Source organism: Lagenorhynchus albirostris, chromosome 3 (genome assembly GCF_949774975.1).
Source record: "Lagenorhynchus albirostris chromosome 3, mLagAlb1.1, whole genome shotgun sequence".
NCBI lineage: Eukaryota > Metazoa > Chordata > Mammalia > Artiodactyla > Delphinidae > Lagenorhynchus > Lagenorhynchus albirostris.
In genome coordinates this window covers 62359906-62504084 of record NC_083097.1, presented here as the reverse complement: position 1 = coordinate 62504084, position 144179 = coordinate 62359906, and the positions used below count along the sequence as shown (strand labels likewise).

General features: G+C 40.5%; 3 protein-coding genes across 3 annotated transcripts; 1 reads left to right on the top strand and 2 right to left on the bottom strand.

Moving 5' to 3' along the window:
* Positions 1-12747: 12747 nt before the first annotated feature.
* On the bottom strand, positions 12748-33779 carry BHMT (betaine--homocysteine S-methyltransferase). Its single transcript, XM_060146135.1, has 8 exons — positions 33679-33779; positions 29860-29992; positions 23103-23221; positions 21576-21767; positions 21056-21203; positions 17396-17578; positions 15721-15949; positions 12748-14029 (listed from the first exon to the last, which is right to left on the bottom strand). Exons 1-8 carry the CDS (start codon positions 33709-33711, stop codon positions 13846-13848), a joined length of 1221 nt encoding a protein of 406 aa, XP_060002118.1. The 5' UTR covers positions 33712-33779; the 3' UTR covers positions 12748-13845.
* Positions 33780-58538: 24759 nt separating this feature from the next.
* Positions 58539-72963, bottom strand: BHMT2 (betaine--homocysteine S-methyltransferase 2). Its single transcript, XM_060146134.1, has 8 exons — positions 72853-72963; positions 69043-69175; positions 67104-67195; positions 65906-66097; positions 64512-64659; positions 63260-63442; positions 62742-62970; positions 58539-59543 (listed from the first exon to the last, which is right to left on the bottom strand). The coding sequence occupies exons 1-8, from the start codon at positions 72883-72885 to the stop codon at positions 59462-59464; spliced, it is 1092 nt and encodes a 363-aa protein (XP_060002117.1). The 5' UTR covers positions 72886-72963; the 3' UTR covers positions 58539-59461.
* An 80-nt stretch (positions 72964-73043) lies between these two features.
* Positions 73044-133418, top strand: DMGDH (dimethylglycine dehydrogenase). Its single transcript, XM_060146133.1, has 16 exons — positions 73044-73129; positions 74025-74199; positions 82335-82433; positions 84779-84943; positions 87650-87854; positions 94156-94404; positions 96268-96466; positions 102848-103017; positions 103470-103623; positions 105642-105807; positions 106271-106401; positions 107680-107897; positions 109531-109688; positions 112034-112093; positions 126042-126176; positions 132816-133418. Exons 1-16 carry the CDS (start codon positions 73044-73046, stop codon positions 133029-133031), a joined length of 2586 nt encoding a protein of 861 aa, XP_060002116.1. The 3' UTR covers positions 133032-133418.
* The last annotated feature ends 10761 nt before the right edge of the window (positions 133419-144179 follow it).

Below are 144179 nucleotides of genomic sequence, written 5' to 3'. Positions count from 1 at the left end.
AGAGTCTTCAGGGTGAGAATTATGGTAGGCTCCTTTTAAATTATACAATATAGTTCCAGGAAATCCACAAATTCCTTAGAAATATGTGGATCTAGTGGGAAAAGTATTTCACATTTTTGAGAATTCCCAGGTGGGAATGGGCAACCAATGACATCGTATCTTGTTGAGATGAGAGTTTAAAGGACCATGGAGGATATATTATTGTTAGAGAATTTTTCTTGTGCCAATTTGGGGGCTGGTATGGCGGTACGAAGGGGGAAATTCTTCCCCTTTCTAAGGTGAATAGTCCAAGTTCCAGATCCAAGTCTCTCCTAGGATCCCTTTCTGTTTGCTCCCCTCTCCCTGCCTCTACTTTCACTGCTCTGATGATTCTCTCCAGGGACAACATCTACAGTGTGTTGGTGGGAGTGTTGGAAGTGAGAAGTGACGTCTGGGAATGTGCGCCTTATTGCAAAACAGCATTGCTGGGATCCCACATCCTTTATTGCTTAAGCTTTGGTTATTTTAACATACTCATTACATTGACCTGGATCCTATTCCTTGCTCTTAATCATTCAAAAGGATATTGGGTTATAAAATTTGGAAACGTAAATAAAATCTAGGTACTGGAGAGCAGATTTGTTAATTAATCACTCTACCTGGTTCCATTAATCCAGTCCTCAGTGTGCTTAAGGAAATATACTTTAAAGTTTCCTTTAAAATAAATGTCATCTGTTCTAATTATACTTCCCTTCACATGCAAAATTCTTTTAAACCATTCTTTAGGTTGAGTTAGTACTTTGGGTGATGTTGGTACTTCCCATCTCTTGTCCTGTTGTAAAACTTAAGCCCAGCTACTGAATTGTACAAGAGAAGAATTAGGCATTTGTTTTGTTCTCTTTCCTAGCTCTGTTTTTCACTCTCAGCACACCTACTCTTACCCACAAATCCAAGGCTACAGTCTTTCTCTCTCAAACATATTTCTGCCCACGAAGTACCCGGTGGTTAATTTCCACAGCTCTGATTCATCTTGACAGTCACATGCTTCCAACAGTTGGGCAGTCACCTGGAGACACTTTTCTTTAATAATACATATGTTTCATGATGGTGCTATATATCACCCTCATTTTCCAGGTATACGACGCGACAGACAGAATTCCAGTTTTTTGTCCTATCCCCTTACGGTATTTATACCTTTTGTCCCCCATGTTTCTTATCATGTGTCTTAGCAATCATTTTTTAGCTTTTCTAACCTTCTCAATGTTCTTCCAGACATTTGATTGCCTCTGTGGGGTTCTTTCTCTCTTCTGTTTGTAATATAGTAATATGTTGTTCTGGTAATATATTAGTCAAAGATGATTTCTGAGGGGGTGTATCAGTAAAGTAAATAATGGACCATGAAACCCGCAGTGAAAAATGTGGAAGTTACAGGAAGAAAACTAATCAAGCAGAAGTAAGCTGGCTCGAGGCTGGGTTTAGGGCTGGCTGGGTTTAGATAGGGGAGTGTCTTTGAGTTCCCTCTCTCTGTTGCATCTTTATTCGTTCCTCGCTACCTGCAGCATCCTTCAGCCTCTCAGAAGCTCAGTATTTTCAGGTCTCCCAGTTTCCAGTCGGGAAGAAAAGCAACCATGGAGAACAACTTTTGAGGTGTCAGCCACGCTCACCGTCTCTGCCTGTCTTAGATCTGACCCCCTCTTCCACAGGGTGGCTACCCGGGAGCCATTATTAGCTTAGATGACCCACCCTTAGCCACGGTTGACTGGATCAGGAGAGACCATTGAATCCAAACTGCCAGTCAGATTCCTTCTCCACAGATCCTGATTCATTTGAAAGCTTCAAGTTTGAGTCAAAGCTCTCCCCCTCCTCTCAGCACACATGAGGCTCACGGCCTGGTGACCTGTGTGTGGATTTGTGTGTTTGTGCATGTGAGTGAGGGAGGGGCATGCACTGTTCTCTAACAGAAGCCCACCTTCATCCCTGGTGGACCCTTCCAGTGCGTGGAGCGGGAGGAGAGAAAGGGAAACGTTGTTTCCCGAGGTGAAGGCGTCATCTGCACTCCAGGTGGAGCTTGTTGTCTCTGAGAGACATAGGTGGAGGCTCTTAAGGAATTCAAGCCCAAACCCAGGAAGAAGGCTCTGAGAGATCTGGTGACTCCAGGTCTGAAGCCTCCCCCCACCACCACATTCCTCTGCACCCAGAGCCCCTCTGCTTCGTGCCTTGGTGGTCCTTGACAAGCCTGCCACCTCCAATCTTACACCTTCCATGGTCCCAACTCTGGGGTCTTAGGAGGAGGTGACTGGGCTCATGCTCTACCCGTGAGGAACTGGAAACTTGGGGGGTTGTCCATTGGCCCTTCTCCTTCTGATCATGCCATCACACTGTGGACCTCAATGCTCATTCCCCGCTGGTGCTTGAGATAGATCAGCAAGACCAGTGCTCACCAGTCATGCAACCAGGACCCAAGATGGCAGGCTTCTCTTTCTCCCGGATACACACGAACTTGGAGTGGTTCTGTTGAGTTCCCTTCCCTCAGCTTTGTAGAGGAGGCCAATCCTGAGACCAAAGTCTCTTATCAAACCTTGTCTTTTCCTCCAAAAGGAGAAGTCCTCCTCTTTGATCTCATGATAGGACCTGGCAAACCAGCCTAGTCTCTCCAGCCCCTGAGAGTACAGTTGTACCAGGAATACAACTGGTCCCTCTTTATTTCAGCTCCAAGCATTTCATGATTTTTCTTAATACAGCACTGACTCTGCTGTGCTCCCCAAATTATTCTGCTAACATGAGTGCCAGGACGATCTCTCCATCTGAAACTCACACCCTCCTGCTACTATAACTCAAGGAGGTTTCCGTTACTCGCAAGCAGAGTCTTATTCATATATTTGTAACTTTTCCCAACGACATACATTTGGTAAGATTATTGGCTAAAGAAGTCAATGTGGGTCCCAAAGGAATGACTTTTCCTGGGATGCTTCAAATCCCACCAGGTTAGTGCCTTATGTGAGACTTGTCCTCCAGAGAAAGTGGATAGTTTCGTGATTTTCCTCCAGCAGAGCTTAGCAGCTTGCATGTAAGAATAGGCAAAGTGTGCAGTGGGGTTGCTCCCAGGCTGAGCTTTTTAGGGAGCACGTGGCAGAGAAGTGAATGAGGAAAGGAAAGTGCTGGTGGGAAAGTGGTTAAAACGATGAGCCATGAGGCCCAGGCTGTGGAGCACAGAGCGGTCCTACACCTTGGCTGCTCATTGGAATCCGTTGGGGAAACTTTCACACTAATAATGGTTGAGTCCCTCCCCCAGAGCATCTGATGTCATTGATTAAGGCAGACTAGTCATCCTGAGCCGCACAAACTGCCCAGCTGATTCTAATATTTAGCCGAGGTTGCAAAACACAGCTGTATGTAAGGAAAAGAAGTGAAGTTAGATGGACGCTGGTAGAACGTTCAAGATCCTGGAGATCCTGGATATAGTCGGCTCGACTGAGACCTGGACTCAAGAGGGAGGCTGCTCAGAGCTCGGGAAGTCAGGATGGAAGGTAACGCCGAGTGCCAGGCGTGGCCGAGAGTGGTTCTGTTGAAGGGACCTGTGAGGGTGGCGAAGTGTCTGGTCAGATGGGGCTGCTGGCAGGGTCACCTTCGTGCATGGCTGTCATTTCCTGGGAGACTGACTGGAGGCTGAGGTTGCAGAGAAAGAGCCCATAAGGAGGTGCTGAAGCCCTTGCTGACTATGGTGGAGGGACCTGGGGTCGGAGATTGAAGGAACAAGGATGGGAAGAGGGTGGGGGGTTGGAGGACATGAACCTCAGAAGAGAAGAGAGTTTTCCGGGGGTGGGGGAGTGATACTTGGAAGTTGCAGTGGATCATTTAGAGGAGCTGTAAGCGCCCCCTTCCCCTGCAGGGAGTCTGGGAGAAGGTAGGTGTATAGGAAAACTCAGTTTCGCACATGTGAGTCTGTCTTTCCTCCGTGTCTCCTTTACTCCTCACACAAAACGCTTCACTTCTGGTCGCCAAATGTGTGGAGGCTTTTCTCCCCACCATCCAATTCTCCGGGCACCGGGTGGGGTTGGGGTGAGTCCTACGATTTAACTCAGTCCTGACACTGCCTACCTAGAGAGAGTGTCAGATCCCACAGGGTATGGGTTCTGCCCTACAAGACTGTCCCCATCCCCGCCTTCAGACGCCAATCGCAAGTCCAGGTTGTCACCTGTGCTTTTGATGGCTCGGCTGTAAATCAGAGGTTGCCATGACTCCCCCTCCTTGGGTTTGATTAATTTGCAAGTATGGCTCACAAAACTCAGGGAAACATGTTTACCGGCATATTAAAGGATATGATAAAGGATACAGATGAACAGCCAGATGAAGAGATACGTAGGGTGAGGTCTGGGGGGGTCCTGAGTGCGGGAGCTTCTGTCCCTGAGGAGTTGGGACACGTCACCCTCCTGGTGTGGATGTGTTTACCAAGCTCTCCGAGCCCCCTTCTATTGGGATTTTATGGAGGCTTCCTCATGTAGGCATGGTTAGTCATTATTTTTCTTTAATAAATTTATTTATTTATTTTTGGCTGCGTTGGGTCTTCGTTGCTGTGCGCGGGCTTTCTCTAGTTGCGGCGAGCGGGGGCTACTCTTCGTTGCGGTGCTGCGGGCTTCTCACTTGGTGGCTTCTCTTGTTGCGGAGCACGGGCTCCAGGCGCGCGGACTTCAGTAGTTGTGGCACGTGGGCTCAGTAGTTGTGCTCGCAGGCTCTAGAGCGCAGGCTCAGTAGTTGTGGAGCACAGGCTAGTTGCTCCGCGGCATGTGGGATCTTCCCGGACCAGGGCTTGAACCCGTGTCCCCTGAATTGGCAGGAGGATTCTCAAACACTGTGCCACCAGGGAAGCCCGGCATGGTTAGTTATTAACTCCATTTCCAGCCCTTCCCCCGTCCCTGGAGAATGGAGAATGGGGCTGAAAATTCCAAGCTTCTAATCATGGCTTGGTCTTTCTGGTGACCATCCCCCATCCAGAGTTGTCTCAATAGAATAAAAGATGCTCCCAGTACTCTTTTCACTTAGAAAATGACAGGGTTTCAGGAGCTCTGTTCCAGGAACTGGGGCCAGAGACCAATACATATTTTCTATTATCTCCCCATAGGGAAATGAGCAGTGTGCCCTAGACAGAGCCGTAGCACAAGCGAGGTCTTGGAAAACAGCCTGATTCTTCAATATTACTGAGGTTTGGTCTCCAGATGGTTGGGCATTTCTTGTAAAAATTTTTCAGTATTGAATGAATAGATTGTTTAGGATCCATGACTTAGCTTGTGCTGTTCAGGGGTCGCAAATTGGTGAATTCCAGCTCATTTAGTTCAGACCACACCAGAGTTTGGGGGAAAAATGGAACCTGAATGTCTTTGTGTGGAGCCTGCTGTCTTCAGTTTACCCCAGGCCCCACCTTTGGCCCCCAGACGGAGCTGCTTCCTACATTTACACTACCTACTCGGCCCCAAGACTTTTGTTTCCTTAACTTCTTTTATTATGAAAAATTCCAGAATATAAAAGTAAAGAGAATGGTATAATGAATCCCCATATACTGTCACCCAGACCTGAAGATTTTTGATGTTGGGACCCCTGGGGAGATAAGAAGAGCAGGACAGTCCACTTCTTTGCAAAAGCTTTCCCTCTGGTGCTGCGTCACTTTCACCGCATCCTGACTTACTAGTTGTTATTTGTATTGCTACTGAAGCCTTTCCACATAATTATTCATACGTACTTGTTGAGCCACTTGCGTGTGCCAGGCCCCTTTGTAGGCACTGGAGCTAGAGCAGAGAGCAAAACAAACAAGGTCCCTGTCCTCAGAGGACTTACAGCACAGGGTGGAGGAGAAAGACAGTACAGTCAGTCAAGCAATCAACGGGTCATGTGAAGTGCTATGAAGGACAAAAGCAAGGCCATTTGACAGAGCATCTAGTCAAGGTGTAGGGGATGGTAGGATTGGGGTGGGTAGGTATTCAGGAGGGCATCCCTGAAAGGGTGGCGTTTGATCCAAGACATGAATGACAAGAAGGTACCGACATGTGAGAATCTGAAAGGTACCACACTCCAGGCAAAGGGGACAGCCAGTGCAAAGGTCCTGAGGTAGGAACGAGCTTAAGGGCTGTTCAAAGGACAGAAAGAGGTGAGCAGGATACAGATGTTTCTCAGGGCTTCCTTGGGGGTAACTTAGCCCTCCCTAATGCTGGGTTAAGTGGCTTTTCTCTGTGCCTCTACAGTGCCCTCTGTGACATCTATTATAGCACTTAATTCCTTTAGTGAGGATTTGTCTGTCTCCCTCACTGGTCCAGGGGCTGACCGAAGGCAGGATGGTATCATTTTCATCTTCATATTTCCCAGAGCTTAGCTGTGTCTGGCTCACAGACGGTGCTCAATAAATATTTGAAGCAGCATAGATGTGTACTTTTTGGAGGAAAGAAGAAGATGGGAATCTGGGCCCCTGAGTTCAAGACTCAAATTTGGAAGTAACAAGCAAATCACAAAAATTTTCAGCTCCTAAAATTTTCCCTGCATGTCCGAAAGAGTACAATGAAGTAGTTTTGCAACTATTCAAGTTTCCTTCTTTCTATCAGGGGTCTCCCAAATGTGTATTTGTTTTCTCATTCATCAGATATTTATTGAGCTCTTACTACATCCAAGGCATTATTCTAGGCACATGGGTATGAAAGCGAATAAAGCCAAGTCTCTGCCCTTGTGGAGCTTGTATTCTAGTTTGTGGGGAGGAAGTGAAAAACAAATATTTTTTGACCAAAAAATGTATGGCAAGTGGTGACAATTGCTATCGAGAAAAATAAACAGAGTAAGGGGGATAGAGAGTATAGAGGAGGGTGCACTGATACACGGGGTGGTGAGGGAAAATGAGGCCGTTTTGGGTCCTCTGGGAATCAGATGCCAATAAGGACATAGAATTGCAAGACTGGAGGGTGGGACGGGGTGGAAATGCTCATGAAAGTTAAAGGGGAGAGGGACCAGGAATGACAGGTAGAGCCTTCAGGCTGCAATGCAGGTCTGGCACCTGTGAAAGGGGAGGAGGAGACAGGACTGGGTAGGGGTTGAAACTGAGTTGTGATGAAGATCCAGAAATGCCTTGGTCCACCCGGTGGTGAGTTCTGGAGAGAATATTGTCCTCTGTGGTCCTTCATGCACAGTTGTCCTTTGTCAGGTCAACATGTCAGGCTTGTATACCCTTGCATTGCTTGGGCACCAGGTACAGGCTGGCCTAGGGAAGGTGTGACCTTGAACAAAGAGGTCCTCTGCAGCTTTGACCTTGAAGGAGCTGGGCACTGGGGTCATATAACCCACAGCTGGGCAGCCTGTCCTTCCAAGAAAGGGCATCTGAGAGGCGAAACTCAGTGTCTGTGACAGGAAGCAATTGGAAGTGACGAGGAGTGACATGATCTACTTAGTTTTTCAAAGAGTCATTCTTGATAGTCTGTGGAGATTAGATCGCTGGGAGCCTAAGGAGGAAGCAGAGAGACTGCTTAAGACACTTATTGTGTGATAATCTAGGTGAGAGATGATGGTGGCTTGGTCCAGGGAGGTGATGGTAGGGAGGTTGTGAAAAGCCCGATATATTTTGAAGGTAGGTCTGACAGGCTTTGTTGATGGACTGAAAGTGGGCGTGAGAGGAAGAGAGGAGTCAAGGATTTGGGCTTGAGCAAAATCTTAGAATCTGGAGCCGCCATGTTCTAAGATGGAAAATGCTGTGGGAGGAGCATGTTTAGGGGGACAAGAGAAGCTCAGGACCTTGTCTTCAGACAATGGCTGCTCCTAGGACATGGAGGGCTCTGGGGAATGTTTTTATGGGATATCTGTCTATATAAGCAATTTTATTTTAAAAAGGTATCCAATCTAAAAATGTATTTAAAAATTCATGGGCTCACGTGAGGTGTGGTGATCTGCCATTGTGGTTTAGAAGAGTGCGTTGGAAAGTGGTACTTCTGTGAAGATGCTCATCTCTCCCGACTGAGGAATAGGAAGCATCTCTTCTTATTCTTTCCTGGCAAATGAACTACTTTCATATCTTCCACTGAGAGAAAAAGATAGCGATGCTGTCTATTCTTACTCTCAATGCCATGGTTTTTTAGAAACTGTTTGTATTGAAACGATAAGGTCTTGTTTCTGTAGCTCCCTCGTCCCACTGATTTAGTGCTGGTTACATCAGCACTCCCGGCACCACATCATCCACAGTGTGGCCTGTGAACACTGGCTTCTGCGACTCTCAGGGGTGACTGCTGTGCTTCGTGGACGGTGACCACAGTGCCCGTCTTATGTGGGAACATCGAATGACTGTTCCTTTTGTGGCAAATTTACTGTTGGGAATCTTACAGTGTGAACGTAGAGGAGTGCATCTGCCAACACAGTGCCTTCCTAGGACATGACGTCTCCGTGTTGACTCCGCAGCCACTTTCCACACAACTCCACAGGAGGCAGTGCTGGAAGAGAGGGGTCATTCACTCAGGGATGTCCATCCCTCGTCTTGCACTACTTCATACCAACCCGGGAGGCCAGGACGGGGCCATATCCATCAGAGGCCAGGGGACATGGACAGGCATAGCCTGCTGGCCTTGTGGAGCAGTGTCTGGAAGTTCCTCAGGGTCTGAGGCATGGCTACCCCTGGAGGAGCCTGTGGAGGGGTGGGGTGACCACTGGGTGGCAGTGGTGGGGGGGGGAGGGAGTAGCCATGTTTGAGGAAGGATGCTCAGGGTAAAGAGCACCTGTTGCTACCCCTGCTGTCCCCCTGGGCTGTGTCCCCTCACCACCACCACCACTACCACCCCCCACCCTGTGCTGAGGCTGGAACCCGCATAGGTGAGGACTAACATGGGCCTCCATAGGCTGCTCAAAGCAAGGGCCGACGGTGGACCTTTGGCGGCCCAGAGCCCGGAACTTGTCCTGTGTCTGAGAAGAGTCACACACAGTCTGCACTGTACTGGGCAGCCCAATCTCACCGGATTCCGGGACAGAGATACTGTACCCAGCAGCAGGAGCTCTCCTGTCACCATTTGCCCCTCCTGGAACCGGGGCCAACAAGAGGCCCAGGGCTCCTTGGGGCCCTTGGTCAATGCCAGACTGGGGTGGAAGTGGGAGACATGGGAAAGAGGCGTACATTGTCACTGAGCACCTAGAAGGGAAGAAACCGGGACTGGGTACCATGCTGACCTGTCCAGGCTGGGGGCACCCCTCCCGGATGGCATAGCTGGCTCTGAGCAGTCCTAGCCACTACAGAGGGACTTAGACAATTTTGAGGAAGGCGTCTCTGGTGACCAGAACCCACACAGACCGGGTCCCAATTTGGGGAACCCTGCCTGGACAACCACGGGAAGGCACACAGGGCCTGAACCCCAGGGTCCAGGGCAGCGACTGGCTTGGGTCTAAAGGTCAGGCTGATGTCAAGTGCATGTTCCTGGGGGTGGTCCATGCTGGAGATACAAATCTGGGGATCATCAACCTTCTGGGAATGGCCTTATGGAAGGAAAAAGTTCTGAGGCCTCTATCCCAAACTCCATCATCTTACCATAAAATGTAAGAAGACAGTCCTCTCCTTCCTAGGGAGATGAAGACCTCTAAACAAGAATTACCCACATGGTGTTTCTAGAACTTCCATAGCTTACGCTTATGCAAACCTACAAAGACCTCTGAGTCCTGAAAACAGAAACAGTTCATAATATGAAAAACCACAGGCCTGAACCTCCCTAGGAAGCAGTACCTGTGGGGAAGAATGGCATTTTCATTCCCAGTGCCAGGCTGAGTGCAGGCTAATAAAACTTTCCCTGCTCTCTGAACGGTGTTATTTGTTTTAGTCTGCCGTCTGTTTAGTCAGGGGAATAATTAATTAACAACGAAGCCTGCTGTAAACACACCACAAGTGGCACTCAGTAAATATTTGTTGACAGTGATGAGGCTGTTGCTTACGTATACCATCAAATTAGAAACATAAAATTGTGGAGCTCTTTAAGCACGGTATTAGAGATGTGTCACCTTACAGATGAGAAAATTGAAGCTCAGAGAAGCAGAGTAATATATCCAATGTTGCAAAGCTAGGACTTGCACCCCAAATACCTGATTCTAAATTTATTCATTGCTTTTTCTACTACATCACATGAGTGTTTTGCAATGTAGTGTTCTGCACAATTCATGTGTTGAGACATTAACCTTTCCAGAGAACAGTAAAATCTCATTAAGTCAAAATAATTGGAAGGATGGCCAGGCTGAATTGGGGGAAAAGTTTGAACTATTTTCAAAGATATTCAGCCTTTTCCTTTCAAGGCCATGTAGTAAACTAGAACAAATAACCACAAAATGGGGCCAAATAGAGGTCTCACTGAAGCTGCTTGAAGGAACAAACAGGAATCATTTTCAAATGGTACATGAGCAGCTTGCAAATAAGTGATGACTGCTAAAAATATGTTAGGCATTTGGGGAAATAAATTTTTGTTAAACGTACTCTAAATATTTCCCTTGAAAATGTACGTCATGTAAAAATTTACATAGGGAATGTTCACAAATCTGTTGCTCAAACCATGTGATAAAATGATTGTGCGTTTGGGCTTCCCTGGTGGCGCAGTGGTTGAGAGTCCGCCTGCCGATACAGGGGATACGGGTTCGTGCCCCGGTCCGGGAGGATCCCACATGCTGCGGAGCGGCTGGGCCTGTGAGCCATGGCCGCTGAGCCTGTGCGTCTGGAGCCTGTGCTCCGCAACGGGAGAGGCCACAACAGTGAGAGGCCCGCATACCACACAAAAAAACCAAACAAAAACAAAAAACAAACAAAATAAATGATTGTGTGTTTGATAGAGTGGCATATAAATTAACCTCTTCTGTTTGGCTGTACTGGAATGGTTTGGCATTATTTCTGTAGCTCACAGCAGCACAAATTATGGCATCTGTCCCTGTCACTTTCCATCTCCTTAATTTTTCATCTATCCAAGGCCAACAGAGCCTCCAGCTGCTTGAAAACTGGAAGCATTTTCTGGCTCTTCCTTTCCGTCACCACACTCCCACCAATTTTGGCCGAATGACCCTGCCCTTTCTGTCACCATCTGTGAGAAGTCTTTGTATTTGGCTGCCTTTCTGTCGTTTTCTGTTCAAACACTAAATATTCATTTGTTCCTGAAGATGTTTAGAAACACTGGGCCTGGTTATCCCAAACTCTGTGGTTTAACACACTCTCAGACTATTCCTGAAGCACTTCCCAGGGCTCCTCTATTTTTCTCTCTTCAAATTGACTCCTTCCTCCTCGACTGTGTAAGAATCAGAATTGTCTACCTGGCACGTAACACACGGAAGGTTCCAGACTGGCTGAGTGGATGTTACTGACTAATAGGGAGGCTGTTTGGGAAAACAGTTTGTATAATGTTCTCAGCCAGCCATTGTGCTCAAAACTGGGGAAAATGATCTCTGGAGGAAGAAAAAAAGAGGATCCGGTTGGAGAGAGATAGGGCTTTCCTTGCTGGGTGGGTTGTCCAGGATGTGATTCAAAGATCCATGTATCTTAGGGAAAAACTGATCAAAACAAATAAAGAGAGCTACAGCTGTTTCTGCCGTTTAATGTTACAGTTTGTTCTGATGAAATAGCTTGAGTTCAAAGAAAAATAGAACGCCTCCTGCATTCCCAGCTGGTGCTTTGCTGCCCCCCTCTGGAGAAATTGGGAACTGAAGTTTTTGATCCCTTCCTGTCCGGTTCTGTCTCCGTTATAGGTCTGCATCGGCTTGGCTCCCTTACTCAAAGGCGCTTTGCTACAGTGTGAATAAGTATCAGGTCATAAACTGCAAGTAGTTTACTCAGTGAGTTTACATCGACTCTGAGGAATGCAGGGATCTCTATTTCCTGGCAGGAGGATGAACTCCATAGTTTTGTGAACCATCTGTCCTGGTTCCATTCTCCTTCTACCAAGAATCCAAGCTAAAGCCACCTTTCCTGGTAGCCTTGGACTAATAAGAAATTCTTCCTGACTTGATATCCTGCCTTTGGAATCTTACCCTTAAAAGGGAGAGTTTAGACTCTGGATCTCTAAGGTCTCTCTGGCTCTGATTCCATAAAAATATCTTTACCAGTGAGAAATGTCTGTTTAACACAAGGAAGCTTATAGGTATTGAATGAAATTTCCCTTTTAATGAACAAGATTTCTGGAAATAAAATGAATGCACTTGGTGGAGGGATGAATTTCAAAAAAAAATTTTCAAAATATGAAATACGCCACTAGGAGTCACTGTTGACATACAGTTTCATTCCAGTGTACCTTCAGTATGTATATTTCCTCTTGAGGGAAACATTTTTAAAATCAAAAGATATAAGAAAAATTAGGGGTTACAGTGCTTTGTATGGCAATACAAGTTCTGAAAAGAATATTAAAGGGGCATCCATCTTACACAGTAGTAGGTTGAATAAAGGTATCTATTACCTATGAATGAAAGTATTAAATGTTGAACCTGATTTGAGAATGAAAAATGGTAGATAGCAATTGGTAAAAAAAAAAGTGACTTTCACTCTTTTCTTATTTCACCTCAGCCATATGCAACCTCTGAGAGACGTGCTGCTTTGAAAAGAAATTCTGGAAATTTCTTTTCCCTTTAAATACTGCTGCCTTGTCCTTTAAAACTCTAGCATGCTTGTGTCTTTTTAAATAGAAACTGAGGTTATACAAGACTTAGCAAATTATAGAACAGAAATAAGATTCAAATACATCCAAGATAAGTCTCATTGCTCCTTTTATTTTAATAGCTGAAGAGATTAGAATTTCCAAACAGCTATACCAATCCATGAATGTTTAGAAAGAAACATGAACTCTTTCCTAATACACTGAGTAGCCGTTTATTCTAATGCTCTTACATCTTCAGGCTTGAGCTTTCAGAGTAGATACTACCAGGTAAAAATATAGTTCTCAATCTAGGAACCCCAGATAGAGTTTGGAGAATCTCTTTTTCTTTATTATATATTTTTTAAAGCTACCAAAGTAACACAAGACCATTGCTCCCCAGCCTTACTGGAGGGAGGTATTTAGGTGGATCCAGCCTAGAAAAAGATGGAGAGAGCCTGGCTACCCATCCCTTCTCAGCCTCCCCATTGGTCTGAATGCTTCTTAGTGGTAGAAATGGGTCAGAAAAGTGAGGGAACAACTCTGGAACTCTGAGCTTTGAATATTTACTGATCAGGTCCCATAGGACTGATTTTCTAAGAAAAAACTTAAAGGAATAGCAAAGTCCCCATAGCTGGTGTCCCATAGCAGTGTTTTTCAATCTGTGGGTCAAAACTCATTAATGGGTCATAAAATCAATTTGAGGGGTCTTAACCAGTATAGTATTTTATTAATGAAATAGGACAGAAAGGAGTGGAATAAAAAATGCCAGAATGGATTACATTTTATTTCAATGGTTGTACATGTACTTTACTGGGTCATTATATCAGTATAAATTGTGTTTCTTATGAAGGGTCATCTTCAGAAGAGTTTGGAAGTCACTTTCCTATAGCACTTTGTCTGTCCCTGTCTGGTTGCTGAGCCATTTATGACAGCTCACATCTCCTCCTCCTTACTAGCCTGCAAACTTCGTGAAGTGAGACTAATGTCCAAATTACTTTTCCTTGGCCACAGTGATTTCCTTAATACCGTGTACATGGTGGGTGCTTAGTAAACCTGTTTAATATTCGCTTCTTATTTATTTTGCTTTCAAGTTATAAATATATACTTTTCAAAATTATCAAGTACTATTTGTAATTGTTTTGTTACATGTAGGCTGGGGTTCATATAAGCATTGCCTTTTAACCATCTTTTCCTTATTTTTGGAACTGAGGCCCAAACATAGACTTCCAAACATAGAGGAGGTCACTGAGAATGGGTTCCGCGGAGGCTATTACGCAGATCTGAACTTCTGTTTTTCAAAGAGCTCTCTCAGCTGCTGCTCGGTCGTGGCTTCTTTCTGCTGCATAAGCTCGGCTGTTCCTTTGGTCACTCCCCAGGCATCCGGCTTTGACATAGAAGGGTTGTATGGCCTGCCTGAGGCTATCCGAAGATTCTCCCAGTATTCCTTCCTGGCCCTGGGGGAACAAAACACACAGCAGGAGACTTCTCCCTGAGCTTCCCTCTCTAGGTCGCAGAGCTCAGACACCCCTGTAGAGCTGTCTTTGGGCTCTTGAGAGTGTGTCCATTGAAACACATTTATCTTTTTCTTTCAGAATCTGTAGGTCTAAAGTTACTTTGAATTTCTTCTTTTTACATACACATAGGTTCAAAAGCTAAGAGTTTAGAATAGGGACATTTTCTATCCAAATTACCCTACCTCTCCATCCTCACTTTCTGGCACTCTACTTCCTGAGCCAGCTGAGCCCACATTTGCTGCTCTCCCCAAAGCCAGTGTTGCTTCTGCACCTCTCACCCTGAGGATCCCGCCCCAGCCTCCTTTCGATTTCCCTTGTCTCCTAGTTCAGGCCTCGCCATGTTTGGTATCTTCCAGCAGAGATTTCCTCACAGGTTTCCCCGTCTCGAGGCTACTAAAACTTGCAAATCTAACTTTGTCTCGGACCACTTGAGACCCTCCAGGCTCCTCACTGCCTTGGGATGAGGTCATCTCAACCTCGTGAGCATGAACCAAGGCCACCTCCTGTTCCTGACCTGTGTCTTTACCAAATTCTGAATCCAATATTCTCAAACTTCTAGTTTCTCAGCACCTTGTTCTCTTGCCACCTCTCAGTGCTTCCCTCTAGGCTGTTCTCCTGTCTGGCAACCTAATTCGTCCTTCGAAATTCAGCTCTGGTGTTAGCTCTGTAAGAGATTCTTCACCAACCTTCCCACCTTTCCCCCTGTGGGCCATTAGTACAGACTCCACAGCACCTGTGCACATCTTCATCCTTAACTTACCATACCAGTTTGATCTTAGCTGTTCATTTCTCTGCCTACTAGACTGTTACCTCCTTGGGGACAGGCCTGTGCCTTGTCCAACGTGCTCCCTCAGCAACCACAACGGTGCCTGACATAGTTGTGCTCAACTAATGTTCACTGAACAGAGGGAAACTGCTCCCTCTGCTTGGGGTGCATCCTCCACCCCCTTCTTTATCCCGTGGAAGCCTACTCAGCTCTTCAAAATCCAGCCCCAACGTCCCTTCTTCTAAATTATCTATTAGGTAGAGATAGTTATTCTCTTCTCTTCATTGTTACTTTTTTATCCATGCCTCTACTCAAGCAGTTAACTACATCACCTTTCTTCTCCATTTTCCCCAGTAGACCGCGAGATTCTCTTAGCCAGGGACCACAGCCTTTCATTTCTATACTCCTAGTGCCCTGCACATAGCCTGATGTGAAACTCTGTTTATTGTTCCTGTTCCCCACTGGAATGTAAACTCTGTGGGTAAAGACATGTTTTATCTCATTCACCACTGTCTTCCCAGCTCTAAGGTTCATGCTTGGCACAGAACGGGCAATTAATACTTGCTGTACTTAAATCCTAACAACTGATTCACTGTTAGTGTCCACCACATGGATGGTGCTTTCCTAGAGTGTGAAATCACATTTTGTTGCAACTTACATGATTTATATTCTATATTCTTAAAGCTTTCCCCAAAAATCACTCCATAAAGCTACGTTATAAACACCTCTATGAGAGAATTTAAAGAGGATAACTGATTCTTTACCATTACACAGCAAATAGGCTGCAGTTTTGGTAATGACCTCATTTGGACATCTTCATAATCTAAATGAGTTTGGTTTGGCAAATACAGTTTAAGGTTCTTACCTTGCTCTGATCCAGGGTTTGGTGTGCATGTCCAAACCACTTCCCCAGCTGCCATGTTTTTCTGAGGCTGGTGGCAAAAATCCCCTTTCCGGGGCCAGCTCCTCTGCAATCGCCCTGATGTGGTAGGGCTCAAATCCACAGCACCCACCTATGTACCTGACCCCCAGGTTGTAGGCCTCTCTGGCGTATTTTTGAATATCCCATCTGGTTGCCACTCTGGGCTCCAGTCCTGTAATAAATGACACTCTGCTTAAATTAAAAATAGATATTCAAAACAAACAGCTATAATAAATGTGTAATTTTCAATAAATGAGTTAGATAAGTTGTCAATATTTAGTTCCTAACTCTTAAAAACTATTAGCTATTTTGCATTGACATATCCAATTGTAAATACTGTGACAGCCGGACTTCACGATGATTCCCAATGATCTCTGCCCTCTGATGTTCTCACCCTCGTGTGGACCCTCCTGTATTATGTCAGGTTGGTCTGTGAGACCAATAGAATATGGCAGAAGGGATGGTTTGTGACTTCTGAGGCTAGGTCATAAGAGACATTATGTTTTCTGCCTTGTTCTCTCCTGGAACGTTCAGCCCAGTTGCCGTGTTGTGAGAACACTCAGATACCACAGTGGAAAGCCCATGAGCTAAGGAGCGGAGGCCTCCAGTCCACAGACAGAAAAAAACTGACCCTGACTCCCAACAGCCAACTGAGAGAGCCTGCAAGTAGATCCCCCAGCTCCCATCAGGCCTTCAGATGACTATAACCCTTGCTAGAGTCTGGACTGCAACGTATTAAGAGACTCTGAGCTAAGGTGCTCCCAAATTCATGACCCACAGCAACTTGAGATATAATAAATATTTGTTGTTTAAAGCCACTAAATTTTGCAATAATTTGTTCTACAGCAATAAATACCACAAATGCCTTGCCGTTCTTCTTCTATGGTTCTTCTAGACGGATTATTTTCCAGGGTCCCTCTAGAATATGGGGTAAGGACCTCAGAATGAAATAGGAGGCTGGCCAGGGTCTGGCCCCGCTCACCCGTGGCTTGATTCTCCAGGTAGACTCACCCCCACTTCCCACACATGCTTTATCCCTCTTCCCAGACTGCAAGTATTACCCCCTTCATCTGCTTGGTCTCTTCATTCAAATCTGTTACACAGTAACCCAATGATGGTAACTTCCCTCTGCCCTGCAAACTCAGATATTGCTAGAATATCTAAGCAACATTCAGAATAGGAGAAAAGTATCTGGGCGATAACCTGGTCTAAACGACTTATTTTTTCTGATGAGAAAATTAAGATCTGGGAGAACTAAGAAATTTTGCTAAGGTTCTGCAACTTAGCAACAGAGCTGGAACCAGAAACAGAATCTTTGCTGATCCTACCCAGGAGGGCATCCTTTCTGCCAACTTCAGGTATGACGAATTGGTTGTCTACCTAGGTGTTGACTCATCTTTGATTTTACATTTAAGTTCAGAGGTCTTTTTTGCTTGCCGGTCCTGTCTTTTCCTAATGTCTAATTTAAAAGTTTTGGGTTGCAAGGAGAGAAGCTGGGGGCAAGATATGAGGGGATTTGCAGCCATTACTTTACATGATAAAGCTCTATGGCTAGAGATTTCTTTGGAATTTGTCAAACATAAAGACCCTGAGATGATTTATAAAACGTCTGTCTTACCGAAGGGGAATTCTGGCAGGTCGATAAATCCCTGTTTGCCACAGTCGGGAGTGTGGTAGGCCAAGGGCTGACTCATCAGGTGGGCTTTCAGTCCCGCGGCCTCCAGGCCTTCTTTCATGAGCTTCACTGTTTGTAAGCTAGTTGTGAGGTCAAAATGGCAGTTCACGCCAACGATGGAAGCTCCTGCAAGTGGGAAGAACATTTGAGCTTTAGGGATTCACCAGGTACCAATGGGCCCGACTCTCCTCTCACTCAGGGAGCTTTTATTTGGAATGGTGAATTGGAAGTATGGCACTGGGTCCCTGCAAACTTATCTCACCCTTGGGCAAGAATGATTAGTAACAGGCAGCAAGCCCTTTCTGCGAACAGTGCTTTGAAGAGTCAGCTATATTTGAAGTGTCGTTTATGCACACTTGGCTGTCCATCATTTTTTGAAAAATATAATCATTATTAGAGGTTTTTTTAACTTCAAATTTTAGTAGTCATTTTTAAAAAATCATCATTGGACTGTTCTTTAACTTCAAATTTTAGTAGCCAGTTTTTCAATCTTTGACATTATATTTGCAAAGCATGATAATTTTTCACGACTCCCAGCTGCCCCATGGCACCTGTGGTTACGACTCATCTGAGGAATAAATCAATGTTTCCTTTTATCAGGCCAATTTAACAATATTATTAAGTTTCTTGGGCATAACAGCAGAGTGTAATTTAGGAAACGGTTTTTCCGAAACATTCGTACAAGTGAAATCATATAATATGTGTCCTTTCCTGAATGGCTTATTTCACTTAGTACAATGTTTTCAAGGCTCATCCCTGTTGAAGCATGTGTCAGAATTTCATTCCTTTTTATGGCTGAATGATATTCCATTGCATGTACGTACCACATTTTGCTTATCCATTCATTAGTTGGACACTTGGGTTGTCCGACAAAAAGGACTTTTTTTGATGAACTCATGGCCTAGGATTTTGTAGCTGGGATATAGAGATGCCAAGAACAAGGAAAGGAAAGATTCATTCTGGCCACAATGAGAGCGGCACCAACATCCAGATTCCAGGAGCAGCAGAGCTAACGCTACACGCTGTGACCTCCAGTGTTCAGTGGCAGGCGTCTTAGCGGTCCTCACTGGCCTGGGCCTGCAGTTGGCTCTTCATTTTTGTTCCAATCTGGCCTCACTCCCTGTCATTCCTCTGAATCAGTTTTTGTTAAGGACACCGATGACCTCAATCTTGCCAAGTCTAGTAGTCACTTCTCTCTTCTCATCTTACTCAATGTCTCGGCAGCATTCAACCTCGTGGCACTCTCTCCTTCATCGATACTCCCCTTCTCTTGGCTTCTGAGAACTTCCCCCACTCTCTGAGTGTTGCCCCTACCTCCCTGGCTGCTTTTTTTTGAGTGTTATGTGCTGACCCCTCCTCAAGGCTAAACCTTTCAGTCCTGTGGTGTCCCAGGATCCCACTGAGCCATCTTCTCTTCTGCATCTACACTTCCTTTTCAGCCCCAGGCTCTCAATACCATCTATATCCAGACCTCTCCCAAGCTTCTCTCTCTAACCCTGACCTTTCTACTGGGTTCCAGACTGGTATATTCAACAGCTTACTGAACAGGGTCACTTGGGTCTCGACTACCTTTTTCTTCTTTTCTCTTTCTTTCTTTCTTTCCCTTTCTTTTCCTCCCTTCCTCCCTCCCTCCCTCCCTCCCTCCCTCCCTCCCTCCCTCCCTTCCTTCCTTCCTTCCTTCCGTCCATCCATCCGTCCTTCCTGGTGTCCTGGAGCCGCAGTTTCTCTTTCCTTGCTAGATGTCATTACATTAATGAAGTCATCACATCTTGGCTATTTATTGATGTCTATTAGGTATAAAGGTCCTTGTAAGGGGTTTTAGAGAAATATAAATAAAGGACACCAAAGATTTTATAATTTAGCACAGGGCTTCCCAAGGTTTGCTCTATGAAAACAAGGTTCTATGATCAATTAAATTGGGCAGTAGTTATTTACTGTAGTCCCTTCTTGGAGACTGCCAGTACACACGAACACGTCAAAGCCTCTGAGAAGTTCTGCCGCCAAGAGGCTGCTTAACGTGGCTTAACACAGCATTTTCTATCTGTGTGTAACTGCAGAACCCTATTAACAGTCTCACAGATTAGAAAATGTCATCTGAGGACACGCTAAATGTGCGACGCAGCTGCTGAGAGGAGGAAGTGATTATTTGGGGTAGGGATGACTATGTCAGGGCACATGGAAGTTGAACTAACATTGGAAGATGGACTAGATCTGTGAGATGGATATTGACTAAGGACCTATCATGTGCTGGGTGCTGTGCTGGGCACACGGTACTCCGTGCTGAGCCAAGCAGACATAGTCTCTGCCCTCTGGGATTTTACCATCAAGTGAGAGAGCCAGACATTCAAGACATAAACTAATGAGATAACTGGGGAGTTCTGTGAAGAATAGAAACAGGGTACAGTGAGGTCAAGCACTGTGGCCACTCACTCTGAACAGACCGGCAGGGGAAGGAGTAGATGCAGGCCAAGAATCCCTGCCAATTAACAGCTGGGATGATGAGGGCCTCCTCTGATCTTTTTGAAACATATTAATTTGGTTTCTCCCCCCATTTCTAATATGTAGAATAAAAAATTAGGATTCTACAATGTCATTCCTAAACCTAAATAATTATTATTAGTGACAAGTATGAAGTGACTTTCATGAACTATTAAGAGTTGGATAAAGATGAGAAATTAAACAATTAGCCAATCAAAATCTCTGTTCCACAGAGTGAGTCAGACTCTTCCACGGACACTGTGTTATTCCTCAGGTTGAAAATGAGGCAGCTTTGAAAAAAGTCTGTGAATTTTCCCTAATTGAAATGAGACCCAATATTAGGAATGGAAATTACATGAAAAGATAAATTAGGTGCTCCATGTCTCACATCAAAGGATGTGAAAATTTATTATACCAATTACAAAAAGTAAAACATACCAGTCATTTACGAGAATGGAAAAACTTTGGCAAAGAGGGCAACTGACTTAAAAGTTATTAATGTCTAAAGCCCTCAACTTTAGATAATTTAAAATAAAACATAATTTTTCCTAATGTTCCTTTTGATTTACTAAAATTCTTCTCATTTCCAGGTGTTAAACCTTCAGCGTAGGTCTAATTGCCCATTTCAAAAGGCTGGTATATCTGTGTATGTATTTTTTTTTAACATTTTTTTCTCTTTGGGACTCAATAATGATATTATAGATATTCCTAAGAAAGTAAATTAATGGCTTTCCTGTAACAAAAGTAGTATATAGTGATTCATAGATGGACCTGCATTTGTATGTCATTTAAAAGACACACTAGGGGCTTCCCTGGTGGCGCAGTGGTTGAGGATCTGCCTGCCAATGCAGGGGACATGGGTTCGAGCCCTGGCCCGGGAAGATCCCACATGCCGCGGAGCAACTACTGAGACTGCGTGTCTGGAGCCTGTGCTCCGCAACAAGATAGGCCGCGATAGTGAGAGGCCCGCGCACCGCGATGAAGAGTGGCCCCCGCTCGCCGCAACTAGAGAAAGCCCTCGCACAGAAATGAAGACCCAACACAGACAAAAATAAATATAAAAATAAATAAATAAATTTAAAAAATAGACACACTAATTGCAAACTGGTCAGAACGCATCATCACCTGCTTTCACCAGGCGCACTGCACATTCGCCAGGGGCCACACCGTGTAAATCTCCCTCTGGGCCGATGCACATGGTCGCTGCCACTGGTTTTCCAGATGCTTTCAAGGCTTCAACTGCCCATACAGCCTCTTCAACGTGTTCAAAATACTGAAATAAGTTAAAGTCAAGATACTTTTAATCTTGTTTCTTCCCAAATAATTTGAAAACTTATCCTACTGTGTATTAACTTAATTATCCTCAGATGGGTGTTTTTCAAACTCTGAGTTGTGACCCATTAACATTTTTAAAACAGAATAGAAAGGTGATTTCAGCGACGTACAGCCCACAGGTTTGAAGAACACTATGTTACATTAACTGAATCACATTTAGTTGAAGCCCTAAATTGGAAAAACATTTCAAAACTAAATATTACAGCTACTAGTCATGACTGGTGCCTAACCCCACATGGTCCTCATGAGAGTAAAAGGCAGAGAAAATGTCCTAAGTGTACTCGTCTCATCTTAGATCGTATATGTTTACCTCTGCGATCAAAAAGTCCACGTTCTTCTTCATGAAGACCTCTAACTGTTGCTGGAAGACTTTTTTGACTTCAGTTTCCCTCTTGCAGCTAAGGTACGAAGGTGTCTGGCTTACGCCTCCTGCCACCAAGGCGTCTCCCTCATCAGCTACTTGCCGGGCAATATCACAAGCAGCTTCATTGACTTTCTGCCCCTAAAATGGATGAATTTATGATATGTCTACATTTTCATGTGAAATTGAAGCAAAATTGTTATTCAACGTCCAAATCTCAGTTGTATGTTATAATAGTGATTTTATTCCAGAAAACGACAGTGATGGAATAGTTCAATGCTTTATGGAGTTGAGCAATTTGCAGTAACAACATTGCCAATAACAGTGATTAAAAAAAAAATCTAATGATGGTATTTAGGATATTATATTATACCCAAGATCTGTGAGAGGGTAAAAGTCCTTACATAAAAGGATCTGGTATCTTCCAATGCCTAAGCTGCACTTAGAAGAATACCTAGCAAATAGTGGTGATGATGATAATGATTTGCTTTTATGATTAATAAGAATAAAATTCAATTTAAATTACTACAGAATTCATGACTTTTTGTCATTATATATTTTTTCAACAGATACATGTATCACAAGTCAGGTCTTTTCTAATTTTTTAGACAATATAAATTGATGTTTGTCCTCAAAAAACCCCAGTACTATAGATCACACAGACTCATGTAATTTTAGAATTCCTTTTTCATTTTAGAGATGAAGAAATTGCTGATTTGATGGGATAAGTAAATGGTTTGCCCAACATCACGCAGTTGATTGTAGCTGAGCCTGGAAGATTCTAGGTTCACTGACTCCTGGCACATATGACCTTTCTCCTATACTGTATCACATTAACAAATTGTAAAGATGTAAGAGTTTCAGACTTCCCTGGTGGCTCAATGGTTAAGAATCCGCTTGCCAATGCAGGGGACATGGGTTCGAGCCCTGGTCCGGGAAGATCCCACATGCCGCGGAGCAACTAAGCCCACGACCCACAACTAGTGAGCTTGCGTGTCACAACTACTGAAGTCCGCGCGCCTAAAGCCTGTGCTCCTCAACAAAGAGAAGCCACCGCAATGAGAAGCCCGCGCACTGCAACAGAGTAGCCCATGCTCGCCGCTACTAGAGAAAGCCCGTGGGCAGCAACGAAGACCCAACGCAGCCAAAAATAAAATAAATCAATCAATAAATAAAATTAATTTTTAAAGAAGATGTAAGAGTTTGTAAGGATACTCCTTCAGCAACTTAGTCAAGAGACTGAGAGAATCATTAATAGTTAAATACTTCTTTGATCTGCTTCATTAAATGCCTTTCTGTTAATTTGAGGGACGCTAGCTAAAACCTAAGAATATTATTTACACATATCTCGTTTCTGTATTGTTTAAAACAAAACAGAACTCTAAAGAGGCTCAACACTTTTCTCTATGAGAGCTTTGGTAATGACACGCGTGTCTACTGTGTCCTTCTAAGAGCGCCATGTGTGGTGTTACTCACGGATATTTTCTCTGCAACATAGTTTCCCCTGTTCTCCAGCTTGTCTTCACTGGCGTAGAAGGTGAAGGTCTGCATGACATTCGATCCAGCTCTGAGGAATTCTCGATGAAGCTGGCGAACTGGGAGATTGAATGAGGGAAAGGTATTCATTGTTAACAACAGTTTATTAGTCTGTGATGCTTTCAAAAGGCTCTCAGATAAACAACTATGAAAATACCTGCTTAAATTCCTGGTTGCCTGGCATTTGCTCATCCTGGGGGCAAATGAGGGGTGGATCTGGAGTCTCTTGCCAGGAGAAAGAGATTATCTCTGCCATGGATGTGGGGTGAAGGGAAGAAGGAGGTCCCACAGAGGAAGAATCATCTCAGTGCTTTTGCCAGGCAGAGAAGATGGGGAAGGACATTCCCTAGAAAGGGAACAGCCTGAGCAAAGACAAGGAGGCAAGAAAAGTCTTGGCATTTGGGGGAGTGACAAGCAGTCTGAGTGGCCGGAGTTGAGGATATGCTGGAGAAGTGGTGGGAGATGCACTTGGAAAGGTGGGCTGTCAGAGTGTAAAACAGCCTAGCACATCATCCCAAGGAGTCTAGGTGCCAGACCACAGGTATCAGTGTTTTTGTTTTGTTTTTTTAATTTATTTTATTTATGTATTTTTGGCTGCATTGGGTCTTTGTTGCTGCGTGCGGGCTTTCTCTACTTGCGGCGAACAGGGGCTACTCTTGGCTGTGGTGCACGGGCTTCTCACTGCAGTGGCTTCTCTTGTTGCAGAGCATGGGCTCTAGGCATGCAGGCTTCAGTAGTTGTGGCATGTGGGCTCAGTAGTTATGGCTCACAGGCTCTAGAGCACAGGCTCAGTAGTTGTGGTGCACGGGCTTAGTTGCTCCACGGCATGTGGGATCCTCCCGGATCGGGGATCAAACCCGTGTCCCCTGCATTGGCAGGCGGATTCTCAACCACTGCACCACCAGGGAAGCCCAACTCAGTGTTTCTGAAAGATAATTCTGGTAGTAGAGTGGAATAAGTGTCGGAGAAATGTTCGCAATCTAGGTTCATGGGTGAATACCACGTGGCGAAGCTTTCATTGGCTGGAGGAAATATGGTGGGAGGTTTCTTTTTTTTTTTTCCCCATATAATCAAATGTATGCAATTTAAAGAGTTATGCTTTGCTCTAAAATAGTGGTCCTAAACCTTGGTTGCCCATTAGATATCCTGCAAGTTTTTCAAAAATTATGAAGGTTAGTGTCAAATCCACATATATTCTAATTTAATTGGTTTGGGGTAAGGCACAAGCAATTTTTTTTAAAGTTTTCCCAGCTGATTCTTATTTTCAGTTTTGTTGAGAATCACCATTCTAAGAGCAGGAGGATGTTTCTTCTATAAAATGATATTGAGACTTAGATGGTGTTTTGTTTTTGTCAGGAGAAATGACTGGACAGAGTAAGAAACCAACAGTCGTATATCGAACCCTAAAATTTATTTTGAAATTTCAGAGACTTATAAAGTCTGCCGGTCTGGGAACAACTACATTAGACACTAGGAAATTATTAGGACACTGGTGTTCTTAGCCCTTCAGAGGCTAAGACTGGAGATTAGTTTGGCATCTTTGCAACCCAGATGCCTAGTAGAGTGCCAAGAACATAGGAAGCTCAGTTTTTGTTTATAAATGGACAAAAAGGTGAGGCCAAAAACGCTTTTGAATTTCAGAGAATGGATTTCTAAGCTTGAAGCCAAATCTCTGCTTTTAAAATCATGGAACCTTTCGTTCTCAGTGGGAACTTAAAAGCATGCCTAAATTAGGGGGTTTAGAAGTTGTTTTAATTAGCAGCAGAATCAACTGAAAAACCTTATATACAGTCAATCAGATAAACACAGAGTGCTGAGGTTGGAGCAAGGGAGAAGGGACTACCGACTTGGTATCTGGGACAGAATGGTTTATGAATAAGAAGTCCACCTAGCTGGCCCTTTGATGGATTTCCAGAGGCTGTAAAAAAAAAAAAAAAAAAAAAAAAAAAACAAGCAAAAACCCTGGAATGGTGTGCAAATTGTTTACATGTATGTACATTGTATAGTGCTCATAGGGTCTATAGTCTTTTATCAGATTTTTTCAGAGGGCAGTGAGTCAGAGAGGTGAAGACAACCTTTTCACTCTTAATAGATTTGATTTGATTTGATTACTCCATCATGCTTCTTAAAAATGCCATGCTTTTCAAAGTGTGACCCTACTAGACTCACTTGGGGACAATTAAAAATTCAGATTCCTCAAACCCCTCCAGACCCAGGGAAACTGATTCAAAGCTGATTCCTCTGAGCGCAAGAACCACAACTTTTGGCATAAATTTTAGTAGGAGAGTTAGTCTGGTAATTTCTGAATATCCTTTCAATTTCTATTTTCTGTTTCCTCTCATCATAAAATGATGAGTTTTCATCCTCTAACCAACAATAGGGTATGACCAGTTCACATGACAATGATACAACTTATGCTAATTGATTATATTCATTTTATGGCTTTACACTCTGCATATACTAGTTTTATTTTAGCATCACAGAAGCTAAATATTACCAACTTATGTGTGTGTATATGTATAAAACATATGACCCAGACATATATGTACAGAATATAGATATTACCTTGTACACTTACTTGAGAAATGCAAGTCTTTGAAATTCCACAGCAAACTCTAAAAGGTCAGATAAAAATTTGCAGTATTTCTTCAGTGGGACAATAAATTTGCAGTAAAATCATTTGGCAGCAAAAATGTCACCTGAACTAATGTGAGGATATTTATAATTGTATCCTATTAAGTGTGGGTAGCCATATATTTTGATGCAAAAAGAGTATTCATGTGTTTGACGGGGCGTAGGGGAGCACTTCAGACCCTAATAAGAGCGTTATGCAATATGTAGCATATGTAACGTATTAACTTTCTAAAATTCCCACAAATTCTGGATTCTAAGACGCATTTGGCCCCAAAAGGGCTTGGATAAGGAATTGCAGACTTGTAGCATAACCTTCCCTTTCTCACTGCTTCCAGCACTAAAAAGTCAAGTCCAGGCACCACTCCTACAAAAGTGTTTTGGGTGCCGTCCAGTCTACAGGGAAACTTTTCAGGGTTTATATGAATTCTAGTTATTACCCAGTCAAAATTAGAAAAGCACCTGCAAAAACAAATTCATTTGCATAAAGTAGCATGACAATGACCACCGCTCTCATTTAGAGCATGAATGTTTTAAACACATTTCACCACCCCCCACCCCAGAAAAGGTTAAATACATCCAAGGTCATATGAAATGGTTCTTTGAATATAAGTTACAAGCAGATTTGTCTTTTCTGATGCGTCCTGTAGTCCACTGTGTTTGACAGAGTTTGAACTAGGCACTGGCAGAGTTGAATATAGGGGATTTCAGTCTGTAGCAGAAAGGATTAAATCTGATGACTCAGTATCATGGAGTTTTCATTAATTCTTGGAAAGCAAGGAGCTCGCAGAAGAAAAAGTAGAGCAAATGCTCAATACATGTAAATAAGCTCAAAATATTCAAGACACAAATGGCCAAGAGATCAAATGTGCTGTTTCTGCATTAATAAAATCAAAGAAAATCAGTATCAGAGCAGTTCCTCTTGAGCTCCTCTAATGTGTGACTTTAAAAAAGTAAACGTGACTAACAAAATTGAAATTTGCAGTTTAAACAACAGTCTTATTTTGTTTCCATGGCAAAGTTTGGGCAAAGGTAGTTTATCGTTAATGTCAGTTTGGCCCAAGAAGTATTTCATTCTGAGTTTAACCCAGCAAGCAGACCTTAAGAAACAAACCATAGATATATTAGAAATTCTCACTCTCAGGTCTTAATTATGCCATTGTGTTCCTTACATCCCTTCGACACAATGCTTCTGAAAGTGGGGTTTACCTTGCCATCGTTTGGAGACAAGTATTATAAATATGCAGGTTCCTGGACCCGTCACAAACCTAATGAAACCAAATCTATAAGTGGGGTCTGGGAATTTATTATTTTTAACAAACTCCGCTGGTGAAACTAAAATTTGAGAACTCTTATTGGCTTAGCTTCCAAAGCTTACTAATTGCATTTTTTTTTAAGGGTAGAACACAGTATTATTTCTACGTTTATTTGGGAATATAAAAGTTGCGTGCATTTGCTGGGTTTCATAGTGTGACTATGGCTCTTCTATTTTGGATATTTTTTTGGGACAGTGTGATTTGAACACACTTCTGTACTTCTCTAGCAGTAATAGGTTAATACAACCAAGAATATTACCAAGAGAGGAAGCAACTCACTCAAGTTACTAACAAGAGCGAATAGTTGTAGTGTTTAACATGAGCCAGGCACTCTTTTGAACACTGCACATATCATTTATTTAATCCTCATAACAACTTTATGAGGTAGATGTCAATATTATCTCGGTTTTCTTAGCTAAGTAATTTCCCCAAGGCCGCACAGCCTAGTGGCTGTGTCAGGATCTGATCCAGTTCGTCTGGATCCAGAGTCTGTACTGGATCTCAAAACTGTACTGTCTCTCAGTTTATGTTCTTGGTTAATTTCCATCCTTCGTCACTGAGTTTATTGGAATACGCTCTTCTTTAACGTAAAAAACATCTGTTTATTATCTTATACAATATTCACAAGAACTCTGGTTTCCTCTGAAAGATTTAAATTCTTTCAAAGTGTTGGTTGCTGACGGCTCCTGGCTGAGACCCTTCCTAGGAAGTGCCCTAGGCCAAAGGGCACTCCTTTGCCCAGGATTCAGCCCTCTCCTGGAGGAGGGGAGCGCTGACAGCTTGTGTGCAGGGCTTGGTCTGTTAGTAGGGGGAAAACACAAAGACCTAGCCGCCTTGCCTCAATCTGGGACAACTCTGAGGGGCCTGTGCAATTCCAGAGCTCCCTGAGAGATTGGCTGGGGTCTCTATTACAACTCTTCGCAGCTTAGTTCCAGGTCCTCCCTTTGCCCAGTCCTGCTTCCCTCACTCCCTTAGTTCACTCCCAAGAGTAGAACCCCTGAGCTCAACTCTCTACTTCATAATGTGTTTTCTGAGTGGTCTGACCTGCAAGAGTTGAAGCCAGAACTAGTCATGGGAAATAACTCTGAAGGCATCATTTTAGAGTCAGATCTCCTTCTGACTAGCTAGTAATGAGCACCCACACATCACAGGTGATGGAGCTCCCAGCATGCTCTAGGGTTACAACTATTAAAACCTCAACCTGTAGTGAATTAGGATGAGGTACCCTTGGAAGGGAATGCACTAGCCGGTGCACTATGTCAGATGTTTGAGAGGTCCAGGGGAAGTAGGAACTATAAGGACTCCAGAGCTAGATGGCTATTGTTGGGTACCACCAAATACTGGAGAAAGACAATGAAAGGCTACAGGTGAGTCATCACCGATTTCAGGCAATGTGTGAGAGTCTGAGGATCTTCTGGGTGGTATGTAAAGAGACTCAGTTCCTGTTGCTAGAGAACAGAAAAACTGAGGCTCTGGCCCGGGACTAAATTACATAGGGAGCAGAGTTCTCAACTGGGAAAGCATTTTATTGCCAAAAGTTAGGGTCTGATTAGGAAGAAATGGGACCCTCAGATCTGGTATAAAGATATATGGGTGGATTAACCCATTAGCCTTGAAAACCTACATCCCTCAGAAGTCCATGGACCTGCAAAAGTGACCCATTCCTCCCTTTTAAAGATTAAATCTTCGCTATTCCTTAAGGCTGATACGGAGGCCCTAAGGGACAGCATTTATCCCCTTCAGATTGCATCCTACCTCCTCTCCTGTCCATAAAAGATTTGTGGTCAAAAAAGTAAAGTGAGAATCAGGTTTGTGGGTGCAGGTGCAGGTTAGGTAGGTAGTTGAACAGGGTGGTGCTCGTATACAATGAATGTGACTAGTTGGCAGATAGATAATGGAAGAGGGCTTATCTGCAAGATGATGATTGATGCTGTATCATGCAACTTACAGTGGGTTAAGGAGGGAAAGTGGACTTGGGGAGAATGGCTAAAACACACTAAAATGGTAGAGCCAGAGTCGTGATGAGATTGAAGAATAGGAGCACTAGAGAAAGTGAGCAGAAAAGATAGGAGGGGGTGGTCAGAGAATGTGGTATTTGTCCTTGAGATTTCAGAGGTGGACAGCTATTGGCGATGGTGAGGTCTAGGAGAGGGTTGCTAAGGTGGGAATGGAGGAAAAGTTTGCTGGAGATGAGGAGGAGATCAAGGCACTAACAGGAAGAGTGCTGGATGGATCACATGTATGGATGTTGAAGTCAACTAGAGTGTTGAAGAAGGGAGGGGCAGAGAAAGGCAGTGAGCCAGGTTCTAGACTCATCTAGAGTGAGGATCAGCGAACAAGAGGTAGATATAGGGCTTCCCTGGTGGCGCAGTGGTTGAGAGTCCGCCTGCTGATGCAGGGGACACGGGTTCGTGCCCCGGTCTGGGAAGATCCCACATGCCGCGGAGCGGCTGGGCCCGTGAGCCATGGCGGTCCGGAGCCTGTGCTCCGCAACGGGAGAGGCCACAGCAGTGAGAGGCACGCGTACCGCAAACAAACAAAAAAAAAAAGGTAGATATAGATGACAGCAACGGGCCATTGGTACTTACCCAACAGGCAAACCTGTACTTATGTACCTAGCACAGTGCCCCGCGGGCAATAATAAATATTTGGATACCACGGCATGAATGTATCTGTTTGATGGCATGCTTCTAGACTTGGGCCAACATAGTGGTCTTTTATGAGAGCTTAGAATATAGCTGTGCACCAACCTGCTTCTGGGTGTTCCACAGCAGCTTCTGGGGTCCAAGGTCCTGCCTTCACATAGCCCCTCTTCTCCAGTGCAAAGACAAAACCTCCATCTCCAATCATGACCTCTCCAGAGTTTAACCGTTCTAGGATGCCCTAAAATTACAGAAGAGGAGGAAGAAAAGGTGTTACTTGAATTTTTAAGACAATTTTCTACCTTTAGAACTTTTGCTATCATATTCTTGAGACATATGATTTCTTTAGAATTCTCAGAAAATATCTATTTTATACAGAAATTTGTGACTATATTGAGAATCACCAGAATGCTAATATATTGAAAGTTTGTGTATCCATGTGTATGTGACAGGGATGGGGTCTTTCCGAACACATTAAAGAGTATTTGAAGAATATTGTGGGAGGATGTTATGTTTGAATAAACATCTCAGAGGGATTAGATGAAAAGGTTTTGTTGTAAAGCCTCATTAGATGAAAAGGTTTTGTTGTAAATAAATACTTAAGCACACCTTCTTAAAATGGTGATTGTTAGTCTTTCTTCTTATTCTATCAATAAACTAAAGAGAGGATTGTATTTTATAAAGTTGAAGTGGCATACAATGCTATTAAGGCATTTTGAGACTGAAAAGTCAAAAGATATTTGGTGAAGACAGAAGGAAGGAGATACTACCACAAAGAGGGCCAAATCAATTAAAGACTTCTGTCTCTGGTGTTAAAATTCAGTTTCCATAATAGCAGCTGCATTACGCTGTCCAGGAAGTTATGAGTATGCACAGCCCGCTCTCTACAAGTGAGGGAACAGGAAAGAGACAGGTAAATAAAATATTTGTAAACTAATTTCTAATCCAGCCTCCATACCTATTCCATTTACAGTACTATGCAATAATTACCCTGGTGTTAATAGAGAAATTTTGAACTTAATATTTTTAAAGGGCTTTGTGACTTAGAAAGTAATTTTCTAGTGTAACCATTTTTTTTTTAATTTCAAAAACTCATAGCCTTTAAAAATAAAAGTTACCCTAATTCAATTTAGGTCACTCTGATTTTACAAATGAAGAATTAAGGTCCAGAGTCTCTGAGTAATTTATACACGGTCTTCCAGGTGCAGTGTATATGGCCTCCTGATTCTTTTATCCTTAAATGGTATCTAGATTTGATTTTAAATGGGGGTGGGGAGGGTGGGATAGCCCTGAAAAGGCCGTGTAAAGTAATAACTTGGAATGTACTTACCTGTTGTGTTCCATTTATTACTAATAATGGTTGACAAAACAAATGCTGATATAACAAGGGTTACAAATTCTGTGAGAGACATTCGTAGGCTTTTCTGTCTTAGGTCCTCACCACCTTCTGCCTCTCTTCCACACCATTTTGAAACTGGTGCTCAGAGAAAAGAAACATCTGACATTTCTACCTTAAAGCAGTGAAATAGGACTATGCTATATATTCTTGAATAGCCCTGCCACATAGAAAAAATGTCAAGTGTACAAGTCCATGAGATAACAGATACAAAAATATAGAATTGATCACATGTAATTTTGAAATCCAAATACCTGTCATGATTACAATGTGTCTAAATATCACATTTTAGATTGACACATATACACTAATATGTATAAAACAGATAACTAATAAGAACCTCCTGTATAAAAAAATAAAATAAAATTCCAAAAAAAGTCACATTTTAAAACTACAACTTTGATCGTTATGACCCAATTAACAAGAAAAATAGTTATATTGCTAGTCAGTGCAGTTGTATAAAAACATGAACAACAGTCAAATAAATGAGATATGACTGGCTACTAATTTTCATTTGGGTGACGTAATTCATGATATTTTATTCAATCACCTAGCAACTCTCATTGGACTCTTGTGTGTGTTTTCAAACTTTAGTAGCACAACACTTAAATGCACAGCATAGCTAAGAATCTGATATTTGGTGGCAGAGTGGCTAGTGGTGATTCAATTACCATGCTGTACCTTAGTTTATTGAACAATTACAACAGGAAGAACACTCTCTTAGATTCTACTGCATTTTTAAATTACCTGAACTTCAGACTTTCTTGTTCCTAAGCTAAGTGGCTTTTTTTTTAATGGAATGTGCTCTGAGAAAATGCTCAAGATATTGTTTGTGAAAAAGTGTTGCAAAGCAATATGTGTAATATCAGAATTTTTGTTTAAAAAGTACATATTTGCCTAGACAATAAACTAGCAGAATATACATCAAAATGTAGTAGACACTGTTCTTAGTGGTTTTCCTAGTTGTTTACAATGAACATGTGTTAGTTTTGTAACGTACGTTTTAATTTTAATCAGAAGTATAGAAGTATTATTGTCCATATTTTAACAGTGACATAGGCATGGAAACAAGGTTACCAAAGAAACTTTTTTTTTCTTCCCATCTTATGTCCATCTGTTGCTAAAATAATCCTTTAAAATGTTTCATTTTGTGAGTTTGAGTCTGGGGTAGTGGATTAGGATTTATGGCAACGTAAATCGGGCCAAACCAAGAAAAAATTTAAATCTCTATGGGAATCGTCCTTTCCAGCCTACATCAGCTATTCCTTTGGTAGATATATGGATTGGCAAAATTCTCCACCTAACTGAACAGGTGACAGCCTATAATCGATTGTCATCTCAGCATCTTAAATCCTGGGACTGCATGGCATTTAAAAAAATTAATTGCATTAATGTTTTTCCTTGTGTGGAGGTCTTTTTAATTTGAGGCGGGATCAGCCCTTTAGAAACTAGGTACAGCCCATTTCTAAAGGGATGGCTGGCAATGAATTTGGGAGGTGGACCTGCCCCCACAGTCCTTACAGCTGCAGGAGTACAGTTGGCTTGGCCTTGTCTCCTTCGCTGCCATTCCCTGGGCCTCTGTCTGCCAGGCATGGAGTTGGGTGCTTTGACACCCAAGGGGCAAGCATATTCCCTACTCCCTCCGTCCTTCTCCTCCCACTCCTAACCATAGTCCTACTCTCAGTGCATCCATCCATCCATCCATCTCCGCCCCCCGCACCGTCCCCCCGCCCCCCCCCCCAGTAACTAGACGAAGGCCCACAGTCTGGACTGAAACACTCGTCCCCAGGGAAGGGCGGGCTTGTTACTGGGTTTTTATTTTTAAAACTTATTAACAGTCCTTCCTCAATATCTTACGGCCATTGTGCTTAATTTTTCTGAAACTGTCTTTTCGAGGCCCGCACGGTGCCCTGTTCTGTGATCTCTGAAACCAAACTTCGGGATGAAAACTTACATCATCCAAACAACGCCAGAGCCTTAGGGCTGCGGCGGGGCGGGCTGGTGGGTGCAGCAAGAACCCTGCAAGGTAGGGGCCCTGAGACCCTAGGTGCCTGTGAGTGCGCGGGCAGGAAACGGTGGGAGCCCGGGCGCGCGCCTCCCTGCCCTGAAAGCGCGGGGCGTCAAGGGGCGAGCGCGGTGGCCCGGGCACAGACCCCAGAGGAGCCCGGCGCACGCAGCAGGGCGACCCCGAGTCCCACCGCCGTGGGGGAGGGAAGTCGCACCTGTGGGTCTAGGAGCCGCATCACGGGGGAGTGCTCAAGACGTTGGGAGTCTCAGCGCTTTGGGAGCGCTCTGGAGTTGGGGGTCACATAGTTCTAGAGGGCGCTCTGGTCAGGGGGGCAGGAGTGCGGACTCAGAGGCGCCTTGGGGTCCTGCAGCATAAGTCCTGGGGGGCTTTCTGGTCACAGTCAGGCTCTAAGGGGCTCCTCTGCGCTCCCCGCGGCTGAGATGCGATGCGGGGCTGGTTTGTGGATCGAAACTCAGAGCTTTGGCCGGGATGGACAGCGCCCTTGGGTCCCCTGCAGACTCACCTTTTTGGTCTTTTTGCCCCCGACTGGTGCCATCTTCGTGGTGTCCCGGACGGACGGTACTTAACACGGATGAGGACCGGCGAGGCGAGCGTTTCCCCCTGCGAAGCCCGGAGCTGCACGGCGGCAGCAGCCGGGCTCTTTATACCCGCTGCTCCCGCGGGGTGGGTTTCCCCACCCCCGGTGCGGTCCAACGCGGGCCTCGGGCGGGGAACACGCCCACCAGCCCTTGATCCCGGCCTGTCGCTGCTTGGGAACCTGCGTTCCGAGGAGGTGATCGAGATTGTCCTGCCAAAATGGGTGACACCATCCAGAAGTAAAATAATAATAATAATAATGCTGCCACTCGCTCAGGTTTCAGACCTCCCTGTGCCCGGCCCTTCTTTTCCCCTCGCGGGTCCCCGACCCTGATTTCTCCCTTGCCTGGGATCGTGTATCATTACTTCCTTAAGTCGCTAGGCCAGACCCCTAAGAATTCCATCCAATGCCCAAATATTTGTCAAAGGCCGAGGATACAAGATTACTGAACGAGGAGGCTTGCAGTTCTTGGAAGAACTTCAGCCTAAAGTGTGACCTCCTGTGTGATATACACCCAGTGGATATGTATCTGAACAAAATATGACATTTACAGAAGGGTCCGATACTGACCCTGCATTAGTGTGTGTGTGTGTGTGTGTGTGTGTGTGTGTTCAAAGTGAACTTTACCCTTATATCCAAACATGCCTTACAGTTTCTAATAATATCTTTGCAACATTTAACAAGGACAAACACTTAATGTTTATATATGACAGTGGAAATGTACTTTAGAGACTTCAAAATTCAGCGTGAAAACTGTGTATAAAAATGAATAGGCATTAGAGAAACTGGAGGAAAATAGATATGTTAATAGTAGTTATCTGTTGATGGTAGAGTTAGGTCTTGCTTTTATTTTATTCATTATGTTTTACTGTATTTTCCAAACTTTCTTTACAGTGAGAACACATTGACTTTAAAAATTTTTTTAATTTAATATATTTATTTTTTATACAGCAGGTTCTTATTAGTTATCCATTTTATGCATATTAGTGTATATATGTCAACCCCAGTCTCCCAATTCATCCCACCACCACCACCCCCCCCAGAACACATTGACTTTAAAATAATGAAAACATTACTTTAGAAAAATGTACAACATAAGAGTAAATAGCCTAGAGAACAACTAAGAAGTCTGAAGTAGAATTCAGAAACTTACCCAAATACATAAAAGCACACAAGGAAATTTTGTATGTAGAACAATAACCTCTATTTCAACAAGTGCAAAGAAGGAAATTACTGTAGCAAGTGATAAATTAATACAAATTTAGTTGCTCAAATTAGGTGCATTTGAGATAAAACTGTGAAATTAGGAAAGTCCTTTTGCTTCAGGTAATTGTCAAGTTTAAAATGGAAAAAAGGGAAGGATGATGGTGCATATTGTAATGCAAATGATCTATTATTTCACCTGTCCAGCAAGAATGAGGCATGAGGTAATGTAGGCATCCTTCACAGTGCCTAGATTTTCAACCATGAAAGCATTGGAGTATATGAGTAGGTAACAGTTCAGTTATTTAATGCGTCAACTCCGTATATTATTGATATTAACCAGGTGAGTATGGGTGAGACGAGCAGGTTTAGTCTGAGTCTAGTTAGGGCTGCAGAGAGCAGTTGTGGTGGTGGGTACTAGTCGCTAGAGGGCAGTATCAGGGCTCGACTGTAAAAACTGAAAGCAGCTGTTCTCAATTTCACAGTTCGTCCACTTTCAGCAAAACTCAGGAGAGATTTTAAACTAGCAACATTTCATTTAAAAATGAATTGCGAACTTTTAGTAGATAATATAGACACATGGCAAAAATGTTAAAGTCTTTCCCCAGCTGCTATTCCCGGGTCAGGTCCTCCCTGGAGATAACCACTGTTACCTGTTAACTATTCTTCCGGAACTCTGTGCCTATGTAAGTGTATACATGTATAGATAAGGATTTGTATTTAAATGTAGGGAATTTAATTTATTTAGTCACTTATCCACCTCCACCTTTTCTGAAATGACTAATAGGCAGCTGTTGAAATAATTTTGTTTTTCTCCAGCTTCTCAGTTTGTTCTACCTCCACTCCCCACGCCAATGGGGTCCGTTAAAAAAATTCATGCACCTGCTATTTCCGTAATAGCTAATAATATCCACAGCTCACTAAGTGCTTACTATGGGCCAGGCACTACGTTAAGCCTTTTACATATGCAATATTATTTACTCCTCACAATTCTGTGAGGTAGACACCCCCTCTTTGTCCTCAAGAACCATGAACTCAGGGAGATATAGAAGAGTTATCAGAGTCATCTCTGAAGGCCCTGTGCCCCATTTCCAAAGTCCAAAGTACTAAGGTGGCTTGGATGCCACCTGGGGAGTGAGTTCTGTAGTAACTGTTCTTGGGAGGCTGTCCATGTTCTCTGTTCTCTGCTAGAGCAATGAGATGAGGAAGGTCATATAGCACAGAAGTCTTTGACCTCCTACGTAGACATTTGGGGTCAAAAATATATCCTGAAGGGAAAGAGGAGGGTTAGAGCCGGAGGTCCACTCCCTCAGTTTTATCACCTCAAAAAGAGAGGTTACGGTTCCATCTCCAGCTAGTGCTTTGCTCCACTTATAACCCTATTTATTAATTCAACAGACATTTAAGGCCCATGCATACAATGAGTCAGGCACCATGCTTGTTGCTGGAGATAAAGGATATTTCCTCCATTTTCCCAAAAGGGGGAAATAGATTCCATCTCATGTAAGAGTTAAAATGTCCCCTTTATCAATATGCAGATGAAAAAGAATGTCAGGACTTTTCATTTTCCATTCAACTGGGATCATCTTTAAAATGAAAGTGGCTTTTCATAGATCTTTTTAGACTAAAAATGTCTTATTTAGCCTCTAAACTGTTGAACATGTTTTATGTTTTAACATCATGTAGAGCAGTGTTTGCAAACTGGTAGCGTGGAAATGGGGCCAACTTCTGTGTTTACTTTGGCAAGACCCGTGTTTTGAAAAAATTGAATGTGGATTCCTTTATGTGGCGCCTTCCCATTTGCCGGTCTGCCCGACACCCAGTTGTTCCACTCTTGATTGGTTCACGTATTTACCTTACCTTGAAGGCATGTGAGTTTTCAACCTCTGCTGTAAGTAGAAGGAATATTGGGGGTTATCAAATACATGTGAGATGTCCTTTGGTCCGCGTTCTCCCAAATAGCCCCCAAACTGAAGATTTCACTTTCCTTATATTTTTCTATTGCCACTAATCTCAGTTATTTTTTGTTGCCACTGCTTGGGATCATTGTAAAGGGATGGTGGGGGTGGGCTTTTCACCTAAAACCCTCTTTCCTGGGTGCACAGCCTTTCCTCACTTTATCTTTTCTGGTAGTACAGCTGGTCCCAGAACAACTTGGGGGTTAGGGGAGCCAATCCTCTGCACAGTCGAAAATCTGCCTGTAATTTCTTGTCTGCCCGCCTTGTCAGCGGTTCCTCCGTATCCATGATTCAGCATCCTTAGATTCAACCGTCTGCAAATCATGTATTACTGTAGTATTTACTATTGGAAAAAAATCCTTGTATGGGTTGACCTGCACTTTTCAAACCCTTGTTGTTCAAGGCTCAACTGAACTTCATTCCCTCTGTCCATTGCAACGGCTACACTCAACATGATCCCAACACACCAGGCACATTAAACCACATCACGCAATTACTCCTCTTTTAAGGGTCTTGGTTACTTATGTAAAATTCAAGCTGAAGCTAGGTGACTTCTCAGATTCCTTTTTTGTGATTGGCTTAGCGTATGCTTAGAGCAAAAAACAACCTTTTCCCATGTTCTTTCTTTGTCTTCCTCTTGTGGTCAGCAAGCACTTGCTTAGACTGGCCGAGAGGATACCTCTGGCTCCTGTTCCTGCCTCCAGCTTCTGCCCATTCCTAGTTCCTGGAGAAATAGTGGGTTTTATTTTTGCTGAACTATTCAGGACTTCTTTCCACCACAGGCAAAAATGCTTCTCTCAGAGCTCACAGATCTGCCATCTTGTACAGTCTCCTGGATTCTGCAGAAGAGTTCTCTAGCCAATGTTCCTGTGAATTCTGGATATCCCCTGTTTCCCAGACTATCCTCCCAGCAAGGTAATTGCTTCCCAGGTTCTCTTTCTAGCTCTGAAATTTTCTCTCCTCTCCTCCCTTTCCTTTAATGCTTTCTAACAGGATAATTAGCCTGTCTTCTTTGGTCATGTGTTCTTTTGCTTCTTTTTCTTGAAACAAAACAAAACCAGAAACTATAACTTTATGGGCACTTACTATGTGGAGTTAGCCATGCTAAGGTCTTCATAGGCATTATGTAATCTTCACAGTAAACCCAGGAGGTAGGTACTTTGCCATCCCCATTTTACTTATGGCAATACTGAGGCATACAGTTTAAATGGGAACCTTCCCAAGGTCACGCCAACAGCAAGCACAGAGCTGAGAGGAGGATTTCAGCCCAGGACGAATGTTGTCAGAGATCATACTCTTTAGAGCGACTCTATTCTTCCTTTTCAGTAAACTGTTTTTCTAAAAAAAAAAAACTTTCCAAACTCTTTATAACCTCATCCAACTCACGGGACCTCCCACTCACCTGGCCCAACACAAAGGTCCCTTCTCCTGGTCAGGAGAAGTCCAGATTCACTAGAAATACAATTAGTTACCAACATGTTACTGACAGAAAACAGTCTGCCCTGTCCAGGTCATCTCCACGTGATGACTCTTGGATTGTGTGTAACCCCTGGCTTGTCCAGTCATACTGAACCTTTGTTGTTTTAAATGGGTACTGGAAAAGAAAAGCCATAATTTCCTGGGATAGGCAATCAAACCTTGGTTTCCTACATCTTTTTTTTTTTTCGCGGTACGCGGGCCTCTCACTGCTGTGGCCGCTCCCGTTGCGGAGCACAGGATCCAGACGCGCAGGCTCACGGCCATGGCTCACGGGTCCAGCCGCTCACGCGGCACGTGGGATCTTCGCGGATCGGGACACGAACCCGCGTTCCCTGCATCGACAGGCAGACTCCCAACCACTGCGCCACCAGGGAAGCCCGTACATTTTTGAAAGATGAATAAGATATCGTTTGCTTCTTTGAATGGTAGAAGGTGGAGTAGAGGCTAAAGATCCCCTTTTCCCGTGGGTCTGGCACACGATGTCTGTGTGGTCCATCAGCTCCCACACGCAGCTCCCGATTTGAGGAGTCATACCCCAGGGACAACCCCATGTCTTGGTCCAGAACCTGCAGGGGAAGTACACACCAGGTTGGTGAGTGTGCGGTGTGAGAAGGAAGAGATGGAGAAATAAAGAAATTATCACCGGTGGCTCAGAGAAAATCTGGTCGTGGTGGGGTGAGATGTGGTGTCCAGCCCAGGAAGTGTCAGACACGAGGACCCTGCTGAGGAGCTTACGTTTGATGGGAAACTCTGCTGGGCTAGAACCAAAGACTCCCCCCGCCCTTTTTGTCTCACAAAAAACATGCTGTTTCCTATTGGTCTGCACATCACCGTTTCACTAGTTAGCTGCATCCAGAGAGGATGTGGTGAGGGCTTTTAGCTTGGTGATGATAGTAGAAATCTTTGTCCATGTAAAGAAAGCATTTCTTTGGGGTGGCCTGGTACATGATTTTAGTCTCCTTTTAAAATTAATTAATTAATTATTTTTATTTATTTATTTATTTATTTTGGTTGTACCGGGTCTCAGTTGTGGCATGCGAACTCTTAGTTGTGGCACGCATGTGGGATCTAGTTCCCTGACCAGGGATCGAACGCGCATCCCCTTCATTAAAAGGCGGATTCTTAACCACTGCGCCACCAGTGAAGACCCATGATTTTAGTCTACTTTAAGATCATTACCAGTGCACAGCCCTCAGTTAACTTAGAAAAGTGACAACACGAGTAATAACTGAGTAGTAAAAGTGTCATCACCCACCAACTTCTGAACCTCAGGAATACAGGAACATATATGTTTTTCAAGTTAATATGTGCATATAATAGGAACCCCAAAGAGTAAAATAAGGGGTACATAAAAAATGAGGTTCTCTCTAACTTTCACTTCCCCAGTTTTGGCTTTTTTGGTATTTATAAACTACCCAGGTTATAAATAATTTAGAAAGAATTTCTAAAAGAAGTTGGCACTTTCAGAAACCAGCTTCCAGTGATACCACTAAAAATCAGCCAGAATAACTAAAATGAAAAATAGAAAATGTTGGGAAAGATGGGGAGCAACTGGAACTCTCGTTGCTGCTGGTTGGAGTATAAACTGGTAAAACTCTTTAGGAAAAAAATGTTTGGTGGCATCTTTTAGAGCTGCACATATCTGTATCAAGCAGTTTCACTCCCGGGTGGAAACGTGTATAACTGTTCCTCAAAAGAAATATACAAGAATGTTCATAGCAGCCTATTCATAAATGACCCAAACTGGAAACTGCCCATCAACAACAGAATGGGAAAATGAATTGTGACGCACTTACACTGTATGGAATTCTATATGTAATGTGAATGATTCACTTATAATTACATGTAACAATATGAATGAATCCTACACTGTTGAGTAAAAGAAGCCAGACACAAAAGGGAAATACCTTAAGTTTACATTTATATAATGTACGGAAACAGGCAAAACTAAGTTATGCTCTTAGGAGTCACAATATTGATTACCCTAGGGGAAGGGGTAGTGACAAGAAAGGCATGGAGTGCTTTTGGGTTGCTGGTAATGTTCTAGTTCTTTGATCTTAGTGCTGTGTACTTGGAGTATGTTTGGTTTATGAATACTCACCAAGCTGTGCGTTTACAGCAAATATGTTTTTTTTTTTGTATAGATCTTATACTCTAATGAAAAAATTAAAAACGAGAATTAAAATGACATAAAACATTTTCTTGGCCTTTTGTGCATCCCACAAAATGCTCAATAAACTAAAAAAATGAAAATAAGCCTGTCTAGATTTTGAATACAGTCATTTCACTGCTGGTAGGAAATGATTTAGGCAGACAGTATTAACTCTAATAGTTTCCTTGCTATAAAATTAATCCATTTGGGGCTTCCCTGGTGGCTCAGTGCTTAAGAATCCGCCTGCCAGTGCAGGGGACATGGGTTCGAGCCCTGGTCCGGGAAGATCCCACATGCCGCGGAGCAACTAAGCCAGTGAGCCACAACTACTGAACCCACGTGCCACAACTACTGAAGCCCATGCGCCTAGAGCCGTGCTCCACAGCAAGAGAAGCCACTGCAATGAGAAGCCTGTGCACTGCAGGGAAGAGTAGCCCCCGCTTGCCACAACTAGAGAAAGCCTGCGTGCAGCAATGACCCAAAGCAGCCAAAAATTAATCCATTTTTTTAAAAAAAGTAATCCATTTTGAAAAATAAATTCAGTCCTTAATATATACATAAGGTACCCTAAATTCAAAAGGTCACTAATTGTTAATGAGATTAACTATACACTCATGATCTAGAATAAACTATAAAAAGAAAAAATTAAAACACTATTTCAGGATGTCAATTTCGTTTTAGTTTTAAATGACTGTTAGATCAGCATTGTATAATGTATAGAAGAAAGTTAATTTAAATTAATCAGTTAAAACATTCACTTAGTTCAAAATTCAAATAAAAAGGGGTATCCTGTCCCTCAGGCACTCAGTTTCCCCAGTCAACCAATGTTTCAGTCCTTTTGTGTCCATTCAGAAATATTTTATGCATATACAACAAATATGTATAAACATTCTTTGCCCCCCATTTAACTAAGCAGTAGTGCCCCATAGACACTATCTCTGCCTTGCTTTTTTTACTTAACAATATATATTCACAATCATTTCATATTAAGATGAGGAAGTTCCTCTTTTTTTAGTGGCTGAATAATATTTTATTGTATAATATACCAGAATTTATTTAGCATGTCTGTATTTACGGACAATAATATTATTTCCATGCTTTGCCACTTCACATAAAGCTGAAATGAATAGCATCCCACGTCCATTATTTTATACATTTGAATAAATGCAGGCATACCTTGTTTTATTGTGCTTCACTTTATTGCAATTCACAGATATTGCATTTTTTACAAATTGAAGGTTTGTGGCAACCCTGCGTCAAACAAGTCTATCAGCACCATTTTTCCAATAGCATTTGTTCACTTCATGTCTCTGTGTCACATTTTGGTAATTCTTGCAATATTTCAAAATTTTCTTTATTTGTTGTGGTGATCTGTGATTAGTGATCTTTGATGTTATTGTAATTGTTTTGGGGCACCATGAACTTCGCCCACATAAGATGACAAACTTGATAACTGTTGTGTGTTCTGACTGGCCATTCCCCCATCTCTCCCCCTCTCCTTGGGCCTCCCTATTCCCCAAGAATTGAAATTGAAATTAGGCCAGTTAATCCTACAAGGGCCTCTAAGTGTTCAAGTGAAAGGAAGAGTCACACGTCTCTCGGTTTAAATGAGGTATCAGTTTAAGCAGAGAGAGGCTGAAAACTAGACCTCTTGCATTAAACAGTTAGCCAAGTTGTGAATGCAAAGGAAAAGTTCTTGAAGGAAATTAAAATTGCTACTCCAGTGAACACATTATAAGAAAGCAAAACAGCCTTATTTATGATATGGAGAAAGTTTTGGTGGTCTGGTTAGAAGATCAAACCAGTCACAACATTTCCTTACGCCAAGGTCTGATCCAGAGCAAGGCCTTAACTCTTTTGAATTCTATGAAGGCTGAGAGAGGTGAAGTAGCTGCAGAAGAAAAGTCTGCAATAGCAGGGAAATTTCTTTCATGAAATAGAAAGAAATAAACTGTCTCCATAACATCAAAATGCAAGATGAAGCAGCAAGCGCAGATGTAGAAGCTGCGGCAAGTTATCCAGAAGATCTAGCTAAGGTTATTAATGAAGGTGGCTACACTAAACAACAAATTTTCAATGTAGGCGAAACAGCCTTCTATTGGAAGACGATGCCATCTAGGACTTTCACAGCTAGAGAGGAAGAAGTCAATGCCTGGCTTCAAAGCTTCAGAGGACAGAATGCCTCTTTTGTTAGGGACTAATGCAGCTGGTGACTTTAAGTTGAAGCCAATGCTTATTTACCATTCTGAAAATCCTAGGGTGCTTAAGAATTATGCTAAACCTGCTCTGCCTGTGCTCTATGAATGGAACAACAAAGTCTGGATGACAGCACATTTGATGACAACAGGTTTATTGAATATTTTAAGCCCACTGCTGAGATCTAGTGCTCAGAAAAAAAGATTCTTTTCAAAATATGACTGCTCATTGATAATGCACCTGGTCACCGAAGAGCTCTGATGGAGATGTACAATGAGATTCATGGTTTTTTTTTTTTTCCTGACTACTAATACAGCATCCATTCTGTAGCCCATGGATCAAGGAATCACTTTGACTTTCAAGTCTTGTTATTTAAGAAATACATTTTGTAAGGCTATAGCTAGTGATAGATAGTGATTCCTCTGATGGATCTGGGCAAAGTCAATTGAAAACCTTCTGCAAAGGACTCACCATTCTATTTTTTTTTGGCGGTACACGGGCCTCTCACTGTTGTGGCCTCTCCCATTGCGGAGCACAGGCTCCGGATGCGCAGGCTCAGCAGCCATGGCTCATGGCCCCAGCCGCTCCACGACATGTGGGATCTTCCCGGACCGGGGCACGAACCCGTGTCTCCTGCATCGGCAGGCGGACTCTCAACCACTGTGCCACCAGGGAAGCACAGCACTCACCATTCTAGATGCCATTAAGAATATTTGTGATTCATAGGAAGAGGTCAAAATGTCAACATAACAGGAGTTTGGAAGAAGTTGATTCCAGCCCTCCGGGATGACTTTGAAGGGTTCAAGACTTCAGCGAAGAAAGTCACTGCAGATGTGGATAGCAAGAGAATAGCAAGAGACTGGAATTAGATGTGGATCCTGAAGATGTGACTGAATTGCTGCCATCTCAAGATAAAACTTTAATTGATAGGGAGCTGATTTTATGGATGGGCAAAGAAAGTGGTTTCTTGAGATGGCATCTACTCCTGGTGAAGATGATGTGGAGATTGTTGAAATGGATTTAGGGTTTAGGATTTAGGATTTACCAACTTGGTTGATAAAGCAACCCCAGGGTTTGAGAGGATCGAAAGAAGTCCTACTGTGGTTAAAATGCTATCAAACAGTGTTGCGTGCTTCAGAGAAATCATTTGTAGATGGAAGAGTCAATCAATGTGGCAAACTTCACTGTTGTCTTATCTTAAGAAATGGCCACTGCCACCCCACCTTCAGCAGCCACCAGCCTGATCAGTCGGCAGCCATCAACACTGAGGCAAGACCCTCCACCAGCAAAAAGAGCGAAGGCTCAGATGATGGTTAGCATTTTTTTAGTAATAAAATATTTTTTAATTAAAGTTCATTCATTGTTTTTTTAGACATAATACTATTACACACTTAACAGGCTACAGTATAGTGTGAACATAACTTTCATATGCCCTGAGAGACCAGAAAGCTCATATGACTTGCTTTATTGTGATATTTGCTTATTGTAGTGGTCTGGAACCAAATCCACAGTATCTCCAAGGTATCCATGTTTGTGGCAAGTCTGGAAGATAGTTAATTTGTATTGTCAGACATTTACTTGCTTTCTCCACTTGGTCATTTTAGTTTTGAAACTAGAACTATTGAAGGTGAGTTTTAGAGTTACAGTCGTAAGGGTTTTCAGGTAGAATGGATTTACTGATCCATGCTTTCATTTATTCCTTCAATAAGTATTGAGCCCTATTTTATTCTCCCCAGTGAACAAAAGAGACAAAATTTCCTGATGTCTTGGTGTTTACATTCTGGTGTGTTGTGGGTAAGGTGGGGAGAGAAGACAGACAATATGCAAATAAATAAGTAAATGATATATATGTTAGGAAACATTAAATGCTCTGCAGAAAAATAAAACAGGGATGGGGGATAGGTCATTCCAGGAAGGGTGTTGCAACTTTAAACAGGGGTGGCAGGCCCCTGTAAGGACTTGGCATCAGTAAGAGCTGGGGACCCTGGGAGGGTTTTCCTTCCATTATGTTTCTTTCCTTCTTTATAAGTAACATTTTTATTTTAAACTAGTTTTAGGTTTAAAAAAAGTTGCAAAGATAGCACAGGTAGTTCAGCTTCTTACCCCAATACAGGCTCCAGTATCAGCCCACAGCTTTTTATAACCCAGTTCTGAGGACTTCTACAAGTAGGCTGGCTCACCCACTTTGTTCCCTTGATGTTATCATCTTACACGACTGTGGTATATTTCTCAAAACTAAGAAAACAACATTGGTTTCCTCCTATTACATTAACTCCAGACTTTTAAAAGTTTTTACCAGTTTTTCCATTAATGTCCTTTTTCTGTTCCAGAATCCAGTCGGGGCTACTACACAGCATTTAGTTGTCATGTCTCCTGGTCTCCTGTAGTCTGGACAATTTCTCATGATTTCCTTGTTTTTCATGACCTTGACAGTCTTGAGGATTACTGATCAGGTATTTTGTAGAATATCTATCAGTCCAGATTTGTTTGATGTTTTCCTTATGATTAGAAAGGAGTGATGGATTTTTGGAAAGAATACTATAGGAGTGATGTTCCCTTTTCATTCCATCATATCTGGGCCATATGATATCTACCTGATAATATTAACCTGATCACTTGTTTCAAGTGGGTCTACCAGTGTTCTCCACTATAAAGTTAATATTTTCCCCTTTCCAGTTTCTATGCTTTGGAAGCCAGTCACTAAGGTCAGCCCATATTCAACTGACTTACATTTTAGAAACCCTGTTCTGGCTGCTAGGGTGAGACTAGTTGTAGAAGGACAAGGGCAAGAGCTGTATCCCAGGTAGAGTTGATGGAGGCTGAAACTACTGTAGCCACATAGCTGGCGAAAAGAAATGCCTGGCTTCCATTTCAAAACTTCAGAACTGGGGAGCCCAGAGCCACTTCTGTGAGGATAAATATGAATGTAGCCATAGACCACCCTGAAATCACTTCATTCTTGCCCTTCAGGGCTGGGCTTGGGGTTTTAGTTCCTTCTCTTTGCAAGTTACCTGAGGACAGTTTTAGCTGTAGGTGGAAGAAGTTTGGTTTACTCACCAAATTAGATGTTCTGTATAAAGTATAGGGATATTTAAAAAAAAAAAAGTGTAGGGATATAGAAGTTCTAAATACATGTTACTTTTTGTACTTGTTATGATTTTTCATTGCTGTTCAACAAATTAAGAGTCTATTATCTAATAATAGATAAGAGTCTATTATCTATTATTAAGTAAATAATACTTGTTAGATGAAAACATAGCACAGTGCCTGGCTTTCATAAATACTTATTGAATTAGCCAGAAGAAATTAGGTAGCAAGTGATTGACAAAGGAATGGGTCCCACCCAGTGACCGCAGCCAGGTCACAAGAGCTCCTCTTCGATCTCTCTCATGACCATCGCTTGGAATTTCCCCTCTTCCTTCTCCTTCTCCTTCTCCTTCAGATAGCTGCTTTCCAGGACCATCCCTTCCCTTTACCTTCGTCTCACACCGGGTCAGCTTGCTCTGGAGTTAGTCTGTCAGACCAGGGAAAGCAAAAGGTCCTAGAGAAGTTCCATCTCCAATAGCTTCACCCATCCAGTCTTATTTTCTTCTGAAATAAAATGAATACTACCTCTCTTGCTTTTCTGCTTTGAGTGTCCAACAATCTGCCTTTAGCACCCCTGGGGGTGACAGAAGAATTAGTCTTTTGATCCCAGTCAGCCTGCTTTTAGAAATCCCTGTAAAGTCATAAGGAACCATGTGCCTGCCTATACAGTTGGGTGAGAAGCTGAGACCATATTCTCTTCTCCAGTTCTTCCATGTACAGTGCTTGTCCTTGTGTTCTTGGTTATTCTGTAAGATTCAGGTCAAAGTTTTGCCTGGAAAATCCTTCCCTGACCACCCCTTCCTATTTAACTTTAGAGTAGGAACTTCGTGCTGGCTTGGGAACCCAATCACCTTCCAAAGTAAGAAGACGTGTTTCAAGTCTCAAAACATTTATAAATTTGTTAACATACTCTAGAACAAAGAACTGCTAAAAAAGTTAAGCTATAAAATGTTAAAGAAATTAATATAAAATTAAGGATCATAAAAAAATATTAGGGATCATAAGGTTTTTTTGTTTTGTTTTGTTTTGTTTTTGCGGTACGTGGGCCTCTCACTGTTGTGGCCTCTCCCGTTGCGGAGCACAGGCTCCCGACGCGCAGGCTCGGTGGCCATGGCTCACGGGCGCAGCTGCTCCGTGGCACGTGGGATCTTCCCGGACCGGGGGCATGAACCCACGTCCCCTGCATCAGCAGGCGGACTCTCAACCACTGCGCCACCAGGGAAGCCCTCATAAGGTTTTTAACTGGGTTTCCTGAGATCTGGATTTGGCTTCAGGTAGTGTATCTGGGATGTGACTCTGGGAAGTTAGAGTGAAGAGGAGGAGAGTAAGACAGGGATGGGGTAAAGCCCAGGTGTGGTGCCCTAAGGAGGTTGCTGGCTATAGGCAATGAGGTTGCATTGCCTCTGCTGTGGAACCTCCTGAGAATTAACCAGAATGTCTATGCACATTGTCTACTTGGAGGGACAGGATGCTGGAGCATTAACCCACTGGATTTTTTTCCCCTTGATTGAGGGCTGCCCTGAGGCTGTTAACACCCTCACCCTTTTGGTTGTTTGCCTGTGGGAAGAGAGGTCTGCAGCCTGCATGGGAGAGGGCTTTGGGCCAGCAAGCAGGATGACTCGAGCAGTGCTAAAGGAGGACGCTGTCCTGGCCAGGTGAGCCTAAGCCACAGGTAACTGGTCTCGGCAGCCACAGGTGAATTTCAGTCAGAGGTGTGGAGGGAATGGGAGCCGGGGCATCAGAGCCATCTGCTAGAGTTACATGATAGATGGAGGCTACCAAACGATAGACACTGCAGCGGCTTGAAATTCTGGTCTGGAGCCCTCCACAGTGTCAAATTAGGGGAACTAGTTCTGGGTGCTTATTGCTTATTTGTCCAAGGCCCCAGATTTGATTGCATAACACTCTGTGAGTTACTCCAGGCAGATATTAGTCTCTTGACTCTTTTTTAAAAAAAATTGTGGTAAGACATAGATACCACAAAATTTGTCATTTTAATTATTGCCATGTGTACAGTTCAGTGGCATTAAACACATTCCCAGTGTTGTGTAACCACCATCTCCATCCATTTCTAGAACTTGTAAAAAATCTTCCCAAACTGAAACTCAGTACCCATTAAACAATGACTCCCCATTTTGACCTTCCCTCATTTCCTGGCAACCACCATTCTATTTTCTGCCTCTGTGAATCTGGCTACTCTGGGAACCCCATATAAGTGGGATCATATAACATTTTTCCTTTTATGACTGGCTTATTTCACTTAGCATAATGTCTTCAAGGTTCATTCATGTTGTAGCATATGTCTGTTTTTTTTCCTTTTTAAGGCTAAATAATATTCCATTGTATGCATATACTACATTTGTTCATCCATCTGTTGATTTACACCTGGGTTACTTCTACTTTTTGGCTATTGTGTATAATGCTGCTATGAACATAAGTGTACAAAAATCTGTTTGGGTTCTGCTTTCAATTTTGGGGCATACACCCAAAAGTGGAATCATATGATAATTCTGTTAACAAAAAAATTAATAGTCAATCTAAAGGCGAATTAGAGAATTTTATTGAAGCCAGTCTGAGGATTGTAACCCAGGAGAGAGTCTTCAGAAAACTCTGAGGGCTGTTCCTTTCGTTAGAAGTTGAAGGCACAGTCTTACACATTTTGGAGAAAAAGGATTATACATCAAAATGACACACTGACATTTTTACGTAAAGTTTACCAAAGATGCATAATCCAGTTTGTACTAAGCAAGCAACAGGTCACCATGACCCCTTACAGGATTAGGAAAGGAAAAATTAATCTTCTAAGGAGTTACATTGCTGTCATCAGAAGAAGAAAAAAAAAAGCCATTGATCTTTATGGTCAACAGGCATTCCTGCCTTTGAGGAGGTCTGGTTAATGTATAATGCGGATGCACATCGCACATAAGGGAGGACCCGGTACAGGCAGGGAGTACGTTATGCTAAATTTTCTTGTCCTGCCTTAAAACATAATTTTATTCCATCAATTCTATTTTTAATTTTGTAAGGAGCCACCATACTCTTTTTTTTTGTTTGTTTTTTTGGCGGTACGCGGGCCTCTCACCGTTGTGGCCTCTCCCGTTGCGGAGCACAAGCTCCGGACGCGCAGGCTCAGCGGCCATGGCTCACGGGCCCAGCCGCTCCGCGGCATGTGGGATCTTCCCGGACCGGGGCACGAACCTGCGTCCTCTGCATCGGCGGGCGGACTCTCAACCACTGCGCCACCAGGAAAGCCCCACCATACTCTTTTCCATAGTGGCTATGCCATTTTACATTCCTGCCAAGAGTGCACAAGGGTTCCAATTTCACCACATCCTCACTGACACTTGCTATTTCTAATGAGTTGATACCTCATCGTAGCTTTGATTTGCATTTCCTTAAAGGTTAGTGATGTTGAGCATCTTTTCATATGCTTGTTGGCCATTTTTATATCTTGGGAGAAATGTCTATTCAAGTGTTTGCCCATTTTTTAATTAGGTTTTTAAAAACTATTGAGTTGTAGGAGTTCTTTATATATTCTGGATATTAACCCTACTGAGGTATATGATTTGCAAAAATTTTTTTTCTCATTCCTTAGTTTGTCTTTTTTCCTGACTCTTTTTGTTTGTTTTTAAGATATTGGGGCTGAGAGGGATTTAGTGACCTGTGAAGATCACACATATCTTTATTGGAGCCTTTATTGGACTTGAACATGTGTCTCTACTCTTTACCTAATCGCCTTTTTTCACTATCTCACCCCATTCTCTAACATTTGGTCACGTCAACATAAACAGTAGTTTGTCCTATGGCAATTAATACTGTGTAGCCAAGGAACCAAGCAAGAAAATTTTAACTGGTTCTTTGGATGACCCAGCCTCTCACTGCCATCCCCGTTAGTCCTCCTCTCCCACTATCCAGCGGGGATGCTTATAGAGATACAGAACATACCTGGGTGCCTTTAGTTACATTAATTAGCGAATTCATTAATTAAATTTATTTTCACCATCATATCCTGCTTAAAATGTTCTTTTCTGTTCCTTAAAATGTTTTTAAGAATCAGAACGTTTTCCAAAGGCTATTTATTTACTTTAACAACTGACAACTGGTGGGTTTTTCGACCACATTTTAAAGAAGGGACTAATTATATGGAGCAAGCTTCCATGCTCTCCAAATTAATCCCAAAGCACTGATGGTAATAGATTCAGGCCACTGCCTAGTATGGTGCTTGACACAAAGTGGCCTCCAATAAATATTTGTCAAATAAATGTTGCAATGCTACAACGAAAGGAGAGGATTTGTAGAGAAAGCCGATTCCATTGTTTGATTTAACAGGGAAAAAGGAGCAGTATTTTCCACAGTATAGCCTCTGCGGAAATTGATTTTATTGGTCTCATTCTTCATGTCTGAGGCTTTGGGATATGGCATCCTTGGGAGGAAGCAGGAATAAATCTCTTCAGAAGAATACAGCAAGTGCAAGCAGCCTTTCTGTCTGGATGTTGAAGACAGCCAAGATTTGGGCCCTTTTGATCAAAGCAACTTGGGCCCTTTTGATCAAAGCAACTTCCTCACTGTATTATGGGAGGCTATGAAAAAGGATTCTTCAAGAAACCATAAAACTATTTGGCTTTTCAACATAATATCATTTCAACAATGACGCTTGAGTAAATCACTGAACTTTCCTGGGCCTCAGCTTCCTCTCATCAAACAACAATAGAGTCGAACCAGAAGAGCTATTCTCCTTGGGCTCTAAAATGCTATATTTCTATCTTAGTATTCCATTTGAAAGAAAATCTGGAAAAATAAATTGAGCAGGTCCAAGAGTTATATGTAAATACTCTATTTTAAATCAGGTCCTCACAGTCGTTAAAGTTCATGGAAAGCTTAAATAGAATTTCCCCCTCTTTCTGGTTTTTATTTCAGTCATTATCTCTAACTTGTAATTTCAGTTTATAACCTCAATTACACATTCAATATGATATATATCTCATCCATGTGATTAGACTCTAATGTGAGAGTATCATAAGAATATTTCTAGTCAACTGAATATTTGATTTCTCTTGGTTAATGTGGTCCTGTTGTCTGGCTGCCTACCAATCTTTGAATATCCTTCCTATGTTTAGGGGCATTTTCCCATTTTAGGAGTCTTGCCTTCCCAAGGTAGAACTCCCAAAATTCACTTTCCCAGCTTTCCTGACAGCTAGGATGCAGCAGGCCTGTGACTGAGGCCCTCCTAATCACGTACACCAACTTGAGAGTCTGAGTGAGATGCAGTGGATATGATGAAGCAGGCATCAAGTGGACCCCTATTCTGGAATGGGTGTGGCCACGGCAGCAGTGATGGAAGGGGTGGTCTTTATATCTGGTGTCAGCAGTGGCATCACCATGGATTGGTTTGAATGTTGTTTAATCAGATCAGGCTGACTCTGGCCCTCCTGGAGTTTCTTTGAACTTCTGCATAATCTTTAATAAACCCTTTCCTGTTTAAACTTGGTAGAGTGGGCTCTGTTGCTGGCAAACAAGAACATTGACTGATAGAATTTATTTTCAAAGGAATCTCTTATGTGTCCGGGACCTAAGTATTTACTTTCCAAGACAAAAAATAATCTTCAACTTATCTGTTCTTAAACTCAATTTTTGTTAGTCCATAAAATAATACGACTGATGCTTTAGTAACAGTTATTTATTTATTCAGCAAATCTTGTGCTCAGGGCTGAAAAGGATACGGCGATTAGTAAGTCACAAGCCCTGTCTCTGAAAGCTCACATCTGTTTCAAAGTTAAGCATCTATTGCTGGATGATTTAATAATTATAATAATGTTTAACATGAATGAGTACTTACCCTGCTCCAGGCACATGTGTTAACTCACTGAATTGTCCCAACAACTCTGAGTAGGTATAGTCCTTATTCCTACAGATGAGGAAAACAAGGAGCTTCCCCATGCTAAGCCACTTGTTCAAGACCACATAGCTAGTGAGAAGCAGAGCTGAGATTCAGACTCAGGTGGTCTGGCCCCAGACCACACATTCTTAACACCACTCCATGGCAGTAAGTTTGCACTGCTCTGAGTTTCCATTTAGATAACATCATGTTTGAAACCGCTTCCTTCTCATTATAAAATCGAGAATCAGCAGTCACAATTGGATAAGGAAAGAGTAAAGACTCCTCCCTCTGGCCTTTTTTTTTTTTAAAAAGATAAAACTGAGCCCCCAAATGGACCATAACATTTTCCTCAGTTTCCCTGGGCACAGCTGAGAGAAACCAGAACTTTCAAAAGGACAATTTAAATCCTACACCTCTCTTTCCTTGCTGTGACCTCTTTGTGGCTTATTCTCAACACAACAGCCAAAGGAATCCTGTCCTCTCTTGGTTCAAAACCCTCCAGTGTCCTCTCATATGAATCAGAGTAAAAGCCAAAATCCTTGTTAAGGTTGCCAAGTCCTGACGACAAAGGTTCCCTACTTTCCAGATCTCAGCCCCTGTCACTCTCTCCTCTCTCACTGTGTCCCCAGCAACCCTGACTCCTTGGCTGTTCCTTGAAAACGTGGGGCAAGCTGGCTGCCTCGGGCTTTGACCTTTCTGGACTTCTCTTCTCCAAGATATCCATGTGTTACGGTCCTTACCTCCTCCAAGTTTTTTCTTGAAAATAACCTTTTTAGTAAGGGCCCTCTCTACCTAATATTTCAACTTCACCTCACTGAAGTAGGTTCTAGGATGACCAACTTTGGCCTAGGAGAGAGGGGTTTCCCAGGACACAGGACTTTCAGTGCTAAAACTGGGTTTGTCCCGGACCAACCAGTCCACTTGATCACCTGTGTAGTCCCAGAATAGTGCCTGGCTCATAACAGCCTTAATAAATATTTCTGGAAGAGAATGAATGAATGAACGAACAAGTAGGTAAGAGAAACAAGCACTCTTAGAGGGGAGTGTAGGCGGGTGTTTATTGCCCCTGAAATCAGAACATATATGTATATCTGTTCATCATAGCAACTTGTAAGTCTTCTTCAGCATAGAATGAAGCCCAACTTTCATGAATAGGGAACCAATATTTCTTAATCTCCTAATCAGAAAAGTATGATTTATCATTTTGCTGTTGCTGAAAGTAGTTTGGAATAGTGTGTCCCACACTCATCTTCTCAAGAAACAGTTAGAATGGCCATGTTGGCTTTACATTTTCTTAGACTTCAAAGTGGCTTCCATATTTTAAACGGCAATGATGCATTTTTGAAGGTGTGTTTTTTTCCATTGCTAATGACCCTGAGTGCCAACTCCCTCCTCTACCTTAACACTTCCTCCATCTACTCCAGCCAGGACCTTCCTGGGGTTGCCCCCGAGCCATTCTGCTTACATAGCATGCCCTTCCGATTCCTGATGCTCCCTATTTTTCTCACACCAGTCTCCCCAACTTCAGCTTTTTCAAACGAACACAATCTGATGCCGGTCTGTCATATGTCGGGTACTTGTTCTTCAAAATATTTTTGGCAAGAGAATTCAACAAGGCAGCATAAGTCAGTGGCTTATTCATCTTTTCATCCCTTGACCCTAGCTTGGTTTGTACATTCATTCACCCACTCATTCATTCACTCAACCAACACATCTTTTTTGAGTTCTGTAATGTGCCGGGTAATGGGAATCCATCAATTAACCAGATATTTTCTCTGACCCCTCTAGTAGGGCACAGGCAAATAAACAGGAATGATCAAGGGAGTATTAAAACTACATTGTACTTATTCATGATAAATGTAGGGTATTTTGGAAGCACATGGGAGGGGTGCAGTAACTACCAGAGTTCAAGCACTAGGAAAATGTTATTTGAACAAATGGACGAGTGAGTGGCTGAGTGAATAAATGAATGAATATAATTGGTATGAGAGCACAGAATCTTCATGGTATGTAGTCACCATCACATGGCAGGATGTTTCTCCAGCTTCACTATTTTGAAGAGGCCAGCTCATATGAACCCCTATGATGAAAAATACAACTTTTACTTCCCTCTTTCTCCTCTTCTCCTTTCTCTTCTGACCAAATAGCAGGAATGAAATGAAATGTGAGTACCAGCAGTGCCATAGTCAGCATGTCCCATCTACTCTGCTCAAAACTCTAATAAAATAACTCTGATGTCAGGCAAAATTGCACCCTTCTGAAACTCTTCAGCATTTTCATGATTGATTAGACAAAATATCTGCTCGACTTCAAGGCAGCTGGCTGTACAGCCAAAATGGGTTGCTTAACTTTGCTTACGGTTTTGCTTAAGGGTATCAAATCGTGGCTGTGTTCATTGTGAAGCAGGAATTGTTTTTCCAACTGAACTTCGCCTCTTGGTTTCAGCACATCTCTTCGATCCCTTGTGATGGTTTCCATGCCAGCAATTTGCCGGTCTGCGTTGCTGTTTCTACACACAGCACTGCAGGGTTTATCAGCGGACCATCTACTGTTCCTGGAAACTCCCTAGTAAACATCTGCTATGGAACTGGAAAGTGCTAGTTCAAACCAGTTTTTCTTAGTTTCACTGATCATTTTTGACCTTTTTCTTAATTACTCTATACCAAATCAGAACCTATAGGAATTTTGCTTTTTAAGAAAACCCTCATTTTTATATGTTAAAATAGTTAAAGTGAATTATAAATAGTAATTTAACATTTTAGTATGCATTAAAAATTCTTATCTCTAAAAAGTAAGGACAAAATTAATTGATTCCTTAATACCAAGTCCATATTAAATTTTTCATAATTTGTACCCAAGAGGCCTTTTACAGTAGGTTTGTCAAAACTAGGATCCAATACGAGACCATGAGTTGCATTGGTTTGTTTTATACACGTGAGCACTCCCAATACACGGATCTGTGGAATGGACCAGGCCAGCTATCCTATAGCATATATGAGTCACCTGATTGTTTCCTTGTGGAATTATTTACCTTATTCCTAGATCACCTGTATTTCCTCTAAATTGGAAGTGGAATCCAAAGACTTGATTAGATTCCACTCAGGCACCTTTGGCTGGTACATCATTGCTGATATAGTGTTTCTCATTCTGTATCACAACAGGAAACTCATGATATCTGATTTTCCCTCTTGCAATCAGAAATCTTGATATAAATGTTAAAATTATAAAAATTTTAAAAATTTTATTTCATTGAAAAAGTAATAACTACCCATATTAACACATTTAGACACTAAGAAAGGTATCAGAGAAAACGAAGTCTTCCTTCTACACCATACTTTCAATCACTAGGCTTCCTTTCATAAGAGGGAGGCATTCCTCCCAGAAATATTCTACACACGCATGATGGGAGCATACTTTCATTTAGAACTTGTCTGGGAGGTCCTTCCTCTTTAGTACATGTTGAGCTCAGGTACTCTGTTTCTTTTTTAATTAAAAAAATTTTTTTATTGAAATATAGTTGATATACAATGTTGTATTAGTTTCAGGTGTACAGCAAAGTGTTTCAGTTATACATATATATATATATATATTTTCAGATTCTTTTCCATTACAGGTTATTACAAGATATTGAATATAGTTCCCTGTGCCAAACAGTAGGTCCTTGTTCTTTATTTTATATTGTAGTGTGTTAATATCTACTGTTAATCCCAAGCTCCTAATTTATCCCTCTCCCACTTCCCCTTTGGTACCATAAGTTTGTTTTCTATATCTGTGAGCCTATTTCTGCTTTGTAAATAAGTTCATTTGTATCATTCTTTTTTTAGATTCCACATATAAGCAATAGCATATGATAACATAGCATGTATTCCTTTTAATGGCTCCATGGTTTATCATCCTGTACACGTTCCATAAATCACTTAACTAGTATTTCACTGATGGATATTTTGGCAGTGTCCAGACTTGTGCTTTTGCACAAATATGAAAATAAGTGTAGGCTACATTCCTAGAAATGACATTGCTCCTCCAAGGGTGTGTGAATTCTAAATTTGGATAGGAATGGCCAAATTGCTTTCCAAATAGCTTGTACAAGTTTACGCTTCTACGAAAAGCATATGTACAATAGTGACTTTTCCTTTACACTCTCAACAACACAAGATATTATCTTTTTTGTTGTTGTTGTTAATGATAGGTAAAAAGAGTATCTTCTTGTTTTCACATACATTTACCTAATTTTGAATGTGTTGCATATCTTTTCCTATATTTAATAGGTTAAGGAAATCTATTTTCTGATTTATAGGTTAGGGAAAATCTCCCTTGGTATTTCAAATGTATGTAAATATTTGTGGCAGGATACTAGCACTCAGATTGCTTTAATCTGTAAATAATTATTATGCATAATAATAAGCTACAGATTAAAAAGAAAGAATAAATTATTATTCTTTCTGCCTCTTTTTCCTGCACTGGAAAGATAAAGAGCAAATATTTTCCCTACCTCCAATAAGGGTGCCTTTAGGAAAGTGGACCTCATTTCTCCATTCCTTTTGGTCTAATATCGTGTTATATCAACAGAGCAAGAGGGAAAGAGGTTTTTCAGAAAACTTAAAAGGTTTGGGGCATTGGGGGAAGTGGGGAAGAGACAGTATGAGCTGCACGTGGGCCACAGGAGCTGAGAATTGATCCCCAGACGTTTCCGAAGAAGGGAGAGGACCTGCTGCCTGGGAAGGAAAGAGTCAAGTTGGGCCTGTGGTTCCTTAAGTACCACATTAAGGAATAGTGTATCAGTGCTCAGAAGCTGCCTGAACTCCCTGTCAGTGCCTGCAGACTCACTACCCAGCACCTCACATCACCTCTACCAGGCGCCCTGTGTTTCCTGTGGCACCTGACTCACAGCATCATATCCCACAGTGAAAGAGTGATGGTCAAGCAAGGGTGATGATGCTAGTACTGACCCCAAGGCTTTGCTTGGTCCCTAGCTGGGTACATCTTCCTCTCAAAACACCTGTAAGCCCAAGAAAATGGCGTGAAGTTCTGAAGGCCAATCACATAGGAGAGCCCTCCTCACAACATCTACACAGGTGGGAGGATAGTTGAACTAAGACAACTTAAGACCCCTTTACTGGAATAGCGGTTACTAACCCTCGTTACACATTATTCCCATTTGACTTTGTTTAGAGTATTTTGGGTTTTGTGCGCACATTTAATTTTATATGGTGAAATTTATGTTTCTTTTTTTCTTTTATGGCTTTTCTCTTATGGACTTATGTTTAAAACTTTGATCAACCTTGAACTTGTTCTAAGAGATCCAACTTTTTCTTCCTAGGTTCCTAGGTTCCTTCCAACATTATTAAACAGTCAAGCTTTCCTCACTAACCTGAAATACCTCCTTTATCAATCCAGCTTTCCCTTACTGACCTGAAATAATACCCTCTTTATCATACATTAACATTTATATATATACATATATGTTCCACTGAACTTTTTTTTAATACAAGTATCCAGTGGCTTTAATTACTATGTTATGTATAGTGGTTATCTGGCAAGGCCACACCTTCCTCACTATCTCTCTTTATCTAATTTTCTCATAGCCCCTAGAATATAACCCCCGCCCCCATGTGCACTTGAGGGTTTGCATGTCTATTTCCCCTCAATACTCATGATTTTTTCCCCTTGGGATTATATTACATTTATTAATCAATTTAAAACAACTTTGTAACTTAAAATATTGTCTTTCTCTTTATGAGCATGTGTGTAGATTTATTCGTCTTACTTTGCATCCTCAACTTTCCTTCAACAGCTCTTACACAGTTTTTGTAATATTATTCCTAGATATTTAATCATTTCGCTGAAAAAATAAAATAGATCTTTATTTCCACTATACTTTCAAAATCATTGTCAAGTGTATATAGAGAAGCAATGACTTTTGTATATAAAATTTTTAACCAGTCACTTTACTGAATTCTCCTGTTGTTTGTAAGAGCTTTCCAGATGATCTTCTTGAGATTTCTAGCTATATAACCATTTCCTCTACATAAAATATAATTTTCACTTTTCCACTATTTTTAATTATCTAAATGTATTTACTAGTCTTGTCAGACCAAGGCAATAACAGTGGAGGACTGAGCATACTTTTCTGACTTTATTTTGGGGCATAATTATTTTTATTTTATTTATTTATTTATTTTTTTTGTGGTACACCAGCCTCTCACTGTTGTGGCCTCTCCTGTTGCGGAACATAGGCTCCGGACGCACAGGCTCAGTGGCCATGGCTCATGGGCCCAGCCGCTCCGCGGCATGTGGGATCTTCTCAAACCAGGACACGAACTCGTGTCCCCTGCATTGGCAGGCAGACTCTCAACCACTGCGCCACCAGGGAAGCCCGGGGCATAATTATTAAATTGGAGTTAGAACCAAATGGTTTGAAATGCTTTTCCCCAATATGTTTTTATTATTATCTATAATAAAATGTGATCCAATTACTATATAAATTTTGAATCTTTCAACCTAGGAAATCTATTTTTTAAGGACTTTATTTGTTACCTGTTTGTCTCTTGGAAGTTTTATCAACTTCCATCTCATCAACATTCTATTCTGAGCATTGCACTTACTAACCCAAAATGAAACCTGTGTGTTTCATAAATGTAGGTTGGCTTTTGTCTCATATATATATATATATATATATATATATATATATATATATATATATATATATGATAGAGAGGAGAGAGAGAGAGACAGAGAGAGAGAAGCAAGAGCCTGGAACATAATAAGTAATAAATGCTTGTTGTTATTACTATTCCAAAGAATGTCCATAAAATTTAAAGTATTCAAACACTTTTATAAAAGGTAAATTATTTTTAATTTTATTGTTACAAATTGATACATTGTTTTGAAAAATAGAGAGAAATTGGCATGTAGCAAATAGCTCAAACATAAGTCAAGAAAATATTAGACCAAGATAGATTTGAACTCTGACTTTTAAAAAGGTCTCCCAAAACTGTTTATCTATTTTTATTTATTTTAAACAATTAACATAAGTATCTCATTGAGCATCTATTAGTATGCCTGGCACAATGATAAATACTTTAAGGAAAAATATAAGAAGCATATCACATTGTCCTTGCCCTTAGTAGTTTATAATCTAGCTATTTGTGATTATATAGACACATTTTTAAAATTCTGGGACCTAACACCTTTAAGTAAAATCATCTCTGAAAGTAATCACTTTAGAAGGTTATATGATTATTTCAAAAAGTCCTAAAACATTTTTTGCATCTTTTCCTTTGGGATTGCCTTTGGAGTCACTATACAAATCATTTAAGAAAGGCAGACTCATTATTTTCATTTTAGTTTAGAATGCTGCTCTATCCCTTCTGTACCTAGTTTAGTCTCCGTAATTAATCACTGGGTTTGTTGCTCACAGACTTCGTTATTTTAAAATCTCAATTTCACCCTAAAAGACAAGTTTCACTATTCTTGATTCCCTTCAAAAGCATGTCCTGCAGCATTACTGGACAGTAAGTGCCTGGAGGACGAGAAGCCTTTCGCATCAGCTTTGCATCTCCCCCAGCATCTTGCTCAGAGCTTAGGCACAGCAGGAATGCAATACGCATCCTATGTTGAACTGACAGCACATTAGCTGTTCAGCAGCTGGAGACATCAGGGTGGCCTGAGGATAGAGGCGAGGAAGGGTTCCAGATGGGGCTTGAGGGGGATTTCTTTCCATTCTGCTATTTCCGTGTTTTCTTTCATTACTCCTCAGGCGTCTGGCTTCGACAATGAAGGACAGAAAGGTCTGCCTGAAGCCGGCAGCAGATTCTCCCAATACTCCCTTCTAGCCCTGTGTTTTAAAAAATATATAGTTAGTCAATTAAAAGATTCATGTCTATTTTATAAGTCCAATACTTTATATAGATATTGGCTAAATACTCATAAGTCTGGTGGATGATCAGGCTAAAGTAGAATTTCAGTTTCAACATACAGACAGAAAAACTATGCCCATATCCATTAATTCCAGGAGTCTTTCTACATTTCTATCCTCAATAACAATCACTGGGTTTCATACCACCTTTCAGAAAAAGACAACATGTTTGAAATTTACATGTTTTTGTGAATTATATTCATTCGGAAATTTCTAGCAGAGTCCTTCTAGCTCTACTCAATATTTTAACATAATGACAAGTATGTGAAACCAGTTTTAAACGTAATGAGACAAAGTATAATTCTTCAGAAAGTAACCAAAAACAGAATACAAATTAATTTGTCAGTATTTGTGCTTTGTTTTTAGACAAAGAAAGAACACAAAGGTTCCTGGTCACAGACTTTTGTGTTAAATGTATTTTTATAGTTTTTTCCATTTTACCTATGAAACACTGAATAAACCAATATTTTTGGATGCTGAAAATGTCAGAAATCTGGGGTGTCTACAGGTTTCTGGATAATCACAAATTTTTGTGCACATGAGTATGTTTGGGAGTTTAGGGTACAAGGAATGTCTGGCTTTATTCTATAGAATAATGTTTTATTTGAAATTGCTAATGAATTTTAAGGATCCCTAGACAGTGTTTATTAAAAAAAGCCATTTCTCACTTATCTGAACTATTTAAATCATCATCAAAGTATACTTTCCTCACCTTTTAATTATATTTCTTTCTTTAAAGTGATTTAATTAGTTAACTTATTTTTTGGCTGCGTTGGGTCTTCATTGCTGTGTGTGGGCTTTCTCTAGTTGCGGTGAGCAGGGGCTACACTTTGTTGCGGTACGCAGGCTTCTCATTGTGGTGGCTTCTCTTGTTGTGCAGCACAGGCTCTAGGTGCGCAGGCTCAGTAGTTGCAGCACACGGGCCCTAGAGCACGTAGGCTCAGTAGTTGTGGTGCACAGGCTTAGTTGCTCTGCGGCATGTGGGATCTTCCCAGACCAGGAATTGAACCTGTGTCCCCTGCATTGGCAGGAGGATTCTTAACCACCAGGCCACCAGGGAAGTCCCTATATTTCTATTTAGTACTTTTTTTTCTAAGCATGAGACCTATAAAAAAAAATCTTCCTGGATGAATATCCATACCTCCCAGAAGAAATGTTTGCCTAAATGATTTCTTGCCTACTTCTACAATCTAAATTAATTTACATTAGGAACATTGTCCTAAATGTTCAAAAATGAAGACTGTCCTAAATTCTACTGAAATGGATAAAGAAGTACAAAATGGATTAAAGACATAACAGCTCTGATTAGAGAAGAGCAGAAATTGTGGTTAGTTTCTAAAAGATGGAAAAGATTGACAGGTGAGAGAGAGAGAGAGAGAGAATGATTCAAAACAGAACAGTAATTCAAGGAGCCCCCAGAAAAATATCTTCAATAATAAAGTGATTGTAACAAACAGTATAATTTAGATATTGGAAGACCTTAGAGAAGGTGAAGGTCTATTATTCTTCTTTCAACAATAAAAAAGAAAGTTAATTAGAAATTCCTATAAAACCAAACATTGTACAAAGAAAGTCCAACTATGAAGCAAATTAAAGTATGGCCTGAGTTTGGACTATGGATGAAATCTAAGAGGAGAGAATCAATTTGACCTTGATGCTTGGAACGTTCTCTCACAAGGGGCTCAGGTTTTGTAAAATAGGTTTATTTCTCTTTCTCTTGGTTCTGCAGTGAATAATGTTTAGAAAATAGTGATCAGGGTACCAGGATATTAGATTGGAAATTTTATTGGTGGCACAAGATACGATAGATATCAGGTATTAAAGCAAGACAGACACTCTGCAGAAGTTTCAAAGTAGTTGCCTAAGAGCCAGTCAGATGACTCACTTGACTCTACACTGGAAAATCTAGATCACAGAGACCAATGGGTCAGCTACTTTGTGAGTGAAGATAGTGTGGTTAAATTGGGATCAGACCACACTCTCAGTTTGTCTCCTTAAAGGAAAGATGAAAAGTTTTCTAGCTAGTTTTGAGCCTAATAGGAGAGAGGGAGCCAGCCTGGACATATTTAAAATCAGGCTCAAGAGAAACACCAGGAAGGAAAATGAGACTTCCCAAAATAGTGTATATCTATAGTGACCTGCTGAGAAAGTTGGGATCTGAGGGCAAAGCAGAGAAAAATTTTCAGAGAAAAATGCAATGCCTGTGGCATGAGAAATACAGACAAAAGTTTCCAGTGGCAGCCTCTGAAGAACTGTAAATACACTCATGAGGATCTGCCAGGCCCAGAGAATGTGGTCTTCCTAATAGGGTGTCAATTAAGCAATACAAGTTTACTCCCTTTTCCATCTGCTCTCCTCTCTCTTTGAATCTGAAGAGGTCAGAAACCATGATTAGCAATATTGGAAGGGAGGTTTGGAAGCATAAGACAGAGAAAGAGAAGGCTCAGACTGGCCTTCCCTGGTTTCCTGAATATTGAAATCTCCTGCTGGAAAAAACGAGGTTTTCAGTTTGAAACATGTTCCAAGTCTTGATTTCACATGGAATTGAACACTTAATTACTGAATTGCCACTGTGTTTGCTTATACTGTGTTTGTTTATAAATCTTGATGATGTAAAATTAGTTGTATACCTTAAAGAAACCAAGAGGTAGACGAGGGAGGAAAAGTAGAGGGAAATGGAGGAAGGCAATTCTTATTTTACAGAGAGTGGAATCAAGAGATACTGCCTCATATTGATGGATTAAAAAACAAGTAGTTAAATATGAAATTCAAACTTGTAAAGATCGCCAACAGAACAAGCAAAAATGTAATAAGTCAAATTTGTGAAAAGGAGATCAGGGCAAGGGGGAAGATTATGTGATTTAAATCCCTCAGCTTTCATAAAGGGTAATTACTACTTAAAATTGATAAAACAAGAAATAGAGAAATAAGACTTCAAAACATAAATGGCAAACAGGTTACCCCTGGAATGGGATGGGTGTCAGAAATGGGCGGCTTTTACCTTTCATTTTGTATACTTCTATACTTTTGAATTTGTATTACCATGTGCATGCATAATGCTAACAATCAATAAAATGAGATTAGAGGAAAACAGTAAGTTAATTAAAAAATTCCTACCTGGATCTAATCCAGGGTTTGGTGTGCGTGTTGAGACCACTTCCCCAGCTGCCATGTTTGTCAGAAGACGGAGGCAAAAATCCCCTTTCCGGGGCCAGCTCCTCTGCAATCGCCCTGATGTGGTAGGGCTCAAATCCACAGCACCCACCTATGTACCTGACCCCCAGGTTGTAGGCCTCTCTGGCGTATTTTTGAATATCCCATCTGGTTGCAACTCTGGGCTCCAGTGCTGTAATACAACAGTTACGGCACTTCTGTTACCATCTCTATATTCAGACCATCGATGCTCAAGGGGTAATTTTTTTTTTTTTAAGGGGTATTTTCTTTTTTCAATGAAGAAACTATAAATTTTAGAGTATGAATTCCTCAGATAGCTAATTTTTGGTTAACACTGAAAGTCTTTGTCTTAGAAAGTCTTTGCCTCGTATTGTAAGTCTGTACTGTAGTTGTTCATTATAGCCATTTCCGTTTTGTCACAACAAGAAACCACAAGGTCTCTAATATGTGCCTGAGCTTACCGAAGGGATATTCGGGGAGATCCACAAACCCTCCTTTGCCACAGTCGGGCATGTGGAACCCCAGGGGCTGCACCATCAAGTGTGCTTTCAGCCCTGCAGCCCATAGGCCTTCCTTCATGAGTCTCATTGTCTTCAGGCTGGTGCAGGGCCCAAATCGGCAGTTCACACCAACGATTGAAGCCCCTATGCAAAGAAATACATTTATTTACTTGTTTCAAAATGTATTTACTTGTTTATTTTTAAAAATTGAAGTATAGTTGATTTACAATGTTGCGTTAGTTTCAGATGTACAGTCAAGTGATTCAGTTATACGTATATACTTTTTCAGATTCTTTTTCATTATAGGTTATTACAAGATATTGAATATAGTTCCCTGTGCTATACAGTAGGTCCTTGTTGTTTATCTATTTTATATATAGGAGTGTGAATCTTTTAATCCCAAACTCCTAATTTTCCCCTCCCCCCACCCCCTGTTTCCCTTTGGGAACCATAAGTTTGTTTTCTGTGTCTATTTCTGTTTGGTAAATAAGTTCATTTTTATCATTTTATTAGATTCCACATATAAGTGATATGATATTTGTCTTTCTCTGTCTGACTTTGTTTCTATACACTAACAACAAAACATCAGAAAAAGAAATTAAGGAAACAATCGCATTTACCATTGCATCAAAAAGAATAAAATACCTAGGAATAAACCCACCTAAGGAGGCAAAAGACCTGTACTCCACAAACTATAAGACATTGATGAAAGAAATTGAAGACAACACAGATGGAAAGATATACAGTGTTCTTGGATTGGAAGAATCAATATTTTTAAATGACCATACTACCCAAGGCAATCTATAGATTCAGTGCAATCCCTACCAAATTACCAATGGCATTTTTCAGAGAACTAGAACAAATAATTTTAAAATTTGTATGAAAACACCAAAGACCCTGAATAGCCAAAACAATCTTGAGAAAGAGGAACAGAGCTGAAGGAATCATGCTCCCTGACTTCCGACTATACCACAAAGCTACAGTCATAAAAACAGTATGGTACTGGCACAAAAACAGACATAAAGATCTTTATTTTCTTTTTTAATAGTTGGAAGGTGTCTTAGAAATTAGCTGTCCCCCTCCACCTCCTCAGTTTTACAGATAAAGAGATAGATTCCAATTAATGTTTTTATTTCCAAACTGCTCTCCCAATGTTAAGAAACATGTCATAAACAATAACTGAACTGCTTATCACATCATGGGTCCACATTACCTGCCTTCACCAGCTTCACAGCACATTCTCCAGGTGTTACACCATGCATGTCTCCCTCTGGGCCTATGCACATCGTGGCTGCCACGGGTTTTCTGGCTTCTTTTAAGACTTCCACAGCCCACACAGCTTCTTCAGCATGTTCAAAATACTAAGAGAAATTTCATGTTCTTCTATTAGTCCAAATATAAAGCAGATTTTGAGTGGTAGACCGCAAATGTTACAAAAACAGTTATAAAAATTACCAAATATATGTGATAAAATGTGCTAAGAAATGTGTCTCTATCAGATTGACTACAGAATACTTTTCTGAGTAAATATTTTAATTCCTTTAACAATAACATATAGGTTTTCATTCAGATATCATACTAAAAAAAGGTTTTAAAGTAACTGAGTATTTAAAATCATACTTTTGAAGGAACAAAAGTTTTGTTAATAAATTTTGGACTCATTTTTTATGGAACTTGGGTGATCTCTGCAGAATAATTGTTTATCATGCTTTACAATTCAAAATACTTTTATATTCACTTCTAGTTCGATATTCTAAAGTGCTCCATAAAGTAAGAAGGGAAGTATGATTAGTTCCCCAGATGAGAACATAGAGGCACAGAGAAGGGAGGGGTAGCCACTGAGTGTCTTTGCCAATGGTAGACAGGATACGTTGTCTGGTAAACCCAGGCCATTTGCAGGGGTGCTTCCCAGGAAACCCCATAAGTACCACAATTGAAAAGCTGAACTTAATTTAAGTAAGTGGAGAAAAGCTAGCAGAAATCTCCCTGTTTCTTCCTTTTTGACTTAGATTCTGCAGAAGCAGTGTGTGAGGAATGGCAGAGAAAGTCAAAAGAGAGGTTCTTAAAAAACAAACTTGTGTTCTTATCCATCTGGAGAACATGTAGGGCAGAGTTTGTGTTCATTTCTGTAGATGATTTTTTCCTGGTGGGTTAGCCAGGCTTGGGTAGCCCTAAGCCTTGGGAAGGTTGACGTAGCAAGGTTTTCAGTAAGTTCAGTAGGGAGATTGGGGAACTAGCAGTTGGGAGGCTATTGTCCTTGTTGGGGGTGAAGAGCTGGGTTGAGGTCTTGACTCTAGATGGTAGCAATCATGATGGGAAATAGGGAGATGGAAGAAAGAGGATATTCCGGGCCTTCATATCCAGTCAGTGACAACACTTATTGATTCTAACTTCAAAATATCGCTCAGATGTTATAGCTTTAGTGAAAGCAGAGAGATGGGAGTGAGCAAGGCAGGGATGGAGGAGAGCAAGGAAACTACTACTTGGCACTAAGTGTTAATGGTGAGGCCTGAGCAGCCACCTACCCTCTAGGCTTTACTCCCGGACAGCCTCTATCCTCCCCTCCCACAGCCCCTTCCAGCCCTGCCCCTTTAATGCTAGGCTTACCTCTGCAATCAGGAAGTCCACATTTTTCCTGGTAAAAACGTCTAGCTGTTGTCGAAAAAGTTTTTTAATTCTAGCTTCATCCTTGTGGTGTTTGTACAATGATGTCTGGCAGATCCCCCCTGCTACCAAAGCATCACCTTTGTTGGCTACTTCTCTGGCAAGGTCACAGGCAGCGGTGTTTACAGCTTCCCACTGAGGTTAGACAGCAAGAGTACACATGGTGAGCCTGGCATTTTAAAGGTGAGATATAATAGGTATCAAAGGGGGCAATGAGCAAGTAGCATGAGCACAAGTCACTGGTTTAAACTGCAATTCGAGAAGACCAGCCGAGTTGGGTATCATCTCTACTCCCAGTGAGCTTGTATGTTCATATTGTACTTACCACACTGGATTTTAGTAAATGCTCATTTGTTTGTCTCCCATACTTGACTGTGAGCCACTTCAGAATAGTGTCTATGCCTTTGTATCATCTTTGTATCTAGCATAGAGAATGGACTATAACAGGTACTCAATAAATGTTGGTTGGTTGAATGAATAAATGGGCATTAACGTTGACAAGTATTAATACTTTATATTTGCAGAATATCTCACAATACTTCCACATCCTTACCCACTTTTCTCAACAACCCTATGCATGTAAGTAAGCATCAGTTATCTCCATTTGGCAGAGTAAACCAGTTCTCCATGTCTTTAAGTGTCTAACACAAAGTCACACAACCAATAGGTGGCAAAGTTGGGTATAAAACCCAATTCTCCTCATTCCTAGGCTAGTGCTGTGTTCCCTAGGACCGCCCTGTCTCAACATGGACAAGTCAGAAGAGAAGAATGTGAAATGAGAAGGTAACAAGAGCATCTATAAAGTGTTCTTTCCCTATAAAAACATATCACAGAAGGATGGTCATGCCCTTCTAATGGCATATTTTCTCCCAGTCCTACCCCCTCCCCTAGATAAAGAGACAGAAAATGCTTATTTATTTAGTACCTATATGTTTACATCATGATTAATTACTGGATAGATATTTTATGTGGAGGAAAAAATATTTTATCATTTTTTTTAAAAAATACTTTATTATTTTTTGTAATAAAGTATAGTAACACATCAGGTCAATTCCATGGATTCCCATCAAGAGGTTATTTTTATTATAGATGATCCCTCTCCCCGCCCCTCCCCACTCCCACCTGCCCCATTATCATTTACCTGACTTTCCATTTTGTCCTCACTGGCAGAAAAGGTGAAAGTCTGCATGACATTTGATCCCGCTCTCAAGAATTCCATGTGAAGCTGACGAACTACAAAGGAGTTGTTTTTTCCATTGAAATTAAAAAAGTAAAAATCACAGAAGCTATCATTTTCAGCGGCAGCTCATCCACTCACATCTCTTTCAATCATACACAATTTCAAACCTGGTACTTATAAAGAAATTCAGATTCAGGTCAGCAGAATTTAGGGGCAAGGCAGAGTCCATACCAAATGGGGCTATTTAGAGTAGCCTCATGTTGACCTGCCAGTGGGCCCCATGGCCTGGTGCAGTCACATGCAGACACTAAGGCCCAGTTGGCCAACTGTCCCTTGGTCTCTTGGTCTAGAGAGGGTTTATTCATTTGCCGGTGTCATGAAGGATGTAGCTCGTCTACTTACAGTCAGCATTGGGGGGCCCTCAAAGTAGGATGAGGGAATTCTCACAGTGGGCAGAATGCATATGGGTGGCGCCCCTATCAAGTGTATTCAATAGCAAGCAGCTGGGGAAACGCAGTCAGGGAGCTTTCCTTGGCCCATCAGAAACTCCTTCCTCTCTCTCCCTTCATCTCCTCCCCAACTCAGTCTTTATCCTTGCTATTTCAACACTTTCTTCCTGGTTGAGCAAAGAAGATTTTCTAAAATTAAGAATGAGTTCTTCTTGGGTCAGATGAAATCTTTCTGCTAACACCAGAAAGACAAAACTCTGTCCTACCATATAACTCTGGGTGTCTGATGAAACAGTAATCATGGCCATTGGGTACTTATATGGGCATTTCATGTGGGTTAGTTCACAAGTCCTCACAACCAGCCCATGTCATGCCCCCATGTGACAGATGAAAAAACTGATCCTCAGAGGTCAAATGACTTGTTCAAGGTCACTCAGCTGGTCAGTAGAAGGACCTAGACATGACCCCATGTTTGTCTGATACACTGTGTATATATGAATAAAATCAGAGTGAATCAAAAGTTCCATTCCCAGCTTGTATCCCGTTTCACCCATATCTTCTTTGGCTTTATTTCCCACTTTCATTTAGAACAGCAAATCTATATTTGCTATATATATCTATATTTGCTATATATATATTTGCAAATCTATATTTGCTATTTGTCTATATTCTGTTAAGCTGGTGGTTACCATTAATCGTCCCTACCAAATGTACTGTTTTAATATCGTATGCAAATTAGCCAGAAGGATGAATCTGAAGCAATAACAGTTTTACTATGTTAAGGAAACTCTTGAATATACAAGGTAAATATTCATGGAACAAATATTGGTATGTATATTTTAGCACTCCCTGAATATGAAGATGCAAGTGTGTGTGTGTGTGTGTGTGTGTGTGTGTGTAGAGGAGGGAAGGAAGGAGAGAGAAGCCCTTTCTTCAGCTCGTGTACTGCCACTGTCTCCACATCTTGGCAGTTTGGGCAAGTGAATCAGTCCCTAGAAAATGCTCACGGAACTTCCCTGGTGGCGCAGTGGTTAAGAATCCATCTGCCAATGCAGGGGTCACGGGTTCAATCCCTGGTCTGGGAAGATCCCACATGCCGAGGAGCAACGAAGCCCATGAGCCACAACTACTGAGCCCATGAGCCACAACTACTGAGCCCGCATGCCACAACTACTGAAGCCTGCGCGCCTAGAGCCCGTGCTCTGCAACAAGAGAAGCCACCACAATGAGAAGCCCGCGCACCACAACAAAGAGTAGCCCCTGCTCACCGCAACTAGAGAAAGCCTGCACGCAGCAATGAAGACCCAGTGCAGACAAAAATAAATAAATAACTAAAATAAATAAATCTGTTTAAAAAAGAAAGAAAATGCTAGCTTTTATTTATCTTCTCTCAGTCAGATTTAAGCAAAATGTCACCCAGATAAACACTCAGGGGTGATGCTGGCACCGACCTGCACTTGGATGTTCTACGACGGCTTCTGAAGTCCAGAGCCCGGCCTTCACGTAGCCCCTCTTCTCCAGAGTTATGAGAAAGCTGCCGTCTCCAACCACAACCTCCCCACTATCCAGACGTTCCAAAATGCCCTGAAGAAGAGAAAGAAAAATCACCTAAGATCCCTCTTTTTTTTTTTTTCCTAAAAGCAGTTTCTAATTTTAGGAAAGGTGGTACAATGCTCTCACAGCTCCAGTTCTGTCGAAATCATCCGTGCCTAATAGTATTTCTGAAAGATTGAGAATACTCTATTATTGGACAATCCAGGTACTTGTTTTGTGCAAAGTTCTGTGACTATTTTTTCTCAAATACAATTTAATCTGAGTCAAATTGTAGTTAAAGTGCTGATTCCATAATGGTTATTTTGGTTTTTAAAGATGTTTGTGGCAGACACTGCTAGTCACCTAATGTGCATTTTTTTTTCTCCTCTTCTTTGCTAATATATTTTGTTTGGGGAGACAATGTCCCCAACTGAAAAAAAAAAAATAGGCTCCTTTGCTGAGTGGGGTGGCCATGTGACACAGTGTTGGCCAATGGGAAATAAGTGAAAGTCTGCTGAAGATTTCTAGAAAAGTTTTGCTTTCCTGATACAGATGCCCACTCCCTTCCCTCTTGTCCCCTTTTCTCTGTCCTGTGTGGAATGTCAGCTTAAGCCCTGGAGGTATAGCCATCATCTTGCAGCCATGCCACTGAAAGCCACACGCAGGCTGACAACTGCAGCCTGGTGTCTTAATGACATCTTGGAGTAGCTGCAGAGGCCGTGGACGGTGACCGTCCGCTAGACCTCTCGTTAGGTGAGAAAAATAAACCTCTTTTGTGCGTGAACCACTGGACATAATCCTACTGGACACAACATTTTATAATTATACTCTACATTTTCCAGCATGTTCACGGACACGTTATCATTTGGTACTCTTAACAACTTTGGGAGCTAGGCAAGGCGGATAGTTTTTATTCCCACTTTATAGACGAGGAAACTGAGGTTCAGAGAGGCTAAGTGACTTGCTCAAGATCATAGAGCTCAGTAAGTGAAAAAGCAGACATCAGCCCTTCTAAATTCCTAACCTAGTCTCTATTTACCACCTTTCAAGTCAGCCCACCCATAATCTGAATATAAGGTTGCATCCAGAGCAGTTATCCAAAGCTATGGTTTCTATTGTCTACAAAGAGCTTCCCCAGATACCTGAATGGCTCGCCCTCCGATTTTCTTCAGGTCTTTGGTCAAGTGTCATTTTTTCAGAGAGAACTTCCCTGCGATTTATAAAAACTGCAAACACCCCCATGGGGATCCCTATCCCTCTTGTATAGACTGCATTCGTTGAAGATACAGCCTTTTGTTGAAAATACCAGCCAGTTCCTCTCAGCCCTGCCTACAGCTGGACACAGAGCAGTGCATGAATGGGGGAGGAAAGGTTCCTACTGCCCCTTCTAACCAGTCATATCTGCAGCCCAGGAAGGTACATTGGAAGCGGTTGCCCTGAGGTTAAGTACCAGGCCACTATCTCCACCACATCTCCATTTTCCTGTGGAGGGAAGTGGAATGGAGCCCAGCTCTGTTAACCAGAGCTGTAAGATGCTTGAGGCTCTGTCACCTCATACAGCACCTAACAAAGAGTAGGCCCTTAATAAAATATGCCAAGAGTTAGCAGACGGACAGGACGGTTTTGAAAATGGCACATACCTCACATATGCTATAAGCTTGGTCCTGACAAGGAGGAAGAAGATGATACTCTTTAATAGAAAATTAGCTAGGATTTTAAGAAAATGACAGTGCAAATTTTGACTGTTGTCTTCATGATACCAAGTAAATGTAAGGCATTTTGATCTGTTATCCGGATGTTTGTCCAACATTTAAAATTTTGCCAGTTTTCTAAACAGCCATTAGCAAAATAACTAAACTATCAATATTTGAATTCAGAGCATCTTTTAGCCCCTCCTTCACTGCTAGACTTACCACCTCAGTTAACTGCTACACCTGTATGATCTAAGGCCAGCTCTAGAATGACAGGACTGTGTAAAATAAAGAGCACTGGAAATTATTTGCAGTATATTTATATTTTCATTCCATCTTCCCTTTCAGTGTGGCAGTGACTCTGCCTTGGATCTGATGGTGATCTCTGAGAGGCGTTTATGCCCTCTTTTTGCAGATAACAGTATCTAGACCTCTTGGATTTAAGATCTGGCTTCGGGGCACCTCTATTCATACACAGAGGAGTAGACCAACTTCACCCTATGGCAGGAAGCTGCCAGAGGTCCATCTGCCTGAAATTGCCACCAAGACTGCTCTTTTGGATTAAAGAAGCAATTGGAAGTGTCCTCTGTAGCAGTTAAATGAATTCTTAAAATGCACCTGTTAGCTGAGCAGAGAGGTGAGGTTAGCTCTGCCCCACTAACATCTTAACTCCCAGGTACACATTAACATGGATTCTCATATGATAATCTTGGTGTTGCAAAGAGCAGAGGCCAGGAAAAATAGGACAGGGACAGCATATTTTTAAAAAACCTTAAAAAAAAATGAACTGTAAAAGTGAACATAGTATTAGAGAAAGTTCAGAGAAAGAAGTCAGCACAATGTTCTTTGCTTCTTTTTCTTTTTCTCATGCTCATTTGCTTCAATGCCCATGTTTTACCTTTATAATTAGAAAAACATAACCAGAATATGTTTTTTGTTAAGTTTTTTAAACCTATATTCCACATCTTATGGAACTACTACCATTATTGTGTCCTTCCTTACAGTGTGTGTATAAATATTTTTATGTAGTTGGGCTCAGTCTGTGATATATCTCCTTTTGTAACTTAACATTGCAAAGCACTTTGCCTGTTCCCATACTTAACTTTTTAATTGGCTGCCTAATAACTTATTAAACGGATGCACTTTATTTACGGAGCCCACTATTGCAGGGCATCTTGGTTGTTCCTATCTTTTTAGTATTACTAAGTAAAACGGTGGTGCACATCCCCCCTTCCTTCCCCACCCTCTCTTCTGAATTAGGGAGCACAGACGGGTTGCCTCGAGGAGTTTGGAGATGTCCCGCGTCCAAGCTCATGCCCTTTTCCTAATTTTGTTTTGTCACCCCTTCTCCCCACCACACACACACATCCAGCGTAAAAATGGGAGAACAGGGCGACAGTTGGCGAGCAGATCGGGAAAGGGGAGCCCAGAGACCCAGACTACGGCGTGAGATGAGGCGGAGGCCCCACCCCCGGCTCCGCGCACCCCACCCTCCATCCCCGCCGCGGGTCTAGGGGTGTCCATGCCCGGGACCGGTTTCAGGCCAGTCCGAGGCTTGGGAGACCAGGCAACGGCCCTTCCCAAACACACGAGGGGCGCGAGCACTGGGGCCATTGAGTCGAAGAGCTGTAGGTGAGGGCGGGCGGAGGGCAGGAAATGTGAGGGCGGCCTGAGTCCGATGGCTGTACTTCAAACCCCTGCTCCACCTGGACTAGATCGGTGACCCTGAGCTAGGGTCTCGGACCCTGAGCCTCAGTTTCCTCACCTGTAAAATGGGAATAAACGTGAAGAGGAGATAATTTGTATGAAGCACTCGCGCAGTGCAGGGCAGCGAGTCAAGGCTCCATAAATGCTACCCAATATTGTTATCTCATCCTGACACCTAGGCACTACTGTCGTCCAGGCGATTCGCGAGCGGGTAAACCGAGGCTCAGAGCCGTCCAGGTGCCTCGCCCAGACCGCAGAGCTTGATTAGGGGCTGAGGTGAAGCCCCGCGGCCAGGAGGGCTGAGTACCTCCCGTTTTCCCCGAAACTTACCTTCTTGGCTCCGGGGCTTCCGGCCAGCGCCATCGCGGAGCGGCTGTGGCGGGCGCTGAGTGGCGGGCAGCGCACGGAGCCAGAAGCCCGCCCCTCGCCGGGGGGAGGGTCCCACCGCCTCCCACCGCCCCTCCTGTCTGCTGGCTTGGGAGTAGGTGCCTGCGCCCTCGCCCTATGGCCTCGACCTCGGCATGTTCTGCCTGGGCGCGCTGCGGCTGCGGGGCTTCCCGCTGCGGGGCTCCCCCGGCCGCCTACTTTCCGTCTGCGGCCGCGAAGGGTGAGTGGGGCCGGGTCTGCGCGGAGGCCCGCGGCTGGGCAGCTGCGGGGTGCGAGCGCAGGGCTGAGGCGGTCTCCGGGTTAGGGGTGCTTCCGACCCCGAGAAGTGGGCATTCGGCTTTCTTCTCGAATTATGGGTGTTCTTTTCTACGCACAACCGTTCAAAGTGAGAATATCAAAGGGTTCCTGGTGCAAAGACTCTCCTATCCCCATTCCCTTCCCCAGTCAACTGTTAGCAGTGTCTTCTGTATGGGGAGGCAAACGCAGGTGTATATATGGTCTTCTTTGACTTACTTATACCTTGCTTTTTACAATGCGTCTTGGAGAAGCTCATGATCTAGCTAGGAAGACAGACATGCAAATCAATATATCAAGCCACCGAGCAATATTTATAATTAGAGAAGCAGGTACACGGTGAGAGGACGTTGAGCGAGGCAGAGCGTTGTACTCCATCTGGCTCTCTTCAGCCTGGAAAACATTGGAGGGAGGAGGTGATCCACGATTTATAGATAATGGACTTCATGATTATTATGGGTTTTTTTTATGGAATAAAATGTTTATCAGTGTGTTTTTAAAGTAGACTGAGAAAAATTATTCTCTAGATTTCTTTGAGAAAAAGAAGTCATCTGTTCAATTCTTTAGCTCTATTAAATATCTACAATGGGTCAGAATTAGGGGAATGGGGTTCAAATGCCTCCTCCTCCCTCCCCCAACCAGGTTGCCTAAGTCAGATTGAGGCTCCCAAATGATTGTCAGCACATGTAACTCTCCCAGGCAGTAGATGTTAAGTACTAGAAGAATAAGTAAGGAGAATCACACTAGTCAGAAAAAAAAACAAAAAAAAACTATAACTATCATAGCCTAGTAAAGCTACTATTAAAAACAATGTCTTCCAGAGAAGAAAACCCACCCTCACCTGCAGAAACAAGATGGAAAGACAGGGCAGAAACAGTGATAATTGGAGGTGGCTGCGTTGGTGTGAGTCTGGCTTATCACTTGGCCAAAGCAGGCATGAAAGATGTGGTCCTCCTGGAGAAATCGGAGCTCACTGCTGGATCTACCTGGCACGCAGTAAGAAAACTATCTCAGCACCGTCATATGCACTGAATTGTCACTTGTGCAATTGATTTTTTTTCCTATTCACAGCTCCTCACTGAGAGCTCTTGAGAGCAAGTTCCCTTTCCATAGCGTTGGAAGGTGCAATTGCAGTTTAGTTGGTATACTTTAAGTGGGTGATCAACATGTGTGATGTTGATAATCATGAGAAGATAATCTTGAACATATGACTCTGGATTCAAATCCTGACTCTGTCATTTTCCACTTTTGGCAACGTACTTAAGTTTCTAGTTCCTGATGTGTAAAATGGGAATATTAATAGTACCTACCTAATAGGGTTGTGATGAAGATTGAATTAATATGTGTAAAGTTATTATGGTAAGTGGTTAGTAAATATTAGCTTTTGTACCAAAGGATAGTGGCTGGGCGATCCTGAATACAGGCCTGAGACCTTTACCTATGTCCCCTCACCTGGCTTTAGTGATCCTTTTATGTTTATTGATTTATGATTTTAAGTTAGTGCTGTGAGACAGCAGCTTGGCTTCATGAGGACTTAACTATGAGGGCTGAGAACATGCAACACAACTTTCATGTTATGTTAAATGAAACACACGACCAAGTCAATCTCGCCTATTTAATGGTATGTGTAATTGTTCCAGTGCTGTATAATAATTGGGCTTACATCGAAAGCTGCTCAGGTAAATGAGGTGATTGACACTGCTTTCATACTGCCAAACCAATTATTTCTGAAGTCAGCTAAGATGGGAGAGGAAGATTTTATGACTGCAGGTGCCATTTTTGTTTGGAGGAAGAGTTGGGATGAACAACGAGGTCCTACAGTATAGCACAGGGAACTATATTCAGTATCCTGTAATAAACCATAATGGAAAAGAATATGAAAAACAATATATATATATATGTATAACAGAATCATTTTGCTGTACACCAGAAACTAACATAACATTGTAAATCAACTATACTTCAATTTAAAAAAAAGTTGGGCAGTGTTAGCTTCTGCTCGTCATCCCTTTCCATCATTAGCTTTCCACTACTGAGACAAGAGGGAACCCTGCTTTTAGGGGCCTTTTGACACCCAGAACCTGCTCACGGTAAGGGATAGAGTTGGATCTCCTGCCTCCAGCTGAGCTTCGGAGAGATTGATGCCCAGACTTAAGCCCAGTTCACCCCAGAGTCCCTGTGGTCACATAGTCAGACCACACCCACCAATTGGATGGAGACTTCTAGAAAAACGGCATCAAGCCCTGCTTCTCTTCTTTCTTCTCCTGCCAGCCCTCTCACTTCTCAGTCTGGGAGGGAGGCCCAGCTACCTGGTCCTCCCTGAGTGTCTTTTCTGAGTCTCCATAGGCACATTTGTCTCTCGTGTCAGCAGTTCTCCCTCAGCTTGCTTCCTGCTACCTGGAGAGAGGAGCCCAGGAAGCCACTGACCCTTCTGGCTCTTCTCCCCTCCCTGAACTAGACTTTCTATGCAGGTTTCCTTTTATCATGGAATAGAAAGCCTGCATTTCTGCCACAGCTCTCCTATGACTTCTTTTTAGTGGACATTCGGTCAATCTTTCAACAAATATTTATGAAGAGCCTATATTGTGTCAGGCCAGCACTGTTCTAGGAGGTGAGGACACAGCAGTGTGCAAAACAAAGCCCCTGTCCTCATGGAGCCACATTCTGGTGGGGCAGATGGAAGAAAACACAAATGATGCTCTAGAGTAATCGGTGCCAGCAGAGTGGAGCGGGGTAAAGGGATGAAGAATGATGGGGGTGGAGGAGCCTGGAGACTACTTCGAAAAGGTGACACTTGAGCAGGGACTGGGCAGGAGTGAGGGAGCAAGGGGGCCATGAGGCTCTCCAGGTAAGAGCATGTAAGCAGAAGGAAATTTTTCTTTTTAACAATGCCGTATTTTATTTTATTTTATTTTTTGCGGTGCGGGCCCCTCACTGTTGTGGCCTCTCCCGTTGCGGAGCACAGGCTCCGGACGCACAGGCTCAGCGGCCATGGCTCACGGGCCCAGCCGCTCCGCAGCATGTGGGATCTTCCCAGACCTGGGCACGAACCCGCGTCCCCTGCATTGGCAGGCGGACTCTTAACCACTGCGCCGCCAGGGAAGCCCAGCAGAGGGAAATTTTGCCAAATGGGAATCTCCTGAGAGGGAGGGCTTATACTCTTTTAACACTTACGGATTGTTGAGGAGGGTGTACACTGTAATATTTTAATTACTTTTTTGTTCATTTATAGTGGATTGACTTGATGTAACCTCCAATTTAGTTACTAGAATAACTAGAATCCCTGAATATTACTTCTTAAACATCCCATGAATAATAATAATAACAATAAAGCAACATATCCTTAGCCTAAGGTCTTTTAAGAAAAGTGGGCAAAGTTTTTAAGATGATGGCTTCTTCTTAAAAGTTAACTGTGCAAACTAATTTCCCCTTAAGCAGAGAGATACCAGAATGAGTGGAAAAGGCATTTTTCTGCTTTGTGAACAAAGTAGTAGGCTCTGGTTCACAAAATAAGATTCATGCGGGGTGAGCTCAAGATGGACTCAGGTATCAGAAGCCAGGTTATTTGGGCCCCTACAAATAAAGGAAAAGAAAACTGGATTGCCCTAGGAAGCTGATTAGAGGATTTCTTGCAAACAAGGGGGTCTCCCACCAAAGAGCATCCTGAAGAAATGCCACAGATTAGAATTTTTTTGAGATATAATTGACATAATAGTTTCAGGTGTAGAACATAATGATTTGATACTTGTATATATTGCAAAAGGATCACAATAAATCTGGTTAACATCCATTACCACACGTAGATACAAAATTTTTTTCTTGTGATGAGAAGTTTTAAGTTGTACTCTCTTAGCGACTTTCAAATATACAATACAGTATTGTTAACTGTAGTCACCATGCTGTACGTTCCATCCCCAGGACTTCTTTATCTTATAACTGGAAGTTTGTGCCTTTCGACCCCCTCCACCCATTTCACCCCCTCACCACCCCTGCCTCTAGCAACCATCCATCTGTTCTCTGTATCTCTGAGTTCCATTGTTTTGTTTGTTTGTTTTAAGATTCCTCATGTAAATGAGATCATATGGTATTTGGTATTTATAGTTCTTTGTCTTGTTTTATTTAGCATAATGCTGTCAAATTACGTCCATGTTGTTGTAAATGACAGAATTTCCTTCTTTTTTATGGCTGAGTAGTATTCCATTATATATATATACATGTCACATTTTCTTTATCCATTCATTTTTTAACACAGAGAAATTTTGGAGCAGATATGAGAATGTGGACGTTTTGGGGGGCCAGCTGAAGGGGCAGACTACAAAAATAAAGGCAGTCTCACTGAAGAATAACATGTGCTCAAGGCTAAACATTTCTGGGACATGCAGGAATCAGATGCGCTGGGGAGGAGGGCACAGCTTGCAATGTGAATATTCAAAATGGAATCACAAATCCAACAGTCTTGAGGTTTTGCTGGATTTTAACGAGACTGTTTTGTCAGCACCCAATAATACTGCTAATATAGAACATTTTTTGTAGGATGGAAGGAAAGGGGAGAGAATGGACAAAGAAGCAGTTTTGGCATATGGGGTCCCCAGGAGAGGCTGCCCCTGGGAATGGTGTCAAAGTGGATGTTTTGGAGGGCTGAGGACTAAAGATGCAAGATTATCCATTTGGGGTGTAGGAAGACAATGTTAGACCTTTCTGTTTATTTTATTTTATTTATTTTTTTGTGGTACGCGGGCCTCTCACTGTTGTGGCCTTTCCCGTTGTGGAGCACAGGCTCCGGACGCGGAGGCTCAGTGGCCATGGCTTATGGGCCCAGCCGCTCCACGGCATGTGGGATCTTCCCGGACCAGGGCACGAACCCGTGTCCCCTGCATTGGCAGGCAGACTCTCAACCACTGCGCCACCAGGGAAGCCCTGTGTTTATTTTTATCTAAAAATATAAGAAAGACATTAAGCTTTACTAATCTTTATAAATAGCCCTCACCTTTGATGTGGGTGACATATTGTGTATGATACCAATGTTGCCTAAGGGAGAGGTTGGTGCTCCACAATGGGAGCGTCCCCATTCTTTCTTTTGTCTTCAGTCTGTCATGACATATTGCAGATCACATGCTATAGGATATCAATGTTATGATCGATTTTATAGAAACAAGGCTTTGAATAATATTGTTTGTGATGAAAGGGAGAGGGAATGACCTTGAGAGTGTTGTACTACACAGAGGTTTGTTGGTTATCCCGGAAAAATAATCAACAGAGTTGTAAAAAAGTTTTTCTTTTACAAAAAGACAAGTGTCCCCAGTTTGGTGATCTTTGTAGTGATGGAAGTGGCTGCCAGTCATTCTATGTAGTAGATACATACAAAACAATAGATGCAGTTTATTCCTTCAAAGTCAAGGTAATGCTCACAATAAGTGAAAAATAATTTTTGGAAAATAGTCCTGTTGGAAAGAAAGCATTTTGAGAAGGGGTGTTTGGAAATGTTGATATCATTATTAGATTTTTCTGGCCAAAATGATACGTATCACCTAGAAAAAACTCTCAAACATGCAAGAGATAAATTTAAAGTTAAGTTTAAACCCATTTAACATTTTCCCAAATGAGGAGTTTCAGTGGGTTTGTACCCATTTTTTAAAATGTAAAATGCAGTACCTCCCAATTAACTTATAACAGCTGATGGACAAGAGAACATGAAACATTAATAGTCAAATTTCAGTAAAAACCTTTTGGTAGGTGGTGATGGGAATGGAAGAAGTGGCGTCAAGATACAGAAAGTACAGCCAAGAGGGGGCACTTTTCCCACTTACACCTTTGTATCATTGACAGATAGCTTCTTCAGCTATCACAGCCATTCAAACCATCACAAGAGAAAACACACCAAGAAATTAGACCTTCAAATCGCTGTTTTACCAACATTAATCCAACATATATTTTAGTAATATAAAATATTACATAGCCCTTGCTAAAATATTAATAAGCTTAATATTCAAAAGCTTTTCTACACAATAAATTTTTAAAATTCAGAAACCTTTCTACACAATCAATAAAGTAAGAATTATTTACAACATTTAATTCATTTCCAGTTGTTTTTGTGTGTTTTATGATCTCTGCTAATATAGTAATACATATTTATATATCATGTGGGAATAAAGAAATACACATATTTTAGTGGGTATGCTCAAATATTTTTATTGGATACGAGTACATGGAAGCACTGGGGTATGGGAAGGCTTGAGGTCAGTCACTGGGCTTTTTGACGCTGTAGAGGCTCATGACAGAGTGGGAAGGATTATCAAAGAGAGAGAGAACATCACTAACTTTAGCATCCATGGGTGATTTTTCTAACTGCATCATTCCTTTCATACTTATTGTTAGTCTGCTAGAAGGAAGAGCTTTCCACTCTCCCTACTTATTTATTTATTTATATCAACAAGGATTTATATATTCTTATTTTATTCAAAGGGTTATAATTCTTAATGATTATTCTTTTTTTTAAATTGAAGTATAGTTGATTTACAACATTGTGGTAATTTCTGCCGTACAGCAAAGTGATTCAGTTATACATATTTATATTCTTTTTCATATTCTTTTCCATTATGGTTTATCTCAGGATATCGAATATAGTTCCCTGTGCTATACAATAGGACCTTGTTGTCTTAACGATTATTCTTGTCTGTGTTTCATCTTCCCTCTTTTATCTTCTCCACTAACTATAATCATTTTCTTTCTTCAAATCAAAAGTAAGCCCCTGCCTGTCCTCCATGAAGCCTTCTGTGATCCTTCCAGCATCTTCTCTTAGTTCCCTTAGTTCTTGTGTCTTTCTCTCTATGCTCCGGCACTTAATCCTATGCTCTTGATTTCATTGTTTCATGTATGAAAGTTTCATGACCCCAATCAGACTATAAAATCTTGAAGGATAAGAACAGTGGTTTTCTTCTTCTTCAAACTTCCCACTTAAAATATCCTTGCTGGAGCCCAGAAAGGAAGAACATTGTACCCTTCCTCCACCCCATGCCACAGGACTGACACACAAGTTAACAATAAATACCATGCAGGACATCACATTCAAATAACTCACAATAAAAGCACAGATACGGTTGACCCCAAATTTTGAACACAGATTAAAAGACAAAAACTGGTTGATAAAAAATGTAAGGAATAAAAAAATTATATATATATATGTGTAATTTTATACCTGACAAAAAATTGAGTTCAGGATTTACTTCTGACTGTCCCGGCAGCAAGGAAACTAGGGTTGTATGAATTGTTCAGTAGAAATAGTTATAGCATTTCAGTAAGAAAGACCAATTTTTCCTTGACCAGAAATTCCTAGAATTTATTCCCTAAAAAAAGGATATTGAGCTAAATGTTTTGAGTAAGAGCTTTACAAACCAAACTGATGTGACCCTTTCAAAAGAGAGATCATTAACTCATTCTATGAAAACAGCTTTCCAGGGTGGGGAAGAAGATTGATGTAGTGTAGATATATCATTTTCGGGTGGTCTGGCTCTACCTAGGTTAAACTTAGAGGATCTTGAGGAGTGAATGGTGAACAGAACCCTAGGCCCAGGCTTGTGAATATCCATTTTCTCAACTGACACGAGATATATCGAAAACAAAATTGAGTTCTCTAGAAGATGCCTGAAGGCCAGAGATTCTCTATTATTGAACTAGAAAACTTCATATCACACTAGATACCAAGCATGTAAAGAAGGATGTGATATTTGGCTGAAAGTTAGGGAGCCTGACTCACAGTTGCCTCATTATGGGGCTGTGCTATGAGAGGACCTATGACGTTGGGCCAGCATTTGTCTCAGAAAAGTAGCCAAATGCTTGAACAAGTACTTGATAGACACGAAGGATTCTGGTCCATAAAGGATCACTGATGAACTTTAATGGCGGATTTTTTTTTTAATTGAAGTACAGTTGATTTACAAAGCTGTGTTAGTTTCAGGCGTACAATGAAGTGATTCAGTCATACATATATATTCCTTTTCAGATTCTTTTCTATTATAGGTTATTACAAGACATTAAATATAGTTCCCTGTGCTACATAGTAGGTCTTCATTGTTTATCTATCAATGTTTTATATATAGTAGTATGTATCTGTTAATCCCAAATTCCCAATTTATCCCTCCCCTGGCTCTTTCCCCTTTGGTAACCATTAGTTTGTTTTCTATGTCTGTGAGTCTATGTCTGTTCTGTAAATAAGTTCATTTGTATCACTTTTTTTAGATTCTGCATATAAGTGATATCAGTAGAACCAAATGCCCAACACGAAGAACTTTATAAATACTCCCAAACGGACTTTATTTTAAACAGATTGTATTGGGATGAGCTTTCCAGGATAAATTAGCTGCTGAATGGGGCCCCAGACACTTAACTGAGAGAACCTGCTTCATATCATTGCTTAGAATTCTTTGCCTGGATACTATATTGCATCCGCCAGAGTTGATAAAAAGGGGTTTGGCAGGTAATATTTAGATATTTTCCTGAGAGTGATTATTCAATATTTATTCAGGAAATGTTTGCGGGGTATAATCTATGTGCTCATTCATCAACTGGTTAAGCTATGACAAAGGTCTGTTCACCACTCAACAGGCTCTAATTCCTAGGAATGTTCCACTTCTTCAATTTTGGAAATTTCAAGAAAGAAAATAGGAGGGCCGCTCAATTCAAGGGAATGGTGGGGATCGAGACAAGGAAAACCTTTTGCTTGCTTGTTCATAGTCCTCCTTAAGGGAACACACGCTTTGTTGGTTTGAGTCCACATTGTATGCCCTCCCCCCATATTTTTCCTAATAGCGTACATTCCTAACCTAAGTGATTCCATCTAAGTCATCCCGTTTCTGAATCTGCAAACAATCCTTTCCCTAATAACTTTTAGGGACTTGCTATATATGTTTGTTGGCTGGCTCTCACATTATTTATGTGGTTCAAGTGGGTGCTTATAACTGTCACGAGCCTTATGCAATGTGAATTCAAACTCGTGCTGATGTGTTCTCATCCCAGAGGACTGGCTGGTGCTCGTCAATTTCTTGCCAGTAATAAATTACTTCTTAACAGATAAACTGTCAACATTTTGAGAATGTTAATTTTTTTCGCTGTTTCCTTTCCTCCCCACTTTTAAGGCAGGTTTAACAACTTACTTTCATCCTGGAATAAACTTAAAGAAAATACATTATGATAGCATCAAACTTTATGAGAAACTGGAAGAAGAAACCGGACAGGTAAATGCATTTAGCTTGAAATTGTCTGTTTAGGTCAGTTTCTCAGAGATACATAAGATTACTGAAGGATTTTGATATCATCATGTATCGCTGTGTGTAGTGACAGCCATGGCATGTGAAATGTGGTAGAAGATTCTGATGAGAGTTTAAGATGAGAACCTCTAGAGCTTGCTTTTCAATCAATTTAATTTCTTGAAGTGTATTACCCATGGAATTACCTGCTCCTGATTTTTTATTTTATTTTATATTTATTTATTTATTTATTTATTTTTTTAAAGAAGATGTTGGGGGTAGGAGTTTACTAATTTTATTTATTTATTTTTGCTGTGTTGGGTCTTCGTTTCTGTGAGAGGGCTTTCTCTAGTTGTGGCAAGTGGGGGCCACTCTTCATTGCGGTGCACAGGCCTCTCACTATCGCGGACTCTCTTGTTGTGGAGCACAGGCTCCAGACGCGCAGGCTCAGCAGTTGTGGCTCATGGGCCTAGTTGCTCCGTGGCATGTGGGATCCTCCCAGACCAGGGCTTGAACCCGTGTCCCCTGCATTAGCAGGCAGATTCTCGACCACTGCGCCACCAGGGAAGCCCTCCTGATTTTTTAAATGAGAAAAGAATAAAAAGCAGCTTTCAAAAATATCTTTAGTCAGCTTCTATATCTAGAAACTAAGATATCACAGCCTTTCTGCACTGGATTGCAAAGGATCTGACAACTGTACATGCCAGATTGTCACATGCCTTCGAAAAGTACTTCACTAAAAGCCCCTCACTTTTAAAAAAAAAATATGTTTGTTTGTTTATTTATTTATGGCTGTGTAGGGTCTTAGTTTCTGTGCGAGGGTTTTTTCTAGTTGCGGCAAGTGGGGGCCACTCTTCATCACGGTGCGTGGGCGTCTCACTATCGCAGCCTCTCTTGTTGCAGAGCACAGGCTCCAGACGTGCAGGCTCAGTAGTTGTGGCTCACGAGCCCAGTTGCTCGGCGGCATGTGGGATCTTCCCAGACCAGGGCTCGAACTCATATCCCCTGCATTGGCAGGCAGATTCTCAACCACTGTGCCACCAGGGAAGCCCCCCTCACTTTTACTTTTCTCTCTTCTCATTTGTATTAGTACTTTCAAAATAAAGTGGCAGCAAAGAGTGTCCATAGACTAAGACTGAAGTCTGCTTAAAATTTTCATGCTATTGCCCTTGTCTAAAACCATCACATGGCTCCCCACAGTCTACAGGACAAAAGCCAAAGAAGAAGGGCCTTCATTAGCTAAGCCCTGCCTGCCTTTCCAATGTTTTCTCTTGCCACTCTTTGCTATGCTCAGATGCTTCAGCTATTCTTAATTGCAAACAGTTCTAGAATGAGCTGGGCTGTCTGCCTGAGACAGCATTCCCTCTGGTCCCCATTTCAGCATTCGCCTTCCACCCTTTCCCGGGGGGCGTCTCCTTTGAGAAGGCATCCTTGACTTTGTTCACCCAGCAGTCAGGCGGAGCTGAGGGCATATCTCTTGGTTCTAAGAACATGTGTACACATACCTCTTATATTACGAATCCCCCTCAATTGTGATTGTTGCTTTACTGATTGGTCTTTCCTACAGAGTCCGAGCAACTTGAAGATAATGACTGCATCTTTGATCACTGTCACCCAGGGCCTTGCTGAGTGCTTGGCCAACTAAAGGACTTCAATAAATGCCAGGGCTTCCCTGGTGGCGCAGTGGTTGGGAGTCCGCCTGCCGATGCAGGGGATGCGGGTTCGTGCCCCGATCCGGGAGGATCCCGCATGCCGCGCAGGGGCTGGGCCCGTGGGCCATGGCCTCTGGGCCTGTGTTCCGGGGCCTGTGCTTCACGGCGGGAGAGGCCGCAGCGGTGAGAGGCCCGCGTACCGCAAAAATAAATAAATAAATAAATAAATAAATGCCAGATGAATGTTTATTTCAATTCACACTTAATCTCCTCACCGCAACATTCTGATTCTTCACGTTCCCTCTTCAAATCCTTTGTCTTTCTTTTTTTCACATAATTTTCTTCCACTCTGTACATGAGCACTATCTCATGTTGTAATTGTGCATTTAGCTGTCCATCTTCACCTATAGACTGTAAGCTCCATCCAGGCAGGATCTTCATCTGTCTTGTTCACAACAGCATCTCTGGGGCTTAGCATAGTGCCTGGCACAGAGGAGACACTTAGTAAATATTTGTAAAATGAACATCTTTTCACATGATGTAAATATGGTATATAGCTATCACTTTCACTGCATAGTGAATCTCTTTTCTTACACACCTTCATTTTCATTGTGCTGGAGAAGAACCATGTTTGAGTGCCAAATAATGATTTATGAGTTTTTACTGGCATTGTCATCACAGGTGGTGGGATTCCATCAGCCAGGTAGTATCAGAATTGCTACAACTCCTGTAAGGGTAGATGAATTTAAATATCAAATGACTCGGACTGGCTGGCATGCAACGGAACAGTATATTATTGAACCTGAAAAAATACAAGAGATGTTTCCTTTACTCAACATGAATAAGGTATTTATCCTAAGAGCATTTTTTTTTTTTACCATTTGTTGATTTTAATTAAGATCAGAAAATGTTATTTTAGAAATTTAATTAGAAAAAACTTTGTGCACACATTTTGAATGTCAAAATCAGACGATTAATGCTGGAATTTGGGTAAATTATAAGATGGGCTATTATGTTTGCTAAATACAGTAAAGGTAATGAAAAATCTTATTAGCTTTCTACCTATTACAACTGAGGAAACATTTTCAATACCTCTCTATCACTGTGTCCCCCAGATCTGGAGGTTTCTATAATAAACCTTCTGCTTGAGAAATGCAGAGAAGACAATAACCAGATGTGACAAATGTGTGTATAGAAAGACTGTGTTACTAACATTTTTTTATAAAATCAAAGGTAGAAGTACATGTTATATTGCTACACAGATATCACCTAACTCATAGCTGTACTACCCTGACAGGTATTGATCTAACCAAATTTAGCTGAGAAAATCCACTTGGGAATTTAGTGTCTTTTTGCTGGGTGATAATCCCATTTGAATAATAATAACAATGACTAATACTGCACTACCTAACACTACAGCACATACTTAATGTACTAGGTATTATGCAAAGCCATTTACATGTATAATCTCATTTACTCTTCACAATAATAATAGAAGGTATAGATTATTACTAAACAGGAAATTGCAGCTTAGATAGTATACATAGTGGGCCTGAGCCCATCCAGCTAGAAAGAGCTGGAGGAGATTTGAACCCAGGCTCTCTGACTCCTTTGTACCTATGCTACCTAAAGGTACAAGGTGGAGCTGTTCAGGGAAGCAGAGGCTTGTGTTTCTCCCCAGTGTAGTATCTATGACGCCTAAGGGTTCATAGCGTTGCTCTGGGAGCTGGGTTGTTAGCCCCTGTGAGTCTTGACAGGTTGCTGGCACTCCCTTTTCAGTAGTTTTGTGTGATGCCAATGTGGTGGCAGATTGGTGTTGCATTGCATTGTCTGCGTTAAAATTCTGCCACCACTGCCAGGAAGGATATTCTTATATCTGTTTATATGTCAATCTTGGGATGCTCTGCTGGAAGTTCTCACATCACAGATTTTTCACAAGGACATTGGGCAATGGAAATATGTGGGAAGAGTATTCTGTGGCTCTGGGCAGGGTGCCAAATCAAATAGATCTAGGGTCACTGCATAAGGACATATCCATTATAAAACACCAAAGTGACGTTTAGAAGTCTACAGTAATACAAATTCCATTAAAACCAAAAGTCTCTTGCACTAAACCTATAACAAGAGATTGGATTAGTAATCCAAAACTTCCCACAAAGAAAAGCTGGGGCCCAGATGGTTTCACTGGTGAATTCTACCAGACATTTAAAGAAGAATTACTACAATTCTTCACAAACTCTTCCAAAAATAGAAGAGAATTGAACACTTTCCAACTTATTCTGTGAGGCCAGAATGTATTGCTGTGATACCAAAACTAGACAAAGACATCACAAGAAAAGAAAGACCTGTATCTCTTATGAATATTGATGCAAAAGTCCTCAACAAAATACTAGCAAACTGAATTCAGCAACATATAATAAGGATTTTTTTAGCATAACCAAGTGGAATTTATCCTGGCTATGCAGGGTTAGTTTAACATCTAAAAATCAATCAATGCAATATTGCATGAATAGAATAAAGGATGAAAATACATCATCATCTCAACAGATGCAGAAAAGAAATTGACAAAAGCCTCTTGACCATACTTGGTGATTAATAGATTTTTGTTGAATGGATGAGAACTAACTGTACTATTTCAGTGCTCCCTCCTTGTTTCATCTGAGTTTTATTCTTCTTTGTTTCCCCCACAGTACCTCAAGCCATAGCACAAAGTAGGTATTTAAGAACTAGTTGTTGATGACTGAATCAAGTATACATTTTCCTGACACCAGATATATATTTAACATGTGAATCTATTAACAGTATTAAGCAATTAAATATAAATAATTAATCAATTAGTATTAGATTTAACTGAAAATGTTAGAAACCAAAATAATAATGCTTAAACAAGATAGATGTTTATTTCCCTTTCATTTTGGCAGTCCAGGGCTGAATGGTGGCTCTTATCCATGAAGACTTCAGGGATCTAGTCGCCTTCTGGATCATTGCTTTGTCATTCATAGGATGTGACTCCTTTGTTCTTACTCCAAGATGGCAGCTAGAGCACCAGCCATCATGTCTGCATTCCAGACAGCAGAATGGAGGAAGGGACAAAGAAGGGACAAAGGGCATATGCCAGTTGTCTCCTTAAAATGGTTCATGTGACCATGACACTTTCATTTGACACTTTCATTTGCATTTCATTGACCAGAATTTAGTGATAGTTTTAGCTACCATCTGGAACTAGTAGCTGCCAACTATTGGAAACTCTTTGTTCTTAGTGGTTATGTGTCTAAATAAACATTTGGTTTCCATTGCTTTGTGGGGGAGGGGAGAATGAATGTTGGAGATGATTGCAAACCTCTGTCAAATAGCCTGTCTACTTAGCTCTCAATGTGAGTCCTGCCTAGCTCTGAGCTTGGACATAGGGGAAAAAAAAGTGGAGACTGATCAATCTGATGCCATGATGCATTTTTCAAGTCCAGTTTTGCTAAACATTTGCTGGCAGGATACAGTTACACTGAGTGAGTATATGTATTCATTTGAATATTGACTGTTTTGTGATCGATTTAGATTTTAGCTGGACTGTATAATCCTGGAGATGGTCACATTGATCCTTATTCTCTAACTATGGCCCTGGCTGCTGGGGCTAGGAAATATGGTGCCCTTTTAAAATATCCTGCACCAGTGACTTCTTTGAAACCCAAGTCAGATGGAACATGGGATGTTGAAACACCACAGGGATCTATGAGAGCAAATAGAATTGTGAATGCTGCAGGTAAGCGTCATTTAAAAAAAAAAATACTGTTTTTTTTTCGAGTGGCAAAGAAATAAGATATTTAGTCATAATGTAATGTTTTATACTATGAACATTGTTATGAAACACTGTGGTACTCCCATGGCGAACATTTTGTCTGTTTCTAAGCTACAAAGCTCTCCCTCCATCACTTTGCTCTTGTTGTGTGAGATAACTCTGTCCTTGGTTATCCATAGCGAGTTGGTTTTCTTCTCCATTCTCCATTTTATTCTGCTCCGGATAATGTTTTGCCAAATTATGCTTTTTTTACCTACCTGTGTTCACACTTTCTTTATAATAATAACCAAATTCTAATGTTCAAATTCACGAGCATCCTCTTTGCTCTCAGTTTGTTTTTTGGAGCAGAGTTGATTATTTGTGTTCTTTCTCATCTATTTTGATTACTTTACTCTGTTCAAAAACCTTTTAACCCTTTTCCTTTCAGCACGTTATTAAATATATTTCATAATCTTTTCTTTAGGTTGCTCTGTTACAATTTAGACTTAGAATAATGAAGCCAAAAGGGATATTTGAGATAATCTAACAACTCACTCATTGTCCGTTTGTGGAGACCAAGGTCCAAGAAGGTTATACTAATTGCCAAAGTGACAGTTATGTCAGAGCCAGGACTTGAACCTGGGTCTTTTGATTCTTGAATTAACATACTTTCTATCAGGTTCTTTGCCTATGAAGTAATTTTCAAATATCACACATAAAAATAAATCCTTGTGCAAATGAAACTGCTTGTGTAATCTAAACCGGGCTAATAATTTATATTTATCTATAGTTCATAATGGTTAATTTAAAACGTAAAATAAACATGAGGCAGCTACTGATTTTCTTATGTTCTGTTCTTTGAGTCATTGCTTAAATTTACAAAATGAAAAAAATCTTTATTATTTATCAGATCAGATGATACCCATGAGGACATGCCAGAAACAAATACCCTTAGGATTCTTTCCTCTAAATCGTAACTTCTGATTGATGTTATTTTTTAACAAACCATTTTTAGTGGCCCTGGAAAAAGTCATGTCTTCAGTATTTAAGTGTTTAAGTTAGTATTTCTGAATCTTTCTAACCCATGCCCCGCATTTGAAAAGCATAAAATCTCATTCATTCTTTAACATCATTTGAAATTCCAAATAATGTAAAACAACTTACCTAATAAATAAGAGCAAAGGCATAAAACTTTGCTTTGTTTTTGAATTTCACTTGCCCGCCTCCAAGGAAATCCCCATCAGGCACCCCCCCCCCCCCCCCCCCCCCCCCCCCGTCTCCCACTGTCCTTGGGTACATCTGGTCTAAATTCTCCTAGAAGATCCAAGGCAATGAAATCATTCATCCTTTTTTTTACAAGTAGCAAAAATTCTTTGTAATCTTGCAACTTTCTTTATGGTCTCATGAATTCAGCCTCTAAAAACATTTGACTGTTTTCCTAGTGATAGCAAATACTAAATAAACATGCTCTGACTTCATATCCAGCACCCGTGTCAGACATTGCTAATTGATCACTGCACTCATTTCAGAGAGACTTGGACAAACCCCACGATTTTTCTTAACACAGTGCTTCAGGCAGTCACACACTCCCAACTGATATTTTGACAAATAACATAGAAGACCTTAATTTAACACATTTATCTATTGTTTTCCTAAAATGGATAAATATTTATTTTCACGATTCATTGCCATTGTAATATTTTGTTTTCTAAAGCACAATCTGTGAGGAATAAGGAATCTCTGAAGAGAAAGAATAATTTCCAAAGAGATCTGACCTAAGCCCAGGACATTGGTTACCAGATGAAATATTCTATGCAGCTGTGCAATCTTGTGGGGTGATCAGGGCAGAGGAGGGCAATGGCAGGAGGTCCTGGAGAACAGTTTTTCTGGTACTGGCCTCAGAAAACAAATCCCAGACCAGCACCAGAAAAACTGTTCTTCAGGCTGTCCTTCTTCATTCTTTGCTCCTGATGCCTTTAACTCAGCCACGTCTGAGTTCCATCCTCAGGTCTTGGTAACTCCAGGCAGCTCCTTGTTCACAGTTGTATGAAGAACTATACGGTCTCCATTCTCAGTTCTTTACGTCATTCAGATCACATCTCTGGCCCATATCATTTTTTTCCCTTTTTGTTCTCCATCTCTTCTCTTCCACTGGGCAAAAGTTATTGGAGAAAAATCTAACTGATCACATATAAATAGTCCGTGGAAGGTGTGGAGGGGTGTGTGTTTAGTTATTTCTGTCTGTTTTCAAAAAAACCTTTAAAGTATAGAAGTTCCCCAAAAAGTAAACCTCAGTAATTGGGGGTGAAGTTTTGGATATGCCCCTTTCTAGACTTAAAGCTAACAAAGATTAATTTTATGAATAAAAGCAACCATCTGCAGAAGGCATTGTGCTAACATGATTTAGAAGATGTGTCTGATGGAATGTTTCCCAGAGTTACTCAGTGAGTCCAGGATGTCTCATAAATTCAGGTGAGGCCCTCAGGCAGCTCTGAAACCTAATTAAAGTAACCAGGATATAGACTTGGAAATACAACCAAAACAATGATGTAAAGGCCACTCTTTTCTACTCAATTGTACCATAACCTGCTAAAAGTTTCTTTACATGGAGTCATATAACAGAAGGCTGCTGAATCTTCAGGATATCCATGGAAAGGGAAGTCTAAAAGCAGAAATTTATCAGTTTTCTGAAGTGTCTCCAGCACTGCCCAGGGCAGTGGGGCTATCTCGACCAGAGACACATTATTGCCAACTGTGTGACTTGGGCAAATTACTCATTTGTAAAATGGAGATAATAATTCCCATCTGAACAAGTTATTCTGATCCATAAATGATGTAAAGTACCCAGAAAAGTCCTACCACATAGAAAGCACTAAACAAATTAAGTATAGTAATGATAATTTTTATGATTATTATAATTATTTCCTTGAAAGTCTGTGCCCTGGTCTGGGAAACACTAGCATCAAGTGTCACAACTTCTTGGTACCAGCCTTAAGATTCCCCAGATCCTTTCACTTGCTCTGTGGTCATCCAGCACCCATTCTGCTGGTAAACTGACTTCCCAAAGAGCTTGGTTCTCAACCTAGGTGCATAAGAATCACCGTGGGAAGTTTCCCAGGTGGTCTGGCTGGGAAGCTGTATTTTAAACAAGTACTCCAGGTACTGTACTGTCTGTACCAGATAGTCTGTAAAATATCTTTTGAGAAACACTGCTATATCAGTGTTCCTACAGGAGAGGGAATGTAGGAACCTTATTCTTGAGCAAGCAGAGCTGAGGAACAGTTTCTGACCCTGCTGACCTCTTGGTGTGCAATAGGCTAACTTGCCTTTAGTACTGCTTTTTTTTTTTTTTAATTGGAGTATAATTGCTTTACAATGGTGTGTTAGATTCTGCTTTATAACAAAGTGAATCAGTTATACATATACATATGTTCCCATATCTCTTCCCTCTTGCGTCTCCCTCCCTCCCACCCTCCCTATCCCACCCCTCCAGGCAGCTTCACTCTACCTTAGGTCTAACCTGAGCCCCAGAGGCAGCTGGAGGGCAAGGGCAGGAGCTATTCACTGTGATGCAAGTTTTTTCTTTGCACGGTGAGGAATGTTTCTCTTGACCTTGTTTACAGTTGACTCGTTAAGCCCAGAGATAACTTTGTAAACTTTACTTAAGAATTTCCCTAATATGGTAAATCAGAAATGTGATTGGGTCATGCCAAGATGAAGCCCAGTGTTCAGCCAAAAAAGAATTGCTTAATTTTATCAATACTTTGCATCAGAGAGTGTCACTGTATAAACATCATTGTCACTGTATAAACCATCTAGTAGGAGTAAACCTGTCCACCAACCTGTACTGTTCATTTTAACTCCATTTCTGTCAGTCACTGCATTTTTAAAAATTGGAAGCCATTTCTAATGATCACTTTTTTATTGATTCTTCTGTTCAGTGTTTTTTCAGGTGATAATGGTAGGTTATAGAGGATTCCTCCACATTTGTTTCTCTTCCCTTTGAACTTGCTGGGTGGGTGATCTAGCAAGGGTTGAAGTGTAATCCTGGCAAGTTTTATGTTAATTTGGTTGACATATAGAGGAAGAGAATGCCAACAGACACCACCACATAGGGAAAAACAGTGTCCAGCTTGCTATGGGGTTTGGAGTAATATAGTTATATGATATTTATGCATATACTTCCACTTTGTTTTAATGATGAAGTATATTAATAAACAAGCAATTGGATTCAGAAATTTATAAATATATTTGAATAGGACAGGATTTATTTTCTTCAATTTATGTTTTTAATTGAAGCAAGTATATTAAGCACTGCAGTAGTTTGAATTGCTAGGCTAAATATTTTGGCTTTTTATATTTTAAAACTGCTCCAGTGCATATAACTAGAATATGTGGCTTTACTATATTATCCTACAAAGTCCTGACATTGGTAATTCACATCTTCCTAGGCAGGAATAAATTAAGTCATTAAATTATTCAAAGACTAGCAAACAGCTCTAATGCCCACAGGTAAGATTTTTGGTTTGCAAATGGACACCCATTTCTGGGGCTGTTATCCAAGTGTGACCAACTTAGCCGTTAGGCCAAAACAAAACAACAGAACACAGGAGTGATGTTTAGATGCCATATAAGAGTACAGTAGTCAGGGTTCCTAGACTCATAATTGATGATATGTGATTAGCTCTGAACTTCATAATGACAGAGACTTCAGAACTCCTTATTAGATTGCCAAAAAAAGGAGAAACAGAAATGGTTAAAAATTTAGAGAATGCAGCCTCTAAAAAAATAACTTAAGGAAGATTCCCTAATCATTTGAATGATTATTCAAAATTATTGTGAAACAAACAAGCAAATAGAACCCCCCTTCTCCCCAGTAATTCATTGATGGGTCAGGTGACCCTGCATCCCTGCCAACTAATCATTTTTATCATTTTAGATTCTCAAATACCTTTATACAAGTGAAGGAGTCTTGGATTTTTAAAATAGTCTTTCTGTAGCAAGAAAAACCAATAAGATGTGACCATTTCAGGGTCTCCCAGTGTGACCTTGGGCGTGTCTCTTTATCGTTCTGGACTTTAGCTCCACATCTGTAGCCTGAAGAGTCACCTAGGGGGAGAATCAAGGGTCTTTCAGTCACAAATTATCTGGTTCCATCTTTTGCAAAGGAAAAAAAATAATATTCATTTCCCCCAAGAAGACAGACCCCTTGCACATTGAAGGGAGAAACATAGGTTGTGGGAACTCCCACTTATCTATGAGCCCTCTCCTCTTTGCTGTGGCACCTCCTCCCTCCTGCTCTGGACACCAGGTGCCTTCTTGCCTTTGCAAGAAAGGATCTTCCAAACATATTCAAACTGAACTTTTAAAAGAACAGAAAACTTAAAAGGCTATCTCTCCCAAAGTGTATACATTTCAAATTTTCAGTTAACAGAACAATTCTGTGTTTGTGGAATTTTAGGCTTCAACAATTTGGGGAGAGGAGGGTCTGGGGGATAGAGGACTAACTAGTAGGGCTTTATTATGCATGATTATTATGTTGATCACATCGACCCAGGGCCTCTTCCATTGCCTGACCGTCCCTGCTCTACAAGTAAGGTCAGTCCATTACTATCTTTCTTATCAACATTTGTACGTTCTATATATTTGGGTTGTTTATTTTTTTCCTTCAAATAATTTTTTTGCACACCTTTGCTATGGGCAAAATGGTTTTTCAGGAATGGAGTTCCTTTAGGTTCTTCAAAACTCTGGGGTAGTGTCAAATATTGTCTTCTCTTCTCCTGTTCAATTTTGCAATGGCAAAAAATGTAAAGTTTTTATGGACATTCTTTTTTTTTTAATTTAGTTTAGTGAAGTATAGTTGATTTACAACGTTGTGCTAATTTCTGCTGTACAGCAAAGTGATTCAGATATATATTATACATTCTTTTCCATATTCTTTTCCATTATGGTTTATCACAGGATATTGAATATAGTTCCCTGTGCTATACAGTAGGACCTTGTTGTTTATCCATTCTCTATATAATAGTTTGCATCTGCTAATCCCAAACTCCCAGTCCATCCCTCCCCCACCCCACCCTTGGCAACCACAAGTCTGTTTTCTATGCCTGTGAGTCTGTTTCTGTTCTGTAGATAAGTTCATTTGCATTGTTAGGACATTCTTTAGACTTTGTCATGAGCGCTGAAGTATTCTAAATATTTTATTTTAATTGAAATTGCTGTGTCAATGTCGTCTGTGGTATGCTTTTATATGTGGTGACATTTTTAAATGATTTTTTTATTTCAGGGTTTTGGGCTCGTGAAGTAGGTAAGATGATTGGACTAGAACATCCCCTCATTCCAGTTCAGCATCAGTATGTTGTCACATCGACCATCCCTGAAGTGAAAGCTTTAAAGCGAGAACTCCCGGTGCTCCGTGACCTGGAAGGATCTTATTACCTCCGACAGGAAAGGGATGGGCTTTTGTTTGGTCCATATGAAAGTCAAGAGAAAATGAAAGTTCAGGACTCATGGGTCACCAATGGAGTTCCTCCAGGTGGGTTCAGCAAATAGAAGTGTGTGCAGACACATCTATTTTATCTTCCTTGTAACTCTGGGCTGGCTATAGAATAAGATGCCACCATAATACTAGACTATCAGATACCTGGGACGTTGGAAGTGAGGGATTCGAGGTAAATTCTGTTCTCATATCCCTTTGAACAATCACAGCAGGGGATAAGGAAAGAGAATTGGTGGTGGGAAAGATGAAAAAGATGCTCCCCGCTGCTTTGGAAGGCCCCAGGTAATTTTTACCTGCCCACACCAACCTCCTGCATCCCCCTTTTCTCCTTACTCCCCTGCTTACTTGGTCTAGTTTCTAGATTTGGATATAGCTGCTCTTGTTCTTTGACAGTTGGAAACACAACAGGTAGCAGAGATAGGACATCCAGCCTGTTAAGAATGAAAGCCTCAAAGTCTATAGCAGAGCAGGATAAGTTGGTACTGCGAACTGAAGCCCTCCTGTGCTGCATGAATGGATATGGAAAAGTCTTAGGCCTCAGTGCTAACTCAGGAGGTACCATAGTTTCTCTTTCAAGTTCTGCAAGGGAGAGAAGGACCTGTTTTTGTTTTTCATGAAACATTTCTGCAGAGCCAGATGAAGGGTTGGTTCACCTAAGGAGGTATCTCAGGTTTTAATCTATAAAAGGAGCCAAAATGTCATTGGCACACAGATATTATAGGGAATATAAAGAAATGGAGGTAATTGTGCTTTCTAGAATTATACTTTGATAAGCTACTTGGACTAGGGAATGAATCCCTCCCTCCTACTCTTCAAAGAACATCTGTGCCCACATTACTACAAATGATAAACCACCTTCCACAGAAGTTGGGCCAGCCAGCTGAGGGCTTCGGTTTTGCTGGGTGGGCTCTGCACATTCGGGCCTGAGGGGAATAGCTCCTGATCCCAGAGGGAGGGCTAATCTGCCACCTGGGAGTCTCCTTCTCTGTTCTTCCCCCATGCTGGCAATCTCTCCTCCAAATAAATATTTGAACAAATATTTAATAATATTTATTGAACAAATATTTAAATAATTCCAGTTGGAGGAAGAGCCAGATTGTTGGCTGGCCCTGGGCGTCCACATGCCCTGGTCTAACCCTAGTGATCTGCAGGCCTCTCTGACCTGACATGCAGTCCACAGGAGGGACAAGAGGGAGCTGGCTGGCTGCTGTGCGGGAGCATCCCTGGGATTGGTGGCGATATTCTTTTAGCAGCTCATCCGTAGCCCTGCCTTCAATCCCAGTGCCTTTTATGACTGAGAAGATGACTGTGCTCCAAGACCCTGACTCTTTTCACAGAATTCCGGCCCTCGGATGTGTATAGAAGAGGGCTAGAGGAATGAAGCCTCCATGCCATCCTTCCCCACTAAGAGTTAAAAGGTGTCTAGAATTCATCATCCTAGATGCTAAAGTGGTTTTTCATTTATCCCCACTGTCCTGACATGACTTTGCAAACTCCCATTTGCCCTCACCTGAGAGGATGAAGCAGACTTCTATGGTTAATTGAAGGATAAAAGACCTCTCTTGACAAACCAAATTATTATTGTTTGTTTTTTAAAATTGTGATCGGCCTAAATGCTGGAAACTGCTAATATGCATAAATTAAAATTTTCTATTAAAAAGGTTAACTTTCATGATTTATTGTTTCAGGAAATAACATTATTCTTCTCAGTAATATAGTATACTAATATAACAGTACTCATCTGTTGATAGTAAATATCAAGTTTAGACTTAAAAAAGAAAGTACAATACCTTCCTTACGGGCCATCTTTAAATGTAAGCTGATTCAGAGATTGAAATCACTTTGGAGCACACGTCAGGGCAGCTGTGACATCCTGACCACAATGGCATTTCTCTTCAGGGTTTGGAAAGGAGCTCTTTGAGTCTGATCTAGACCGAATCATGGAACACGTCGAGGCTGCCATGGAAATGGTTCCAGTCTTGAAGAAGGCTGACATCATCAATATCGTCAATGGTCCTATCACCTATTCTCCTGACATTCTGCCTATGGTAGGGCCCCATCAGGGGGTCAGAAACTACTGGGTGGCTATAGGCTTTGGGTGAGTATCTCTATGTAATTCAACATTTATTATAGAGTTATGTAGTTTAGAGAAGTCTTATCCCATTCTCTCAGGCCAAGAATGGAAAATGGGAGAGAGGCAGAGAGTCTTCTCCCTTTTATGACCAATGAAATGTGAGGAATAAAAAATTTTAGTCTTAAAACTTTGACTTGTATAGGTTTAAAAGATTTGTACACAGAAGGGCAATGATTTCCTGGAAGTTTCTCTTTGCATATTTCCTGCCGTTTCCATTATTTATGTTTCCTTTCATGTTGTGAATGTTCAGATAGGTCAGTTTGCCCCACTTTTGCAAGGATGTTTTCATAACACAATGAGACAAAGATAAATCAAAATATCAAATGTGTAATATGTCTCATGCAGTTTTCACCATAATTCATGTTTGTTCAACGTGATTTTTTGTTTCTTTATGATTCCTCTGGTTGCTTACTATTTATGGTTCCATTACCCATTTGATGTTTCGTCCCTAATATTTGTCCCATTAATTTGGTGACTATTAACGTCAAGCCTACCTTACTATCATATCACAGTTTCTAATATTTTACTTTTCTTCCCCATTTTATTTGGCCATTTATTCAACTGATATTTGATGATTGGCCAACTTTGTACCAGGTCTAGTTCTGGGCACTGGGCTACAGCTGAGAACAAGGCAGTAAGTCTCATCAGAGGCACAAGGCAGGTTGGGGTGCTGTTCTTCCAATACAGTAGAGAGGCTAGGGTATGAACTAAGGAAGCAGCAGTGGGCACTGAGAGATAGGAAACAAAATTATTTAGATTTGGTGATTGATTGCATTAGGTCTTAAGGGAGAGAGAAAAATAGCAAATGATGGCAACCTTTCTTACTTGACTCCTGGTTGGACGCTGGGGGCAAAGGAAGAAATAATTGGAAAAATAATGAGTTCCATTTTTGACAGTGTTAAGTTTAGGTCTTTGGGACATCCAGAGGGAGAAAACCTGATGAAGATAGGAAGCTGGAAGGTATAATGTAACTGAGGGCTTAGGAAATCCCCTATAGAGTCCATATGTAGGCATGTTCATGTGGGAGTGTTTCTCTTGTACATCACTTATATATCTTCTTTGGAGAAAAGTCTATTTGTATACTTTGCCCATTTAAGAAATTGGATTATTTGTCTTTTTATTGTTAAGTTGTAGGAGTTCTTTATATATTCTAGATACAAGACCCTTATCCCATACATGATTTGCGATTTTTTTCCCATTCTGTGGGTTTTTCATTTTCTTGATCATAGCCATTGAAACACAAAAGTTTTTAATTTTGATGAAGTCCAGAATGTGAATTTTTTTCTTCTTTTGAATGTAGTTTTGATATCATGTATAAGGAACCATTGTTTAATCCAAGTTAATGAAGATTTATACCTGTGTTTTCTTCTGAGAGTTTTATAGTTTTAACTCTTTTCTTTTAAATATATATATTTTTGATGTGGATCATGTTTTTAAAAGTCTTTATTGAACTTGTTACTATATTGCTTCAGTTTTATGTTTTGGTTTTTTGGCCTTGAGGCATGTGGGATCTTAGCTCCCCGACCAGGGATTGAACCCACACCCCCTGCATTGGAAGGTGAAGTCTTAACCACTGAGCCACCAGGGAAGTCCCTAGTTTTAACTCTTACGTTTAGGTCTTTAATCAATTATGAGTTAATTTTTGTATGTGCTATGAGGTAAGTGCCCAGCTTGATTCATTTGAGGATAGCCAATTGTCCCAGCACCAATTGTTGAAAGACTATTCTTTACTCATTGAAATGTGTTGGCATCTATGATGTCTTTTTTCTGACACCACTTCTGACATTTAGTTCTCCAATTCTCTGACACCAACTGACTATCCAATAATTCAATTCAATTCTGCTGCTAACTCCCAGAGTTAGTGCAGACCCCACTAGTTAAGGACTCAGTCCCATAAAACTGTCCTCACTTCAGATGCCAATTTCAGATGTCCTCACTTCCAGGGATCACCTGTAATTCTGACTGAATGGTTACACATTTGGAGGTTCCTGCAACCCCATCCTCAGGTTTGATAATTCAGTAGAATAATCACAGAACTACTTACTTTTACCTATTTATTCTATAGAATACAGCTCAGGAACATCCAAATGGAAGGGATGCATAGAGCAAGGTATGGGAGGGAGGGGTCTGGTGCAGAGGTTCCATGCCCTCTCTGGTGCACCATTTTCCTAGTGCATCAATGGGTTCACCAACCCAAAGGCTCTTTGAACACTGTTGTTTAGGAGTTTTTGTGAAAGTTTCATTACACAGGCACAATTGATTAAATCATTGACCATTGGTGATTGAACTTATGGTGACCAGCCCCTATTCTGAAGCTATCTAGTTCCCCTGCCCCCCTTCCATGGAGCTATCTGTTAGCATACAAAATAATATAAATTCCAAAGGTTTTAGGAGCTCTGTGCCAGGAACTGGGGACAAACACCAAATATTTATTTTTTTTATTGTACCACAGCATCCTTGTCAAAATCAATTCATCATATATGTATAGATTTATTCCTAGACTCTCAACTTTATTCCATTGATCTATATGCCTATCCTTATGCCAGTACCATGCTGTCTTGATTACTGTAGCTTTGCAGTAAGTTCTGAAACTGGGAAGTGTGAATCCTCCAACTTTGTTCTTTTTCAGTATTGTTTTGGCTATTCTGGGCTTCTTAAATTTTTGTGTAAAATTTAGGACCAGCTTGTCAATTTTTTCAGAGAAGCCGCCTAGGATTTTGGTAGGGATTGCCTTGAATCTGTAGATCAACTTGGGGAGTATTGTCATCCTAATATTGAGTCTTCCAATTCATGAACAAAGGATGTCTTTCCATTTGTTTAGGACTTTTAATTAAAATTTCTCTCAATAATGATTTGTAGTTATCAGAGTGTAAGTTTTGTACTTCTTTTGCTAAATTTATTCTTAAACATTTTATTCTTTTTGATTCTGCAATTAGCTTAATCACTGAACTATTTAGTCAACACATGTTTGCAGATCATTGCTCTTTATCTGTGAACAAGAGCAGACAGTATTCCTGGCCTCATGATACTTATATTTTAATAGAACACCTGTCACTAAGGAAATTAGGAAGTTGCTTTCTTTAGAACACTAGTTACTTATCACCTAGAAATTGTATCTACTTGTATGGGGCTGATGTTGGACTCCTGCTTTGATTGCTCTGGGTAATTTTCCCAGGTTGTAGACGTCGCGAGGTGAATGGGGAAGATAACAGGTCGGGGCAGACAAAGTGCCACACTCTCTCCGACCAATTTGGTCTGACCCCAAAAGGCCGCCTTGTCATTTAAAAGTTGGGATTGCTAAGATATTTCTTATGTAACATGGTGGATTCCTCACATCGGCTACCCCTCCCAATTTATATCAGTGATCCATCCCATGGTTCTGAAGACCAGTGATTTCCATATCTGGCTGAGCACCAGGGCTTGTTAAAAAGCAGAATCTCAACTTTGTGGTTAGTCACTTACACGTGTTTCATCCTCCTTTGCATCTTATCTGTGAAATTCTTACTAGTTATCACTAGAATCCATGAAAGGTGTGTGGAATTGGAAAACCAACAAGCAAACAGATTCCCAGACATCCCTCCTATTGATTCTGATTCAGTAGTCTGGAGAGGGGCCCAGGGATCAGCATTTCAGCATTGTCTGTTATTCTAGTCCAACCAGTCAAGAGAATAGGTATTTGCAAACTGTCTCCATATATGCCAGTGCTCATTTACCTTACTCACAGAATACCCTCAGTCAAAGCTGTTTCACTTTTATACCAAATCTAATAAGTTCTTCTGCTTCTAGGTGACTAACACAATGCTCCCCAAATGTTTAATGAGTTGGATTGAATTGAATCTAGTTATCCTGGCTCACAACAGATTATAAACAGCAAATTTAAAGAGAAGGAGAGACAGTTTCACAGTTATCATAAAAAAGCATACACACGGGCTTCCCTGGTAGCGCAGTGGTTGAGAGTCCGCCTGCCGATGCAGGGGACACGGGTATTCCCGGTCCGGGAATATCCCACATGCCGCGGAGCGGCTGGGCCCGTGAGCCATGTCCGCCGGGCCTGCGCGTCCGGAGCCTGTGCTCCGCGACGGGAGAGGCCACAACAGTGAGAGCCCCGCATACCGCAAAAAAAAAAAAAAAAAAAAAAGCATACACAAACACTCAAACAGCATAGCAGCTGGGCCATGTAGAAGAAGTAGGTTCTACAGATTAATGCTAGACCTAGAAGAAGAGCCTCACTCTTCTTTCCGTTTCAAGTTCCCTTTCACTTCCACTTCACACGTTACTTCCTTATGAAAATCTTATCCATTGGGCAGAGGCATACTCTGTTGTTGGTTATACAAGGACCCATAGCCACCATGTACTGCTTGCCTACTATGTGCTTTTAAAGGCCATGTCAATTAATTCTCCACCAGCACCATAAAGTGTGCACATGTGGAGACTAAAGCTCAGGGTGGTTACACAGCTTGCCCAAGGTCACACAGCTGGTAGTGGCAGAGCAAAAATCCTACCTAGATCCCTCTTACTCTATGCTTTCACACTTTCAACCACTACACCAGGGGCTCTCAATAGATGTTTCATAGCATTCAGTTGTATGGGATTTTACATATAACTTAATAATGATTATAGAGCTGACGTTTGTAGAAATTTACTTTTTAAAAATAGATTTGATTCAGTATTATCCTCAAATAACAGCACTCTGCCCCATTTATTGGAAAGAACATGATGGTGTAGCAGTGAGACCACAGGAAACCGAAGCACAACCCTCCCTATGCCCAAGGAGTCTGCCAAGGATGTAAATTCTGTTGTGTGTGTCTTGGCTGAAAAAAGATTGAGAACCATTGAAGAAGTAAAGTCCAATAACAGGGAGTGTATACTGGGGGCAGAAGACTGAGTTTGTATCCTGAATCTGCACTTTATTGCTGTGTGACCTTATTTAACCCCTGAGTGCAGGCTGGTTTTCTCATTGATAAAATAGAGTTGCTAAAGAATAAATCAGCTGGTACATGTTAGAAGGAAACAGTGCTTGGTAAATGGTAAGTACTCAGTGAATATCAGAAGAACTTTAGTTTCAAGTCTTATAAACAGTATCTCTAGCTCTCAAAAATGGCAAGTGTTGTATATCACACATTGGGACTGTTTAAGTGAATAAACATTTTAAGCATATATTTCACAATTATTTTAAGCATGTATTTAATTTTTTTTTTTTGCTTTCTTGAAACTTAATGAGATTGTTTGTGGGTGATTTGGATGAGCCATGTCTCTTTTTAAAACTATCCAGAGAAGTATAAATTGCTGTCTTTTTATTCTGCTTGAGAAATATCCATATAACAAATATAAGCATTCATTTTTATAAAGTAGAAAAACTGGTATCTTGTTGTAGAAAAAGTTAGTTAACATTTCCAGTCTTTGCTAAGGTCCTCCCATGCTCTTAGAAGCTGCAATGCTGGCCAAGTAGCTGTCATCTGGGGTGCTGGAATTTCTTGCATTTTGAAGTCTGCTCGTGTAGCTCCTTTTCCTGGTGCTCTACTGGTGACTCCCTGCTCATCCAATTCCTCAGAAGCTTCTCTTGACTTAAACCAAAAACGAACCCACAGTAAAGTCCTTCATCAAGACTTTCCTTTATCCACAAGAATGAATGGATAGGACTGCCCATGGGCGACGTTAAACTGTGATTCCCTCCATCTGGTATGAAATTATTTGCCACAGTCATGTTCTTGGTTTTAAAGCATCCTCATGTGGAAATAGAAAACAAGCCAACCCTCCCCACCAAGTGACCCAAATTGCAAAATACAGGAGCCATTGTTTCTTCCTCCTCTTTCCCACAAGTCCTTGGGTGAATGCCTCTTTGTCTGAATGCTTCTTCTACAATAATGGCCCAAGATCCTTGTGCAGAGGTCATTGCTATGGGAACCTGAACTAAACTGAGTCTGAGAAGAGATGGGTGTGCCACTCTACAGTGTACATATTTCTACTGCAAAGTTCCTATTAGGGAGGATAATCATAGCTCAAGAGGGCTGGTAAGGTACCAACCACATCTGCCTGTGTGCTTCCTCTCCTCCGTTTTCCTAAAGCATCCTTACTAGCTAAGAGTCATAGACTATTTTGCAGATATACAGCTCTTGAAACTGTGGAAAGAAACTAGCTATCAAGTCAGGCACATTTAATTTGGATGCCTAAAGATTTTTTTTTTGGAGGAAAAAATATGATAGCATAAAGATTATGTTGATTGTGTGTTCTGAATAGCAATAGCACAGAACACTGTAGCTTTGAGGCCTTGTTAAATATGGACATGTTTCATTGTTGGAAAACAATATGTGTTAGTAACAGGGTATTTATTTCTGTATTTGAAAGGTATGGCATAATCCATGCTGGTGGGGTAGGGAAATATCTCAGTGACTGGATCCTGCACGGAGAGCCTCCTTTTGATCTGATAGAATTGGATCCCAATCGCTATGGCAAGTGGACAACAACTCAGTACACCGAGGCCAAAGCAAGAGAGTCGTATGGATTCAACAATATTGGTAAAGTGCACATTTACCGTTGTCTATGAAGTGTGTTCAGAATTGACTTACATCACTTCTGACTTTAGAAGCTTTTTATTCTGTGTATCGTGGGGGAATGGTTAGGGAGTCTAAAAAGCATGTACTTCTAAGACACAAAAAGGAATCTATATGAATATATATCTTTAATGTGAGGAATGCATAAGTGATTTTAACTTTTAAATCTACTTTTACTTTACCCTTTGATGATCAATATAAATACAGCTTTGGGTTTTTGTAAAACATAAATTTAATGCATATATATGTAATACATACATATATATTATACATATATACATATGTATTTTATATATATATATATATAATATATGCTTCTAGACTTTAAGTGCTGTGTTTTCCATTTTCTGAATCCCTTCAAAATATTTTATAGTTTTGGTTCTATGCTATTCAGAGCACCGATTTTCCTTTTTCAGTTGGTTACCCTAAAGAAGAACGGTTTGCTGGGAGGCCAACTCAGCGAGTCAGTGGGCTTTATAAAACCCTGGAGTCCAAGTGTTCCATGGGGTTCCATGCAGGCTGGGAGCAGCCACACTGGTTCTATCAACCAGGCCAGGACAATGGGTACAGGTAAGTGGGTGACTTCACCTGCCTGTCACTCTCACCGCAGAATGAAATTTGGGGGTGGAATGGAGGGACCCCAGAGAGGTGCCACGTCCCCCTCCCACCCCATCGCTCCACCCCATTCCAAAGAGCATTGAGCCTTTTCCCACGAAAATCACTTTTTGTGCAGTGCAGGCCTTAGTTTATCCCACATGACATTGGTCCACATCTAGGACCCATGTGGCCTCGCAAGACCTACAACCAGCCCAGATGAAGCTTCTGCTTGGCATTTTCCAGTTGCTCAGAGAACCTTCTCCACCCTCTCCAAATCCCCACATGGCTTCAGTTGGCTCCTGAAGGTTTGTCCTGGTTTAGGATGCCGGACCAAGTCACATAGTATGGAAACAGTATGGAAATATGGATTTTCTATTTGTCAAGGAACAGCTCAAAGCAACTGCTTTCTAGTGTGTGTGCATCGAATCGTGCAAGTTATATGCACTGCTAGTACATTAGGGGAAAAGGTCATTCATTTACTTACTATTTTAGTTTGAGCTAAAACGTAAAGCACATCACTAAAACAATTCTCTGAATTCCTCTAAAGTTGTTGCCATTATACTTGGATTGCATACCATTGTACTTGGGATTAATAGTGATTATATATTTTTTCTCATGAGAATCCATAAACCAAGAGAAAAGAAAGTTTCCTTTTCACGTTAAGTTCTCCTTTTTCTTTCTCAGCTGTGTTGGGTCTTCATTGCTGCGCATGGTCTTTTCTCTGGTTGCGGCGAGCGAGGGCTACTCTTTGTTGCGGTGTGTGGGCTTCTCATTGCGGTGGCTTCTCTTGTTGCGGAGCACAGGCTCTACACACGCGAGCTTCAGTAGTTGTGGCACGCGAGCTCTAGAGTGCAGGCTCAGTAGTTGTGGCGCACGGGCTTAGTTGCTCCGCGGCATGTGGGATCTTCCCAGACCAGGGATTGGAACCCGTGTCCCCTGCATTGGCAGATGGGTTCTTAACCACTGCACCACCAGGAAGTCCAATTCTCTCTCTCTCTCTTTTTTTTTGACCTGTCATTTTGCTTATTTAAACAGGTTTTAATGTCTACTTTAAGATCAGATCTAAAAGGTCCAAAGTATAGTAGAGGGCCAGTTGCTGATTAATGAATTTGGACTCTGTAGTCAGCCAGTGGAGATTACCTGGGGGCAAAATACCGGTTTGGTTTTTCCTAAACGACTCAGATAAATGCCAGATCTATTCTTCACCTTGTGCTGTTTGGACCTGGCCTATTTCTTCTACTATTTTAATAATTAAACCACTGAAGACTCATTTTTCAGACTTAGCATCCTGCTCTGAAGTTAAAATACCACATTAATAGTCCACTCTGTAAACTAGAAACGACCCTGCATAATGAGTTAGGAGACCTTTGTTCCAGGCCCAGCTCTGTCATTAACTAATGCAAAGACCTTGGAAGTCACTTTGTGCCTTTTCTCTGAAAAATGAAGATGTTGGACCAGATCCTTGCTTACTCCAGGTGGACCAGCATGAAGCCTGTTAGAGTGCAGAATCTAGGGCCCCTCCGCAGACCTGCTGCATCAGAATCGGTATCTTGACAAGTACAAGTGATGTATTTGCATAAATGTTTGAGAAACAACAAACAAGATAGCTCTACCCCTCATATATTCTGGTTTAATTATGCCCCCCAAATTAGTATTTTTAAAATGCTCCCCCCCAGTGATTCTAATATGTAACCAAGGTTGAAAACTACAGGATTGGTTAACTTCTAAGCTCTTTTCCAGATCTGAGAACCCACATGGCCTATCTTATTTTCTACTTAATTAATACTTCATTCACTATGAAATGGGTCAAGGGATAGATGAGTAACTTAAAAAATCAAGTAGATTCCAATATGTATGTATGATTTGTAGAACAGGTGGCACTTTTCCCCCAAATGAAATTTTCTAGGCAAAGAGGGTGTATTAAAATATCCTTATTCTGTAATTTTTTGAAAATGAATAACTCTTGTTTTATGACAAACATTGTGTTTCAGGCCAAGTTTTCGCCGCACAAACTGGTTTGATCCTGTGGGCTCTGAGTATAAACAGGTTATGCAAAGGGTAGGGGTGATTGACCTGTCACCATTTGGCAAGTTTAACATCAAAGGTCAAGACTCCATTAGATTGTTGGACCATCTCTTTGCAAATGTCATTCCCAAGGTAAATAACCTTATAGGGGTACAAGGTCCAGGATTCTGGCCTACTTAATTCTCTACCTCTTGTTTTCAAAATAACCAATATGTTATGTCAATTCACCTAATGATTTCTGTATGAACACCAGAACCCTTCAACTAACCAAGGGTATTCTAGCTAATTTTCAAATTTAAATTTTTGTGAAATGAATTATCATCTAAGGACCTTATGACTTTGTTTAGTTGTGTAAATGGGAACCCCCAAATTGGATGAAGTGTAATTTTTATGACAAGTAATTATAATGGTCATTTAAACTGAAAACTTCAAAATTAATGGGTTTAGGTTTACAGATAGTTCACACAATTGATAGAAATGATAGCATTCAGATGTTTTTCATTTTTGGCAACCACATTTTTATTTCCATGTGGTGTTAAAAGGACACATAAGATTTTTATTTCATCCTGAGGTAATTTAAAATTCTTTTGTGTAGGTGGGTTTTACAAATATAAGTCACATGTTAACACCAAAAGGTCAAGTATATGCTGAGTTGACAGTTTCTCACCAGTCTCCTGGGGAGTTTCTATTAATAACTGGTTCTGGATCAGAACTTCATGATCTTAGGTAAGTGTACACCTAGTAAGAAAATTTTACATGGATTGTATATTGACCCAATCTTGCACCGAGGTTTTGTTTGTTTGTTTGTTTGTTTTTTTACCAGTAATTGAAAGTACAACTTTAATTCTTAAAATCTTATTGTTTTAAATAAACTTCATGTCTCATAGAGGAAATTATTTGAAGGGCCCCTATGACCATCCCCCTCCCAAAGGTAGTCCATCCATGGGGTTTACTGGTTTTAATAATATTAACTCCCTTTTGTTAGGCATCACCAATATGTCAAAACCATTATTACACGTTATCTCAATAAATTCTTTTAATAGATATATCTGCAAGGTATGTATTATTCCCAATTTCAGGTGAGGAAAGTGAAGTTTGGATTAAAGTAACCTGCTCAAGCCAGCCTTGTTGATTCTGATGCCCATGTTTGGTCCACTTTAGTGAACTGCCTCCCTGGTTTTTCTTCTTCCTTTTTCACGCTTTGTGCCACAAAGCTGCATCTAAATCATTGACCTGCCAAGTCAATCCTTCACACGAAGCTTTAGTCTACTATTTAGTCTGCTCTAAAATCTCTAATCTTCAGTATTTCAAAAATACTTGGAATATTGTTGTTTAGTAAACATCTTACTCTGACAGATTCTCACTCTAGTTGTAAAATGATGCAAATTATATCCTCCAATCCAAGGTGCATTGGGAGCCATCTTAGTAGCTTAGCTTTGTGTCAGTCCAGATGATCATTTTCTGATAGACTTGTGTAGCTCCAGGGAGTGCTCAATAAATTATAAATGAGCCCTATCCCTGGGTTCCAATAACTCATCAAGACTCAGAAATTGAAACTAGTCTTTAGAGTTTTAATCTTTTCCTTGTCATTGTCAAAGCGAGTATGTGTCTGGTGGCAGGTGCATTATTAACCTTTAGCAGCACAAGCATGCCTCCTGTGTACAGGTATTAGAGAAAATTTTCCCAAGATTGAATCATCAGTTTAAATGCAATAGGGCTGTCACTATTTAAAAGAATCGTGTGGCAGAGTTTGTTTAAACGGAAGGGTCCTTCCGTACTGTGAAAAATTGCCCACACATTGAAGTGGGTAGTTTAAAGAGGATCATTTAACATCTCTGGGACTCAGTTTCCTCAACTTTAAAAATTAGGTGATCTATGTGAAATGACATTCTAGGGACTTTCTGGCAATTCTAGACACAGAGCATTTCTTCCGAGAAATAATCTGTTACCAACATGCATTATTCAAGCAGGATTTAACACGATGTTTATGAATCTCAAATGCAGATGGATTGAAGAAGAGGCTGTCAAAGGTGGATATGATGTTGAAATTAAAAACATAACCGATGAGCTTGGAGTCCTTGGCATCGCAGGGCCACATGCAAGAAAGGTCCTTCAGAAACTGACCTCTGAAGATCTTAGTGATGGTGTTTTCAAGTTTCTTCAGACCAAGTCTTTAAAGGTTTCCAACATTCCTGTCACTGCTATCAGGATATCTTATACTGGTAAGAATTGGAAAACAACCTAGAATAAGGCTCTAAAATTTAAAAGCAGTTACCAGAAATGTGTGCACGCATGCACATACACACAGCGCGTGCGCACACACACACGCGCGCGCGCGCACACACACACACACACACACACATTCACTTTGGTCATTTTAACTTTGGAGAAAGATTTCTCCTGCCTGACTCTTCTGACAATTTTGTTTATTCACTCCTAGTCTGAGAGAGTCCTTCCATAGATTTCCAATTGTTCCAGGCTCATAGCTAGCTGCCTACCATTTGGAAAGGTAGGTAAGAAGGTGGGAAGAAGATGGCTGTTGGAATAGTTGGAAGGGTTGACAGAATATTCAGGCCAGCTGATTCTGTTTGGGAACATTCAAAATGGTCTCCCATTGATAGAGTCTCCCATAGAGAACATCGTGAATGTATCAGGCACCGCTCTTAAAGCATTACTACTGATCATCTTTCTTTCTGACTCTAAGTGCATTACTATGCAGCTAACATTGCACATAGTAGATATTTGGAAACAGGGATGAATGAATGCTCCCCATTGGTGCTCTGGGCTCACTTCTAACTCCCTGGAGATTCCCTGTCCCTTCACAGAAGACGTACTGCGTGCCCAGGCATTCACTCAATTACGTGTTGCTAACGTTCTGGTGTTTGTCCTGGAGAAGCACCTCACCATCAGCCCTTGACATGAGGAATGAGGTGAACATACAGTATAAAGACCATAGCTCTTCCCTGGGCTTCCGCTGTCCCTTTTCACCATCCTTCCTCTGCCCAACCTTGGCAAAATGGTGACCAGAATAAAACATAAGCAGAATAAAAAATAAGCAGACTCTTTGTGTTGGGTGTCATTTTCTTTGTTTTTTGCCCACAGCTCTAATGGTGAATTAAATGACCAAATGGGGAAGAAGGGGGGAGTGGGGGGCATTAGAGACTATGGCTATCCCACAGTGAAGACCATTTGAATAACTGTCATCAATTGCCTTTATCTTTTTTGTTTGTTTGTTTGTTTTTTTGCGGTACGCGGGCCTCTGACTGTTGCGGCCTCTCCCGTTGCGGAGCATAGGCTCCGGACGCGCAGGCTCAGCGGCCGTGGCTCACGGGCCTAGCCGCTCCGTGGCATGTGGGATCTTCCCCAACCGGGGCACGAACCCGTGTCCCCTGCATCGGCAGGCGGACTCTCAACCACTGCGCCACCAGGGAAGCCCAGTTGCCTTTATCTTTAAGCCTTGTGATTTGGGGCCAAGGAGTTGGGGGTTGAGGTGTCTAAACCTTGAACCCCTTTTCTTGATAAACTCTGCCATGCTAATTCCTGACTTAACATTATGAAGCTGAGGTCAAGGGGCAAGAGTAACTCCTGCATCACAGTCTTTCTGTGTCATGAGATGTCCTAGATGCTACCCTCTGTGTGGGGGACAAGATTGGGCACAAAAGCATCTGTGATAATGGCAGGCTCCTTTGCAGTGGGGTTTGGTTGCAACCTTTTTCTGAACTGGTCTTTTAAAACTCAACAATGTCTATATTGCATAAATGGAATCTCTCCATTTATTGATGTGTTTTAGCTATTGCACATTAGACTCAGTGATCATCATTGTTACTCTGGTGGGCACTTGTGGGTGTATTTCAGGTGAGCTGGGTTGGGAGCTGTACCACAGACGAGAAGATTCTGCGGCACTTTATGACGTTATCATGAATGCAGGCCAGGAAGAGGGAATTGACAATTTTGGAACCTATGCCATGAATGCCTTAAGACTGGAGAAAGCTTTCAGAGCCTGGGGGTCAGAGGTTTGAAATGCTAGCATCTTTATTAAAATTTTACGTGTACTGTATCTGATTTTTATATAAGGGTTAGTTTTAACTGCATTAACATTGGCTCTGGCTGTAAGAGAAAGTATGTATTATAAGAAAAAAAATTTTTTTTTTGTTTTGCCCATGCCGTGCAGCATGCGAGATCTTAGTTCCCCAGACCAGGGATCAAACCCATGCCCCCTGCAGTGGAAGCGCAGAGCCCTAACCACTGGACCACCTGAGAATTCCCCGAAGTTTTATTTAATTAGGGAAAGAGGTTTTTCTCCCCAATTTCCCAGTTGCAAATTCACTGGAATTATGACATAATGTTTATTCTGCCCTAATTCCTCCTGCTTAGCAGAGAACCCTGGACATCTGTCTCTGACTGTGTGCGGAGCTGTGGCTATCCCAAGGGAGCCTGCCTACCTCACGGGACTTGAGGACTACCTTTCAAATTCTTCCTTCTCCTCTGTCATATTGCCCATCCTCAGTTCTTTCTTATCCCGCACCTTTTGGGGAAGTAACAGCCAAAGGGGTCATTCTGAGGGGGGTTGGTGGTTGGTGGTCTGGGATCTGTTGGTCCAGCCCACTCCCACCATTAATAATGGGAACTCAGGGTTTCTATTTGTGTAGTTACACACCATTTTCATAGTCATGATCTCATCTACCTTCTCAACTCTCTCTGAAGGAGGTATTATTGGTGATTCTTGTGCAAGGGGTTGGCAGTTCTACACACAATCCCTGTTCAAAACACAATCACACTAAGAAATAATAAACAACTTGGTCCAGATTACTCTGTTCTCTGTTTTATCTCCAATATGGCAGGCTATTTTTAGACCCCCTTAATTTTTTCAGATTTGCTAGTTGTTTCCTTGGAAGACATTAAGGTTTTAGGCCTGGGAGGTGAGATAAGGGACAGTGGTAAAAGATGTACTTACTTCAGGGTAGGGTCTCTTGGGTTCAGATGTATCCTCTACCACATACTAACTGTGTGACCTTAACCCTCTAGAGTCTGTTTACTTCTCTATAAGATAGGGGCAGTCTTTCTCCTCCAGAGTTATTGTCGAGATTAGATAGTCTACAAAGTGCCTAGGATATAACAATAAATTTGAGGGCAGGGTGGGTTTGAAAGTGCAGGCAGGGTCCCTTGGACAGCTAGACCAGGGACAGAAGCAAGTGGACTTTGAGGTGGAGAGGGCAGCCTCCTGGAGCCCCTGAAAGAACAAGGGCCCTGGGGCAAGTCACTGTTTTGCAGGAGAGGTGCTGTGTTATAAGGATTCTCAACCTACAAGCCGGGTGTGGGTGGGGTTCTTAGCGGAGGCTGCTGCAGGGAGAAAAGTAGAGGACGGCTCTGCCTCCACACTCCACAAGGGATGAAGCAGCTGAAGCAGCCTTTGCGGTCAGGCGTTTCTGCGGCTCCCTGCCTTTTCCCTCGGACCCCTCCTCTGAAATGGTTTTCTCCATCCCCCGTCCCTCCGATTTCCCAGCAGTGCCAGCACGCCCTCTAGTGTTAATACATCAACCAAGCATCTGGGCTTTGTTTTCATTTTTTTCCTGGAATTCTGAAACTTTGAGCAGGTAAAAATTTTAGAGGTGCTCAAATGGATTAGGAAATATGAGGCCGAAATTTTATGTTATGTAAAACAAGTTTATATTACTCATTCAGTTCATACGAGGGCTGTGTTGTCTTTTTTTTTAAGTTTGGCAACTTTTTATGAGGTTTAGACCAGTTCTCCTGGAGCAAAAGAGACCAATGACAACAAAATAAACAAGTAAACAAAAATCAGGTCTAGTCCCAAATAGTGGCTTTAGTTCCCCTTGAACTATATTGTAATAACTCAACCAATTTGAAAAGATTGAGATTCAATCTCTATTTTTTCCCTTTTCCCTCTCCTGAACTCTGTAGAAGCCATTTTCCTATCACCTGCTTTTTCCTCTACTTATCCCAATTTCTGGATGATTGTAAGATAAGTAAATTACTTAATACCTTTTCAAAACCTATTTATGTAAAATTATTAGATAAAAGCTTCTGAAAGTCTTGTTTCTGGGAAGACATCATTGTTGTGGTATCCCTCAGATGTTTATTATACAAAGAAAGCCTTGGAAACAAACTGTGAATTTTAGTTTCTAATTTGCTATTGAAATAACAGCATTTGCTGAAAGGCTACATTTGAATTTTAGATTTAAAAAAATTACTTTGAGGCCAGTCCACAATTTTCCTTTTTCAGAATCTATATTCATAGTGAAAAAGTGTTCTCTTCCCTAAAAAGTATATATGAAAGTGATGTTATTAAAACAATTTGCACTCATCTAAGATTTAAAATGTGTGTTTTCCCTTTTAGATGAACTGTGATACAAATCCCCTGGAAGCGGGACTGGGATACTTTGTAAAGCTAAATAAGGTATGTTTACATTCCAAAGTTTTACTTGAAGTAAATCTTAAAATTGTGCTGTTTCATGACAGAGCCATGCTTTAAAATTTAGCCAAGTATGATTATAGGACAAATGAGTTGAACATATATAGTAAGCATTGCTCAAACGCTTCATATTAAAATTTGTCAAAATTTGATATTAGTTCGAACAATTGCAACGTGCTTGTAGATGTAAGGTAGCAGAATCCAGCAACTTTAAAGACTAGCTCTAAATTCTAAGATTAAAAATCAGTAAGGATAAGATGTCAGCAGACACTCTTGTAAATCTCAGTGACTTGTGAAGTCACAATTAGCTAATGAGACATAGACATACTGCATTAATTGACTCTCCCTGGGCGCTCACAGCACGAAGCAGCCTCGCCCCAGCAGATCTATCCATCTGCTTATTGAGAGCATCTTTGTATGTAACTGCAACATCTGCGTATAAGCAAACTGACACATTTCAAATATGTTCAGCATAAAACAGGTATTACTGAGAAGCCAATACAGGCCCAAAGAATCATAACTGATATTAACATTCCAAAAGGAACCCCTGCATCAGTGGTTCTCAAGCAGATAGCCTGAGCCTCACCTGGGAGCCTGTTACAAATGCAAATCCTTAGGTCCCCGCACAGACCTACTAAATCAGAATCCCTGGGGGTCGGGCCAAGAGATCTGTGTTTAACAAGCTTCAGGGGATTCCAATGCACCTAAAGTTTGAGAAACACCACCCTACATAATTATTGTGGAAAAGCATATTATGAGGCCAATTTATTACAGCCTAGCTCATCTATACAAATCCCACAAATATAAATGAGGTTATTCCATTGTTATGGTCTGAATGTTGTGTCCCTCCAAAATTCATACGCTGAAGCCCTAAGCCCCATGTGATGCTATTTGGAGGCGGGGCCTTTGGGAGGAAATTAGTTCAGATGAGATCATGAGGTGGGACCTCCATGTTGGGATCAATGTTCTTATGAGAAGAAGAAGAGAGATCAGAGGTTGCTCTCTCTCTACCATCTGAGGACATAGTGAGAAGGCGCTGTCTGCCAGCCAGGAAGAGGAGGCTCATGGGGGAACCAAATTGGCCGGCACCTTGATCTTGGACTCACCAGCCTCCAGAACTGTAAGAAGTAAACTCGTGTTGTTTCCGCTACTCCATCTGTGCTATTTTGTTATAGCAGCCTGAGCTGATTCAGACACCTATTAAGCGGTGTCTCAGTTACTATAAGAGAACTCAATGGAGGTACAGTTAGCAGTAATATTGAAGGATAAGGATGGCAGCTGCTTTTGCTCAGGGTATTTGTTAGAATTCCAAAATTCCTGTTCTGGCCTGCCTTGGGTGCTAATCAGCTAAAGTAAAGGCTGTTTCCCCATTCTATGGAAATATGGGAACACATGAATATGAATCAGGCTAAGGAAACTTTTTTAATGCCCCTGAATCAGTTCCCAAATTCTAAGCTAAGATATTAACATAAACATGTATATTTATAGCATTAGATTTTAGGAAAAAAGAACCTCCTAAAGGGTTTTAAAGGGAATATCTCTCTGTGCATTTTCCCCATGACTTTTATTTTTATGAAGTACCATCTGCCTCCAGATCAGAGAAAGCAGGTGCTTGACGTTTGGGCAGAGCCTAGCAGCAGATTGCTCCTTCTGATAACAGAAATCTTGGTTTAGCTTTGTAAAATAAGGGTGAAAATGACCTGACTCCTGAAAGCACTAAAGTTCTGTTGTTGGTCACCAGTAGGTAAATATACAGCTGACTTTTTTGCTTCCGTGTTTGGGTATTATTGTTTGGGGATAAGGCACAAACAATCTCTTCATGTTGAAAATGGATTTTTAAAACTCTCTTTATGATTATAAGCAGGTGTAGTGTGGATTGCATATTTATTAGTTCCTTTAAATTATTTCACTAACCAAACCTCAGCTCAAAACTAATTTAATAGATAATGATTTTGATTTATGGTATATTTTTATGATTTCTGTATTGTTGGTTCTCATTTTGGTGTCATAAAGTTAATTTCTAATGCTTTCATTGGGTGAAGGTCCATGTAGCACAAGGACCTGGACCTAATCAAGCCAGTCTTTTTTAATTACCATGACTCAGGTCGTTAGTGGGCATCAAGCTAACTGTAGCAATGCTTGCTAATTTCCAAGACAGGTGAATAGGTGGGATCAACCTAATTTCCAAGACAGGTGAATAGGTTGGATCAACTTCGTTTCAAGCCTATTTGGTGGTCTCACAACAATTTTATCTTAGTTTTGTAGCAGTCCCTAATGTAAAACAGGTTCCTGGAAAACTTATTTATATTATAAACTGAACTGTGTCACTTGGTAATTCAAGTCCTGTGCCTCAAAACAAAAATGTTACCCAACCTGGCTTCATACAACATTTTAAAGAATAATATAATGCAAGTCCATGTTGCTTTGGAAAATTGATGTTATATGAAAACTGAAGCAGCAAATACAGGGGAATATTTGTATTTAATACCAATCAGAACAAAACAAAACCCTAAATCCTGACATTTTACAATAGTTTAAAATCAATTCTTTTCTTATCCTTCAAAGTAAATATGTAGACTTCACTGCTCGGCCCTTAAGTGTTTCCACAGTGATTGTGTAAGCCATAATATGAAGAGAAATATAGAGATGCAGGCTGTGTCAGAGTTAGGAGGACCACTGGAGATCACTCAGCACCACCTTTTCATTTGAGGATGAGGAAACTGAAGCACAGAGAAGTGACCTAGGTGCTGTCCTGTGTGTTGGCCCAGGTTAAACTCTGACCTCCCTGCAGTGCTCTCTCACCCACCACTTTTCCCAACCAGGTCCTTTCCCATAATGGGCTTATTGGCCTTGAAAAACTGCCCCCAAATTTTCTGGCAACATGTATCATAGAATCTGCATGGCTACATTTTATCGATGAATACCTCCCACAGTTATGATTTTGTTATAAGTAATTTTGTGTTTTGTGGGAGGATCAGAATAGCTGCTTTGGCCATTTTAAGAAGGAAAGTGGGTGGGTGAGGAGATGGACCATCTGACTCATTAGGCCGAACTGTTCTTATTAAAACTGGTACAAAAGTAGGGAAAAGAAAACTGGAGTATTGGGGACATCTCAGATCGTAAAGATGGCATTTGCCTTCCTTGACTCTTAGAGTTGTCTGAGCCTTGGTCTCCCTATGGTGTGGGCTTATGTGAAGCAGATACAGACGTGTGTATACATTCATTCATCTAGTCAACATTAATTAAGTACCATTTATTAAACACCTCGCTAGGCCACAGGTCTAAAAGTTAAAGATACAGCTCCTGACGGCTCTCAGATCTCATGAAGCTTGGAACAAATGGAACTTTGGGAACTAAAAGCTGTAGGATGCATTCTTAACCTTAATTCTGAAAATACTGTTCCTCATGAGGAGAGTTGTATAGTAGTGCGTATCAGTACTGTCTTGTAAAGAGTGAGCATAGGGTCCTGACAGGAAGCGTTAAGCACAACTGTGAAACAGGTAAAAATAACTGAATATTTCCTGTTAAGTCTTCTCAGCTAAAACCCCTTTACCTGAAACAAGTCATATCATTGTGCTTAATAGTATTATAATTTGTTCCAGAGGAAGTTACTTTTGGGGGAAAAAATTAGTGGCTTTTTTTTTTTAGTTGGAAATGAAAGAAATGCATTAATTAAAAGCAAAAGGAAAATCAGCTGCCTTAGGTTGCAGTCATAAGTATTCTTGGAATTTTCCCCTTGGAATTACTGAATCTATCCATTTCCAGATAACCCCAGCCAAGAGCCACAGAGAATCAAATACTAAGGGTAATGTGTTAAGAGCAGAAGAATTTTTTTTTTTTCTATAAGATCCCCCCACCCTTTCTCTCTCTCCCTCTCTTTTCCTGTCTTGAGTTTCTAACCAGCGGAAACAGAATAAAACGTGATATATATTAACCACAACTTAGAAGACAGTATTGATTCTAGAGATTACAGGGTCTCTCTTTAAGGAAAGATGATTTAAAGCATAACCATTCAGTAGGCAAAGCAAAACAAAAGGATGGTAAAGAGGCAAAACCCTCACCACCAGGGCAACTGCATCCAAGTATTCAATAAATATTAGTAAAACATCGAAGTGGAAATAAATCATTGTTCACAGACAACCAGTTAGAAAGGAATTTCTAGTATGTGATGGTGGTGAAAGTACCCAGCTCTGGGGAAATTTTAGGTAAATGGTAATAAGATTTGAGGAGGCAAAACATTTTCAGCGACTCTCAGTCCTGGCTGCATGCCACAGTCATCTGAAGTAGGATTCCTTTATTCATGCAATCCTTTAAAAAATCCCAAGGCTCAGGCTGCATCCCAGATCAATTAAAAAAGAAGAGCTGGGGTAGAGACTCAGGCAGCAGTATTTTTTTTTAATTCCCCAGGTGATTCCAAAAAAGATTGAGAATGATTGTTTTTAGGCCAGTGATTTTCAACTGGCTGAACGTTACCATCTTGAAGAACTTAAAAGAAAAATTACCTGATGCCTTACCCCCAGTAGTTCTCAAAGTGTGGTTCACAGACCAGCAGCATCAATGTGACTTCAGGATTTATTAGAAATGCAAGTTATCGGGCACCATGCCAACCCCCAAAATCAAACTCTGGGGATGGGGCTGGCAATCTGTTTTAACAGGCCCTCCACGTGATTCTGATGAACGCTGAAGTTGGAGAACACTGACCTGCCCAAACCAATTGGATCAACCCTGGGGGTAGGGTCTGGTTTCTTGTTTTTATTATGCAATGAAGATTGAGAACCACTGTCTTAGTTATTTTAACCTCATACCTGCTTATGGTCCTATGCATACAGGAAAGCAGAAACACAGCCTGGTCAGACAATTGGCTACCAGTTAATATATTCTGTCCCAAATCTTTTTCTTTTTTTGAATGAATTTTTTAAAAATATCACCAAATTCTAGCTCTGTGACCTCGGCAAAGCTATTTTACTTCATTTTCCATCTGGGATTGCTAGTCTGTAAAATGAGGGCTCCCTTCCATGTCTAAAATTCTATGAAATACCACCTTGCACAGTGGTCGAAGACACTTGCTATGTTATCTATATGAGCCACACGATTGTATTATTTTAATTAAGCCATCCTTAATCTCTTACCCATTTCTGTTGCTGAATGATAAAGGGAGAAGAAAAGAAAAGGAAGTAAAATCTAGTCTGAGATCTAGTTTATCATTCTTGAAACATCTGTCAGAGCACATTAAACTAACAACCATTGAATCACTATCCTCATATATATCCAATTTCTGTTATGAAACAATACTCTATTCCCAGCCTGAAAGCTTAAGTGTGCTATTTAGCTGACTTGCTTTCTCATTTGGAAGTCTGTGGAAACCCTGGGCTAGGAATGAATTGAAGTAATTCTTTAGATTGCTTTTATTTTATTGTTGTTATTTTAACAGCTTAACATGCAATAAATTGATATTTAAAGTATACCAGCTGGACACTCAGATCTGTAGAACAAATAAATTAACGTGTACCCTGTCGCTAGCATTGCATATATCTGCATGAATAGAATACCACATACAAAAGGTAGAACAAGTCCAAAGTCAAGAAATAAAAATTTAAAAAAAATTTCATATCATTCTAGAGATAAGGAAGATCAAAGAATGTCATCTGCATGATAAAATGATGATCCTACTAAGCATCAAAGAACAGACAAGCTGATAATCAGGAAATTTAAGAGAAATATTATTAATAACTAAAATTACAGTTGCATTTGCAGCTCTATAAACAGATGGCACGTATAGGAAAGATGAAAAATATAACATGTAAACTCAGTGCACAAATGGGGCAAAGGGAATAAAATTTAAAAATGGAACTTGGAGGGGATATATGTATACATATAGCTGTCTAATAGTGACTTTCAAAGAGCAGAAGTTTTAAATTTTTGAATTTTTAAAGTTCTTCTCAATTTGTTCTTTTGTGGACCATGCTCTTCATGTTGTATCTAAAAAATCTTTGCCTAACCCAAAGTCACAAAGATTTTCTGCTGTTTTCTCCTAGATGTTTTATCATTTTTTTAGAGCTGTGATTTATTTTTAGTTAATTTTTCTATCTGGTAAAAGATATGGATTGAAGTTTACTTTTTAGCATATAGATGTCCATTTGTTTACAGCACCATTTGTTGAAAAAGGCTGTATGTTCAAACGGCATTGCCTTTGTACCTTTGTCAAAAAACAGTTGTCCATATATGTTTAGGTCTGTTTCTGGGCTCTACTGTGTTCTATTGACCTATTTATCTTTCTTGATAATGATACCATACTGTCTTGATTACTGTCGCTTAAATGAGGTTGTGATAGTCGCGCAACTTTGCTGTTCTTTTACAATGTTGTTTTAGTTATTGTACGTCCTTTGAATTTCCATGAATCAAAAAGCTTGCTGGGATTTTGACTGGAATTGCATTGTATCTATAGGTCAGTTCAAGTCTTCTAACTCATGAATGAGGTATATCTCTCTGTTTATTTAGGTAATCTTTAATTCCAAAGATGTTTTGTAGTTTATAGTTCTTGCATATCTCTTTACAGATCTATCCTTAAGTATTTTGTATTTTGATACTACTGTAAATGGCATTTTAAACTTCAAGTTTCAGTTGTTTACTGCTAGTGTATAGAAAACAATGCATTTTGTATATTGATCTCACATTCTGTAACTTTGTTAAACCCACTTGGTAATTCTAGTACTTTTTTGTGTAGTTCTCTTTTTCTTTCTTTCTTTTTTTGTAGATTCCATTGGATTTTCTACATGGACAATTGCATTGTATGAAAATAAAGCTTTTCTTTGTCTCTTTTCTAATCTGGATGCCTTTCAGTTCTTTTTCTTGCCTTATTGTACTGGCTAGATCCTCTACTGGTTGAAACTGCAACAAAGTTAAATAGAAGTGGTAAGAGCAGACACGCTTATCTTGTTTCCTGATTTTAGATGGAAAACATTCATCATCATCATCAGTCTTTCATCATTAAGTATGATGTTTGCTGTAGGTTTTTCATAGATGCTCTTTATCAGGCTGAGGACATTCCTTTCTGTTCTTAGCGCTAAAAGTTTGGGTTTTTTGTTTTTTGAATTAGGAATATTAGATTTTGGCAAGTGCTTTTTCTGCGTCCATTGAGATAATCATATGGTTTTTCTTTTTTACTTTGTTATATGATGAATTACATTTATTCTCAAATGTTAACCCAACTTTAATTTTGGCATAAAACCCACTTAGTAATGATGTATTACGTTTTTCTATGTTATTGGATTTTATTTGATAATTTTTAAAAGAAATTTTGTAGCTACATCCTCCTTATAGGATAGGTTACAGCTTGCAATTATTTTGTTCATTTTTCTTGATCTTTTGACATAAACTTCTTGAGTAGAGGTTCTGGCAATACAAAATACATCTTGTTTACCATTTTATCCCCAACACTTATCAGGGTTGGCACATAGCAGATGCAGATAATGCCAGAGAAGTACTGGGACCTCATCAGGAAGGGTCTCATCTGCCAGGCTAGGAAATTTGGAGTGTATCCTGGAGTGTTTCCTGGAGACACTGAGAAGCCTTTGAAGGATTTTGAGTAAGGAGTGACATTCTGGTGATGGAAAAAGATCAAAAGGGAATTACCCTGGTGACTGGATGATCACTTTACCCAATTATTGAAGAAATCTAGTGGAGAGATGTTGAGGGCTTCAGCTAAGGCAGTGGCCATGGGACAGAGAAGACAGAGGTATGAGTGATAATAAAGAGGTAGGCTGGAGACCACATGAAGGACTATTTGTGAAGGGAGTGGAAAGTAGGATCTAGGCTATGGTTAATGAACTAGGAAACACAGGCAGGATGTGATTCAGAGGTTGGAAGGACTTGCGAGGTTGGAGGCTATGGAACAGTCAAATGGAGGGTCTCAGTGGCAGCTGAGCACGCTGGTGTGGAGACCTCTGCTCTGAAAGTATGGATTTGGGTCATTGTTGTATAGGTGGCAATTAAAGCCAGGGGAGTGCTGGGACCCCTCTTCTATAGCACCCTGTACTTATCTCTACCATGATATTTTTACACCCCATAACACTGGCTGCCTCCTTAGCTAGACTCTGAGCTCCTTGGGGACAGAGGCCAAGAATCCTCAGGGCTGGTTCTGTGTCCAGTAGTTCGTATGGGTTTAGTAAGTATTTGAAGGGTCTGAACCATGGCTCTGCCACTCACCTATTCTAAAACTAAAGTTGCTTAACCTAAAGGCACTTCAGTTTTATCAACTGTAAAATGAAGAAAATATCCACCTTATAAGTTTGTTATAAATATTAGATGAGCTAAAGAACATTTGATACCTCAATAAATGTTAGGTCCCTTCCATCTTATTGAATGGAATCTAAAACAAATCTTTTATGGAAAACCAACTATAGATAAAACCCTTTCAGTTTTTTGAAGACTCCAGCTTCATTTCTTTGTGTTTCTCTTATTTCCTTTAAGAAATAAATAATAATTATTTACTTTGCATTTAGGCTTGAGTGCTCTCCTTAAAACACCAAATGGGCAATTGTTCTTCACTGTAGTCTAGAGAGATGAAAGCTATTATGAAAACTCTATGTTCTAATTGTTGCTAATGCAGTTAAGCATAAAAGTACATCTGAATCCCTTTGCTGTACACCTGAAACTAACACAACGTTGTTAATCAACTATGCTTCAATTAAAAAAAAAAAAGTACATCTGACAAAGCCACAAGTCAGTTCCACTGTTTTCCTGTGAATCATAAGACTCAAAGACTGAAAAGTAAATATTTTCTTAATATTGAATCTAGTAAAAGTCATAAAACACATAACGGGGGCTATTTTCATTTTGAAACATCTAGTTTGGTTTGGATGCAATTAACGAATTATAGGCCTGGCTTGGGAATCATATTTTAAATATTTTCTCCAGGTTTCAATGTATCCACACCTTTCTTTGGGTTAACAGAGTCCCTTTTCTAGTTATATTAAAGACTTTTTTGAGAAGGAATACTTAATTGATTAGTGGTTTTGGTTAGAAAAATGCCAAATAAATTGTTTTAAATTGCTAAGAGCAGAGAATAAAAACTGTGAATGTGAGAGTATTCATTTCCAGTCAGTAATAGACTGGACTTGCTACACTCATAATTTAATATTTTGCTAATAAAGAGATAGAGAAATTGTGGTTATTATAAACTTACATGGAATGTTACCAAGTTCTGCATAGAGGAGAAGGAAGCAAGAATTGGGAAGCCTGGATTTGAGGTTTGGTAATAACTCACTTTGTCACTTTGGGCAAGAACGTTAACTCTGGGCCTTAATTTTCTCATATGAAAAATGACCTTGGACTAAGTTTTCTGCCTGCTTAAAAACTTCTATGATTCTAACTGTGTGACTATGAAATGAATGATGGTATAATTTGTCTTGATGGGGTGGTGGGCCGGTCAGATCCATTCCCCCAAATGAACGAATCCAGTATATGGCTTCATCAGTTTAACTGTGAGACAAACACAGATGCATCTGGTATTTGACAAACGACCAGAGAAAGTTATGGTTCACATGGACCGCAGGTTAGTCAGGGCCACGTGCTTTACAAAGGGAGTCCCGTGAGGACTGTTTTTAATGAATGATTCCTGGCCTCATTTTAAATAAGGAACTTTTCAGGAATGTGTTGAGGGACAGCGGCAGAAATCTATCACCCAGATTTTCATCTCTGCTCTGCCACTGACAGTGGTTGGTGACCACCGGGTCTCTCTGCAGCTCTCTTCAGGTCTGCAAACACGGGAGCATGATTCCACAACCAGTGCTGTGCCTGGTTTCTAAGGGGGGCTTTCTTAGGACCCAGGATGTTACACTGATTCTCTTATGCCTTTGGAAACGTTTGACATTTAGATTAAAAGGATTTTGGCCAAAAATTCAATCAAACTGATGACTGCTTTGAATTTTCTGATGGATTTTGACTCTAAATATGGAACAGAAGAGGTCCCAAACTAGGTTTTTATCATTTCTCTCCTGGTCTGTAAGAGCCCACCACCCAGAGTTCATATCAGAACCTTCCTTCCACTGCTGCTGTCGAATTCGCCTTAGCTACACATCTGAAAGCTCTCCATTGCTCTGAGAATCCCAACCCAAAGTATACTGGTTTAATTTATTTCATTTCCATGTGCTTTTCGATAATATGTGTGCTTTTAATAAAGCTAGTAAGAGATGAGGAGTTACATTTCACTTAAAATCTACTTAATGTTTTCATCTATGTGGATGTTATATTTAGGATGCATCACAGGTGGCTGCTTTAATGGCTCTTACTGCTTCTTAAAAATTAATAGATTAGAAATATAAGCCAAAATTATTTTAAGATATAATCTCAGTGCCCCAGAAGTGTTTCTCAAAGACATTAACAGCTATTTATGTAGTTAATTTGGTAGTGACTCATTAAGAAATACACTTCTGTTCTCAGGTCATCCTGAAGGCACCAATTTTAATCTCAGCACTTAACCTTCAGACACATTTTCCTCTCTCATTTATAAATAATAACTGTATAATAAAGTCTGCAATCTTGGGAGGAAAGCCAAGCAAAATGAGAATGAAATGCTATCACCCCACTTTTAAATCTTCCCAAGTCAGGCCCAAGGTTAGCCTGGGAAGGGAGAACTGTCTCAAGGGGCAGGTGTCACCTCTTATCTGTGTTTTAAGTATGTGTTCCTTACTTTTAATTAGGTTTTTGTTGTTGTTGTTTGAGTATTGTTTTCATTCATGTCTAAGGACGATATTGCTGACAAGATCACTTCCTAATTCAGGGATATACAGATATAGAGGTTAAGTGTTTTCAAATCCTTTCACATAGTACAAAAATATTATTGTGTAGTTAATGTCATTCAAGATAGGTTAGGCTACCTAGAAATAATTTTTAATTAATTAATTTTTTATTGAAGCATAGTTAATTTACAGTGTTGTATTAGTTTCAGGTGTACAGCAAAGTGATTCAGTTATACATATATATGTATTCTTTTTCAGATTCTTTTCTCACATAGGTTATTACAGAATACTAAGCAGAGTTCCCTGTGCTATACAGTAGGTCCTTGTTGTTTATCTATTTTATATATAGTAGCGTGTCTATGTTACTCCGAAATTCCTAATTTATCCCTCCCTCCCCCCTTCCCCTTTGGTAACCATAAATTCGTTTTCTATGTCTGTGAGTCTGTTTCTGTCTTGTAAATAAGTTCATTTGTATCATTTTTTTTAGATTCCACATATAAGTGATATCATATATTTGTGTTTCAAAATAATTTAAAAGAAACATTCTTTAGAGTATTTACATCAGCTGTTCCTGCCAGTGATAGACTCCAGGCACAGCCATTTAAAAAATGCGTATGGATAAAATCTAAAGGTGCTGACTTACATAACCGAGCCTCCGGAAAGACCCTTAACTTTGTTGGGCCTTCTCTTCATAAGCTGGGGATAGACTGATCTGTCTTATAGGAATCGTAATGAGGATTGTAAAGCCCTCAGCAGAGCGTCTGGCACATAGCAAGTGCCTAATAAATTGTAAATATTATTAATATTACTTATTTACTACTTTAATTTTTGAATTAAATTAGTAACTTAATTAAATTAATAATGAATTAAATTATTTTTTTAAATATTTACTATAACTTTTCTCTTTTAAAGGAAGTTTTCTGGGGTGCCCATCTTTCCTATTTCTTATGATTAACTGGTACCTTATGTTCCTGCTTTTAGACTTTGGTAAAATTATGAATTTGGCAGAGTTAGACTCCCCTTGCAGCACTTCTTATTCCCCCCACCCCCATGGCATCCACCCCAGCAGTTCTCGTCCAGCGCCCCCCAGAGTCCCCATTTCTGAAAACTTTGGATGCGGCAGCTTTCACCACAGTCCCTCTGAAGGTGTGGCAGATGTTGGCTTAAGAGGCTCAGTGAAGGCAGCTCAAAATAGATGAAAAGAATGGGGCTGGGACTTCTGAGATCTTGGTTGAGTGTCTTTGGCTAAATTAACTCACTTCTTTTCGACCCCAAATCCACCATCTGTGGATTGTTGGGAAGATTGACTTAAAAGCGCAAGGACTTTTGGAGAAGGGTATGCAGACAGTAGTTATCATGAAGCCTCCTCTTTCAAACTCAGTTCAAGCTGCTTCCTCCATAAAACTGTTGCTGACAGAATGCTGCCCCAGCCCCCCTCTCACCCTAGATAGAACGGATCATATGCCTTCTTGAGCTCCCACTGTACGTGCTGCTATCACAGCAACTGTTTGTTTGCATTTCTGCCTTAGACATGCATTAGACAGTTTTTGTTTTAAATTTCCAAAATGTTGTGACTTTCACACTCTCATAAAACACACAGAAGCAACAGTGAATCATGTTTCAAATTGGTATAGCTGATTTGTATACTATCGCTGTCATATTCTACCATGTTTCCAGTAATCTCAAATCATTCTTTTTTCCTCTGATATGTTAAAACATTGAGGAGATAAAATAATTTCAGCGCTGGGCATATTGTGATGTGGAAGGAAGGGGTCACATCTCCTCAGGGACCTCTCAGAGGCTACAAGACCCTGTTGTATTTAGCTCTGAATATCCTGTATCTAGTATCTGATACATAGCAGGGACATAACAACAGCTGAGTAAATAATTGAAAGAAAATTCTTTAATAGGGACTCAGGAGGACCCCAAACCTTCAAGATCTAAATGAATATCAGCAAAGATTCAGATTTCATAATAGGAGCTGAGGAAGGTATTCAGGATCTCCCAGCACTCCACAAGACACACTATATAGTGCTTGGCCACTCCAGGATTGTGTGCTTTTCCACACAATAAAGTGTTTTTTTTTTTTTTCATTGCAATCATTGGCTTCCTATATAGATAAGAACACTAAAAAGCATACCTGTCATCATGTATCCATGATAGCAAGTCTTCTTTTAAAAATCTACCAAGAGGGGCTTCCCTGGTGGCGCAGTGGTTGAGAGTCCACCTGCCGATGCAGGGGACACGGGTTCGTGCCCCGGTCCGGGAAGATCCCACATGCCGCGGAGACATAGCCGCTGAGCCTGCGTGTCCGGAGCCTGTGCTCCGCAACGGGAGAGGCCACAACAGTGAGAGGCCCACGTACCGAAAAAAAAAAAAAAGAAAAAAAAATATACCAAGATAGCAAAATAATTTTGTTGTAGCATTCTTTCTGTATTTAGATAAACATATTTTAACTGTAATGAACTTTGGTTTGTTATGACTTGTGTTATCATGAATTTATCCTACATAAGAACTCAAATGAATCAAGCTCTTCCTGTGTTTGTTGTTTTGTTTTCCCCAAAAGGAAAAAAAAGGTTGAAAAGCACAGCATTACAGAATAAGCTCTTTGATCAAAATGTCTGTGTTTGACTAATTTTGTAACCCAGGGCCCAGCATGATTTCTCCCACACAGTAGGGGCTCAATAAATTTCTTGAATGAATTAACGGTGCAACCCAGTAGGTTAATGCATCCCGGGGACCATTATTCTGAAGAAGGAAAAAACGTAGGCATTTTGGAGTTGCTTTGGCATCACATTTCAAAAAAGTGAATTTCCTTCTTAGGGAAGGCTTACATTAGGTAGAAACTGAGTCGCGCCATGCTCACTGCCCACCGTTCCCACTGTCCAGAACCAGTAGATACAAGGGTCCCTTTCATAACCCACCATCTCAATATCATGCCTTACATTTTTCTGCCTAGGTAGTTCTGGTAAAATTGTTATCACAAGTTATTACCCTTAAGTCTAACCTCTTCTGAAAGAATAGGTGTCATTCAGGGACTAAGAAATATTTGTCTAGACGTTTGATCCAATCTGTATTTTTATTTAATGTGTAATTGGCAAGAAAATAGCAAAGACAAATTTAAATGCTTGCATCTCTAACCTTGTCACAGTGTCTGAGTATTCATTCATCATCATTATCTTGGATTCCTGCAGCCAGCAGACTTCATAGGAAAGCAAGCACTGAAACAGATTAAAGCCAAGGGGCTGAAACGGAGACTGGTCTGCCTCACCTTGGCAACGGACGATGTTGATCCGGAGGGAAATGAAAGCATCTGGTATGGTGGCAAGGTGAGTGCTGAGGACCCATAGCGAGGGGCCACTGCAGTGTTTCTGCAGCAGAAACTCCTTGTCTCTGTTTCCGTTTACAGTTTTTTGCTAGTTATTTATCTATTGGTGAGATGACACTCTTTTGAATTCTGAAGTGACATTCAAGAAACAGAAATTACTTAACTGAAAGGAAAATGAAATGCTGCTCATTTTGGAAAACATGATATTCTATATGGTTTAATGAAAGAAAATAAACTGCAGGACTTGAAATACATGGGACAATGAGGAAGGTATGATTTAGAAGGTAAAATGACCTCTTGGCTCACCACATCTGTATCTGTGAATGCAAGAGAGAGATTTTATAAAGAATGTAGTATTCTGACTTAGCTTCTCAGGGATCTTTCAGGAGGAAACAATTCGTACCTTAGCACAGTAGCAGAAAACAATTTCCAAATGAAAACATCTATGACAAGAGAGGGTTAAACCTTAGTAAATAAAGGGAAAAGTGGAAATACTTTGGTTCTTCAGGAGGAGTAAGACTACCTTCTCCTTTTGGGATGCTACATTTCACTCTCTCTCTTGGTCTTCAGTAAAGCCAGAGTTAGATAACCTATCAATAGAATTTCACTTCCTCCTCTTTTTATGACTATTTGTAAAACCCAATTTGGCTCAACGTTTTGCTGTGTTTTGGCTGGTGTTATCAGGCAGGGGTTATCAGGCAGGGACACTTAGCTTAGATTAGACCATGTGGCGACCACAGGGCCTTCAAGACTCATCTAAACATTTGCTCTGTATTGAGCAGGGTCTGCTTGGTCAACACCCAAATACTCAGATATTCTATCCCTAGGTGGTTTTTTTTTTCCTTACGCACTACAGCCTACTTAATACTTGTTTTCATTTTCCCCATCTCTTCAGTGACAAAACGAGCACTGGAGGAGGGGAGAGCCAGTGGTGTCAATCTCAGCCTTTGGATTACTAAAGATATGGCCATTTGGGCTGAGGCAGGGGTCAGTTTGACATGGAAATAACATCTACAGAGTTCCTACTAGTGCTGGATATTTTCATGTACTCTCATTTACTTTTTAAAAAATATTTATTTATTTAATTTATTTTTTTGTTTGCATTGGGTCTTAGCTGCGATATGCGGGCTCTTCGTTGTGGCACGTGGGATCTTTCATTGCGGCGCTCAGGCTTCTTTCTAGTGTGGTGCGCAGGCTCCAGGGCGCATGTGCTCTGTAGTTGTGGCACGTGGGTGCCAGGGCCTGTGGGCTCTGTAGTTTGCGGCACGTGGGCTCTCTCCTTGAGGCGCGTGAGCTCAGTAGTTGTGGTGCACGGGCTTAGTTGCCCCGTGGCATGTGGCATCTTAGTTCCCTGAACAGGGATTGAACCCACATCCCCTGCATTGGAAGGCAGATTCTTTACCACTGGACCACCAGGGAAGTCCCTCTCTCATTTACTTTTACAACACCCCTCCAAGATATGTATGATCATTCCCATTTAAAGATGAGGCTTTGGGGCTCAGAGAGATTAAGTAACTTCCTTGAGGTTACACAACTATGACATGTGATTGACGAAGCTGATTTCTGACCGAGGTACAGTTGGACTTTGAATTCTTATCCTTTCTTCTAAGACATGCTGAATACCCCCATTTGCTCTCTTCTTTGTCTCTGATGGCCCACTGTATTCTCCTAAGCACTTCATTATATACCCACAGTTCTTGCACATCTAAGTAACAGGTGGATGTTATAGTTTTAGATTCTACGAAGCCAATAGATCTTTTCTCAGATCTGAAGCTCTTTCTCAAATGCCTCACCTTTAATTGTGTTGTTTGCTCTTCTGTTTGAACCATTCCTACTCTTACCTCCCGGTCTCCACTTTCTGTTTCTGTTCTAGATCTCTGGTTCAGCCCTCTTTTTTTTTTTTTTTTTTTTTGCGGTACGTGGGCCTCTCACTGTTGTGGCCTCTCCCATTGCGGAGCACAGGCTCCGGACGTGCAGCCTCAGTGGCTATGGCTCACGGGCCCAGCCGCTCCACGGCACATGGGATCTTCCCGGACCGGGGCACGAACCCGTGTCCCCTGCATTGGCAGGCGGACTCTCAACCACTGCGCCACCAGGGAAGCCCCAGCCCTCTTTTCTTAATATGTTCTTTCTCTGATTTAAGATTTGCGCACAATTTCCACTGATAACCACGTCTGCCATTAAGTAACTGCTTGAGCCTCTCTGGGTCTCAGTGTTCTCACCTACAAAATGAAGCCACTGAGTGAGATAATGTCTAAGATTCTTTCCGCCTCTAATTAATTTTTCCCTGGTCATTACACTTCCCTCACCTCATCTTTTTGTTCTACATTTTTCACTCTATTCTCATCCAACTATCTCAGTCTTCCTAATACGGTCTGCACTCATACTTCTACTGATAGTCTGTTTTACTTGGCCATGGAATGAACGAGAAGCTCTGTCATAACATTCTGTATGCAACCCCACATCGACCATGATCAACTGACAGATTTTTAGTCATCTTAAATGTGACCATACCCAAGTTAAAAAACTGGAAACCTGTACCTTAAACTTATATAATGTTATATGTCAATTGTATCTCAACAAAGCTGGAAAAAAAGAAGAACCCTGGAAACCCAAGCTCCATTTATTTTTATTGAAGTATAATTGCTTTACAAGGTTGTGTTAGTTTCTGCTATACAATGAAGTGAATCAGCTATATGTATACATATGTCCCCTCCAAGTTCCATTTTTAAATTTTATTCCCTTTGCCTCATTTGTGCACTGTGTTTATACGTTATATTTTTCATCTTTCCTATACGTGCCACCTGTTTATAGAGCTGCTAATGCAATTGTAATTTTAGTTATTAGTAATATTTCTCTTAAATTTCCTGATAGCAGCTTGTCTGCTATTGGATGCTTAGTAGGATCCTCATTTTATCATGCAGATGACACTCTCTGATCTTCCTTATCTCTAGAATGATATGAAATATTTTTTAATTTTTATTTCCTGAATTTGGACTTGTTCTACCTTTTATATTTGGTATTCTATTCATGCAGATATTTTCAATGCTAGCGATAGGGTACATGTTAATTTATTTGTTCAACAGATCTGAGTTCTAGTATGTGACAGCAATATTCTAGGCACTAAGGATGCAGCAGTGAACAAAACAGACAAGAATCTCTGCCCCTATGGAGCTTATATTCCAGGAGAGGGAGAGATAAACAATGGACATAAAATAAAATAAATAGCATGCCAGAGGGCAATGAATACTTTGGGGAAAAATAAAATCTAATTGGGAGATGGGCAGTGCTAGAGGGAGGGATTATGATTTTAAGTAAGGCTTTATATAAAAAAATCAAGGCATAAGTGTGGGCATGGGAGGGGCTTTAATTAGTTATAAAAGCAGCTTTGCTGGGAAGTAAGTTTTGAAGAAAAGGCTTTTGAGGAAGGAAGTTTGAAGAGTTTAGAAAGTCTTCTTTTTCATTATTAATAAACTAAAACACACAGGGACAGCCAAAGAAACATAATATATCATCCAATTTAAATTATGTTCCCTCTTTCAAAGGTTATTTACCATGTTGTCTTCTCTAGGTCTGTTACAGGCGTCTTCAAGTCTCATAATGAAGAGAAGAATGAGACAAGGCTAAAAATAAGTGAGGATTGTTTACATTGGTAAAAAGAAGGCTGATGTTTGATTTCACAAAGAATATGAGAATCTACTAGGCAAAGGGCGAGGGTGGCTCTTGTGATTCACTGAGCAAAACAAAGCAATGGATTTCATTGAATCTGGAAGATTTTAAGGTCAAATGACATAGAATTTATGCCAGGGAAAACCTTTCCCTGGAGACTTAGTAATAAGATAAAAGGAAAGGCCAGTTTTCTAAAATACTTTGGACCACCAACCCCTGGATTAGAGAGAAATTAAAGGAGAAATGAAAGTAATCGAGCAGAAAGCAAAGCATTCAATAACTATTTTAAGACTAGCACGCACAAAATAAACATGCTATTTCTTTAAAGTTACTAATGCAGAAATAACTGCAAGAAGAATCACTGCTGAGATTTTAAGAGATGCGAAGGCCCAAGGAGATGGGGCACGCAGCCTCTGAAGAGTGATTGTGGGTTTTTTGTCCAGTGAGTTAGGGGATTTGACCAAGAGATTCGTTCGGGATTCTTCCTGTTTTCTTAAGATGCCCAAGAAAACCAGGTTAACTTTCCCAGAGCTCCAAACACAAATCTCTGTTTTAGAGACTCAGAAGTGAAACCAAAGTTACCGAGAAGGTCTTTCAAAAAAGCGACGATTAAAACTCCAGCCACCCTGACCCAAATCCCAGTTTTATATCACGGAAATATGATCTAGAGGAGAAAAGCCATTTTGAAACATGTGTGTTATCTCAGCAATACCTTGGCAGTTAATAATCTGCCAGAGAGAAACTTTTACTAATGAAGGCATTCACTTTTTTAAATCACCATAACAAGTTCAGAAATTATATGGAGAGCTTGTGATTTGGGGTTTCAACAAGATAATTAAAAACTGGGGCTACAGTGATAGGAGTCTGTACTTAATGTCATAAATGCATAAGAGACTAGAAATGCTATAATATGACTGTTGACTGTCGTGAGCCTTTGCTGAGGCAGCTGAAATATCACCAGGCTGATTCATGTCCATGGATGTTTTTGAGCAGCAGCTATAAGCAGCCGCTGTGCTGGACAGTAAGGCTGTAAGGATGAGTGCGATGTTGCGTAGCCAGGAGAAGCCGTTTTAAGTGGGGCTATGTATCATTTTGCTTTTGTTGTCTTCCTTTTACTTTTTAAAAATGTGGTGTTTACACATATACAATGGGATATTATTCAGCCATAAAAAGAAACAAAATTGAGTTATTTGTAGTGAGGTGGATGGACCTAGAGTCTGCCATACTGAGTAAACTAAGTCAGAAAGAGAAAAGTAAATACCATATGCTAACACATACATCTGGAATCTAAAAAAAAAAAAAAGGTTCTGAAGAACCTAGGGGCAGGATAGGAATAAAAATGCAGACGTAGAGAATGGACTTGAGGACATGGGGAGGGGGAAGTGTAAGCTGGGACAAAGTGAGAGAGTGGCATGGACATATATACACTACCAAATGTAAAATAGATAGCTAGTGGGAAGCAGCCACATAGCACAGGGAGATCAGCTCGGTGCTTTGTGACCACCTAGAGGGGTGGGATAGGGAGGGTGGGAGAGAGACGCAAGAGGGAGGAGACATGGGGATATATGTATATGTATAGCTGATTCACTTTGTTATAAAGCAGAAACTAAAACACCATTGTAAAGCAATTACACTCCAATAAAGATGTTAGAAAAAAAAGTGGTATTTAAACCAGTATTGCAATTTGTTTGCATTTTACTCTGTTTTTCCTTTTCTTGCATCTTTTCCTTCAGCTAAGAGTTGTGGAAACCAGATCTAATCTTCTAATCAAGATTGTTATATAGATTTTATTTTTGGTAGCATAAAATTACTGTTTTCATCTCCTAAATTTTGATTCCTTGTTCAGTATTTTTCTCTGGTTTGCCATCCCAAGTTATCCTATTTCATCCTTGTTAATTTTGATCATTCACACAGAACTCCATGTCTCCACTCATGTTGGAAAGTTTTATCCCCCTTCTCTACCCACCTAATTCCACCTACCTTCAAAATGTAGAACAGGGCTTCCCTGGTGGCGCAGTGGTTGAGAGTCCGCCTGCCAATGCAGGAGACACGGGTTTGTGCCCCGGTCCGGGAAGATCCCACATGCCACGGAGCAGCTAGGCCCGTGAGCCATGGCCGCTGAGCCTGTGCATCCGTAACCTGTGCTCCGCAATGGGAGAGGCCACAACAGTGAGAGGCCAGCGTACCACAAAAAAAAAAAAAAAAAAAAAAAATTGTAGAACAAATCCTGGCTTACTTATGTTGCCTACCTTGGCTTCCTGGTTATTGTTTCTCATGTCTGTATGTTAATTCCTCAACGAGGCAGGAAGCTCATGAGGGTAGGAACCAGACCTCTACTCATTCTCCAGAATGTCTAGCAAAATGTTTTGTACATGGTAAAGCTAGAGAGGGTAAAGTTAACATTTATTTAAGTGCCTAGCAATTACCAGGAATTGTTAAATCTGTATATATTCATATAGAAGATTCACTTCACATTGACTATTGATATATTAATAGAGTTTAATTCTGCACTATTCTGGCAGGCCATTTTCTAAATGCCAGCAGGAACAGTTGACTAGATTTGCATTTGGATTTTTAGATTTTTCTCCTTTGTATCTATTATTGCCATGCTAGTTTGATGGAAGAGAATTTTTTAAAGTTCAAAATGAAAATATTTGATTCTTCTTCCTATCAGATCTCTTGGCATGAAGCTGAGCAAAATAGTACTAGGTATTAAGAAACTAGATGTAATTATTTAAAACTGAGAAATTTCAGAGCAACATGGATGTGTATTTTGAGAATTGTTTTTCATAAGTTTTAAACTTTCATTAAGCGTCTCAAAAAAGTGAAGTTTTCCTCCTAGTGTTATCCTCACAGACAGCATATCATAAAACTCTGTAAGTTGAATGTATCTTTTGAGAATTTTCATCTAGAGAGGAGGCACATAAAGCTGTGACCAAGATGCTGAGGATGGTAGGGTCTTGTTTTTCAGGTGGTTGGCAACACGACCTCCGGAAGCTACAGTTACAGCATCCAGAAGAGTCTGGCTTTCGCGTATGTCCCTGTAGAGCTAAGTAAAGTGGGACAACAAGTGGAAGTTGAATTATTAGGCAAAAATTACTCAGCAACCGTCATAAAAGAACCCTTGGTGTTGACGGAACCAATCAGAAACAAGCTTCAGAAAAAAGGTGGAAAGGACAAAATTTGAAAAGACTTTGAGAAGGCAACTGAATTATGGTTGCTATGTGATTGTACTGAAAATGATAACTGATTTGCTGGGGAATAGGGGAAACCAAAAATTTATTTCAAAATCATCAGAATCTTAAAACCATTCTCTTGTTTCCTAAGCAATATAGAATAATGGATGAGTGATTTACATTGTTGTTTCAGATGAAGAAATTTGAAGCTAATGTTTTTACTATTCTATATTGTTGTTTACAAAACTTGGCAAAACATTTAAGTGTTTGCTTACCATCATTATTACAACTGAAGTAGAAAACATTATATAATTTTAGAAACACTTTTATGTGGTTCTTGTTAGCTGAAAACAAATTATGTTTTGTTTTTTGTTTTTTTTTACAAATTATGTTTTACATAAAGACAAAAGCAGTATTGTTGATGGATTTACTTCATTGAAAAATACTAGTTGAATAAGGGATCATTTTAATTTTTCATAATATATCTAGGAAGAAAATAGTAAAATTTAATATTGGTATATGTAACATTTTTATTCAATTCCTTGAAATATTTACTTTCTTAATGTCTTCCCTGAAAGCAGTTTTATGGGACGTCATTATTGTCCTTTCAAAGGTTGTTTTAGAAGAGAAATTGCAAAAGAGGACAGTCTTCCAAAGGAAACGGTACTTGTAAACCTTCTGAGATGAAGCCGAAACATAAATTGTGCCAATACAAACACAGTCTGAATACTGAACACCTCTCTTTGGGAAAGAATTAATGCAAGTTGACATCACGTTGTGCCGTTCTGAATATCATTTCACAAACATTTGACAAAGCAGGTCAAACAAGAGCTTTAAGAGCTGACAGGATTGCCCTTAACATTGTGTACAGCAAGGAAAAAAAGCCATTTAGAAATTATTCTTTGATGTACCTCTTGAAATTATTTGGGTTTAGTTGACAGAATAAATCAAATTTTTCATAAAAGGTAGTTTGTCATTTATCATTTGTTCTACACACACACACTTGCTGCCTAGGAAAAGTTCAGTAAATAGGTATTAAAGAAGCTGAATGTGAAGCATAATAAGATTCTATAGTTAGAGTAGATTTTAAAATAATGTCTTAACTTGTAAGTTTTGAAAACATGCCAAATTTACATTTAAATGTTTTATAAAAGTAATCATGTATCAGAACTCTTCAGCATGCCATTCATTTATCTTTGATATCTCCTCTTACATGAGAAATGAAGGAAATCTTTTTGGTAACAAACATTTGCTAATTATTAAGAATGTTATCCAGACCCTGTCTCCCAGTTCTGGTATAGGGTATAGGTGCTTTTCATTCTCTGCCTCTCTGTAGCCCAATTGTTAATTGTGTTAAGACTAATGAAAGAATTGAGAAAATATAATGCTACATCAGTGGCACAATTTAATAGTTACCTAAGTTGTAACTTTTCAGTAACTAGTTACTGGAAAATTATTTACATAAAATATTATTATAGCAGACTCTAATCAAAGGAACAGTACTCAGAACTTGTGGAGAAGGCAATTGACAATGCAAAAACAAAATCTAAAGAAATGGTCATTTACTTTAAAAAGTCAAATTTTAAAGAATGCCAGGAGAAACAACAAAAGATGCTGATCTTACATTGCTAGAAGAAATCAGTAAAGCAGTATTTGAATGCCTTCATCTTTTTCACCAATAATTGGGCACTTGTTCTAAAGCAATAGATCAAATAACGTCAGAGTTTGTTACCATTCAGCCACTTTCTCTGATTTTTAGCAGATGAAGAAAAACTTCAGAAGTTTTTACTGTATGTAATAGAAATGTATGATGAATTTTCTGATGAAGATATTTTAGTGGAAACTTTTTAACTATAGACATGTTTGAAAGCCACTATAATTGTTCCCAAAGAACCAAAGGCAGCATTGCAATTCCTGCAGTTTGTTGTGAAAGATTTTTATGAATTTCTGCCAAACTTGTCATTATGTTAAAGTCCTTTCCTAGTTGTTTTTACATCTATTGCTCAGGTAAAAGAAACTTTTGAAATTAAAAGCTTAAAAAATGTTCTTCTATCAACTTTGTGCAAAGATAACTGGATAAATCTGCCTATACTGTCTGGTAAATATTAATATGCAAAGAAAAAATTCAGTGAAGTCACTGCTAAGCTTAAAAACAGAAAAGGTTTATTATTCACAGGCAACAGACCACTTTATTACAATAGACCAATTTGTGGGTATAAATATTTTCCTTTTTCAAAACTACTTAATATAATTTAAAAATATTAACCCCTTGCTTTTTCATACTATAACATTTATTTTATTTCTATTTTTCTTATTTATTACTGGCATGACTATATATTCAAAGTTAATAGAAACTTGTCACTCTTTGCATTTCTTTTCTGGTTGTTATTATTTCATTTTGCGATTATTACTAAAAATAATTGTGTCATGTAAAAGGGGCAGAGGATCGTTAAAAAATGGTCATCCAGGGTGGCTTCTTCGCTCACAAGTCTGGCACCTCACTAAGGTTGATGGCAACACCTGGGGCTGGCAGGGCACCTCTCTCCATGTGGCCTCACTGTGTGACTAACTTGCCAGGTAGTTCAGAGGAGGGAACTTAACATGGAGAACCAGCGAGGGATGCCAGCTGCCAAGCTGACACTAGGACCATACAGGGAGGGGCTGCTAGTGGGAGCAGGAACCATAGAAGAGATATATCCACACCGGTGAAGATGCTGCCCGAAGCAGACAGAAGGGAAGAAACACCCTGGCTTGTTTCTTCCTTCCACCTTCCAGTCTCTCACAAGTGCCTCCCACTGGATGAACCTAGCTGGGAGCCTGGGATATGTAGTTTGTAGGGTTTGGCCCACCTGTGATACAGAGCAGAGAAAAGAAAGATCATGAAATGGATCGCATCGCAAAGGACAATGACTGGCATACAACACCAGCGTTCTGTTCAGCCCTGGCCAAAGGGTCAAGAGGTGCAAACATGGCTACTAGCATGGAAGGAGGTCGTGGGATGGGCTAACACATTTAAAAGGGCTACTTACATTATAATTTTTAAAAAGCATGGTGTATGGACTTCCCTGATGGCGCAGTGATTAAGAATCCACCTGCCAATGCAGGGGACATGAGTTCGAGCCCTGGTCCGGGAATATCCCACATGCCGTGGAGCAACTAAGCCCGTGTGCCACAACTACTGAGCCTGCGCTCTAGAGCCCGCGAGCCACAGCTACTGAGCCCACGTGCCACAACTACTGAAGCCTGCACGCCTAGAGCCCGTGCTCTGCAACAAGAGAAGCCACTGCAATGAGAAGCCTGTGCACCGGAATGAAGAGTAGCCCCCGCTTGCCACAACTAGAGAAAGCCCACACGCAGCAATGAAGACCCAACACAGCCAAAAAAATAAATAATAAATAATTTTTTTTTAAAAGCATGGTGTATTACAATACACAACGTGCTATTATTTAGGTTCAAATTGGAAAAAATGTGAACATTTAAATTGCATTTATATATTATAGACTATCTCTGGAAGAGTAACACTAGTATTTCTGGGGAGGGGTTGAAATTTACTTTTCACTGTATGCCTTTTTTAGATTTATTTAAATTATGTACATGTTTCACTTTTTAAAAGACCATATATAGTGCTTTCTTACCTAGTAAAAGTAGGTTCTTATTTTTTGGTCATATAATGTGACCCTCTATTTTTTAATATTCACATTGGTTTGAGATATTTAAGGATGGCTGGAAAGAGTTGGCTTAGAACCGCTTAAGAAATTGGTATACAATATAAAAAAATTCAATACAGATAAAGTGAATGCAATTCAGTTGTTGTATATAATAAATATTGTGTGAACACTAAGGCTCAGGCTGGGTGAAAGCTGAGGCTAAGGAAAAAAGACACAAGACAAAATGCAATACCAACATCCTGTTTCTTGATCAGGATGGTGGTTACATGAGTCTGTTCACTTCGTGAGAATTCATTGACCTATGTACACTTCTGTGCACTGTCTTAAGCACACAGAAAATGCTATGTCAAAATCTTTTTTATACAAATGGTACTATTTTCCACTATCTACTCTCATCTAGTTGGTTTTGAGGAGGTAGGAGGTGATAAGCAACGGGCAAGATGAGGGGGTCAAAGGAGTTTCGAGTTGGCCATAGCTGTTTTTAGCCAGACTCTCAATTTCAGAAATAGGGAGAATTTTCAGAGCTAAAAGAAATCTTTCTTCTTTTTTTAAATTGATCCTTTTCCTCTCAATACACACACGTACACTAACACACAAAACAAAACAAACAATAAACTGAAGGTGCTTCTCAGAGAAAATTACCTTCCTATGTGCTTGGAGACTTGATGATTCTTAATGCCTTGGCAGTAGTTAGCACTGATAGCAGTTAATGCATATAACTGATGCATGTAACTACTGCCAACTTATACACTCATCTCTAAGTCCAGTATGTGACCTTACAAGCCTTTAAGAAGACTCTCACCCCCTCACTTAGAAATGGTAGAAACAAACCCATCCCAGATCAATTTTCAAAACTAAATATATTTTGAAACTAATTTAATAGCTGACATCTAAAATAACAAAGTATGGCTATTCTTTCTGATATTCAAGTCTATCTCCTTCTGGACTATTCAGGGTAGTATGGGGCAATGAGTAACACCAACCACAATTAACCACATTTCGTTAGTAAACTTTAGTTTTTCTCTCTGAAGAAAGACCTCTTGCCATTCTTATCTCTACCCCAACGGTTAAACCTTTAGAGATAACATATTTAAAATGTTTAGCCTTTGTATACAAAGTTTATCATATTCAAAGGCACTGAAACCAAACAGGTTGAGACAAGCATTGAAACACAGGTATCATGACTTCTGAGCATAGCTTATAGCCAGTTAGCACCATGACAAGAACCTGAGTCTCTGCAAACCAGAGAAATAAAGAAGTACAACAAAAGCATCTATGATTTTCTCAGTGTATGGCCTTCGGGCTTTACAACCATGTTCACTGGGGGATATTTATTCTTAGCACTCTGTTCTAACTTAAAGTGCATTTTACTTTTTGTTTAAATGTAAATTATGTTATTACAAAATTGTTAATAATAATACTATTAGAAACAATATATGCTCAGAGTTTAAAATTTAGGTGTAAGGGATATATTGTGAAAGTCAGTTTCTCTCCTATCCCTGTCTGCAGTCAATCAGCCTATCCAAAGACAACCAATGTTATCATTTCTTCTGTATCCTTCTTGAGATTCTCTGTAAGTATGTAAGCATTTCTCTCTCTCAGTATACGAATATATGTGTGTATATGTACATACATATGTATATATACACACATTTATGCATGTCATTTTAAACAAATGAAAACATACCAACCATAATGTTCTTTGCCTAACTTAAAAAAATTAACAATATATCTTGAAGATTATTCCATATCATCCTTTTAAAACAATTATTTTGACCAGGCCCCACTATTTACCTTTTTCTAATAAAAAAAATAAGGCCGAAATGAATATCTTGACGCATATGATGTTTCTGACACTGAGTACATCTGAAGGATAAGTTCCTACAACTGGAACTGCAGGATTAAAGTGTATGTGTGTCTGGTAGATATGCAGAATTCTTCCCCATAGAGGTTGTGCCACATTTCACTTGTGGTTAGTGTATGAGGGCTTACTTGACCCAAACAGTAAGTTCTCACGAGTATCAGTGGTATGTTATTGAAGTTGCAACCTGTATTTCTCACGTGAGTGATGTTAACATGTGTTCATATATATATATATATATATATATATATTTTTTTTTTTTTTTTTTTTTTGCGGTATGCCGGCCTCTCACTGTCATGGCCTCTCCCATTGCGGAGCACAGGCTCCGGACGCACAGGCCCAGCAGCCATGGCTCATGGGCCCAGCTGCTCCACGGCATGTGGGATCCTCCCAGACCGGGGCACGAACCCGCGTCCCCTGCATCGGCAGGCGGACTCTCAACCACTGCGCCACCAGGGAAGCCCTGTGTTCATATATTTAATAACCACTTATATTTCCTTTTCTGTAAACGATTATGTTCCTATATTTTGCCTATTTAAAAGGGATTGTTGGTCTTTTTCTTACTGATTTTTAGGAGTTAAGAGATTTTTAACTGTAGGTTAAATGGGTTTTGTGTGGGTTAGAATGCAAATCAGGTGTTTCTAATATCTTTTCTATGTAAAACATATATCCCAAGTTCCAAGCACCCCACCTACCAAATAATTAACTTCAATACCAACTTGTGAGTTGTGAGCTGCCTTTCTTTCAGTCCTAATTTTTGCATTTTCAAACTGATTGGAATGCTTTTTATTTTATTTTATATTATTTTATGTGATTATATACTGGGAAAACCCTAAAAAAAATCAATGATTAAACTAAAACAATAAAATAATTATTTGGCAGAATATAAATTACCAAACAGAAATCAGTAGCCATCATGTCCACAAAAAATAACCAGTTAAAAGATAGAGAAAAAGGTAAAGAAAGCCCCATTTCAGTAGCAACAGAGAAGATAAAATACTTAGGAATAAATTTAACAAGAAAAGTACAGGGGGAGACCTTCAAGATGGCAGAAGAATAAGACGTGGAGATCGCCTTCCTCCCCACAAATACATCAGAAATACATCTACGTGTGGAACAACTCCTACAGAACACCTACTAAACACTGGCAGAAAACGTCAGACTTCCCAAAAGATATATGTTTTTTTCCATTTTCACTTTTTGTGAGTGTGTATGTGTATGCCTCTTTGTGTGATTTTGTCTGTATAGCTTTGCTTTTACCATTTGTCCTACGGTTCTGTCTGTCTGTTTTTGTTTTTGTTTTTAAATACAGTTCTTAGCACTTGTTTTCATTGGTGGATTTGTTTTTTGGTTTGGTTACTCTCTTCTTTCTTTCTTTTTTTAGTACTTTTTAATTTTTTTATTTTTAATAATTAAAATTATTTTATTTTAATAACTTTATTTCTTTTTATGTTCTTTCTTTCTTTCTCCCTTTTCTTCTGAGCCGTGTGGCTGACAGGGTCTTGGTGCTCTGGCCGGGTGTCAGGCCTATGTCTCTGAGGTGGGAGAGCTGAGTTCAGGACATTGATCCACTAGAAACCTCCCAGCTCCACGTAATATCAAATGGCGAAAGCTCTCCCAGAGATTTCCATCTCAACACTAAGACCGAGCTCCACTCAACAACCAGCAAGCTACAGTGCTGAACACTCTATGCCAATCAACTAGCAAGACAGGAGCACAACACCACCCATTAGCAGAGAGGCTGCCTAAAATCATAATAAGGTCACAAACACCACAAAACACAACACTGGACGTGGTCCTGCCCACCAGAAAGACAAGATCCAGCCTCATCCACCAGAACACAGGAACTAGTCCCTTCCACCAGGAAGCCTACACAACCCACTGAACCAACCTTAGCCACTGGGGACAGACACCAAAAACAACGGGAACTACAAACCTGCAGCCTGTGAAAAGGAGACCCCAAACACAGTAAGTTAAGCAAAATGAGAATACAGAGAAACACACAGCAGATGAAGGAGCAAGGTAAAAACCCACCAGACCAAACAAATGAAGAGGAAATAGGCAGTCTACCTGAAAAAGAATTCAGAGTAATGATAGTAAAGATGAGCCAAAATCTTGGAGATAGAATGGAGAAAATACAAGAAACGTTTAACACGGACTTAGAAGAACTAAAGAGCAAACAAACTGATGAACAACACAATAAATGAAATTAAAAATTCTCTAGAAGGAATCAATAGCAGAATAACTGAGGCAGAAGAACGGATAAGTGACCTGGAAAATAAAATAGTGGAAATAACTACTGCAGAGCACAATAAAGAAAAAAGAATTAAAAGAATTAAGTACAGTCTTAGAGACCTCTGGGACAACATTAAATGCACCAATGTTCGAATTATAGGGGTCCCAGAAGAAGACAAAAAGAAAGGAACAGAAAATATTTGAAGAGATTATAGTTGAAAACTTCCCTTATATGGGAAAGGAAATAGTCAATCAAGTCCAGGAAGCACAGAGAGTCCCATACAGGATAAATCCAAGAAGAAACACACCAAGACACATATAAATCGAACTATCAAAAATTAAATACAAAAAAAAAAATTAAAAGCAGCAAGGGAAAAACAACAAATAACATACAAGGGAATCCCCATAAGGTTAACAGCTGATCTTTCAGCAGAAACTCTGCAAGCCAGAAGGGAGGGGCAAGACATATTTAAAGTGATGAAAGGGAAAAACCTGCAATGAAGATTACTCTACCCAGCAAGGATTTCATTCAGATTCAGTGGAGAAATTAAAACCTTTACAGACAAGCGAAAGCTAAGAGAAATCAGCACCACTAAACCAGCTTTACAACAAAGGCTAAAGGAACTTCTCTAGGCAGGAAACACAAGAGAAGGAAAAGACCTACAATAACAAACCCCAAACAATTAAGAAAATGGTAATAGGAACATACATATTGACAATTACCTTAAATGTAAATGGATTAAAAGCTCCAACCAAAAGACATAGACTGGCCCAATGGATACAAAAACAAGACCCATATATATGCTGTCTACAAGAGACCCACTTCAGACTTGGGACACATACAAACTGAAAGTGAGGGGATGGAAAAAGATATTCCATGCAAATGGAAATCAAAAAAAGCTGGAGTAGCAATTCTCATATCAGACAAAATAGACTTTAAAATAAAGACTATTACGAGAGACAAAGAAGGACACTACATAATGATCAAGGGATCAATCCAAGAGCAAGATATAGCAATTGTAAATATTTGTGCACCCAACACAGGAGCACCTCAATACATAAGGCAAATGCTAACAACTTTAATAGGGGAAATTGACAGTAACACAATAATAGCAGGGGACTTTAACACCCTACTTTCACGAATAGACAGATTATCCAAAACGAAAATAAATAAGGAAACACAAGCTTTAAATGATACATTAAACAAGATGGACTTAATTGATATTCATAGGATATTCCATCCAAAAACAACAGAATACACTTTCTTCTCAAATGCTCATGGAACATTCCCAGGATAGATCATATATTGGGTCACAAATCAAGCCTTGGTAAATTTAAGAAAATTGAAATTGTATCAAGTATCTTTTCTGACCACAATGCTATGAGACTAGATATCAGTTACAGGAAAAAAATCTGTAAAAAATACAAACACATGGAGGCTAAACAATACACTACTTAATAACCAAGAGATCACTGAAGAAATGAAAGAGGAAGTCAAAAAATACCTAGAAACAAATGACAATGAAAACACAGCAACCCAAAACCTATGGGATGCGGCAAAAGCAGTTCTAAGAGAGAAGTTTATAGCAATACAATCCTACCTCACGAAACAAGAAATATCTCAAATAAACAACCTAACCTTACAACCTAAAGCTATTAGAGAAAGAAGAACAAAAATCCCCCAAAGTTAGCAGAAGGAAAGAAATCATAAAGTTCAGATCAGAAATGAAGAACAAATGAAGGAAACGATAGCAAAGATCAATCAAATTAAAATCTGGTTCTTTGAGAAGATAAACAAAATTGATAAACCATTAGCCAGACTCATCAAGAAAAAAAGTGAGAAGACTCAAATCAATAGAATTAGAAATGAAAAAGAAGTAACAACTGACACTGCAGAAATACAAAGGATCATGAGAGATTCCTACAAGCAGCTATATACCAATAAATTGGACAACCTGGAAGAAAAATGGACAAATTCTTAGAAAAGCACAACCTTCCAAGACTGAACCAGAAAGAGATAGAAAATATAAACAGACCAATCACAAGCTTTGAAATTGAGGCTGTGATTAAAAATCTTCCAACAAACAAAAGCCCAGGACCAGATGGCTTCACAGGCGAATTCTATCAAACATTTAGAGAAGAGCTAACAACTGTCCTTCTCAAACTCTTTCAAAATATAGCAGAGGGAGGAACACTCCCAAACTCATTCTATGAGGCCACCATCACCCTGATACCAAAACCAGACAAAGATGTCACAAAGAAAGAAAACTACAGGCCAATATCACTGATGAACATAGATGCAAAAATCCTCAACAAAACACTAGCAAACAGAATCCTACAGGACATTAAAAGGATCATACACCATGATCAAGTGGGGTTTATCCCAGGAATGCAAGGATTCTTCAATATATGCAAATCAATCAATGTGATAAACCATATTAACAAATTGAAGGAGAAAAACCGTATGATCAGCTCAATAGATGCAGAAAAAGCTTTCAAAAAAATTCAACACCCATTTATGATAAAAACTCTCCAGAAAGTAGGCATAGAGGGAACTTACCTCAACATAATGAAGGCCATATATGACAAACCCACAGCCAACATCGTTCTCAATGGTGAAAAACTGAAACCATTTCCGCTAAGATCAGGAACAGGGCTAGGTTGTCCACTCTTACCACTATTATTCAACATAGTTTTGGAAGTCCTAGCCACAGCAATCAGAGAAGAAAAAGAAATAAAAGGAATACAAATTGGAAAAGAAGAAGTAAAACTGTCACTGTTTTCAGATGACATGATACTATACATAGAGAATCCTAAAGATGCTACCAGAAAACTACTAGAGCTAATCAATGAATTTGGTAAAGTTGCAGGATACAAAATTAATGCACAGAAATCTCTTGCATTCCTATACATTAATGATGAAAAATCTGAAAGAGAAACTATGGAAACACTCCCATTTACCATTGCAACAAAAAGAATAAAATACCTAGGAATAAACCAACCCAAGGAGACAAAAGACCTGTATGCAGAAAACTATAAGACAATGATGAAAGAAATTAAAGATGATACCAACAGATGGAGAGATATACCATGTTCTTGGATTGGAAGAATCAATATTGTGAAAATGACTATACTACCCAAAGCAATCTACAGATTCAATACAATCCCTATCAAATTACCAATGGCATTTTTTACGGAACTAGAACAAAAAAATCTTAAAATTCGTATGGAGACACAAAGACCCCGAATAGCCAAAGCAGTCTTGAGGGGAAAAAACGGAGCTGGAGGAATCAGACTCCCTGAATTCAGACTATACTATAAAGCTACAGTAGTCAAGACAATATGGTACTGGCACAAAAACAGAAACAGAGATCAATGGAACAAGATAGAAAGCC

Bases quoted from the DNA above. Each gene is read 5' to 3' on its own strand.
- BHMT (XM_060146135.1), bottom strand. From the start codon at position 33,711: ATGGCACCAGTCGGGGGCAAAAAGACCAAAAAG. The intron at 29,993-33,678 runs GTGAGTCTGCAG...CTGTAATTTTAG, and splicing joins GGGGCAAAAAGACCAAAAAG to GGCATCCTAGAACGGTTAAA. The intron at 21,768-23,102 runs GTGAGTAACACC...CATCCATTTTAG, and splicing joins ATGTTGCAGAGAAAATATCC to GGGCAGAAAGTCAATGAAGC.
- BHMT2 (XM_060146134.1), bottom strand. From the start codon at position 72,885: ATGGCGCTGGCCGGAAGCCCCGGAGCCAAGAAG. The intron at 67,196-69,042 runs GTCGGTGCCAGC...ACTCCTTTGTAG, and splicing joins CGTAGAACATCCAAGTGCAG to TTCGTCAGCTTCACATGGAA. The intron at 66,098-67,103 runs GTAAATGATAAT...GTCTAACCTCAG, and splicing joins AGGACAAAATGGAAAGTCAG to TGGGAAGCTGTAAACACCGC.
- DMGDH (XM_060146133.1), top strand. From the start codon at position 73,044: ATGTTCTGCCTGGGCGCGCTGCGGCTGCGGGGCTTCCCGCTGCGGGGC. The intron at 87,855-94,155 runs GTAAGCGTCATT...TTTTTATTTCAG, and splicing joins TAGAATTGTGAATGCTGCAG to GGTTTTGGGCTCGTGAAGTA. The intron at 106,402-107,679 runs GTAAGTGTACAC...TCTCAAATGCAG, and splicing joins TCAGAACTTCATGATCTTAG to ATGGATTGAAGAAGAGGCTG.